This window comes from Grus americana, chromosome 12, assembly GCF_028858705.1.
Source record: "Grus americana isolate bGruAme1 chromosome 12, bGruAme1.mat, whole genome shotgun sequence".
Taxonomy (NCBI): Eukaryota; Metazoa; Chordata; class Aves; order Gruiformes; family Gruidae; genus Grus; species Grus americana.
Window position 1 is genome coordinate 15,742,029 of NC_072863.1, and position 121,896 is coordinate 15,863,924.

Sequence of the window (121,896 nt, forward strand, 5' to 3'; positions counted from 1 at the left end):
TTCTGGCTTTTGCAGAATTAACAAGGGCTGGTGCCAAGTCCAATAACAATATGAAATGCAGAAAATGAGGTATTGGAAGTATCCGTGCCAGGAGTACTGTGATATGGTTGTCGACTGACTTTTCTTTTTCTCATGTGCATTCCTAGCACTAGGAAATCAGTATAAAGCCATCACTTAGTCTTTGAAAAATACAATCTGTTCTTAATATTTCCCCAGGAAAAAAATCTACATAAACTAGGCTTTTGAGACTCAGTACAAATTTAAGCTACTTATTCTTCAGCAAAAAAAGAGCTTTTGGATAAAATTCTTGATGTTGGTGTTGGTGGATTTTCTTCCCCAGAATACCCTGCATATTCCTTTTGTGCAAATAAAAAGGTTTAACATCACAGAATACTATGTGTGGCAGTATCCACAGGTTCCTTGTGTTGCAACGGAGTATTTAACCTTCCTAGAGGTTGTACCACTAAGTGTCCAGATATCACCCTCTGTAGTGCTTACCTTTTCGTGTACTGTCTACTCTTCATTGCAGCAATACCCAAAGGACAAGATCAGATCCTGCTGCACTTTATGAATGCTCCGTGTGAGTTGATTGCTATCCTGAAGAAGTCACCATCTAACTAGATAGGTCTGGCTAAAGGGGTGTTCGGAAACACACACGGCAAACGTGTTGAAGTGGAAGTACAGAGGCATTTAGTGCAGTTAGCACATGACTCCTGAGGTCACTGGGCCTGGCCTCTGAGCTGTGTCTCCATAGAAGTAAAGATAACGCATCTTTACTGTGTGTAGATACACTCAGAGAGGTAAAGGGATTTGCTTTGCATGCTGTGGCAGATCCCAGGTTTGCAAACAGAGGGTGGATGGGGAAGGGACTGGAACGTGAATCTTTTGACCCACTGCTCTGTCAGTGCCATTCCTCTGCCATTCACCACCATCCATCCACAGTGATTTTTTTAGTGATTGTTTCTGGTGAGATCTGGAACCAGTGGGTACCTGTAACGTTACTTATTTTTGCATAGCTTGACCTTCTCTTCAAAGCCTGTGCAGCTCACACTGTAGTGCATGCTTTCCTTCCTTGCTGATTCTGTGTATTCCATGAAATCCCTGTTTTGGCAGATTTTTGCCATTGTTTAACTGGCTTTAGACTTCACTGGGCTTCTTTCAGGCATACCCTTTCTCTGCCTGATCCTTTCCTTCCACCTCCTTCTAAAATCTTGCATAAAAATAATACAAAAAGGCTAGTTGAAATTTGCACACCACTGGAGAATGATGCCGCACTTGAACTGTGCGATGCCATTAACCTTCCAGTAGTTAAGTGCTGTGCTGTCATCCTGCTTCACACTTCAAGAGCACGTCCCTTCATTTGCCCACAGGATTGAGCTGGGGATGAGTTCAGTGGTGCGGGTGCAGAATATACATATGGAGGAAGGGTTGGCATGAGAATATACATATTAGGAGGAAGGGTTGGCATGAGACTGGAAGAATACAGGAGTGAGTAAACGATAAAGGAATTAAACTAATATATGGACCCTAATTTTCTATGTATGCCTTGCGGTATGTTTATGTCTTAGTCTTAGCTCCAAGCAGTGTATTGTTTGGGGAAGTACATTCAAGCGTGATTAATCTGCATTTGTCTGCCTCTCCCAAAACATTGTGCCATTTGAGATGTTTTATTTTGCTGTATTTAAAGAATATTCTTTCATAATCCAAAAACTGTTTTTCATTTTTTCTAGAACAATTGGTGGAAGTGTTTTTTATTAATCTTTTTATTATTTAAGCGCTTCTATCTGCAATACACAATAGAGGCAAATGAATTGATTTTTTTTGAGACAAGCTTGCTTTTTATCCTACAGAAATGATGACTCATGAGATTCATCCAACCCTCATCTCTATTCCTCCCCCAGCTAATAAGTTAAATGTGAGGTTTGTGTTTGTATTAACAGGCAGCCTATGCTTACCTCACCGGGAAGCTTGTTTGAACGTTGAGTTCACAAGAAGAAAATTCCTTGCCATGGTAAAACTGCATCTCTGGGCATTAAGGAGCTTTGCAAAGTTTGCTCCCTCCTGCAGATGGAGAGTATCAGGATGTACAAGATGCTACACTGATCTAGGATAACCTCTGTTTTCATTCTGACTGCAATGGTTGTTCTGGTGTAGCTAAGAAAGGAGCATGGAGGATGGAAATGGGTGGAGGTACTTCAGGTCAAGAGTTGCCGCTGAAGTCCCATGCCATGAGAAGGAATCCTTAGCTGGGGCTGACTCCCACATTAGCTTTAGATGAGCTTGTCTGCGTTAAAATGAGGTGTGGCCTTGCGGCTCTGCAGCATGGACGTACCATGAGCTTTAAGCTGAGAGGAAAGGAGAGCTCGATCAGTACAAGTCACTGCGTAAAAGGTAGCTGATTTCTCTGAAGTGGTGGATTTTGCACTGCGCTTTCTTGAAATGGAGCAAAGGTCTTCTGAGCATCCCAGCTGCCAGATCCTGCTTTAAAGCCTCCTGTGGGGCATCCCTGATAGGGGTGCACAAGAATAAGAGTCTTTCTTGGTGTCTCCCAGCCCACATCTGGCAAAACAGTTTCACATATAGGATCTGGCTTCTCTAACTCTGCTTTTCCTTCAAAGGTGCTGGTAAGGGAAACCTTATAAACATGACTGGGGCAGTAGTGAGGCCTCTGTCAACTGGGATTTGGAAGGGAGCGTGAGGAACCAGTTGCAGTACAAATTGGTTACTTTGGAGGGCTGTCCCTGAAAGCTGGCTTACAGGTAGATGTTTGAGTTGTCCATTTAACCTCAAACTCTAGGGCAAAGAGGTACTTGACTTCTGTTACATACCCGAGCCTGATGCTGATTATGTTCATTTATAAAGATTTGATCCTTTTATTATGTAAATACTGTGTAACCTAGAACAAAGTTGAGCTCCTGAATTGGTTTTGTCTAGATGCTGATCAGTGTCTGGCTGTAGACAGTACGTGAAGCCAAAACAGTGGCATGGGTGTGAATTCTCTGTCTGGACAGGTGTTTTCGCATTCTCTTCCCTGCTGTTAATTATTCAGCAGCTTCACAAAAGCAAGCCCTGTTTTTCCAAGTGCTCCTTTTTGGTGAAATCTGGAGAGGTAAAGCAAAAGAAGCTTTGCAGAAAGAAATCCACACTCTGAACATAATTTTTTCCTGTTTGGTCACTGCACACTTAATAGTGTCTTGCAGATGTTGGGATGACTGGTACTTAACTAAGAAAAGACTGTTGAGATTAATTTTCCAGAAACAATAAAAACTCCATGTGTAACTATCTCCTCCCTTCACCGTTCCCTGGGGTGGGAGGGACTGGTAATTACAGAGGCTGCAGAATAGACATGTCCAATGTAGTCATGATGACTACTCTCATCAACCAGAGCTACAAGCTTCTTTCTGTATGACTCTGTCTAAGGCCAGACTACCTATGGATTCCTGTTAAAAGGGTTTTCACAGAATGGTGGGGGTTGGAAGGTACCTCAGGAGATCATCTAGTCCAACCCCCCTGCTAAAGCAGGATCACCTAGAGGAGGTTGCACAGAATTGTGTCCAGGTGGGTTTTGAGTCTCTCCAGAGAAGGAGACTCCACAGCCTCTCTGGGCAGCCTGTTCCAGTGCTCGGTCACCCTCAGAGTGAAGAAGTTTTTCCTCATATTGAGATGGAACTTCCTGTGTTCCAGTTTGTGCCCCTTGTCCTGTCTCTGGGCACCACTGAAAGGAGTCTGGCCCCATCCTCTTGACACCCACCCTTTGGATACTTAAAAGCATTAATGAGATCCCCTGTTAGTCTTCTCCAGGCTAAACAGCCCCAGCTCTCTCAGCCTTTCTTCATACGAGAGATGCTCCAGTCCCCTGATCATCTTTGTAGCCCTCCGCTGGACTCTCTCCAGTAGTTCCCTGTTTGTCTTGAAGTTGGGAGCCCAGAACTGGACACAATTTAGGAGATTTTGTAGCAGTTGTATTTTCCTGGAACTCTCCACAGCAAGTATGCTGCCATGAATGGAGTTCTTGATAGATGAACCTGCAGAAATGCAAGTGATTGACTGGGTCATGTATAGCAAATGGTTAAGCTTTATATCCCACAAGATGCTAAAACAGAACATGCATCTGCAAGAATGAAAGCAACCTAGGCCATCAATTTCACATTTTCCAATGGAGAAAAACACTTTGGGCAGGCACAGCGTGTGGGAGGAAGAGGAGATTCCACCATGGCAGAAATGGGAAGTTGAACTGTGTGTTGAAGTTCAAAGACTGAAGGCTTTCGAGGGTAATTCATGGTCCTGCTTTACAAACTCAGGATTTTGATTGCAAGTAGAGCGAACACCAGAAGCTTACGCAAGTCAATTCTGCTGAAAAATATGTTGGGCAGCTCTGTGAATAGGTAAGGAATGTCTTTCGAGTTTGACAGGTGATATTTAGTTTCTCTCATCTCTTCTCAAGAGAACTGCAAGTGGGAAAATATTGTGCTTGACTACAGGCCAGTAGGCCAAGAGAGATTTTTAACTTTCTCTGCCAGAGAGTGGCTTTCAGCTGGCTTCAGCGAGCATGGTTTAATGGGCGCTTCAGCACTAGGACTGACCTAAGTGCAAGTCAGGTGGGTTTTTTCAGGTGGATTCCCATTAGCTGGTATCAACAGCTTTCCTTAGCTTGAATTTCATGAGCGATCTTTTGGTTTGGCATAATCCTGTGCATGGGCTGAATGTAATTCATCATTCCAAACTTAAGAGCGCAAGGTAAATAAATTCACAACCGAAAAGGCAATCTCCGTGATTTCCAAACCCTCCTTTATGCTAAAAGTAGTTTAAAAGTATACTATAATGAAGGTAGTATCTGTGTGCCCAAAAATACCTCATTTCACAGAAAAATAACTTATGCAGTGCATATTTTGCAGCTTGATGGTGTTCCATATACCATGCTATTAGTTTCCTCATTCGTTTGTCGATGTGTGCTTGTTAAGCAAGGTCTTCTTTACAAAGTGTAGGGGCTGTTTAAATGCTTTGGGGGATAAGCATGTTTATTACGAGCTGATAATCCTTGTAACTTGTTACATTAAAATATAAATGGATTAGAGTATAGTCCAATGAGAGGCATGAAAGCGATTACTAAACTGCAGAAAAAAATGCACTAGAACCCTAAATGGTATAATAATCCTCTAAGGGGAAATTGCACCCTCATTCAGTTCTTGTGATTGGCTTTGTTTTAGTCCAACTTTGAGTCAATGCCTCCATGAAAATCTCATGACTTGCCTTCCAAAATGACATCAAAGACAAAAGGAGAAAAACAGTCTTGACAAAACCAGGTCACTACATCAGCAAGAGCAGAGTGGGCTGAGCAGCCCTGCTTCCTAAATCAAAGCCTTGCCGTAGGAGCACTGCTGCACTCCCCTTGGTGTGTCACAAGTGCCGTTCTCAGCAGTGAAGGACCAGAAAGTGTCACGACAGCAGCTAAAGGCCTTGGCCAAAGCCTGGTGCCTCTCAGAGCACTGCTGTCCTGAGATGAGGGTGTGGAGGTGCTCGCGGCATCCCTTTGGCGGGGGGAATGTCCGGGTCCCAGCTATGCTTTGTAGCCAGCCCCTGTGCAAGTTAGGAATGAGGAGGAACAGCGAGTCCTTTGTGCCTAAATCAAGCAAAAAACCCAGTGAGGGAACTGAGATGTTCTGCTAGCTCTATGCTTCCAGAAAAGCAAGTGTCCTTTTGTAGTCTTGGCTAGGAACTCCCAGGGTTGGGAGACACTAAGGATCTTCTAAAGCATATACATCTCTGATGTCTGTGAACCATGAAAAAACTGTATGGGCCTGGAGCCCATCCCAGTCTGCCTACAGAGCAAGGAACTGTCAAGGAACCATCATCTCCCTCTCCTGACACAGTTCCTCTGTATCTGCAGAAGAGCTGTCCATCAAGGGACACAGAGCGGGATTTGAGGACACGCACACAGGGCCGCGCAGGCTGCTGTGGAATTGCCACGGGGGCAAAACAACTTCATGCACAGTTCAGCTGTCTGTAATGGTGGGGTGGGGGCTAGAGGGCACTCATGAGCGGGGCTCTGCTCCTGGATCCCATGTGACAATGTCCTCCAGCCATTTTTGCAAAGGGCTGGTTTAGTGTATATAGCCAAAACTTAACAAGATAATTATATAGCTGGCAGGACCAGGTAATTAATATCTACATATACAACATACCGTAACATACTGCTTCTTGTACATGTGTTTTGTGCAAAGTGGGAGTGCTGAGGTGTGCTAGTTTTGCTCGCTGCTGCTGTCTGGTGAAGAGGGTGAAAAAACCTACAGGAAGAAGGAAATGCATTTCCTATCTTTTGGGGTTTTAATTAAATAATCAGTAGTGGCAGCAATGGCAAGGTGCCAGGGCTTCTCCTGGGACATGCTTACTGAGCAAGTGATTTGCAGAGGAGAGGGAACCTGGATGCAGGAGGCTCATACAGGTGTCTGTGTTCAAGAACACCATCTGTTCATGCCAACAAGCCTCACTCTTTGTGTTGCTTATTTACTTAATGAAGAAGAGACCTGTACCTGCGTCTTTGACCATATGGGTGCAAGGCCAGAGTTTTGGTGTTGCCACGTAAATAGCTGTAACAGCACATGGTGTCTTGCAGGTTTCACTAAAGCCATCCAACAATACATGTAGCAGATGCTAAATGGAAGCCACATGGCACAAGCTTTGCTCTTTCTATAGGCCATCTCAGGCAAGATTTACCAAAAGCAAAGACCTAGTCTCGGGCTTGAAACGTCAGCGCTGCGCAGTCTGTCTCCTAACGCAGCCACTACTGAACGCTGAAAGCTGGAGTCTGCTCCTGCACTCATGATCTGGTGTTCCCCCCGGCTCCACCTCGCCGGCAGAGACACCCCAGCTTTTAGCAGAAGTAGCTCAGCTCACCAAGGGGTTCAGGTCAGCTGTCTCTTCCCCACAGCATCCTCCTAAAGCGCTGCAGGGGCATGGAGGTGGTGTCACCTGGGCTATCTGAGGTCCGTGTCCCAGGGAGTTTGTGCCCATACAAAGCGAATGCTGAGCACGAGCTGGCGTCTGCCCTGACTCAACAGGTCATCTGGAGAGGTAAACTCAGGGAGGGAAAGAGAAACTTACTGTAATAATATTAGGAAGACCTGCCTTGGTTTCAAGTGTGTTAGTATCTCAGTGCAAAATAAGTGACTTCGAATCATTTAGGTTGGAAAAAACCTTTAAGATCATCAAGTCCAACTGTTAATGTAGCACTGCCAAGGCCACCACTAAACCATGTCCCTAAGCACCATGTCTACACATGTTTTAAATACCTCCAGGGACTGTGACTCAACCACTTCCCTGGGCAGCCTGTTCCAATGCTTGACAACCCTTTTGGTGAAGAAATTTTTCTGAATAGCCAATCTAAACCTGTAGACCCTTCACCAGCTTTGTTGCCCTTTTCTGGACATGCTCTAGCACCTCAGTGTCTTTCTTGTAGTGAGGGGCCCAAAACTGAACACAGCACTTGAGGTGCAGCCTCACCAGTGCCAAGTACAGCAGGACGATCACTGCCCTAGTCCTGCTGGCCACACTATTTTTGATACAAGCCAGGATGCTGGTAGCCTTCTTGGCCAGCTGGGCACAGTGATGGCTCATACTCAGCTGGCTGTTAACCAACACCCCCAGGTCCTTTTCTGCCAGGCAGCTTATCAGCCACTCTGCCCCAAGCCTGTAGCGTTGCCTGGGGTTGTTGTGACCCAAGTGCAGGACCTGGCGCTGAGCCTTGTTGAACCTCAAACAGTTGGCCTTGGCCCATTGATCCCGCCTGTCCAGGTCGCTCTGTAGAGGAATCGCCTTGGGCTTTTCTGGGTAGGATTTTTGAGCAGAGCAAGCTAATAATGAGTGTGGCTCACTGGGATTTTAAATGGCATTCTTGCTTCTTGGTGTAAACAGAATGTGATAGTTGTACAGGTGAGAGGGTGCACAAGAAGTTGGGAGGGGACACAGCCAAGGCAGCTGACCCCAAATGACACTGATCAAAGGGGTATTCCATACCATATGATGTCATGCTCAGCATATAAGGAGTTAGGGGAAGAGGAAGGAAGGGGGGACGTTCAGAGTGATGGTGTTTGTCTTCTACACGTGACGGAGCCCTGCTTTACTGGAGGTGGCTGAACACCTACCCGCCCATGGGAAGTGGTGAATGAATTCCTTGTCTTGCTTTGCTCACATGCGTGGCTTTTGCTTTACCTATTAAACTGTCTTTAGCTCAACCCACGAGTTTTCTCACTCTTACTCTTTCAATTCTCTTCCCCCATCCTGCTGGGGGGAGTGAGTGAGCGGCTGAGTGGGGCTTAGTTGCCGGCTGGGGTAAAACCACGACTGTAGGATTGTAACTTTTAAGCTTTTTGTTTCATTTTGAGCACTGGCAGAAGCAAGCAGGCAACTAAAGGTACACACAGAGCATTTTAATGTGACTTTTTCCTGAAATCATCTGAGCAGCCAAGCCCCCTCTGACCACAGTCCCACCCTCCCATCTGCATTTCATAAGGGAATTATCACTGTAATTAATAGGAGTTGTATAACAGTACCTAATTAAACTCTGATCATATAGTGTAAATTTAACTTGATTATCATTAGCCTCAGTGAACTCTGCAGGAGATTAATCCTGGTGATTCACTCAGCGCAGAAAGCAACAGCGCCAGTTCTGCAGAGGACCAAAATATTAGTGTACAGAAATGCTCTGTGCGCCCAAACCCTGCGAGGTTGTGCCATGTGCTGACCGTAACGCCCGTGTCGGCGAGGGGATTGCACTGCAACTGGAGTCTCCCCATTTCCGAACTGGTTAAAAGCCACTGGGATGCTAGCAGGCTCCTATGGCGCACATCTTAAAATCACTGAATAAGGAGTCTGTGAGAGGATTATGGCTTACATAAGAGTTTTATGTCTGTCCTAAAGCTACAGCCCCTATACGTTTGTGGGCTGTGTACTGTGTCCGCCAGCGATTCATGGACACCAGACCTGAATGACTACAAGCCATGTTTTAAGATGAGATTTCAAATACAGGACCCGGTCCCTGTCTTACAAAAGCTGGTGGGGGTTTGTTTGTTTGTCTGGCAATAATGTTATTTATTTATCTTGATTTCTGTAGATTAAAATGCCGTTTGCTTCGCTTCTGCTCAGTGTGCTAGAGAATGTTTCCACTTTTCTTTGCTAAAATACCAAATAAACCTTTGGTAAAATAATCTTTTTTTTCTATATCTAGTCCAGAAGTACAGGGCATGGGGTTTGTTCTGTCTTTCACTGAGCACATCCGTTTGTTTGCCACTAATAATAGTTTAATCAATGGGGCCGATTCCTGCATATTCTCTGTCTGACAGCAGCCCAGAAGACCCAGATGACAGCAGAAAAAGGTCTTTTGTACATGTCGCTTTTTTTTTTCCCTTAATTAAAAGCAAAGAGAAAGTTTTACTCTTGTTTGCATGAATGGTCACATCAAACGGTACGGGAAAATCTAGGCCAAGCTGCTTTCAGCGGGCTAAGGAACATTATACCATTGCACCGCGTCCTTTCATAGCAGCAATGCCTCTTAATAAACGTCAGGCACCTTTTGAACTTTCTTTGATACTGTTAGCTTTGCTTTTCACGAGTACCCCGAAGCCCACCTTGCCCCTCCCTCGCTCGCCGTGGTGCGGCTGTTATTAGGAGATGTGTCCGTGTGGGATGGGGAGGAGAGGGATGCGCGCGGGGAAGCGCGGCTGGTGCATCCTCACTGCCTGCGGAAACGGTGCCGGTTATATAACGCCCTCGCTGGGTAGCGAGGTAAAACTCCGTCAACTCTTCTGCAGGAGGTTTCAGAGGGTTTGGGGCCGCTGGCTGGCTAAAGGGTAAGTCAGGAATGTGTTTCTCAGGGTGGTGTGTGTGTTTGGGGGGGGTGTGCACACATGTGTGTTAGTGTGTGCGGTGCTGAAGAGGGGCCCCAAAATTACAGGCTGAAATGTGGGTGCAGGAGATGATGCCTCAGGCAAGCACGGCTGCTCTGCACCGTTAGCACATTGCTTGAAACAGATCATTTTAGGATATTGGTGCTTTGTGAAATAGCTCTGTAACTTGTTTGTACTGTTTTTCTGGTTTCCTCTAATGTGTTTGAAGCACAATTAAGAATATGCTGTGCTTAAGCCACAATGGCTTTCCTTAAATTTTATAGTGGTAATAACGCTTTTTGAGAGAAGGCTGTGTTCAGGCAGTGAAATGCTTTATATCTAATGATCACAAGATGTTGACATTATTCAGAATGCAACTTGCTGGAGCTTTGCTGTTGGTTTTTTTGCACTTGCAGAGTTGTGTCTGTTTACAGCTCAGCTGGTACATTTGCTTGTCTGAGTGAAAATGTTCGTGTTGACTGGTGAGCGCACGCTGGATGACTGTGTCCATGGGTGCCAGATACTCACGTCTGTTTGGATTTAAGACTGGAGCTATAGGTCTGGACATGCTTGCCACTGTCACAGAAGAACTACTCATATGTGTAGCGCTCTCGCAGAGCTACTATCACACATGCGTCTCAGAGCAGAAAGCAATGTCAGTTTGCAGCAAGATGAACATCAAGGAGAATGCCTGAGGTTTTTGGGGTTATCTTACGAGGGTTATGCTTGCTCTGTAAGTGTGTGTGTGCTTAAAGTACGTGGGAGTTACTGGTGAGTCTGATGGTTCCCTTACAGAAACGGAAGGGCTGCGGAGAGGGGCTGTACATCCACAGCCTAGTTAGCTGTAGGCTCAGAAGATTCAAACAGTGAGAAACAGAACCCAAATGAACCTAAATAAGCAAGGAGATCTGAATTATTCACAAACAGAAATGTTTGTTTCTGAATGGTCAGGTGCCTAAATCCGGAGCAGCCTCAGGCTGTGGGACTGGCATTGCGAGGGTGAGTGTTGTCCTAAAATGAACCGTGCAACAGAAAAATCGCTTGGTATTAGATACAAGCTCATATTCCCCTGGGACTGTGAATCTCTAGTGCTCAATTTTTAGACTCTTCTCTTTTTTGTTATCATCTAAAAGGTACTTGATGCCGCAATTCCTGTCACTTTGGCTTTTGCATTTGTTCCTTGCAATATTCAGCTGGAATAGCAGAGTGCCAGGGCCCACATCCTGTTTCGTCTTTGTTCTTTTAGGACTGCAAAGATGATCAGGGACTTGAACATCTCTCATATGAGGAAAGGCTGAGAGAGCTGGATCTGTTTAGTCTGGAGAAGAGAAGACTGAAAGGGGATCTGATCAACACTTACAAATGTCTAAAGGGTGGATGCCAAGAGGATGGGGCCAGACTCCTTTCAGTGGTGCCCAGAGACAGGACAAGGGGCACAAACTGGAACACAGGAAGTTCCATCTCAATATGAGGAAAAACTTTATTCTGAGGATGACTGAGCACTGGAACAGGCTGCCCAGAGAGGTTGTGGAGTCTCCTTCTCTGGAGAGATTCAAAACCCACCTGGACACGATCCAGTGCAACCTCCTCTAGGTGATCCTGCTTTAGCAGGGGGGTTGGACTAGATGATCTCCAGAGGTCCCTTCCAACCCCAACCATTCTGTGAATCTCTGCATCTCACTGCACTTGGCTCTTGTGGTCCCATAGATCCGTCTGGTCCCTGGCTTAATCCGAGGGCACTGTCTCATTCCAGACTAACGTGAACTGCACGAGGACTGGTTGCCAAACAGTTTTTATGCTGAACTTCTGGGGCCATGGGCAGTTGGATGTGTGGTGGCCACTTCTTTTGCATCTCACCATCGCCAGCATGCCTCTATTTTGTGTCAGAAGTTTTGCAGGGAGCAGCTCCTCAACATTTCGTACCCCCACCCCAGGCACCCTGGGAGGGGTGCAGCAGGGCTGGCTGAGGCAGGTGGCCATGGTGTCCAGGATTTGGACGTTGGGAAGGGAAATAAGCTAATGAAGTCCCACCTTGGTGGCAAGCATGGCATATAACCATCTTTGCGCCAGGGTAGGTGGCTTCTCTGTGCTGCAGAAACACCTTGTCGCTTTGGGAAGGGTTATCAGTTGCCCACTATAAGTGTGTGAAACTAGGAAAAAACATTATCTGTGAAGATTGGAGGCAGGTTGAGGCAGGAGCTGTTTCGTACTGCAAGCTGTGGTGCAGTAAAGATCACTCCACGACTGGCCTACAAGCGTGAGCCTGTGTGGGGTCTGTGCTCACTCTAGGTCATTCCCTGGGGAGGACGGTGGGTGGATGGTAATTCCAATACCAGATGGCAAGGTGTAATTCATGCTTTTATTATCTGAACATGCTCCTGAGATCACAAGTGTGGGTTTCTGTGGTGCTCCAGGAAGCAGGGGAGAAGGGCGAGGAGGGAGCACGCACCTGGTGCAATGGGTCTGTTAAAACCTGGCTTGGGGCTCCCTCCTGGATCCCGCTGGGCTCATTCCCTGGGTCAGAAATGGATCACAGATTTGAAAATACGATTAGTATTTAGATATAGAGATCTGTCTCTTGCTGGCCAGTTCGCAGGTGATGCCAGCCAGAGGCAAACAGAAAATGGTTTGGCCTGCAGGTTGTCTGCTGGTGAAGTGCAAGAGGTTCAGTGGAGCAGGTCTGTATCCCAGTAACAGCTGCCTGTGGGCAGCGCTGGACAAAATGGAAGGAGCAGTTCAGATCTGACCTGGTGAGAGCTTACAGCATGGCACTGAACTGCAAGTTAGCTCAGATTATTGCTGTGGGGTTTTTTTTCCCCCTCAGGCAGGAACTGAGCCTGATTTGGGTGGGTTTTTTGGCTTGGTTTGATTTTTTTTTTTTTTTTTAATCCAAACCAGAATGAAACCAAAACACAGTCTGGTTCTGGTCCAGGATAGTGGTCCAGCTGAAGACTGGTATCTGTGAGACCTGTTCCACAGCAGGACTCCCAGGGCCCGAAGCGTAGTGCCACGCTGCGCTCTCCTGTCCACCCTCTCCCTCCCTCTCCTGTGCTGCATCACCCATCATTCATGCCAGATGTAGAAATCAGAGGACAATATTGAGACTCCAAGCGGTGCTGTGCTGTGGCAAGGAGAACGGAGATACTTGGGGACAGGCTGTCTCTTTCATCCACTTCAGTTTTCTCCATGTGAGCTGGTTTCAGCTGGTTGGAAGCTAACGAGCCAGTTTGGTCCTGGGCTTAAAACTGAACCAGAACATCTTCAATCACACCAGGGCTGAAAAGCTCAGCTTCAGTCTAGCAGGCTCCCTGCTTCTGGGGTAGGGTGCAATTGAATAGAAGCAGCACAGGACTGGCCAGGAAACAAAGACTGCTAAATGCACATAATTAGTTATAAAAATCATTATAATAATTGGAAGTAATGGACAGCCTTGCTGGGAATTTAAACATAGATGCCAAGAGTTAACCATACCTCCACTGTCTCCTTGAGGTAATTTCTGTCTTGCTGGGCAGGAGGATGGGCAGAAACCTCCGCTCTCCCTTTCCAGGAGGGAGAGATGAGTTAGTCCTGCGTGCATCAGCAACGCAACAGTTCCCCCAGAACTGCAAAGACAGCAATGGAGTTAGGCCTTCTGATGCTGCAAGCCCCCAAGCACTGGGTGCATCGTTGAGCACAGGCAGAAGGCCATAAGTGACCATACCTATAGAAATATCACATAGCTGCCTAATTTTTTCATACGTGATCACCATGGTGTTGGTGGCTTTGTAACTTTTGTAGCACCGTTAGCTGAGCCCGCAGGGTCCCGGTTGCTGCCTGCAGATGGTGAGCTTTGCCCTATATATCAAGCAGATTTCTCTCTGTGCGCATGCCTGTGTTTAATTACCATTATGAAATGGTAATAAAAAATTCAAAATTTCATTACAATGTGGTGCAGAGCTGGGATTTGCAATCCAGCTGCAAGTCTCCTGTAGGTAAAGTTGCTCCGAGTTTATCTGAACTCTGTCGTCGGATGGTTGTTCCCCTCCATGAACCGCGCTCTGAGCAGGCTGACACTGCTCGTGGTGTTTGTGACTGACTTGCCTGGATGTGACTGTGTCAGCACCTTTCCTGCATCTTTCCTATGGAGGACATTTAGCCTGGTTAAAACTCCCACCAGCCAGATGCCTCAGCAAGAGCAGTGCTAGGCATGCTGTCCCCAAGGAGTAACTTGCTTCTCGAAGGAGAGTTATTTTGATATAGACAAGGGTCATTAGGATTGCTTTGACTTCCTGACATTGGTACACATTCTGAGAAAGTCCCCATGGAGATAACTTAATGCCACTGAACTCCTCTCTCCCTGATGCAGCTGCAGGAGCAGTCCTGTCTCCGAGACAGCAGAGGCATGGCGCTGTGTTACATCGCGGGGCGGAATGCATCTTTGCATCTGTTAGTTGACAGCCATCCTACCAAAGGTACCTGCAGGTAGTTTCCTTTGCTTCCTTTAAAACACCAGGTGGAGAGATGCCCAGTGGAGCGACTTTGGCATTTGCCTTCCTGTGCCCCAAGGTGTAAAGCAGCCCAGCAGGTCTGCAGCAGGAAACCAGCACAGCCCTGTGATGGTGCTGATGTTTGCTGGCAGCTGCTTCAGCCCTCAATGCATGGTCCTCACCAGTTGTCAGTCCTTAGACTGAGCGGTTTGGCCCTTATTTCTGTTGGGAAGCTGCCTGTGAAGTTCAGCTGCAGTCGGAGAACTCGGCAGATCTTCTCCCACGTACAATGACTGCCTCTGCTCGGCCGTGGCACCGAGGTCAGACGCCTGCTCTCGCACAACTGTAGGAGCCTGGTTCTCCTTGAAACCTCTGACAATGCTGTTCTGAAGCTGGCAAACAAATCAAAAGGTGACCAAGAAGAGGGGATAGGGCACAAGATTGCTCAAGCATTTCTGCTTGAGAGTTTGAGAGCTTTGCTGGCGACTCTAAAGTGTAATTTGTTTCCAGACTTTTATAAAGTTTTAAATTGAATGTTTGAAGCAACCTTGCTGTGTTAGAAACTGTGTGTTCAGCGCCCTGATGCCTCTCGTACATGCTGGAGACAAGCCTCTGCTGCGTATTTGGCCATCGGGCCTCATCCTGCTAACTGCTGCTGCAGAGTCTCCTTCAGCTCTTTAGTTCTTGTTTGTGCCGGGGCAGGGGTGTGTTAAAAGAACAAAAAGCAAAGTGGAAATGAAGAGATCCGCATGTGTAATCATTAGATAGCAACAGCACTCAGTCACTTCTGGAATGAGCTGGACCAGTACTTGGAGTGAGCCGTTGTATTTCTCTTACCAGCACTCAGATGATAAAGCTGGACACATCTCTTGGTGGGCATGAGAAAGCAACAGGAGTGTGATTTTTTTGCAATATCACCACCTGCCTGAAGTTGTTTTAGCAACTCCACTGTGGAGCAGAGTTCCTGGACTTGTGTTTATATTACGTGTTTCTAGAATAAATCAAAGCACTACCTAGCGTCCAGACTAGCAGAATGGTAAAATGCACGGGGTGAACACTCAACTCTAAAAACTTGTAGTGTTAACTCAATTCTAAGGTTATAAATAACCATAAAGACTTAGGTGAAGGCATTGGTGATAAAAGTAGGGGGAAGGGATGGGTACTGACTGTGCAGATAAAAGGTTTTCAGATAACGGGAGGTATCTGCATGTTTCCTGTTGAAACCTTGACATTGTAATAGTGTGATCTTCATGCCACCCTCTTAAATCTCCTTGCCTGTTTGTTGAATTTGAGAACCGTAAGCGCACACATTCGTTGCTGCGAGGGTAGGTGAAGAAAAGTCCTTGAGAGGTTTTTGGACCAAGCAGTGTAAAAGCACGTCACATAATGGAGAGAATGATTTGGAGAATCTGAGCTGAGTGGGCTGGTGAGTGGGTTCACGTTGCTGCCTGTCTGCCCTGGTGTGATCTTGGCCTTTAAATGGTACATACATTTTACTATTTTTTCCCCGTTTGTTAACATCCTTGGAACAGCACTCTGCAGCGTGGTCCAGGGCAGCTGCCGGGGCCAGCAAGAGCTGGCGAGGGGCAGCCGGGGTGGTGGGGCTGGACCTCCATGGGTGTCGCGGTTTCACCCCAGCCAGCAGCTAAGCACGGGTCCCCCCCAGGCCTGCCCCGTCACGTTGCAAAGTGCCTCCTCGTGGTAGCTGCTGAAGCCATGAGCACCCGTCTCACCGAGGTAAAGCCACCTGATGCACTTTGCAGTTAAACGACCCTCCAGTGTTTACAATTCTTTCAGGGTATTAAAATGGCCTTAAAACCTGCTGCGTTCCTTGCTTTGGCTTGGAGGTGGCTTAGAGCTGGCTTTGACTGGCAGCTCAGCCACTGCTTGTGGTTTACGCTCTTTGGGATGGGATGATGAATCCCCGCCCTCCCCAGCCCCCCTTCACCCCGCTGCCTTCAGGGCAGGCTGAGCCCCGAGAGTTTAGCTCCAGGCTGCAGCCGGTGAAGCTCTCAGCATGCAAACCTGAGCAGCAGGGTCAGAGCCAGGTTCATCAGAAGTGCCCCAGCTTCAGAAAATAAAGGCTTTTATTTTGGGAGTTGGAGGGGAGAGGACAAGAATGATTTCCAACATGCTAATAAAACCCTAAGATAAATAACTAAGTGTTCTTCCATTTCAGTGTAGCTCTTGGAAAATTTCCCAGGCTGTCTTTAAAGAGTTCATTGTAAAATAGCGGGATGTTCTTTCCCCACAGGTATATGTTAAAATAAAACCATTTAATTTTCTTCACTTGAAATTAATATAGAATTACCTGGTCTCGGGATTACTGTGAAGACCTTTGGGAAATCGTTCTCCTGGGCTGCAGTGAGTGAGTTGTGCTACGGCCACACAGGTCCCCAGTTTTGTATAGCAGGGGAGGGAACAGTTCAACACGCAGGCTTGCCCGCTTGGCTGTAAAGGGGAAATCATGGGTTTGACTGGGGTTATATTTAAACCTTTACGTCATCAGCAATGAAACTGGTTCTGTTCTTTAAATTAAATTATTTTTTAAAAAAGTGAGGCTTTAGTACGAATGGTATTGTTTGCCACAATCTGATTGACTCAGCCACTTTTTTTTCTAGTTGAAGTATTTTTTTGCAAGAACTAACAGATATGTAATTGCTACCAAACTTGTTTTAACATTACAACGCAAACGTGTACATAGGAAGCAGAGGTCTTCCTGTGTGTGCATCCTCCTCTGTCTATCTGGAAGAGCAGTCCGGCTCTTAACTGCTGATGCAGAGCACCTTGGGGAAAGTGCTGAGCCCTGTTGGCCGGGGAAAGGAGCGCTGATGCTATCTGATACCTTGGGGAGTTGAGCCTAAGGCAGATGAATAAATTACAATGTTTTCACGGACTTCAGTAGCCTTTTGATTAGATTGGCATTCCCTCCATAGACTCGAGGACCAGAGTAATAAAGGTAATGAAGGATGAGTGATAAAGGTAAGCACAGATGCTTAGCCATCCCAGTCCTTCCGACATGCCAGCCCGTTGAACCTATTTGCTGTTCTGACCTCATCCTGGCCAGAATTTGATTCTGAGTCTCCATAGGTGAGTGGATCGGGCAGCCCCCTGCTCAAAGTTCTGCTTCAGCTGTGTAGAAAACACTGTGCCAGGCTGTATGTTTATTAATAAGCTGATTTTGTAAGGAGATGGAGCACCGTGTCTGAGCTCTTGTGGCAGGGCTAGCTAATGGTATTGGACAGCGAGCAACTGTCACTTTTGCTAAATCTGTCATATTGCAAGTAAGCTGCTTACAGCATGCAGTTGAGGTGGGCAGAATGACAGTCTAATCCACCTTAGGGCTCCACCCAAAGTCAAATTTGGAGTCTGCTTTTTGCAAGAACACAGTTGTCCCTTGGAAACCGTTGTCTCAGAGGCACAAAGAAAGCTAAGGAGCAGAACAGTCACCTGCTTTGCTGAATAAACTCCATCTGCGTGTCTGCTCAAGGGCTTGTAGACTCTCGTCCCTGAGCAATGATAAAATAGGACTTCTGAGGAACAGAGGCAACACTGAATTTGTCAGAAAACATAGCCTTTTACATTGCTTAGCAATGCAGCACAGATTTGCAAGCAACCCAAGGAGCTGGAACAGAGCTTTATATAGAAAAGGGGAACACTGCGAGATCCGGTCAGCAGTGTAGGACTCTCAGCAAAGCTGTCATGCGTGGGAGCTGTGGCAAGCGGCACACAAAGAGGCTCGTGGCTATCTCTGCTCCCTGTGTAGAAAGATGCCAGTCCCTAACCTAGAGACCCCGCTGGGACCTCACCTCCACCAGCACGAGTGCAGCTGATGTGCTCTGCAATGGCTGCGTGATGGCTTTGGGGGAGGCAGGAAGGTGTGGGCACCCACTTCTGCTGATACCTTCCTGCTGCCATTCAGCCCTGGGTCATTCTTCCCTGTTGCTGCATTAGGCATAACTGTCCCTTCATGCTTCTGTGGTAGGAGAACAGTGGATTTCTCCCAGGTTTCTCCCTCTCTTTTTACAGGTGAGACTTCACCCATGCATCACAAGATGCAACATGTCTTTCAGAAACGATCCCTCATTTTGCCCCTCATTTGGCCAAAGTGTGTAGCAGATCCTTGAATTTGGGTAGATAAATAATCCCATTGATGGAGGTGCTGCTTAATATTAAACTAAGTCTGTTGCTGAATCAGCTCCTTGATCTTTGGCAACCTTTGTGCTACAGAAGTGTTTATAGATGTAAACATTAGATCGTAGATACGGTTTATTCAGATGACACTGCAGCATATGGGGCACAGTCCTGAGCTTTATGGAACAATAAAACTCAGTGCTGAACGCTGTGAATTGTTTCCTCTTCACAGGTCTTTATATCCACTCTTAACAATTGTTCCTCTGTGGCATTTAATAGTGTTTAAGAATATCTTCGCTGCCTTTAAATTGTCCTGTCACCTGTGCAGTGCTCCACGTGTAGAGGCTGCTTGCTGATACTGTTGTCTTTCCTGTGGTTGCATGAGAAGCTCCACATGAGGTTGGAGTGCTCTGTTGAGCTGGGACAGTAGATCGTGCGTGGAGTTTGAAGGCTGTGGATTACGGTATGCATTTTGAAATGATGGGGCTGTACAAAATATGCCTGGAAGGAGCTTCAGGAGACCTTCAGTTTTGTTGCTCCCCACAAGGAGATCCACAACAGTCAAAGGCAGAGATGTGCCTACGTGACTTCTAGAGTTAAAGCTTAAGAAAACAAGACAGGAAAATAGTTTTAAATGTTATCAGGGAAAGGAGATGGGAGATAGATTAAATGCCTTATTAAAAATCACCTAGTGGCAGGGCTGTATGTTCAGTGTGGAATTCCTGGCTGTCAGCCCACCGACACCAACAACAGTCACGTGCTTCGGAGATAGAGAGCTGAGGTCCCCTCCGTTTCCTGCAGACACCAGGGAGCACGTGAGACTCCTTGGTGGCCATCATAGATGATGGGTTGCGCGACCAAGGATACCAGTTCACGAGTAGCTGGTGTAAGACCAAAGAAGGCAGTTCTGCTTCCTGCCATCTCCGCTGCATCAGCACAGTAGTGGCAAAGTAGTTGAAAGCTGATCTTTTTAAAACTTTTCTTCCAGCATTAGCTTTCAACCATGCAAGCATGATTTTTCCACACAAGGGAGGCTGGGACTGGTGGAAGTGCTTTTTCAAGGGCAAGATTTGCTTGAGCTGGTCATGAAACTGCACCCTGAGGGCTGCTGAATCAGGCTGCTCGTAAAAGTCAAGAGCGTTTTAATGTACGAGATGTTTATGTCCTTTCTTGAAGTGTTATAATGAGGATAAAGCGATAGCATCAGGGAAACGGGGTCACAGAGCAGCGCCCTGGGGAAGTGCATGCCCGGCTCCTCTGGTGTTTACCTCGGGATGTGTTTTGGTTACTGACTGCTAAACATAGCAAAGCTGGAGGTGCGTTATCACTCTTCTGAATTTCAAACAGTTTGTTGTGTCTTGCTGGAGAGCACGTCACTGGTCGCTTTAACCAGCCGTAATACAGAGGTTGTTGAAAAACACAGCTCTGTTACCATAAGAGCACTTTTATTTTTATCTTCAGGAGGAAATATTTGTTGAAATTACCTTTTGGCTCCCAAAAGGTGAAGACATTTCTAATTGGAATGGTACCTATGAGTACATGTAACTCTTTTTTTAAGGTAGAAAAATGTTTACTGATAGGTTTATACATTTGATTTGTGCGTTCTCTGCAGTCTTCAGCAATTGGGTTGGGGTTTTCTTGGATGGCTTTAGCAATTATTTAGGAGGTGATGGACAGCCTAGGGGTTTGAATACTCTTTAGATGACTTTAGTATGAGGCCTATGAGGATGAGCATGCTTCATTGCCACTAGAGACATCCAATGAGGCATTGATGCCTAAAAAGCACTCTCCAAACTAGCCCACCTACTAGATGGGAGATCCACCTACTGAGGGATTGAAGACCTTGCTGAGGAACCCACGGACAGTGCTGGAGAGCACCCCAAAAAAAGTGGTTCCTCAAAGTGTTTTAGGCCATGCACATTCAGACTGGTACTTGCTTACCATGATGGTTAAACTTTCATTGTTCAATTGATTTAGAGGCTACAACATGTGTTTAAAGCAAGGCATCAGAGATGTAGGCTGTAAAATCCCTGCATGGTCTACTCTCAGAGGAGATTGCCCTGGTCCTAAACCCCATGTTCCCAGAAGGTCAATGGCAAGCAGTACTGTGAGTTAGAAGTGCTTGGTGGGGAAGATATGAGAATAAATCCTCCAAAGCATTGTAAGACAGAGCTATTTTAGGCAGAAAGGTTTTCTCTTCTGTAATGCTGTGGACTTTAATTTTTTTTAAGTGTTGCACACAAATTGTGACCAGCTCTAGAAAGGACTTTAAAAACCTGCATAATTGGGTAGACTGAATTCTTTCCCATAGATTTATTTTTTTTTAAAGCATACAGTAGAATTCATGAGGAGGTGTCATTCTGTTCCTGTCTGTGCCAGTAGATCAGCCATCAGTGCAGAATTCATCATCTTCTCTATGAAACCGAACAAAACAAAAATTTTTCGAGTTGTCTTCTCAAATCCTTGCTATGTAGGTATTAGAAATTTTTTACTAAATAATGCTGTTCTACTGAAGTCTTTAAAGGAACCTCATCCAAAAGTTTTACTTTGCAGGTAAAATTCAGTTTCCCAGTAATCTGGGACTTTGCTGCAATCCAGAATAAATTAAAAAAAAAAAAAGAAAGAAAATGTGCAGACATCAAAGAACATTAGTAATTACCAGGGTTGGAAAGCTGGCATTGCGTCCCTAAAAATAGCTCATCTCACAGGAAGGCATCATAATTTAAAATCAGTGGCACATAAAAGAAAAGAGGCCCTAGTGACCATCTTGGGCAGGAGTGAGTCTAGGTTTATGTAGGTCCATTTGTTTCAGACATTGAATGTTTCTTGGAAACTGGGCCCTTTTCAGGCATTTCAGTTTGGATGTCCTGAGTTGCTTTTCAGAAGTTTAACACTATTTGTCTCAAGTGAATCTGGCTGTAGGTTTTGTGTTCCGGTGCTGTGCACAGCATGTTCTGAAAATCCAGCTGGTCACTGATTGCTTGGCCCGCCCTGCCCTCGACCAAGGGTTTGTTGGAGGAATTTAGTTTTAAATAACATTTCCACCATCTAGATCTTTATCGTCATTAGAAGAGAACTTACTCTGAAAGGGCCACTGATTGCGTGTGAGCTACTGCTGGCTCTCACAAGCACGACTGTGTTTACACAAGCCAGGATTTGTTCCTGGGAAGTGGGAAGGTAGGCATTCTGCTCCTGCCAGCGCGTGGGGTGGACAGTTCTGCAGCCTGCCTTCATCTCACTCGCTTAACTGTAAGTTCTCGTTGGGCTCTACTAGAAGGTGTTTCTGCAGCAGTTCTGATGGTCTGATATCCTCCGGCTACCCAGAAATGCATGCTAAAGCTGTTAATTCTCTTTGGGGTGATTTATTTGGTTGTTTTGGGGGGGAGATCTGGGGTGGTTTTGATCTTTTTGAGCTGGATGCTGAGGTTAAGGCTTCTTTGTAAAGATGCTAAACCAAGGAAGTTGAGCCACGGTAGAAATAACATGGGTAACATTTACAATCTTGCCCCCCGCTGAATGAAAACTATTGAAACACAAAAGCTGTGAAAAGCTAGACTGAATTTTCAACTTGCACAGCAGCACTTTGTTGAATAGGGATGAACCTAAGCATGAGCTCAAGTTTCACTACAGCATTTGCTGAATAAGGGCCAAAATTAATAACATCAAGTAATAGCTGGTGTGAAAACTGGTTTCACCTATGTAGGAAATTCAGGGTTGTATTTTTCAAACACACAAGCCCATTGCATTGCAACGCCAAAATGAAAAATTCACTTTGCATTCACCAATACTGAAATTTGGTGGCTCGCAATGGATTTGCATTGCAAACGGCTCAGTAACAATACACTGGGTGACAGTGCTGTTGAAACAGAAGATAGCATTAGTGTTTGGAAACAGCTCTTACGTGGGAGAAAAAAAGGCTTTTAAGACATTCTTTTGTGAAATAGCTCCAGACAAAGCACTGAGCACACGTCAGTGTGTAGGAGAAGAAAAAAGTGCATTAAGGTTTCTCTATTTGTTGCATGAGTCATCAAAACTTATGTAAATATGCCTTCTTATAAGCTGTATTTATCTTATTCTTATAGAGGAGTCAATAGTAATGCTTCTGTCTTTCCTAAGCAGCAGTGATACAGGTATGGAGCATAGTATTTTGATAAGCAGCATGACATGTGTCCATTATCCCTGTGGATCACGGAAGACAAGAGACCAAGTAAAAGCGACTCCCCATGACCGTTACTTGGAAACTTAAACAAAATCCCAGACCCTCTAATCCGGGATGGTAATGCTACCTAATCTGTTTTTGAAAGACAGGTATGAGAGTCTGAGTAACGTGTCAGTTTAAAATAATCTTCTCTTTTTTTTCCCCACTTGTACGTATCTCTGCAAGTGCTCCAGCAGGGAGTTGACGTGAAGGTTAAGAGGCTTTTTTAGCTTAGTTGCAATTTTCTTGAAATTTGTCAGAACTGAGTTGTAGCTGGCCAGTGAGAATTGGCAAGAGTCAAAATATGGTGTGACACCAAGAGAAAAGATCTCCGATTGTGTAGGTTCGAAGTCAGAAAAGTGCTATGACAGCCTGCCAGCGTGATTCACCTATTTTGGCAGTGCTTATGCTTCATACCCTCTTCCCAAGTAGAAGACGCTGCTCTTTTGGACATCTTTCAGCCTTGTGCAATCAGTACATCTGCTTTAAAGATGAAAAAAAAGAAAATTTATATATATATCTATATTAATAACAAGAGGGATACTAACAGATTGAAATTTTTTTAGGGTTTTAGGGATGAACCTCTGTCTGCTGAAGTCAGAGGCAGCTTTGCCATTAACAAGGGTATTTAGTCACTGTAGTCTAACAGAGTGCAATTGCCTTAATAGACTAGAGTTATCTAAAAGGGCATTCTGGAAATGGCAAACAAGGTTTGACTGGCGTTTCTTGTGCATTTTATTGGGAGTAACTGGGTTTTGGACAAGAGAAAAATATAGTTTAGAAATCTATCCATATGTGGAGTACTTTGGAAGTTCACCTAAAGGTAAATGAGTAACAGATCCAATATTCCTAGGTTTCTAGTGTTTGGGTTTTGAGAGCTGCAGTAGTCTTTAAAAGGGCTGGCTTCTCTGAAGAAGAGGGGACTTTTTAACGTAATGTACAGTGAGCTTTGGGCATGGGTCTGGATTTGGGCCATCCTTTCAACCGCTGACAGACCCCTATGCTACAAACTTTAAACCACCCAGGGAAAAACCTGAGGACTTTGATGTCGAACCAAGGTCCTCTGGTGCCACAGAGCAACCAGTGGGCACCGTAACGGTGAGCCTGGCATCAGGCCTGTGAGGTTTATCCTGGCTGTCTGCTTTCTGATGTGTTTGCCTGATGTTTGAACTCTGTGTAAGTCGACTCAGGGGATCCTAGATTTTCAGCTCTGGAGCCCAGGAGAGCAGAAAGGAGGCTCTTGGCTCCAGGGCCCTAATTGACTTGTCCTTCGTCCAGGACAGCACAAGTTATTTTCTTCCAAGCAAATATTTACTAAGTGCATGGGGGAGAGTTCATATACAATTTGTTGGCATTACGTCAATACAGATTTATTCTGTTGTGTGTTTTAGAAGTTTTAATTAATGTGAGCTTTGCAATATGTACTGAAAAGTAAATAGCAGGCGCATCTTTATTTACTTGGCAGAAGAGTAACGCTTCTTTAGAAGATACGCAAGCTTTTCCTAGTGCATGTGATTCTATTCACTGGGACCCTGCAGGCCATTCCGCAGAGCACACACATCTTAAATCCCCTGTAAGCCCAAATATCAGGCTTAGGGGAGACTTAAGTGCTGTACAAATCTTGTGGCGAGCCTTTGCACAGGGGGTGAGTTTCATCCTACCGTCTGAACACCATGCAAACAAGCAGGCAGACCCAAGACCAAAGGAGAAGATTGACTCCATCTATTTGGTTGTTGTGCAGAGCCATTTATGGAAAATGTACCAGATGCACAGGCTGACGCTGCTTTGTGGATTTTACCATGTTAGTGATCAAAAATACCCAACATGAGCAAAATACCCACAACTGAGCAGTTTTCATTTGGAAGGACTTCTTGGCTGAGAACTTGGCTGTCCACTGAATGATAAATCTCAGCCGGCAGCATTTTATAATAGGAGTCCTGATATAACCTTTAGCAGAGAATCACAGATGGCAACCATGTGAGAAGGCTACTGTGCTTTTGATGCCATCTGCATTGTAATCACCCCCGTGAAAAAAGTGTCGTATCCTATCAGTGATACATCATCCTCTTATGTCTCATCCATAGAGCCTGGGTTTGGGGCCCTGCAGATTATTTACACATGAGGTTTCCATTGCGGAATCCAAGGTTCAGGCTGATCAGTGGTGAAAAGTCACTGCCAGTGGTGGGAGCTCTAGTTAGAGATAAGAAATAAAGCCTCACTGGAGCTGTCAGACCTGTGAATACTTTCACACATTTAACTTTTAACCATCTGAACAATGAGTCCTCATTAGCTTCCCTGGAATTGCCTGCGTGCTCAGGGCCAGCACGGGTGTACGGGTCTTTAGAGCTTGGGCTCAGGTGGAAAAGAAGAGCCCTGCTTTGGGAGAGGTCTGTCCAACATGATCATATCCTGGCTCCCAGGCAAGGTCTGTTCTCCCTAGACTGCATCCCCCAGTCTACCGCAGACGTTCTCATGCTTCCCCTGGTCCTTTTGGTGCAGCATCTCATGGCTGGGATAACAATGTCATTGCACTCCCTGTTTTCCAAGAAAAGCTTTCATCGTTTCATAAGCGGCTAAAATATGCATAGCCACTAACATCGCTATTAACATTTACAACAGGCTTAACAAGGACCAGATTTCTCGTTGGTGATTAGCCCTGTTGGGCTGAACTGAACACAACAGTCAAACTTCTCTTAATTTTCTCAATACTTCTCCTGTTTGCGCATAACTGACCTTTCCCCCTCCTTCATTCCTATTCCTGTTCCCGTTTTGTTCTTCAAATATCATTTAAATGATGTTTAATGTGAGTTCAGTTCTATAGAAACGCTATGGACGGCTGCTCTGCTCAAATTTGACAACTTTGTTATTCTAAGGCATCGGATTGCTAAATGGTCTAACACCCTGATACAATGCGTATTTTTCCAAGTTGTCATTATAGAGAGGTAGAGTAGATGTATATATCTTCCAAGGTTATGCAAGAATAGGCATAATATTTGTTAATTTTCCCTCATATCCCCATACATGTTAACTGCTTTACTACTGTGAATAGGTTATTACTGGCTTGTTTGTTTGCAGTCATCACCCGCACTTCGATACAGAAATTGCAGTGGGTGATGTTTTTTCTCCGGACCTCTTTATAACTCTTCTTTCATCTGCCTCCTGATTTTTCTCTGTCTATTGAAATTTCATGCATTCTGGGGGGCTGGTAGCCCAGATGTTTTCATGACAATGGTGTCTTTATCATCAGGATTCCATAATTAGGCAATTATTTTTTTTACAATACAGTCATTCCAAGATTTTTGTGTAATAAGCAGTTAGATATTATAATCTGCTAGAAATGCATTTTTGTGTAAGTATGGATTAGAATAGATTTTAATTTTACAATTTCAGAGATCTAAATTAGACATTGTAGTAAAGAAAAATGACTTTTTATGTCTATTAGAACATTTACTTTTTGTGTTGTGCTTATGCCAGCTAGAGTGAAATACTTCCATATGTTTTTAATCTTAGGTTAAGTTAAAACTGCTAGTAAAAGAGATGGTGGAAAAATGGTTTGTGATGATAGAAGAAAATGTAGCTAGAATTTTTAAGATACTGCGGTGCCCTGTCCCCTCCTGCTCTGCAATAGGGAAGTCAAAGTGTCAACACAAATAAAATCTTAGTCAGTTTGAGCCAGCTGGAAGGTGGAATAACTTCAAGACATTTTGTTCTGATTATTTCAACCACTTCCTTTTGCATGTAGCTGGAATGTTCGACCAAAAGTCATTTCATTTCCACTTCTTCCTATTTTGTGTGTGTGTGTGTTTCAGCTGCCAGATGCAATGGAAGCGATCGCCTGCGAAAATGGGCATATTCCAGTAAAGAATCATTTCCCATCATTTCGCTAAAGACTTCCCTCTGTAATTTCTCTCACTCTGTCTTACTATTCTTATTCGTTTTCCCTGATGTTCAGTAAAGCATTAATCCTTTCAAATGTTAAGCCTGAATTTAGTCTTTCAGTTTATCTTTTGCTTCTTAATGGCTGGTATTAAACCCCAGTTTCTAAGGATGTTCACAGAGGCGGATATAGTTTCAAACAACACTGGATGTTTTCTGGATAGTTTTCTGTTTCTGTCCTTCTTTTATTCCCAGTAGAAAACTGCCTGAAAACTTTACTCCTAGTCCATCTCCATTTGTGTTTTGATGGGAAAACTCCGGATGGCTTTGGGCAAACAAAATGCTCGAAGATGGAGACAGTTTTGCAGAGTGGGGCCCCATTAAGCTCTCTGTGGTCCTGCAATGCCAGGGCTGTGCTGAGACACCCTGGCACTCGTGGAAGTCTCGCGACTATGATTTCTTTTTGCTGGGCTTCTGGATAGTTTTCCTCTCGTGCCTTCTGCCATACTCTGCAAGGGCTGCTCGACTTCTCTCCACTAGCTCGGGTGAAATGTAGGCTACCAAAACACCCAGCAAGTCTTCTTGCTCCTTGCTGCTTCGGCATTGATCTAATGATCCAACTCTCTTCCTTTGCTCTGTCAGGAGAGTAGCAGTAGTATAATTGGCTTTTTTTTTTTTTTTCCCCTGGAAGTCCCAGGAATACAACATGAAAATAGATGATCCACCGTGCTGTGAGAGAGATACTAACTTGGCGGCTGGTGTTTGTTGCCTGACGCATTTGGGGACAGCAGGTGTTAAGCATGGACTGTCTCTGGATGATGAGTGCCACCGGTTACCGCTTTTCTTGTCTGCAGGCTACTGACATGGTATCCAGGTGCATTTCAACCAGTGGTGCTGCTTTCATCATTAAAAAAATGAAGAGAAACTATAAATAAGGTGCAGGAGAAAATTCCTACTACCCCAGGAGTTGTCCTGGAGAAAAGGGATACTGCATAACCTGGAGAAGACATCCTTTCCTGCCATATTTAGCAGTTCCTCAAGATCTTTCCTTAACCTGAACAGAGGTGGCAAAGTGCATGAGCACGGGATCAGCTTGGCCGCTTCTCAGACTGAAGGGAAGCCTGAGACGGGGGAGAAATCTGGGGGAGCAAAGAGGGGAGGAAGAAGGTGGATGCCATCCCAGAGCTGGTGGGTGTTGGTTGCCCTGTTGAAGGGAGAACAGGCATGGAGACCTGTCGCAAGAGAGCAGCTATCGCTGCTCGCAGAGGTCCTCGAGTCTTCCCTGCCTTTGAAGACTGAGCTACGTGGTGTCTGAACACCACATCAGGTCAGGATGAGGGAGTTGGATTGAAAATAGCTAACACAGCTCTACGGAGGTAAAACAGGTCTCCTTCGTGAAGTGTTCCCTTGGACAATTTTGCGCACGGCCATGATGCTGATGGTGGCACTGGTGCTGCAGACAGACAGAATTGGAGGTTGCTCTGTGTGTCAGCACGATAGACTCCCGGGTCCAAACACTGCCGTGTGGAGTATGCATGTTCAGACTGTGGCTTGCAATGACTCGAGGTTAGAAACCGCTCGGTATTCCCCCCGTCTAACCTAAAATGATTTTTGTGGCCAGAATGAAGTAAAAGATGACCACATCTCGCCTAACTCTTTCCAGCCAGACCCACTATTTGCCTCTAAGAAGTTAAGTAAGAGGTGACGTCGCAGTCTGAGCTAGGGGTGGCTTTCATGTTACGTGGTGCTCAAAAAAGTAGGTTACTGGGTCAGGAACAGCAAGTTCTGACTGTTTGCCAGCTCGGGCTTTTTTTTTTTTCCCCCACAATGTTTATACTGCTGTGACCTGCCACGCTGAAATGAGCGTAAAGCGCCTGCAAGCCCAGCTTTCCAGCGGCGAGATGGGTTCGAACTTGCCCTTCTGTACTTGCGTCAGATTATCTGTTCGCAGGATTCTGGCTTTACGGTGGCTTCCTTTTCTGAAATGAAAAATAAAGCTAATTGGAATCCAATTGCTAGGAAAAAAACCCCTGTCCTTCTTAAATTATTAGCTTGAAGTCAAAGAATTTCTAAACTTGCTGGAGAGGGCAGGGATGAGGGTCACGTTTGAATCTAGCTCAGAACAGTGAATTTTGGAATAAAGGAGTTTTGATTCAGGCTCTGATCTGCTTGAAACGCCCCCCCCCCCCAGCTGCTTGCACCGCTTTGTCCGAAACCGATTCCTTCCCCCCGCACACGTTCTGTCCTTTTAAGCCTCCGCAAAGCCAGTGCTCACGTCCATGCTGCCGGGAGAGCAGCTGCCGAGAGGATCGGGTCCCCGAAGGAGAGCAAAGTGCCGGGCGGCGGGTGGGAAACCTGACGGGGAATACAAGGAACACGACCGCAGCCGCCTTCCCAGCGAGAGCACGGGGCAGGAGGACTGCGGAGCCAAAGCTGACTCACGCTGCACGTGGGACTGTACCTGCCCCGAGCGTCGCTCCCCGCGGTCCCTCGTGTGCCAGCAGCCTGGGAGCAGACCGCTTGTCCCCCTGCTGCCGTAGGCTCCGTCGCCCCACGAGGGGAGCGCAAAGGCAGCGGCTGAGGCATCCGCAGGGCTGGCACAACCCCACTCTGGGCCTGATCGCTCCAGAGGTCGCATCCAGCTGCCGTTAACACCAGCGGCACGCAGCTGGACTGCCCCAGCCTTGCAGTTGGGTGTATAATGTTATATCCAAAGGGAAATTTCTTCAGTGTCGGAGGCAAGCTTTCCTCTTGATCAGTGCCTTTGTGCCCAGATTTCTGCAGCCTGATCCTGCAGCCCTTCTCCCTCTGGTTAAGTGCAGAGTGTGCGGTATGCAAGGGATGGGTGGCCTGCCTTCAAATATTTGAATAATCTCACCAATAAAAATATTACTTGAAGCAAAGCCTCAGAATATGTTCGGTGGCTCGCTGCCAAAGCTGACTTAAGAGGAAACTATGTGGGCCATTCAGCCAAATGATTCATCGAGTTTTCGGTGCTTCCGAAAACTCATCTAAAAGAAATTAAAGAATTAAAAAAAAAAAAAGCAGGATTCGAAGAAAGATTGCACCTCGCAAAATCTCTCTCTTAAATCACACAGTGCTTTCTGCTGCGAGACCAGCTGTAGCAGGACAGAGAAAGAACAGCATCACTTAATGCTCCTCACCGAGGTAAAATGGCATCTAATCGCAACGCATCAGCAGAGTGCCCAGAAAATGGTTCGCGCAGCCTGCAAAGGCCACCCTCAGCACTATGGTTTTCACATGCCTCTTCATGTTTCTTGCCCGCGACTTGAAAATATCTGACTTTCTGCAACTAGAGGAAAAATATGTTGCTCAAAGAAGGGCGAGGTGGGTAATGCAGCTAGTAAACCCGCAAGTCTCCGTATTTCAAAGCAGGGATGGGCTCATATTCTTACCATTTAATGAAATGCAAGTCAAACCGCAGCATCTCTTAGAAGACGTGTTATTTATGAGAGACTATCAACCTCTCCGAGTTGCAAAGGTTCCCCACCGGCGACGGCTCAGCAGGGCCCCGGTTATCACCGCTGACTTACAGTTCCCTCTCTGCTGGCAATCAGTTCAGCAACTACCAGAGAATGTATGTTAAGCCTCACCCTGAAGACCCCAGTCCTGCAAGGTGCTGAGCGTTTGGCGCGGGAAGCAGCGTTACAAGAGGCAGCGAGGAGGCGAATGGCTCACCCCCTGTGCGGCCCCTTCTTTCTTAGAGGGCTGAATCAGATTCTTAGCTGATAAAAATAGACGCTGCTCCATTGCCTTCAGAGGAGCCGCGCTGGTGTACGCTGGCGCAGAATCTGGCCAGGTGTCAATTTAGAAGCAAACGCTCTAAAGCTTTAAGGAGAGGCGTGCGTTTAAAATGCAAAATATCCAGCATTAGTTCTTGCTGGCCTTGTTTCTTAGGGGATTGTGTTGATGCTAACTTGGCCTGGAAGTTGACCTGTATGAAAATCTGTGTCTTTCTCTTGGGCACTAAGTCATCGGTGAGTTCGCAGTCATCGTGCAGCTCGGTTCTGCCTTCCCCCTTCCCATGGCAGGGTTAGCGAAGGAAGTGACGGTCTGTTGGTTAGAGAGCGCTGCCACATCACACGTGCTCGCTTCTGCTTCTGCCCTTGCACCGCTTTGTTGTGTGATCTTATGCAAAGCCCGTAGCTGTGCTTGGCCTTGATTTCTCTCTCTGCAAAACAATGACGACAGCGCTGAGTGCTTTTGCGTAGACTTTTTTTTGGGTGGAAAGCAACGTAAAAGAGCAGAAATCTGTGCCTGCTCTTCATCCCTGCTGCACAACTAGCTCTCCAGCCCAGGTTTGTCACTTCAACAGCTGTAGCATGAAAGTAAAAATATCAAAGCCTGATATAAGGGTTCGGCTTTGGAACTCACAAGCCATTAGTATGGCAAAGGAATGCCCTAATAATGCTCTGCTTCCAGTCAAAGAAAATACATCTCCTCTCTGCGTATGGGATTCTGACCTACGAATCTAGTTACATGTAATAAGATGTAACAGTTGCTCAGGGGACTGATAATAGGATATGGAGTCCTTTATCTCTGTGTCACGCACTGAAATCCAGACCGGGCCATTATCAATTAAAACATCTTACCATCTGATGTCTGTCCAGTGGCCTGTGCAAAAGGAGCCTCAGCTCAGCAGCCAGTGCATAAACTTTCGGGGTTTCAAGTTGTTTGGGTGGTTTTTTCCTCTTTTCTTTTTTCCTTTTGAGGAGGGGAAGTGTCTTTTGCAATCCCATCCCTGCCTTCATTAGCACCATGGCCAGCTGTTTGTAGGCAGGCAGGCGGCCAGGCAGACGTGGGACCGTCGTGTTTTCTTTCCCTAAAGATGGTTTTCCAAATCAAAGCTGAAGTATGTTAGAGCAAGGCCCTCGGGAGAGCAGCCAGCGCTGGCTCTACTCACACTGAGTTTATTTTGGGACTAAATACACAGTTGTGTTCTCTTGGCTTCTTAATACAGCAGCTATTTAGGAATATAAAAATAATAGCTTGTAAAGAATGATGCGTGTGTTTCCTCTCTGTCTCTCACATGAAAAATACCCCAAATATTTATTTTCAAGAATTATTTGAAAAATGGGAGAGAATGAAGAAAACCTTTACTTACTGCTGCAATTTAATTCAGACACAGATATGTTTGTATTCCGTTGATTATGGTGAGGCTTTATATTTTATACATATATATATATATCTCTTTCCTGTTCATTTATACCTGGTAAGATTATTTTTTTTCCCCATCTGAAAACACCTGATGAGTGTGAAAGGCTCCGTAGTTACCATCTACCCTGACGAGGGCTGTGTAAAAGGAGGTATTTCTTTTTCTGGCATCAAGACAAGGCCACGGTAAAGTTCGCACACAGATGTTTGTGTTTTAGAGAGTTTTGTAGCAGCGAAGACCATTGTTATCAATGGCTGGTCAAGCACAGAATTCAAATTCCCTGTGAGCTGAACCTGGGTCTGTGACTTGCAGCTGTGGTTTGAGCAATCCCCCTCTGAGCAGAGGGAAACTGAGGCTTCCCAGGGGCCGGGCAACCCCATCTTTGTAGTCACGTGCCATCAAGTGGATCTGGTTCCTCTGCCACCTGTGTCCACCTCGCTGGGAACATCAAGGAAGATTCATGGGACTGGGAGCCCAGCACTGACCTCTCCAGAGGCCAGCCTCCCACCATGGTCCTCACCCAGCTCCAGAGGAAGGTCCCATCTCCCAGGCCTCCAGGTTCTTGTGAAACATCACCCGCTTTGGAGGAAAATGAATATGTGCATAAGAATCTAATGAATCTATCTGCAGGGAGAATTCCTCACTGAATATTTTCGTTTCAGATTTTGGAATGTGCCAAAGGAGAAGATATTGAGAATCTCCATTTTGAATAAAGGGAGAATTGAACTTCTTCCTTTCTGAGTTTGCTATCCACCCATCCATACAGACACTTCTAAGACTGCTCTTGTGTTTTTCCGTTTTTGTGTTTAACAGTCTGAGCTGATGATGGGCAGAGATGCCATTAAGATAAGCACCTGTACTGCTTACACGGTATCCTCAAGCATCCTCTTGAATGCCCTTAATAAAATGTTCAGCTCTTTTTAAAAATAGAAGAGGGCTGTGACACAGATCAAATCATCAGATCCTCATCAGCTTTTGGCCTCCTCACCTCTCTGCAGCTCCCCAGATGCTCGGTGGTACTACTCCAGATGAATTAAGTGGACAAAGCCAAGCTTGAACATTAGCCACGTTCTCTTAATTGCACCAAAATACGGAGGGGTTTTGTTCTTATGAATAGGAAGTGATCAAAGCAAATGAATGAAAAGGGGTGGTCAACACGCTGGAGGGAAGGGATGCCATCCAGAGGGACCTTGACAGGCTTGAGAGGTGGGCCTGTGCAGACCACATGAAGTTCAACAAGGCTAAGTGCAAGGTCCTCAACATGAGTCAGGGCAATCCCAAGCACAACTACAGGCTGGGCTGAGAATGGATTGAGAGCAGCCCTGAGGAGAAGGACTTGGGGGTGTTGGTGGACAAGAAGCTCAACATGAGCCAGCAATGTGCACTTGCAGCTCAGAAAGCCAACCGTGTCCTGGGCCACATCAAAAGCAGCGTGACCAGCAGGTCAAGGGAGGGGATTCTCCCCTTCTGCTCTGCTCTTGTGAGACCCCACCTGGAGTACTGCGTCCAGCTCTGGGGTTCCCAGTACAAGAAGGACATGGACCTGTTGGAGCGAGTCCAGAGGAGGCCTACAAAGATGATCAGAGGGCAGGAGCACCTCTCCTGTGAGGACAGGCTGAGAGGGTTGGGCTTATTCAGCCTGGAGAAAAGAAGGCTCTGGGGAGACCTTAGAGCAGCCTTCCAGTACCTGAAGGGGCCTACAGGAAAGCTGGGGAGGGACTGTTTACAAGGGCATGGAGTGACAGGACAAGGGGTAATGGCTTTAAGCTGAAGGAGGGGAGATTTAGATTAGATATTAGGAAGAAATTCTTCTCTGTCAGGGTGGTGCGGCACTGGAACAGGTTGCCCAGAGAAGCTGTGGAGGCCCCATCCCTGGAAGTGTTCAAGGCCAGGTTGGATGGGGCTTTGGGCAACGTGGTCTAGTGGAGGGTGTCCCTGCCCATGGCAGGAACTAGATGAGCTTTGAGGGCCCTTCCAACCCAAACCAGTCTATGATGCTATAACTCTATGAATTTTAGAGTAGGCTTTTTCTGGCCACCACAGGGAGTGATTAACTTTTTAAATACCAGACTAGTAGCAAAGTCTTGAGAGCCCACAGCAGGCTATCTCCGTGCCTGTTGTTTGACTATTTAATTGTCCCCCATGAAGCACCAAGTTATGAAGCTTAGCTGGAAATTGGGCAAATCAACCGTTCTCAGGGCATGTTTGAACATGGCTGGGGCATTTGGTCACCTCAACCCCAGAGTCACCAAAGCCCGTAGCAACTGAGCAGTGAACCCACTCTCTCTGCACATGAGTGAGCACAGCAAGCCCTGAACAGCCTCTTTCCTAGACTGTGCTGCGATGAAAACCGGTTTTATTTATATTTCATCTGAAACTATAGAAATCTTTCTCTTTTCTGCTCCTCTCTCTCTCCCCTTTCAATTTTGTGTTACACGATAACGAGGTTTGAAATGTGGTTGGTGTTGCAGATGGAGATGTTCAAGGGAGACTGTGGGCTTGGGGGGGGCTGCAGCCTCGGATGCTGCACGTGGGTGCTCTGCTCAAGGCTGCTGGAGCCACGCTCCCCCCGGGCTGAGGGGCTCGGACCACTTATGGGATTTGTTGGCCGAGGAAGGGCTGTTAATACGGCTCCGCGGCTGAATGCCAGTAGTAATAGTTGCACCACCTGAAGTGCTCCTTGTGATTTCGATGGGAGAGCTGCTCTCCCACACTTCCTGTCCTAGGCTGGTGGGTCGTGCCCTTCTTTTGCTATTTCACTGCTGCCTTTTACCCTAGACTTGGCTGGGCTTTGCCTAGCGACGTGTGGCTGGCCGTCCATCCCGATTTTTCATTGCGCTCTGGGTCTCCCTCAGCTGAAAGGCTCTGTCTCACTCTGAAAGGAAATTTTTTTTTTCCTCCGTCCTTTGTGGCTTGGGGTTTTCTGTAGGCAGGACACTTGCCGCTGCTCCTCTGGCACAAGCAGCCAGGGGTTGCTTAACTACCCACATCTCTCTAAAAATAAACATTCATGGCTCCAAACTACTTAGACACATTTTCGTTAGTGTATACATTGAGCTTTCTCCCAGCTACCCCAGTCTATTAATAACAGCTCCAAAGCCTTTGGTTTGCCTAAGCGTTTAGGAAAATTCACTTTTTCCAGAGAGGGGCTGTTGGTATTTCTGTACTCGGAGATCAGAGCTGGCATCCCGCTCATGCGCTCGGTGATGGAGAGGAGGTGTGGGGCTCACGCGCCCGTTTCTTTCTCCCCTGTGGCCTGCTCTTCCCCAAGGGGCACAAAAGCATGGAGTGGGCCATGTCTTCTACTTACCCTTCTGCTAAGAGCTGACCACAGAGAGTGGAGCAGGGAAGAATCAGGAAATTTGGATATACGTTAAAGTGTGGGAAATGGCAGGGAGAGAGAAAAAAGAGCAGAGAGAAGCAAGCACAGAAAGAAGGTGCCTTTTTGTTGTGAAGGGATTAGTTGAGAGTCGGCTTTCAGATGCTTTTTTAAATAAGGTGTTCTTCTGGAAAATAAATTGATCCTGATCAATTACGAAACCCTTGGGGATTTTTGAGGTCAGAGCTCACTAGGAATGGGGACAGACAAGACCGAGCAGCGGTGCCTCATGCAAATGGTTTTGTTATTTTTTAGTGAGAAATGCAACCAAAAGATTTCATGGAGTTTTGGTTTAGGTTTCAAGTAAAAACGTTCTTTTATTATTGCTACATGTGCCCATGAAAAACTAAAGACAGGTTCTTTGAGGCTGGATAACGAGGTTCGCCTGGGATGATTAATACAAATAATCATGCCTGGATGATGTGGAGAGGACGGGACCCGCAGCAGGTGTGATTTGCACAGACCCTTCGGCTTCCCGCTGGCAAGGGGCAGTCCTGAGCATCCTTCTGCCCCGCGGTGCGTAGGCTCTACCTGTGGCTCATTTGTCCCTTTTACCTTTCTGCGAGGCTCAGGCCCTGAGCCGGGGAAGTTTTTCCTCTCCCTGTTGTTTTCCCGACACTTTCCTCTGCATCCTTCATAACGTTTGCAGTAACCCAGCCCTGAGGTGTTTGCAGCCCGCAAGGTGCAACTCCTCTGTGCAGAACAACTCTCCCCTCCTCTCCGGCCCTCCTTAATTCTCTGCTCACAGCTGGAAAGGTTTAGTTGACACACAGGTTGATTCCTGATGAACTGTGGAAAAGCTGCCTTAGCCATTTGTCTCAAGGTTATGATTCAGCCCCTGCGCCGGCTCTGCAGTCCTCCTGCTTATTTGCATTTTTCTGTACATGGTTCTTTCCATTTCCACACATTAATCTTTCTTTGTTAAGACTCTACCCCACGCTGAACAGACAGGAGGCACAGATGGCTTGATGCAGTTTTGTGTTTTTTTTTTTTTTACTCTGTAATTTCTACAGTTCATTAAACAGCAGCAATGTTTAAGTTACATAAACCTTAAATATCTTTTCTTTTCAATGGAAATCGCACTTGCTTAGCCTAACCCTCCACTAATCGCCTTGTGCTCAAGAACATTTCAACTTTCTTTTCCAGTGTAGCATTTGGTTGTGCTGAGGAAGGGGCAGCGCTCCTTCCGCACTACGGAAATAATCTCAGGCTGCTTGGAAAAGGGAAGATTATTTGGTTCCTCTGGGGATAACTTTAAGACATCCTCTGGGAGTCCCTTCTCCTTGGCATTTATTTAAACAGCCTGTATGCCACCAGAAATCAACTTCAGCGCCTGCTACGGAGTCTGCGTTTCAGACTTTTAATGTCCGGTCAATGGAGATACTTTGGGTACCTATGTACTATAGGTGAACACCTAAATTAGCATATGGAGTATGTGCTTGGAGTGTATCCCTTCTCTTTGTTGCCAAGCAGGGAGGTGAGAGGATGCAGCCCTGGGTTCTGATGATCTTCTCAGGCTCGGGAGAGCAGATGCCCAGAGCAGCACCGGTCAGGGTCCCTTTGCAGGCTTCCCTGGGCCACCCCTGCAAGGGGACCGCAGACGAGGGGACGCAACCCAGCCACTTGTACCTGCCCGCTGAGGGACGGACCGTCTCCTCCATTTCAACCCCAAATCTCAGCTCAGCCACACGCTGCTCGCCAGCCAGGGCAGCGTGTTTCAGAGATGGACCTGGTCTTTCAAATGCTGCTAGAATTCCTTGTGAAAAGTTACAGAATCGAGCGAAAACTTCCCCGCGCCCCATATTGCTTCCCCAGTTGCGGGTCTCTCCCTGCGCCTGGTGGACGCGGGCGCTGGGGCAGTGATGTTGTTCTTGCGTGGGGTGGGCGTGCTCGGGACTGCTCTTTGCCGTGCTCCTCCTGTAGCACCCACCTGTGCCCCCCTCCCCACCCACGGAGCTGGCAGGGGTAATTGGGGCTGCTCCATTATAATTTAAAAAGCTGGTTAGAGGCCTGATTTATAAAATACAGATCTGTCACACTGACAATGTAGATTTTTAATGTGCTCGAGCTTTAAAATCGTGTGTTTTGACTTTTTCCAAGGTTTCCTTTTTGGCAGCTCAATTGCAGTGCTCCCTGCTGGGACTTATTTAAGGGGAAGAAAGGACATAATGTACTTACAAGTGTAAAGGATGTATGTTTATTCCCCTGAACTGAATAAGTGGCAAACCCGGAGGGTGAATAAGATAAGCTCATCAACTAGGTACTCTTAACTTTCTTTGTAGCAATTAAGATAAAGTTTGTACCTCCTTGTCAGTTCTGCCATATAAAAATACCAGGTAGTCATGTAGCTTTTAAACTAATAGCAGACGGTGAAGGCATTTATCCCAGCTCTGAAATACAGAGCCTATTAAAATGGGATTGAAGGTATTTGATACCAGTTGTTGTATTTTCTATTTGTACTCAAAAATGGCCAGCTTCGTTATATGGGGCAAATTCAGAATAGTTCTGCTGAAGTCACAAAGCAGAACTTAAAAAAATTTACACCCTCATAAACACAAAATCAATTTATCTCCAAAGTGTTCTCAGAAAACTGTCTCGAGTTTCTTGTTTCTAGATGAGTTTGCTTGTGTTACTTCAGAAGAAATTTTTTTCCATATACAGAGAAAGAGAGAGAGGGAAGGAGAGTTCCTCTTTCCTACGCCACAGCCCCAAGGGGCTGGGCAAGATGGGGGCCCAGAGCCGGACACAGCCCACAGTACCTGGGGTGGGTTGGGATGCAGAGAGATACGGGGATTGGACCCTGGCACGGGCCGAGATCGCGATGCAGGTCCCAGTGCAGGGTTGATCAGTCCCTCCATGCCGCTCATCTGAGCCAGCGTGACGTGCTGCCTGCTGCTGCCATCTCCAGCTCTGCAAAGAGCTTTCACGAGAAACCGGCTGCCTTTTAGCCACTGCCTGGTCCTCTGGCCACCGCAGGGCTGCTGAGGCCCAGTCCCTCCTTCCATTCACCCTGGAGCTCGTCTTGGTTGTTGCACCACAGTCTCTCTCAGCTTGGACTCTGCTTGTACCCTTTCCCCTCAGCTTAGAGATGCGTGTTTTGGCACATCCTCTTGAACAGCTTCAACCAAGTGTGAAGGGAGGCACGGCATTGAGCGCAGTGCTGCAGTGCCGAGGGATTCCCTGCAGCAGACGTGACCCTGCAGGTTCCCATACCGTTGGGTTTGCATCAAGGTTCAATTTATTCTTTCGTTAAGCATTAGGGTCTGTCCGCAGCTCAGGGACGCTGACTGCATGTAGTCTAGTCTTGCCTGGGACAGGCTGAACTTCTGTCCTTCTTGACTGGTTTGTAACTGGTGACTAAGGTCTGAACTCCTTTCTGGCCGGTTTGTGGGAGATGATTGTTTTTTCACATAGCGACCAGCTTACGGGCCCTCTTGTGTGGTTGTCAGTGCTGAAGGTTTCACGTCAGTTCCTGGTTATAAGAATGACGGTCATCATGCTCAGGGCTGTATTTTCCCTTCTGCCCTGCCACAAACACAGGAAATCCAGCCCCAGGGCACAAAGAAGGGGTGACCACAAAGTGTCTCCTCCTCCCATTCCCTGACCTGCCCCAGTGCCTCTGTGCAAGAGCAGTATAGGGGTGGAGGGGATGGGCAGAAGGGACTGGAGCCATCAGGCACAGGAGGACCTTCCTCTGAACCTCCCAGCATGAGATTTAACCCTTAGCCCAGCAGCGATAACTCCAGTCCTTACAGCTCTCCTGCTGCTGGAAAAAGACAGAGTCGTGGTTGTAACTCAAAGGTTGCTGTGGGTGGACTGGGAGCCGATGCTGGCAGAGTTCAGGTGTCCCTCTGAAGGTTGGTCTTGGGACTGGTTGCCCCTGTGAGCACAATGATGCTCATCCAGCCCTCAGCCAGATTAACCATCAAAAATAACAACAGAAAATGCGCTTTTATGGCTCTGTGGGATATTTGGGTTGGTTTTTACCATCAGCAGCTGCTGCATCTGGCTTTGCGCTTCTTCCATCTTCATGGTTGCAGCTCATAGCCACTCGTGTCCCTGTAGAGCTCACTGAGAACTTGATTAACAGATGACATATTTTGCTGCCAGGCCATCAGAGGGAAAGGAAAATGAAGATATTACCGGTATTCTCATTTGTTGTTTCTATGGCAGTGAAGATAATACCTGGGCTATGCTAAAGCCCACGCACTGCTTACTCCTTTTACCTTCCTGTTTTAAGACCTTCCTCTACTCAGAAAAGACAGCCCAGAGGAGAGACAGAAGACACGAATTGTCCTCCTGCCTGCTCAAGCCCAGGCAAGAGCCTTGTCCTCCGGCGAGAGATGCTCGGGTGGTACAAAGGCGCTGCTTCCCGTAGTCTGCATGCAAATTCTCTTGAAAGTTACAGGGCTTAAAAGTCTATGAACAAAAATTCAGTTCTCTTCTCGTTTTGTTATTTATCTTCATAATTTATGTTAGGTAAACATAGCGAATTGTGGTTAGAAACATACCTTAAACACCAAAAATCAAAAGAAATAAATGTAACCCAAGAAGACAAGACCACGGCATAGCTGGGGCTGAATTTTGCCATCTTTCCTTTCCCAGTGGCATTTCTAAGTCCCCGCAAAAATATTGGGCTATTCGTTAGTCAGATTGCTTCTCCTTTTCTAGGAAGGCAGTGCAAGAAAGTAAGATGTTCCTTCCTTTTCCAAATTATAGAAGCAAAAAATGCTGTCTTTGTGCAAGCTGACTAGTAAAGTTTTGCAAGGCTGCTATTGCAAATACTGCTTGAAAAGAGACTCCAAGCTTTGGCCATATATATATATATATTTATTTTGAGTTCATTACAATTTGAATACACAGCAGGACAGGTGCAATACACATTTCAAAATAAAATGCACCATCAAAGAACAATCTCCTGCCCATCGCAGAGTGGCTGTGAAGATAATGAAGTAAACCCACTCACAATTGTTCTTTTGCAGCAAGTGCTGGTACATTTTTAAGCTACTCACAAGCCTGTTAAATAACTGGCCATCTTTTAAGCTCAGGCACCCTGGAGTGTAGGAGGTGAATAATTCTCAGGAGGGATTTAACACAGTTATGTAAAATAATCTGAAGCCATCCTGGTCGCTCCAGAAAGATTATAATTAAGCAAGGTTGTTTTTTTTAATGTCTGCTATCATCGGTTGATTTTTCTTTGCAACAAAACAAAACAAAAGTCGTCTTCTCATTTGTTTGAGAAGCAGTTTCTGTTCCTCTTGCAAAGAGGAAGGGGGTTCGGACATGCCGCTGAATGCGCTGCTGTGAGCCTGGGTATTTATGACACAGAAAATCTTTTGAATAGTAATTTTTAACATCTGATTAATCTTCCATTCTGTTTGAGTAGAGAGGTGCCATTGTGCTGGGCCAGATACAAAAGGCGCTCGGTACTCACTAACCGTCAGTCACCCTGTGCAAACGCTTTCAAGCAAAATCCCGTGTGCTGGTTTTCAGCCGTGCCGGTCGGGAGGTCGGCCACTGCTTAGCTTAAAGTTGGGCACCACATTTTTCTCCACAGGAGCCCATGACAGGCAGATTTTAAAGCAACTCTCTGACATCCTAATGCGTACCTAGGATGCACACAGAGCACGACCCGTGCGGCCTGCATGCTCCATGTCCCTGTGCTGGCTGTCACAGCACTGCCCGGCAGGCAGCGGGGTGAGGATGGGACCTCTGGACCGAGCTGGACCTTCTGTACTTTGTTACCTTCTGGTTTAACCCATTTCTGTCCTCTTCCCCCCACCCCCACCATGTGTCTTCTGCTCCTTTGTTCAGCCCTGCGCTCCACATGACAAGTTTTCTTATATCCTGGATAAAATAGTTTTCGTATTACCCTGGCTCTGTCATGGGTTAAAGAGAAAATCCATCGCCATGCCGGCTGGCTGTGGTGGGAGTTTGGCTATCTGTGCCGTTGCACTAGCTGCCACTTGTGCTACACATCTGCAGACCTGAGAAGGAAACCCTCAGCTCGTGTTTTGCAAGCTCCTAGCGAAGGCAGATAAGGCACCGTGCTGCTGACGGTCTCCCGCAGCCGCACGGTTAAGCTGCAATGACAGGAGTGGAAGGAGCATTGTGGAATATATGAAGTGGTACCCAGGTTTTTATGAAAACAGTGATATTTAGCAGACCTGAACATCAACGGTGCTGCCATTTTTTATTCCACTATAACTAAAGCAGAACTTCTTGCAGATGACTGGGTTCAGGGTCGATTGGATGCCCTGCAATATGTTCGCATATTTTCCACTGCTGAATGAAAAGGAGAAAACGAGTATGATACTTGTTGTAGGTGTCTGCCTTGCTTGCGGATGGTCTAGATTTATGCATAGCTGCTTCTCTGTTACATGGGGCTTTCAGGTTTCACTATTGATTAGAATGGTCGCTTTTCTAATTAAAAGAATTCCCAAGTCTAACTATTGACTTGGGCAGTAAATGTGCCGGGTTATTAAAGATAAGAGGCTTTAGTCAGAAAATATGTTACCCTCTCTCGCAAAAGAGGTCAGTGTAACTTGAGTAAAAGTGTGTCCTAAAAATGAGAAAACAAGCAAAGGAAGCGAGAAAGTAGGAGCCAGGTAAATGCTGCTTATGTAATTACGGCAAAGCAAGTAGGACAGAGGAGAGACCCGGCAGTCGTGCTCAGCTTTTGCGTGCCGGCTTCTCAGGGCAAAGTACGACTGCACGTGTGATTCGTGTTCCTTCCGTCTGGGCAGCCGATTTCACTCAGCAGAGGCTGCACGGTTAAAAAGAGAGCAAATGTACCTGCCCGTCGTGAAGTGGCAGCGGGGGTGCAGTGTCTGCTGTTGGGATGAACTTTCACAGGGCTTCAGTGTGCAGCTGCTTGCGGTAGGTCAAAGGGGGGTTTGAAGGTACGCTTCAACCCTTTCATTAAAATGTTCCTTCTCAGGTCTTGACACCCCCCCCCAAAATATTACAGCAGCGCGACCATTTCTGTTATGGAAAACAGAATCGCCTGCGATGAGGTTGAAGTCACCTGGCAGCCACCCATCCCTTGCCCAACAAGCTGCTTGTCCACGGCGAGAGATGGGCCCTTGCGTGGAATCTTCGTCGGAGGGTCGGAGCGGGAGTCTCTGAAGGAGCCTCTCTCCCTCCACTAGACACGAGCCCTCACAATGAGCTGGGAGTAAGCACCGAGCTCTTAAATAACTGAAGTCGGGTGAGATGAATGCTGCCCTGGGGAACCTGAATTCCCTAAGGTAATGCAAAATTACCCTTGCTGGAAGTTGTTCACACCTCTGGGCATATGTTTTGTAGGTGGCTCTCAATGCGTAGTGATAGTTACAGGATTTGCACCGTTTTATTTGTATACTCGCAGCCATCACCTGGGGACGTGACGTTCCTGCTTGTAAGTGTCAATAGACAGGCACGCTGCTGGGCAAACAGAAATGAATGTACATCAGCCACGGAGACAGAAACGGCCAGCCCTGGCACTGCTACTGCTGCTGCAATTTGTAGCTCTGCTTGGTCTCAGGGCACATGGAGGCATCGATGCTGAACAAAGACAGAATAGAGAAGCAGTCAGGACCCGCAGCGTGAGCCGACGCAGGAGGCGGTGGGTGGATGCAGCGAGCGATGGGAGGGACGCAGGATGGCCGGAGGTTTAGCCAGGGTGGCTCCCCGGGGCCACACTGCGCCTTTGTGGTACAGCCTGCTTCTGGAATATGCTCCTTCACAGCTGACGCCAGGATTGCCACCAGGAAGATTTTAATAAACACGCACACTTACAGACCCGTACATGGAAGAAGCAAATGTGTCTTTGGACCTGCTCGCTTCATGTCATTAAATGGTCTTTTTTTTTTTCCATTCTCCATCTCATTTTTTTTCAGTTTTCCTATGCTTTTAGAGAGCTTTTCCTTACATCAGATGACTTTTTCCACTTCCTTGTATAAATTTTACCCTTGTCTCCAGTCCTGAAGTATTTATAGCTCAATGGCACACATAACCATTGGGCATACAGTAATTTCTCTTTGAATACTTTCCATATCTCTCCTGTGTGCTTTTCCACCCACACGTATTCCATTGCCTTATCCCAAAGGATGTCTTTATTCCTCCTTTATACTTTTGGTTTCTCTATTGTTTTTTTTCATGCCTTTCTTCTTGATGGGTTGGGTGTTTTTGCACATCACACAGCTTGAAAAAATTTTCCCTTCAGACTCTTTCATTGAACCAAATCCTATTCATCTGATATGCACACAGACTGAAATTCAAGCCTGAGTAAAAGACTGACCTACCTGCTGCGGAGAACCTATTTTTGAAGAATTTTTGGGACAAAGGCCTCAGATTGGCCTCCACAGAGGAATTAACTTCACCCACAAAAGAGTCCTGCTGGCCACAGCACAGTTGTGACCTCTGGGGTTGTAATTGTATCCAGATATTTTTATTGTTGGCATTTTCTTTCCTATGGTATTTTTACACCAAAGCAGAAAACCGAAAATAGGGTGGGTTGGTTTTTTTTATTTTTAATATCGACATAGTTTTTCTGATGAAAAAGTAAGAATAATGGTGATTCAAATTGTGCAGTTATTTTCTTCCTGGTTTTATTTAGCCCTGTAAGGTAATACAAAGGGAATAGCTACCTATGGCAAGCGTATACCTTTCATTTCAGCATGGACTAATACCGAGTCATGCTTCAAAGGACAAAGATGGGAAGGCAGCCTCACAGGATTGAAAGCACTGACTCTGAACAAGACTTTAAGAGTCACGGTTAAATAGCCACAGTGCTGTAGTTAGAAGGAATAAAATCAGCGATATTAAGTTATATGACTTCTGTTACTTGGTGCTCATGGCAATGCTGATGCAAGGCTTCCTTTAACTCAAGAGGGATGATGAAAAGCTGCAGAGGACCAAGAGTGACAGAGAGACTGGGAAGTGCATATGTTGGTGAAGGACTCCAAGACTTCCACCAGGCTGCATTACCAAAGAAAAGGTTTAGGGCTGACTTGACTGCAGCGTAGAAGGAGCTAATATTCCCAAGAACTACCACTTATTAGCAGGGAGTTCTCCTATTTAGCAGATAAAGGCATAATGAGAGTCAATGGCTAGAAGGTGAAGTGAGGAGAATTCCCAAATCAATTCCATTTGCACAGATCATTGTGGTTGACCAAGGATCAGAACAGATCCTCACATGCAGGGCAGTGCCAAGCCCAGACGGACTGACTTTCTAAACTGCCGGTGGCTAGCTTGAAGGTGCTCCCAGCCATAGACTCCGGCAGCACCACCTCGTGTACCTCCATGTAAAGACAGCGTAGGGTGGCCAGCAGTCACGTTCCGCTAATTGGTGGCGTATTGCTGGTATAACGCTCTTTGTGTGCTCGAGCACTAGTTCAGGCAGGAGTTAATCCAGACATCGTATGTGCTGCGTTAATGCCCAGAGCCCTGATGAGAAGGCCAAGATACATTTAGCTTATAGGAGCAATATTAGCCTTTATAAATGCTGCGAAGAAATATAACGTTGTTTGGCCTGATTTTTCAAAGATAAAGAGTGCCAAATTGAGTTGAAATTTGCTTAGCATTTCTGAAAATCGAGCTATAACTAATTAACCTCTGCACGCCTATGTGCTTCATTTTTTCCCCCACTTCATTTAAGAGAGGAAAAGAGAAACTTTAGGCTTCTCAAATCTTTGCAGCAAGTTTGTGGCATGATCAGAACTCAGAAGATCCTGAATAATCTCCCCATCACGACTTCTTCCCTCTTTGTAATTAACTCAGCTTTTACTATCACCAAAGCAACCTATTATATAACATAGACCATATAAACTACAGGGACAAACCCCAAGAATACACCTGACTGCATTCCCCGTCAGAGCTGCAATAAGCCAGCCCGGAGCACATCCTGCCTTTAATTATAGTGAAGAGGTCTTGGTGATTTGGTGTCCTACATCAGTATTAGAAAGCTTGGGCATTGAATTGCTATAAATCAAGAGCTTTGCTGCTCTCACAACAAGCCCAGTGGGAGCCTGACTTTCTCAAAGAGCTTAATTAAAGAGTGCTTATTGTCAGCTCACCCCTGTAGCCCATTAGAGCTCCGCAGAGATTTCTGTTCTCCAACATCATTGTGAAAAGTGGGACAGTCCTTGCTTCTTAGGAAGCTCTGTGTTCATAATCACTTCCTCACATGTCGATACGGTCCTGGTGATCTTACAGTCATGTTGCAATTAGTTGGTGATAGGTGTGAACAGGGCATATCTGAGTAACTGTTTATGGAGATCCTACTAGCTAGACAGTTCTTCAACTCAGTTATAATTTTCTTTGGAGCTAGTACTTTCTCTGGCTGTATCTCAGCGTGTTTGGAAAAGCAAGATTAATTTGTGACATTTTCCAAAAACGTCTTATTTTCTTTCCTCAGAAGCACGTAGGTCCCTGCCCTCTGATGAATGCAGCCCCTTGTGATTTACAGAGAGCGAGAGGAACCCAGGTTCCCATGTCACGGAGGCCTTTCAGAACGTTACTCACTTTTGGCTTGAAATCCCTGTCAGAGTCGTACTGCCGCATAGTTAAATGAATTATTCAGACCATAACCTCTGCTGGTGGTAGAACCAACTTAATTTTTTTGTGTGCGTTGGGCTGGTGTACTTGGGCCCCCATCAGCCTCATCCATCTTGAATGGGCGATTTATTGATAAATGTGGCCATCAGACATCATGCTGCACAGTTAGAGAAACGGGTGGGAGGAGAGCAGTAACGTTTTAGACCTGTCCATGTGTGGTATCATCACCTACACATGTGGAACAGAGAGGGTGATGCTGTCATCTGGGTTTGACTTGCACCGCTCATGGCGCAAGGCCACTTACAGTGCGGTTCCCAGGCTTGTCCCACCCACTCCCTGAGCCATGGAGAAGCTGTCGTGCACAGTCATTACCCACGCGTGCCCCTGGAGTGCTGAGAGGGAGCTTTTTAATTTGATTCAGAATGGACACTTCTCCACATTGCACAGGCACAAATGGCCACCTCCCTTTACGCTGGGCTTGGGCGGTGTTGGAGTGGGGCATGTTCCACTGCTCTGCAGGGGATTGCACAACTTCTGGCTCTGCTGGCCAACCCACATCGCAAAGGAGCTGAGAGGACTTATTGATTCAGGTTTGTCCATTACTAAGTATTATTTCCCAATGCATTTATGAAGCCATCCTATCTCCAAATTCCAACCCACAGAAATCAGAGATGTTTGAAGGCTTCAAAAGACATTTTGGACAGCAAAAATGAGAGGAAATCTCATGGGTCTAGAAGTTGTCCTTATTTTGCATGTCCTTCCAACTTTCTCATCCTTCATGATTGCAGCCATGAATCAATCTAGTATTAATTTTGATTAAACTCTGGCCAACTAAACGTGCCAAGAATATTAAGGAGAGAAGTGTAGGCTGTCATCCTGCCAGTGGCCATTCCCAGTGCAAAACTCGCCTTAACAGAGACACCTGATGATAGCTCTTTGCAGTGAAACCACTGACTTGTGTTCTCCACTATTACACCAGTGTTTATGAAGTTCCTACGGGTACTTGTGTCCTTCATAGGGTGCTTTAATCATATGCATCATCATTGTCTTCCTGACATCTGCTTTCCCACCCAGGGAAGTAAATGTTTGCAGGTTCCTCCTTGAGGAGGAGTTTATCCTAGAGACAAAGTGGTCCTGGAAGGGAAGTTCTGCCTGTCAGCAAGTTATATATTGTAATATGTAAAGCTGGCAGTCACTTGCTTATGCCTCATGGCTCACGTGGTGATTTGTCCAGAGTCCCCCACCCTGGTGTTTCACTGTGATGTCTTTTGTGCAGATACGGATCTGTCCAAACACAAATTTTTTGACTGCCTTTTGGCAGAGGTGAAGAAACGGTGCAAACCCCACCGTGCCCACACTCCAGCACTGGATGAAAACTCTCCTGTGGCTGCAGCCCTGAGCAGTGGGCAGGCTGGAGGGAGCAGCTCAGGGAGGCAGGATTTCCCCACCCAGCGTAATCGTTTCCCTCAATGGAGCCGGGGAACAGGCTTGGCTCATCAGGCACGTGGAGATGGAGATCCCCAGAGACCTGGCAAAGGGAAAGAAAATGCGGCTACGTCATCTTGGCGTGAAAGTGATACGCTTTTGCGGCGCAGGCGGGCGCCTGGTTTTGGAGAAGGGATGTTAAGCAGCAGAAGTTACTGAGCTGGCTCTGGTGGAGTATCCCCTAGAATGGTGCGCAGTGACTGAAGGAAGCACGTGTAATGAGTGATGAAAATAGAATTGTCAGCTCATTGGATATAATAGTATATTTAGAGAAACAGCCAGCCAAACCAAACCAGCCCATTTTTCAGGCCAAATCTCACTCTGTTCCTCTGGTACCAGAGGAACGCATGTTCCCCTGATCCAGCTGAGTTGTTAAATGTCCAGCAATGCTTCTTCTCTGCCAGTGCCTACAGTTCTGGTGTGCCATAGCGCTGCCTCCTCCATTGCATATTTGGGCTGTTACGGCCCAAGGAAGGGAGCCAAAACCCTATGTGGGGTAACACGCACACATTATTGCCATTGGGAACCACTATAATTCTTCTTTCTGTGTCTTTATCTAAAACTGCACTTTGTTGGTGATGAAAATGCATTTAATAAGAAAACCAGAAGCATTACCCAATGGGTGCGGAACATAGCAAAGCATGTCAGGAAAGTGAAGAGCAAAATAAAGCACACTCATAGTTGCTGCAAGGCTGACCCAAACAAATGCAGATCAAAATCCAAACTATTCCAGCAGCTCAACTTTTCTTATTCAGAGACTATGCTCTTCCAAGCCCGGAATGCAAAGGTAGCTTTCTCTTGTTCGCTGTAATAGCTGTGGTAGCGGAGGCTGCGTCTTCCTTTATTTTTGAGCTTTTATTGCAAGTGGATGTCTGTGTTCCATAGATGCTGAAATCCAGAGGTGATGTAGGCTAGTGCTGTGTGCTTGATTGCCCTCCTGACCGATATATTTTGTGAATGTTATTGTTGAGTGTCTTAGTCATACACATGGCTGTGCCACATCTGGAGTTATTACAATAGAAGAAAAGCCTACTTGTGCTGCTGGGTTATATAAAATGGAAAGAGCTTGAAACACATAGGGCAGTAGCACTGCCATTATCTTTTTAGCTTTACGCTTGTGTGAAGTAGAGATTTAAGATTGCACTTACATCAAAGGGCTGCAGGTATGAATTGAGGATACTGGGTTGAACTCTGAAGTTTAAGTTACTGAATTTCTACCTGAAAAGCAACTAATAAAATAAATGAATATAACTATGCATTGACTGCAAAGTCTGAACTGTTTGAACAAAAAGCAGTCATTTAGCTCAATTTGGTGAGTGCGTTAATAATGGAAGCCTAAATGCAGTGGGGCTTTTTTGTTTTTAACTTAACCTGTTTCTTATCTATCTGCAACTGGCATATGACAGCAAGATAATAATAATTATAACAACAACAATAATAATATCCTTGATAAGTGTCATAGGCCTGCTAGATTTTACCACAATTCACCCTAAAAACCTTTTCTCTGTCCTGCATCTATGGAAGGAGAGGTCATGTAGTGTCTAATAATTCTAGACTAAAGACAGGAGTTCTTATTTCCAGTGAACTCCAAAAGAAGAATTTTATTGAGGACAATGATGACTCTTAGAAACAGTAACTCCCATCTTCACAATGCTTTATCAGTGTTAATAAGGACTTCCCCATACAAGAACAGCTAAATAGATATTACAATATAAGCATTAATGGTGTGTTGAGTTCTGAATACTTTTGCAATGAAAGCGCTGTGTTCAGCGTTATAGTTACATTGTGGAGGTATTTTCTACATACTGATTTCCAGATTGGGTCTATTAGTTTTATTCTGGAATGGAGTGGATCAAATAACTGGAAAATGTGTGCTCTGTTCTGAATATATGATATTTACTCTGCTCTAGTATCCTCTGTGCTTTGTCACCCTTCATCTGATGTATGTAGGTCTCAACTCATCCTTTTAGAGAAGGATAACGACAGGCTGCTCAAGACTGCCTGCATTAGACCTCTCAGTCTAGGCTGATTGCGTCCCAAATTGAAGGATATTGATTAATTTTGACAGTGCCTGAAATACGTTCCTGCATTAGCAATGAACTACATACTTGGCAAACTGGTGATGCGGTAGCAACATCTAGAAGTCCGTTCTTTTAAGGACAAAGAGTGAGAACAAAGCTCTGGCATGGTGGTAACAACAGGTAATAGTGGTGTGGTACATGGGAAATGATGTGAGGTATCGATGGGCGCGCACCAACGTCCTGGCAGCACTGGAGGCAACGCGCTGCACCCAGCGTATCTGCTGGCACGAGCCTCAGGGGTCTCTGCCCTCTCTCTTTAGGATGGGTCTTCTAAAATCTCCAGAGCTCGCTCTATTGCATGCAACGTTTCACACGCTTGCGTAGTTCCCTTAAACGAAACACTCAGCCCTCTGAAGTTGTACGTATCACCTCTCACTGCAAATTGGCAGATTTCCACCTGATAAACTGACTGAACAGGTTTCAAACTCCTGGGCTTTACCTGTTCCTTTTCCCCCAAAAGACTGAAAACTGAAAGCTCTGCTCCATTTACCGATCTTCAAATCCGAAATGAAGATCTAAGAGCCTGAGTATACTAAATTGTCATGGTATTTCTTATCAATGCACACCCAAAGCTGCTCCTTCATCCCCACTTTAACCAGATTATCTCTAATAGTAAGTAGGGTAAAATTTTCCTCCTTATTTACTAAAATAATGCTGGCAAGAAAACTGTATTTTGCACAATCACTTCTCAGTCTAAAACACTTCTAGGCTAAATATATTCTTCTAAGATATGTCTTTGGGCATCTGTTTTCGTGCTGCATTCTCTCCGCAAGTGGCACAGAAGATGCCTTTCTTTGCCATCACTGTGTGCAGCGTGGGTAGATCTGAGAAGAGAATTCTGCCTGCAGATTTCTGTTGTCTTTTTGTTCAGTTGAAGGATATGGCTCTAATTTCTCCCATTTGTAAATTGCACACAAAACGCAGTCATACGCCTGGCTGGAAATCTTGGTTATACCTTCCAAGCTGTTCTAAAAATACAACTCAGGCACTGCAGTTCCGAAAAATTAAATCAAGTGCTCCGACATGCAGGGTAGCCTGAAAGAGCGTGCTTCTTCAGAGCACACGGTTATCGCCCCTGCACTCGTTAGAGAAGACAGTTGATATTCACAAAGCCTTAGTTCCCTGTAAAATTTTGCCCATTATGTGTTTTATGAGGACACAGGAGCAAAGGTCCCTTTTATTACCATTCTGAGAGGATTTTTAGAAAATGCGAGTAAGTTCTCTCCCCGCCAGACTTCGCAAAGAAAGGGACGCCTTTCCACTCCCTCTGGGAAGTGTAAGCAATACCAGCTTTGTAATAAAAAAATACCGCCTGGTTGTTTTTACAAGTGTTGGACTTATGCAAAGTTTAATGTCTCACCTTTACAGGTCAACAGTGCATATTATTCCAAAAAGCTCGCCAAGGCAACTCTTTTCAGTCTTAGAGGCCGTGCTCAAATTAGCCATCATGAGGAGGCAGTGAGCCCCACCCAAGCAGTTTTGCTCTGTGAAAAATGCAGTATTTGTTTCTAGCATTGCCTCTGGGCTCTTGTCTGTTAGATCATGTTCATTTGCTTACAGTCACCCGAACGAGGAAAGGTCACGAGGAAAGGTCACGATACAGAGCCATTAAGTGCCTTTGTAGGTGCGAGCAGCAGAAAGGCTACACAAAGGAGAAGATGATTCTTCCAAGGATGACAAATAAGCGCTATCTATCTCGGATGCCTCGGCTCTGCCAGTCAGCCTCAGGATGAAGAGTCTGTGCTATGGATATCCACATTTCCAGCACCCAGTACACAGGATGCAAATACTTTTGCCTCTTACTTTCAGTTACTGTGCAGTCTTTCAACGCTGCAGCCGTTGTGAACAGGCGAAGCTGTGCACTCAAACCGCTGCTTCACCCTGCTCAAAGGAAGGCTTGCATCACTCCTCTTGCAGATGTAGTTATGAGGGTGGCCCGGACATCTGAAGTCCATTCTCAAGATGACTTGGTATAGGAAAAACCCATGTTCAAAACAGTGGGTTCCACTTTGTGATCCAGAAAAGCAGCCCAAAAAACCCCAAACAGACCATCCTTGGTTCTTCTCATAATTGACAGGGCAGAAGGTGGTCCACTAAGGTCTCTGCGTCTGAAAATCTGAACAATAAAAAGCAAACTATCCTCACGGAGAACAGAAGTTCTCCCAGCTCCCTCTCTTCCCCAGCCCATCAGCACAACCTTAGACTTATCTGGGTTGGGTCACAGCCAGCTTGCCCTCATTCAAGCCCTGATCCTGGACAGTAGGTAAGCCGATCAACCGCTCCAGCCAGCTCCAGCAGCCGAGACCTGAAATAGAAACACACATCTGAGTGTTGGCCATGCACTGGAAGATCTCCAGTGTCCTCATGGAGGGAGGAGGAGTATGCCTTGCTCAGAGATCATTTCATTGCTCTCTGGCCGCAGTGTGTTTTGGTCAGTGATAGCAAAAGTGCCTGATGGCCACGTGGACGGTGCGTTTTGCCTGTGGCAAGCAGGAGAGCACGAAGTCAATCAGTTCAGCCCCTCAGGCTGTAGGTCCTTCTTTTAGAAGAAACCTGTTGAAAAGTTGAGGCTTGCCCTTCCCCACCGCAGGCTGTGACTCTAACGTTGTGTACCAAAGTCTGAATCAGGAGGTCTCTCTCTCCAGCCCAGGCACCAGCGTGGGTCCTGGGCATACACGGGCAGGCATCTGAAAGTTTGTGCTTGATCACAGCTGGGCAAAACTTCTTGCTCCCTCCTAACATAATGGTCATGCTTTGAACCCTTCTCCTTTGGTCCCACCACTCTTGCTGAAGGCACCTGGGCTCTCGGCACTGTCCACCAGATGTGTTGAGGAGTGATTGCAGCACCCATGCTGGGGCACCCAGAAATAGCGGGGTGGTGAGACACAGACAGCTATGCTTGCTGAGCACAAAAGGCACGTGCAATAGGAACAGCCTGTTCCTTTCTCATCTTTAATAGGGAGCGAAGGTAACCTGGCCCCTGGAATGAAATCCTGATTTTCAGTGAAAAAATTCATTGGGGCTTCTTATCACTTTAAGTATTTCAACCTGTCTGCAGGTTTCTGTGCTAGTTCTCATACCTCAAACGTTCCCAAGAAGCTTGTTCAATCTGATAAGGCTTTGTTCACAAGAAGCTACATATTATTTACTGAAGGGAAGACAGCCAGAAGGGTTTCTGAGCAGATACAAACGTGTGAACGGTTAAGCAGAGACTATTACGACAGCTTGTGTAACAGCACGATTGACAGACAGGTAACGTTTCGTCAGCCGCCTGCTTGGGGAGCCAGGATGGAGAGCACTTTGCCCCAGCACTTTCTGAGGCATGGAAATCACACAGGCTGCTCCTGCCAGGCTTTATGAGTCCCCAAAATTACTTCTCCTTTCGTCTTTCCTCTTTACCACAATACCGATCTGTCCAGGGAATGTCAGTCTTTGTCCTTTCTAAGAAGACACGCAGTGCTGGTGGGCAGTCATGATGTAAAACGCTCAGCATGGAGATGGAAAAACCCCGACCCTTCAATATGAACTAAGACCCAAAGTCACCGTTAATTCTTTGCAAAGTTTACCACCCACAGAAGCGTGAAGGGTTAAAGCCACCAATCAGGCAAAACTCCTTCTTGGCCATCAAGGCCACCATATTCAAATGAAATATCTATGTGCTTTATATTTGTCTGTTACTCAGCTGGGGCAGCACGTAAACCGCATTCCATGAGACGCTGTTAAAGGATGCGTTGGCTCCTTGCAGTACGTATTGGATTCCACATCTTAAAAAACCAATGTAAAACACAAAAAAAACCCCCAAAAAACCAAACCCCCCCCAAAAAAATTTGGAAAGTAAACTATTGCCTCCATATGCGAATGGAAAATAATTTAATTATGAAATGAAACTGCTATACAGCACTGCCAAGAGGGCAAACAAATGAGAACTTAACCAAAAGGAGAAAATTGTCAGTCTTTCAGTGCAAAACCATTTTGTTCTGAACAGCAGCAATTATGGAAATGTGCAGAAGACTGTTTCACTGATGATAAATCTGCAATATGTCAAGCAATATTTGAAGATTCATATTTAATTACTGTGACTACACAAATTAAACAGTGGAAAAAAGTTGTCAATGATGTTTTTTAAAGTAGGGGAATAGATCCAATGCCAAAAGCAACATGGTTAACGTCGGTAACTAAAAGAGAGAGTTTCCCTCTAGGCTAAACCTTGTGATAAAGGAGAGATGTCACTTATTATGCACTTTTGAACATGTCTGGCAAGGTTAAGAGGTAAATAGCCAGAATGATTATCATCTGGGTTGGTAATGGTTTTTTCAGCCACATATTTACTCTGAGCACATTCTATGTGTTCTGGGTTACTCATAACGCTTGATCACAATTTGTTGTTCAGCTGGGGTTTTTTCCCCTCCAGCAATCATTTTAAGGCAAATAACTTTAGAAAACTCCATGCTCCGCTAGTGGCCAAGGCAGGACAGAGCTTCAATGAGTTTGCATTGTAAAGTGCGTGCGACCCAGCCATCTAACTCTGCGGCGTTGCTTCGCGCAGCCCGTGCCTGTTGGGGAGCGGCGGGTCTCTGCCCTCGTTAGCATCACGCGATTCAGCACGAGGAAGCCCGTCTGCCAAAGCGAAGCACAGGCGTGCACGGTGTTTGGAGCCGCAGGTTGACCAGGGTGAACAAAACAAGGACAGCACGTGCTTTATTTCAGTTTGCACCACTCAGATCGGCGGCAGCACGCATAACCGCGCTGTGCGAACAGGGCAGGGTGATTCCAGAAGCATCTTCTGGAACAAAGTGTTACAGGGCACGTAATCCTTTCCGTGCAGCGTGCTGGCTGGCACGGGGAGCGCCCTCCGTCCCCGAGCCTGCCTACAGCATCCAGCAGTCATGAGCCTACAGTCCTTTGGGTACACCACAAACCAGGGCTCCGGTGAGAGCACTGCGCTGTCTTGCTCCTGTTTAATCAGAGGGACGGATGCACCGAGCTTACTGAAGTTTTCCCCAGCAACTGCTCTGCCCTGACGGTGCAGATTTTGGCTGCAGAATTTATAGGGTCATCCCACCCTGTTGCAATGAGAGCTGTGCTCCTGTCACCCTAAGGTACTGGCCCAAGTGACATGGGTGCAAGTGCCAGTCCTGACACTGCTGTGCTGTGGAGCCTCGTGTGACTTTTTTTTTGCTTGAATTGCTCATCTGTAAAATAAGCAGAGTATTTTTTTTGTAAGGATTACCTTTGCAAAGTACTTTCAGATGTAATACTGAAAAGGCTATGTAAGAATCAAGTAATAAATAATTTTAGACACCGGGATATATCCCACTGTAAAATGCAGAAGAATTAATCACTGTGCCTGAAACCCCCCATTGAGTTGCTCTCAAGGACACATAATTTTGCAGGATGTATGAATGGGAGCGGTTCCTTAAGAAGATGCTCTATGTGAAGTGGATTGCGTGCCACGCTCTGCTGCAGTTGTCATGGCGAGTATTCATATTTCCCATAGCAACAGAACCAGTAAATAACTGCATAAGAAGCTGCATTAAGTGACCAGGGCACAAGTTAATTCTCTCATCGGCATCCTTAATTTGAGCACTCTTGTGTAGATGAAACACTCCACTGAAAAGCAAGCTTTTCCTTCGGTTTGTGACATGTTTCCTCTTCATAGTTTCATTATGATTCACCCACTGGTTGCTACGCTAGTGACACTATCTGCGCCGCGTATGTACTACTGCATGGTGTCTGAATTAACTGAAGGAGATGATGACAGGGCAGCAAACCCACAGCGAGTGCTGTTTTTGTAGCACTTTGTGCAAGTGCTGTCTAATGCAGGTTAACCGAAGTTCTGCAAGTGAAAGGACTAAAGCTCTACAGGAAACAATGCACTTCTTTTAAAAAAAAAAATTATTTTTGGAGTCTCTCTCTCTCTTGTTTTTCCTCAGTTGAAATGACTTGTTATTCTGCAAACTAGCACCACCGCCAGTGTTAAGGGCAGGCAGATGTTTTGAATGGACAAGGAGAGGATGAAAACTGGGGGGGGGGGAGGGGGGCTAGGAGATGTCACTCTAACAGCAGTGATGCTCCAAAGCAGGACAGTCTTTCACTTTAATCAAAAGAAATCTGTTGTAAGCCAGCATTTTCCTAAGCAGTGGTTTGCAGCACCCTGAGGAGCCCTGAGCTCTGCTCCGCAGAACCGTGTTGTTTATATACTCTGCTGAATGCAAAATTGGGTACAAAGGTGGTTGGCATCCGTGAGAAACACTGCAAGTTGACAGAAGTCAGTTAGTGCAAGACAGCTGGGAACCATTTTTCTGAAACAAAACAGCTCGGGCTCATCTGGCTGCCCGCAAACGTGCTGGGAAGGTGCTGCTTGGCTCGCCACAGAAGATGGATGCTTCCCTGGAGGAAGAAGGCAGAGGGGGTTTCTTGATGTGGAGAGGAGCAGCAGGATCTGTTGCTAAGAAAGTCAGGGACACGATGGAGGGTCTTGGGGCCAGGATGAGAAGGGTGGCAGTTCTTAACTGCCTGCACGGTCACCACCATGTTGGGGCCAAGAAAAGAGACAAGCTGTCCAAAGGAACAAAAAAAATCCAATTTCCCACAAGTCTTGCTTCTGTAAAATGTGTCCCGAGTTTCATGACAAGCACATTCGTTATACAGCTCCTCTCTCCAGTCCCAGCCCCTCATTCACAAGTCCTGACCAAAACTGATCTTGATATTCCTGTTTAGATGAGGAAATTCCAACTGTCTTGCATAGTCATTTTCCGTACACACACAAAAATGCAATCAGTCACAGCTGCATAATAGAAAATGATTTCACCGGGTCAGTCAGGGGTTTGTTTCCGTTTATTAGGACTGATTTTTTGCAACACTGCTTGTAGACAAAAATCTCTCACATAATACTAGTTTCTAGCATTCATAGTCAATTCATTGATGGTGTTCAGCATCTCCCCTGTGCCCAGAAAAAACATGTGCATTTCTGTGAGTAGGGAGTGCAGTAACATTCCATGCAGTTCTGAATATTTTTTGACACATTTCAGTATCATTTAGTGGTAAAACACAGTGATAAACTCTCATAGACTTGCGTTTTAACTTGCTTTTGTTTAGGTATGAGCACAGCGGCACAGCATCAGCAACACGTGATGCTTTTGGTCCGTCCTGCTCCCAGGGCAAAATCTGTGTTGAATATCAGGCCTCTTGTTTTATGCATTCATGAATTTATTTAGAAGGTTTCTGTGTTTTTAAAAAAGAGAGAGGGAAAACAATGGAAGTTACCCAAGAACCTTGTTGACTTTGGTGCGCTTGGGATGAAGGACACATGTTTTCTTTCCTGTGTATCCTACAGGACCATTAAGGGTGTTTGGAGAGCTGTGCTCCAGGCTCCTGTCCTTTTTAGCATCTGGGTTGTGTTGTCAGTGGTCCCTCGAGACAATCAAGCTGCTCAATTCTTCTGAAGAACCACCGGCACAGCTTGTGCTTAAGAAGCCACCGCTTGACATTTATAATCTGTCTGACTGCCAAACTATGCCTGGTCGTTCCTTGGTGGTTAAGTGCTTGTGACTGTTTGCGGTGAGTTTGCTTGGTATCAGATACATACACAGATACAGATCTATTGTTTTCTCAGTCTTTGCCAATCGGGGCGTGGTAGAAGCGTCAACCCCACGGTCTTCTAAACACAAACGCCCTGTCTGCTTTCTACTGGGTCCTTTCATGGTCCTCAATAGTCTTGATTTTAATGTCTTCTTGTACAAGCTGCAGAGCTGGGAAAGGACCACACCGGTCATTTTGCCTTGATGAGGAAGATTTTACTTTCCTCACAAAGTAAAATCAGGCAATAGCTTCTCTCAGCACGCTGTCGCTGTGGTTTTGCAGGGGGAGGTCTCTCCATCAGCAAGGCTGCGCAGGGGCAAGTGGGGCCGCGGGAACCGCAGCACTTTGTGCCTGCAGGTCACAGCCGTCCCAGTGCCACCCTCCGTCCCAGTTACCCGGTTTCCAAAGGAGATTAGGATGTAGTTGGGAGCCCTCTGGCTGCAGACCAGTCCGGGCAGAGCACAGGAGGTGAATGTCGGTAGCTGGGAGACAGATGGGAAGGTATGGACGGAGGCAGCTCCTGTCCCAGCACAGCCGGCCAGGCCCTCCCAACACGTGTCCTTTGTCACCTGCATGTGCAACTCGGGGGTCTGGTCAGACCCTGGGTTACGGTAGGAAGATCAGGTGACAAGGACAGCTTTCTCTCTGCCGTGTTTGGCCAGGAGCACATCGCTTCTTGTCTTGGAGTCTCTAGAGTTGCTGCTCTAAGCCATGATGTTGAAAACTCCATCAGATGACAATGTCAGCATTGCACTTGCTCCGGCAGAGACGAGAAGTGGAAACTTTTCAGTGCAAGGAACAGCTGACCTGTGGAATTCCCAACTGCTGTGTACGGGACCAAGTAACTAAGAGCGGGCAGGTGCCAGAGAGGAGCTTTGAAGTGTTACCACCTTGTATAAATTGCCCGTTCTTCCACGGTGCTTCACCCACGGGCAATACTACACCCATTGCCTGGTGCTCCCTCTGCCCATTTGTCCTCTGACTGCTGAATTCAGGGGGATTTGGGCCTTTAACATAATTATTATTAAGTTTCTATTCTATGTCTCTGTTCATGAGGCCCCTCAGTAGCTGATTATACTAATCAGAGGTGATTATTGCCTGTGCCCACTTAACCCATATTTAAATGCAGCAGCCTGAATTTGTCTTCAGCACAGGCTCTGGAACCCAGCATCAAAGAAAATTAATTCATAGGTATATTGTCCTATGGGATCAAGCTAAAATGAAGTCAAAGAGCTTTAGACTCAGTGTATGCTCTCATGGAAGGATACGGGCAGAAGGAGGTAGCCATGTTCTTGTCTGTGCGAGTTTTTTTCCCCATTTCTTTGAGTTAGGCAGAATAACAGATCACAAGAATACTTATCAGAGAATATTTTACTGCAGTTGAGAGAGAACACTTTTTCCTTTATAAAAATTATAATTATTGTTGAAAGTATGATCAGCCGCATTAGAAGTATTCTTTTATTCCTTTTCCTGGCCAGATCTCCGACTTGGGAAGCTCTCAGCTTTTCAAATAAATACATTTATCTGGCCATGCTATTACTCCAGCACAAGGAAATACAGGGTCTTAGATACACACAAAATTTGGCTATCAATCTTGCCTCTATGAGAACCATCTTAAACCATTTTCTACAAAATAAGGTGCTGGATGATGAAAATGAAAATATTCCAATTGGTTCTCAAAAGCTTAGGTGGAATTTTGGCCTAAATGGTGATTAACTCATTTATATTCCTAATCCTTTTAAGCAGTTGCATAGAGATTCAAAGTGGTGCTGGAAGATGCTGGGTAGCACAGCAAGTAGCTCCTTCCAGCCCACAAGGATGCAAGATTTTATGCTAAGGGGGAAATCCTGTTCACACTGGAGTAAATGTGGTGGTTTTTTTTTTTCTCTGCCTTTAATGGAGTTTCCGTTCCTTTTTCTGAACTTAAATGAGAATGGGATTTTACCCATCTTCTCACATGATTGTGGTGCAAACCTGAATTTTCATTTTGAGTCTTTTCAAAGGGGGAAAATGAAGGTGAAACTATGTAAGCCCAGAGAGCAGATGCATCTCTGGAGGGAGAGCGACTCTAATAACTGTAGGGCGTTGCTCGAAGCAGAGACGTGGGCTCTAAGCAAGCAGTCCCCGCCGTGCAGCAGCAATGTCAGCAGCGCTCCTGGAGAAGACACTGCGAAGCCTGACTGCTGCTCTCTTACAGGTTGTGCCTGGCCAAAATGCACTTCCTTCTCCCCGCCGTGAGTCGGGGGGGGGTGCTTGGGATGAGGAGAAGGTCATAATACCGCAGAAAGGAAAATGCACTGCTGTTTCCAGGAGGTTTCAGTGAAACTTAGAATTCACAAACATAAGGATAGATGAGGAATTGCAGGGACAGAGTTTCACATTGGCACACTCTTGGGCAGTGTATTTTTATGTTGCAAGTCAGTGTGACTAAAATATTCTAGAAACTTCAACTATATTCTTTACATTAAATCCAATAATTATTTATTCATCTCCCAACTTTGATTCCATTAAATAACCAATACCATAATTCAGAGGCGAGAATTTAATCCACAGAAAATTCTGTCCTCAGAGAAGATCAAAGTGAGTCCTGTGGTGTTAAGCACACACCTACAGCACTTGATCCTGAAAAAAAATTAAGCGCATGTTTCAATCAGCCTATCCTTTCTTACTGGTTCCCATGCATTAACCTAAGCCTCTGCCTGAACATTTTCAGTGCCGGGATCAAGGACCTGTGGGGATCTCCACGCCGCGAGAGCGGAGGTCTGAAAATGTAGCAAAGCATCCGCGCGACACCACCAGCAGGTTGTGATGGCAATGCCTACCCGTTCCTCTGTATCTACCAACCCTACAGGAAAAGGCTGAAACTCTCTGGGGTGATATCAATACGCGAGATAAGTGCGTACACTAGAACACAAAGGTGAAATGGCCCTGTTTATCAGGCACAATTAAAATGAATAGAGGATGACTAATAAAGAGGCAGTTTAAAGTCTTTACATGACACAGTGTCAAGGCAACAGTGTTGTGCAATAGCACTGACACAATGAACTCCGTGTCCCTGCCTTGGGCAGTGCTGGGAACCGGGCTCCCGACGGCCTCGCCCGCAGGCTCCCATGGCGGACGCTGGGTGGGCTCCACCGCTTCACCTCTCCGCTCGCTGCCGCATCCCGGAGTCACAGCAAAACCTACACAGAACCAGCCTCTTCGGATTAAGGCAAGGGTATTTTTTCCACTTTGTTGTCTCTGTTCTTCTCTTTCCTTTTGGTTTGCGTTATCCCAAGCTTCACGGTTACTGCTGCGTGAAAAGTGAGAACATCATGTTGGATTTCTGGGCATGCTCCAGAGTGAGATGAGACTGAGGTACCTGATCCTGTACCGGAGCTGGTGCTTGACTTAGCACTGCGTGATGCAAACATTTCCTGGCTGTGAATTTTTGCAGTATGTAATTTAAAGGATAGTTTGGACAACCCTTTGCTCTGGATGAAAGATTATGCATGAGATCTTGCAAAATACAGCCCAAGCTATCCCTCTATTTCTTCGTTTAATTATGTTACTTTTTAATGATGCCTGCCAGGCTGCAAGGTCCTCCAATCCGTTGGGTAGGTGCAGCAAGGACAGGCTGTTTTATTTATATATATATATTTTGGGTATTTTTATATAGATATATATTCTTTGCTGTTCTTATTTTCTGGCCCAAACCAGTTCTCTCTTGGTTTTATTGCTGCTGGCATGTCTTTGCAACACAGCATTGTTAAAAACTAATAATATAAACAAATCTGAGGCTATGCCAACCAGCACAGAGTACAGCCAAAGCTGCCCAATGCCACAGCTTGCTGAGCAACATGTGAATTTTGTCGTGTCAGAAATGTCTGTTTCCCTGTTCTTTTTTAACTTTTGGAAGGGTCTTAGTGGAGAGTGTGTTCTTCTAAATGAGCAAATTAAAGCCATCGACATGAAAACTCTTTCAGCATTGCTATAGGAAGAGCGGCCCCTGTGTTTGCCCAGCCTGCTGTCTACCTGCCGGGGCTGTAGGGGAGTTGGTTGAAACACTTCAAATAAAACATGATTTCTGGTCAGAAAATCATGTTATTGCAGTTAACGTGTTAAGTGGTATTTCTGAGTGTTTTGCTTTATTAGAAGAGTGTTGGTGCTGTTTGCTGTGCCTGCCGGGCTCGTGGGATAGGGGGGTGGCCGTGGAAGTGTCCGAGGTGCAGTGGCTGTGGCACTTGGTGCCTCCAGGGGGAAACCTGCCCAGCCCCTCTGGGGCCACATCCTGCCTGCGCTGCCCCCAGCATCCCTCCGCGGGTGCTAAATCCTAAGTGCCTCAGCTGCAGAGTGCGGTATTCTCTTTATTCCTGATCTAATTCCCCACGTACGTGGGCAATGGCGTCCTCTCCGTGACTGTCGCTCAGGTGACAGGGCTGCGCTGTGGGCTGCAGAGACACACCTTAACTCAAGTGAAAAAGGAGAGAAACGTTGCATTCGATACCTATTTGTACCTTGCCTGAAAGAGGGCAAGAAGGATTTTTCCCACATGAACGAGGGTTGCTGTGTTTCACGTGATGAGGCTGCGTGCCTCAAAAACCCACTCTCAGTGGGAAAATGAGATTTGCCACTTGTGGCAGTCAGCACAACCACGCTATTCGCTTTGCCTCCGTTAAGAAAGAAAATAAGAACTATTAACTGCATGCAGAGGTGTCCTTTCTCTTGTCTTCATCAATGACAGCCGATGTTCCTCAGGGTTATTGCTGTAACAACGTCACTTCCCTTTCCTCAGTGGCATCAGGTTTATATTAAAAACCTCATAGCAAAGTCTTTTGTCCGCTGTCCCCTCTTTGGTTCTGCTTTTGTCCCCTGTGCTGTGCTTTGGGGCCCTGGCACGTGCGGGGGACGGGGCCATGCAGACAGGCTGCCTGCCTGCCCCCTTCCTCCGGCAGAGAGAGGGCTGGGAGAGGAACAGGAATTTTGGCTGAGCAAAAAAACCCCAGGGGTCAGGTATGCCAGCTGTGGGAAAGGGCTGCTGGGCAGGAATGTGCTCCCAGAAGGAGCAGATCTCCCAGCATTGCACAGGTTGAGGAGCAGCTTTCCACGAGGTGTTGAAGGGGAAAAGAAAACCACAAAACCAACAAACCAAACAATACCCACCAAAAAAAATCTAACTTGTTAGTAAGAGAGAGTGGACTCCGTTTTGGAAGGGGATTACACGATGCAGCTGCTTGCAGCACCCTGGGGCTGGGTCAGGGACCCATGCGTCCCCCCAGGTCGCCCCAACTGTGGCGAGCGCTAATGTGTCACCCCCCAGCGAGCGCTAATCCCCTCCCGGGAAAGGAGGAGGCCATAGACCAGTCCCGATGCCACAGCTTGTGGCATCTACTGCTCCCAGAAACAAGAGAAGTACAAATCGAATCCCCGGCGATCGGCGTTCCCTCAAGGAACCAGCGAAGAGCGGCCCCACCTCCCGCTTCTCCGGAGCTACCGCGGCAGGGCCGGCGGGACCCGCTGCCTCCCGCCACCGGCTCCGGCTGCTGGCCCGGAGCTGGGCACGGTTGTGGCGGGAAGGGTGGGCAGGAGCAAGCCGCTGTCCCTGCCGAGGAGGGAAAATAATTACGGTAGAGAAAGGGAAAAAAAAAAAAAAAAGTCGTACGAGGAAGGAAGCAGCAAATGTTACATCAGTGACTCATGGTATAGGATGACTAATCCCGTCAAAGCACGGCTCAGCTCGTGTCGGGCATGGAACTGGTGCCGAACGCCCCGTGGCGAAGGCAGAAAGGTGGTGGGACCCGGCCCGGGCAGCCCGCGCGAGGGGGCAGCGGGAGCGGCCCGGGCCGAGCCTCGCTCCCCTCCGCAGAGCGCCCGGCGGGAACCAGGGAGGGGCGAAGCGGCCGGTGCCGGCCAGGGCTCCGCGGGCGAGCCCAGCCCCGCGCCCCGCGGCTCGCTGCCGGTGCCGCGCGGAGCCCCGGCGGTGACCTACTTTCCGCCGGCTCCTCCCGCCGGACGGCACCGCCGCTCCCCGCGCGACCTGCCCTGCCCTGCCCTGCCCCGGCCCTGCCCGGTCTCCGGGCGCCGTGCCCGCGGCTGCCGCGCCTTCTGCGCCCGTGCTGCGCGCCTTCTGCGCGCGTGCAATCCGCCCGCGGTCTCCCCGCCCTCCGCGCGTTCTCCGTCCCCGCGCTGCCCGCGTTCTGCCGGGGCGCGCGCCACGCGGGGGGGGGGGGGGGGGGGGGCGACGCGGGCGGGCCCGCGCTCGGCGCGCGCGGCGGGTTGCCGCCGGCCCGCGGCTGCCGGTGGCAGCGGGGAGGGGGGGAGGAGCGCGCCTGTGCAGTGCCGGGAGGACGGGCTCAGCCCGCCGCCGCGTTACACAACCGGCCGCCGCAAGAGGCGAGTTCCACAAGTCCCGCCGCGGCTCGCCGGCAGCCCGCGCCCACCTTGCGCCCACCCACACGCACACCGACACCTCCCCACCTCCCCCCCCCCCGCCGCGCCCGCGCTGCCCCCTGCCCGTGCTCATGCCATGTCTCCTCCGGGCAGCGGGACCCCGGGGCGGGCGGTAACCCCTGGCGCCGGGGGGGCACCGCGCCGGGGCTGGGCATGGCACTGAGAGCGGCTCCGGGACACGCATCCTCCTAGACGGTACGTACGCCCCTGCGGCGGGGCCGCCGGTGCCGCGGACCCTCGCGGTGTGTGGGGGTGCGGGAGGGGGGGTCCCCTCACTCGCGGCCCGCGGGGTGCGGCGGGGGCGGGCAGCGGCGTGCCCCGGGAGGAGCCCCCGCTGCAGCGCCGGGTGCGCGGCACCCAACGCTTCGCCCTGCCCTCGTCCGACACCTCCAGGACGGTCCCGATTAAGTTTTGGAGAGGAAAATTCTACAGCCGCAACTTAATTCCTCTGATTTCCCCGCAAAACAAACCCTAAATCCGTGTGTCGGCAGGACGGGCACGGGACCCGCAGCCCCTTCGCTGTAGAGGGGAGGCGGGGAGGGGTCTCCGGGTGCGGCAGCCGCAGCTCCCGGGCGGGGATGCTGGAGCGCGGCGGCGGCATCCTGACGGCCGGGGACCCGCTGCCCCGCCCCGGCCCCGCAGGTGCCCGCGGACTCCGCGTTGCCCACCGGCTCGGGAACAGCCCCGGGACTGAGCACAGCTGAGAGGTGCGGGGTGTTGGGGTGGGAGGAAACCGATTTTCTGGAGGTTAAAACGTTCTGTCTTTGAAGTTCTGTCGTTCTGGGATTGCGTTTGTCTGAAAACACGGTGGGGCAAAACCTCCGAACTGAGTCTTGTGCCTAAAGATAGCATCTAAAATCCAGGTTGAAAAGTTACTCCTCCCACCAGGGTTCTTGTGTCATTTGATTTTAAAGACTGTTTACATTATAAGCGGGGAATTATGAAGGCTTTGAAAGTCCCTCATACGTCTGAGCTGTGGATTTGTGAATGATAACTCCAAGCCTTGGTCCTTAATGGCAGAAATTGCAAACTGATTGCTCTGGGTAGCTTGCGCTGGAAGCACACTTCAAAGCTGAGCCCTGTGTGATTCATAAATGAGGTGTCATACGCACTTCAGAGAGCACTTGTCCTTTGTAAAATGCCACAGTCCCCAAAGGCAGGAGGTCCCTGAGCCATCCGCGGAGCAGGTCCCTCCGAAGTGGATTTTGGAGAAGTCCAGCACGGCAGTCCCTTTTTGGGGGCAGAACCGGCACCTAAGTGCCAATTAGCACTGGTCCCTGAAGGAAGTTGTCTTCCTCAGCAGGGGAATAGCCCTGGAGATAATGTACCTGAAATCAAAGCTGTTAAAATGCCCCATGCTCTACCCACTGTGAAGGTGCAGTATAACCTGGAAAGGCAGGGTTATTTATTAGCCTAGGTTTATTTTATCGTGTGCAGTGAAAGCGGCAGTGCTGATTTCACTAATGGGACAAGACGGTCTGGTGTATAGATGGGAAAATGTCAGGAGTCGCTTCATCTTTAGGCAGAATGATGGTGCTCCCCTGTTCTTATTTTGCTGGATCGCTAATCCCTTGCTCTGGAAATGGGAACTTGCCTTAAAGAGGCAGCTCTTCGCGTTTTTGATCCGTAAGCTTTACAGTCCTCGTAGTTCCTATGAATGTTGTTTGAAGCAGCAGATAATTTCAGGAGTACGCAGTGAGAACCCCTTGTACTGAACATACTACAACGTGTGCTGGTTTGGTTGGGAATTTGTGTAATTTTTATAAACTTCCTAGGCTGCGATGCCTCACCATAGTTATCCACTCAGAAAAGTGCATTTGGATTTTTGTTTTTTCTAGAAACTGTATTTAAAAAAAGATTAATTTTCTCGTAACGCGCTAATCAGAGTAAACCAGCGTGCCAGCGATGCGTCGCGGAGGAACAGAGCACCCTGTGCACTGATGCGCTGTAACGACAGCACTCGGGGCTCTGTGGATGACAAAGTTCTGACAAATGCAGCAAGCACTAGCGAGGAGAAGATGCTCAGGAGTTAAGCCAAAAGTGGAAGTTTGTGTGGAAGGGAGGCATTTGTATCTCCTGGGCTAAACATGTTTACTACTGGATCTTTAGAATTTTTCTGGAAGATGTAATAGGAAAAATGCAAATGACTTTAGGAGTGGTTGCTTACTGTTCATTTATTCTGTTCATTCAGAGCTGTGGATTAGAGCTGTTTGATCTAGAGGTAAAAGTAAAACTGGTTTGAAATTTTTTAGATAAACTACAAACTTCAGTGAAATTTGGCAGTAAGGTATGTGATGGTTCCTGGTTTTCAGCTGCTCAGACTATGTCTATATGAAGTGATTTCACTGGTTTAAGACACACATCAAGCAGTCAAAAATAGCTCAGGGTTAAAGATTAAAATTAGCAAATGAGTAGTTCATAATTAAAGTCTCATGGTGTTGGAAGCAGCATTGCATTTCAGAGATACTGATGTCGAATTCAACTTCTGCTCTTTAGTAGTATCAAAAAATTGGTAGGATGTTTTTACAGTTTGGAGCTAGGGCTTGTCTGTGCACAGAAGTTGCATTGTTTTGCCCTAAATTACGCAACCTCTCAAGATTCACGCGTAATGATACAAAGGTTTTGATGCCAACATAGCTTATTCCTTTGAGACTGGAGGAATAAGCTATGTGCCTATACCAGAACCACTGAATCCAGTACTGGAACAGTTATGGATTCTAGTGGAATAATACAGCTTTAACCAAAACAGTAAGACCTATAAAAACTCAAAATAGTAGAGACCAGTCTTTGCTGGTGTTATTAAAATGATACACCTCTGTATCACTTCAGTTCCAAATCTCTATTAAGGAAGTCAGACAGGTACAAAACCTGTATGTATTTGTTACAACCGGGATGATGCTCTTCTTTCACGCAAACCTTTGTTCACTTAAGGCCACGCTGTGCTCGATGTGCCCCTCGTCGTCCCACTGCAGTGGGATCTGTGGCCATCGGCACAGCCACAGCTGCCTGGGCTCATCTGGCTGCAGCTCTGCTGTGTCTGTCCTGTTCTGCTGCCCAGGCTGAGGCCATTTAGAGTCATAGAACCATAGAATGGTTTGGGTTGGAAGGGACCTCAAAGATCATCTAGTTCCAACCCCCTGCCATGGGCAGGGACACCCTCCGCTAGACCACGTTGCCCAAAGCCCCATCCAACCTGGCCTTGAACACTTCCAGGGATGGGGCAGCCACAGTTTCTCTGGGCAACCTGTGCCAGTGCCTCACCACCTTCACAGGAAGAATTTCCTCCTAATATCTAATCTAAATCTACTGTCTTGTAGTTTAAAGCCATTACCCCTTGTCCTGTCACTACACTCCCTGATAAACAGCCCCTCTCCAGCTTTCCTGTAGGCCCCTTCAGGTGCTGGAAGGTGCTGTAAGATCTCCCCGGAGCCTTCACTTCTCCAGGCTGAACAAGCCCAACTCTCTCAGCCTGTCCTCATAGGAGAGGTGCTCCGGCCCTCTGATCACCTTCGTGGCTCTGATTTCTCTTTTTTCCTTATTTCTGTGCTACTTTTGGTGCCCCAGTTTTACGTGAAGTTGGGGTGATGGTGAGGCCTCGACAAGCGTTCTGTACACAGCTGGGCTTGCTGGCTGCACATCTGCTTGGCCTCAGAAGCACCAGATTCAGTCAAACCGCAGAAGTGTGTACAATTAATGAGAGACTTTGACCTACTTCATATTCCATTATTGGCTTTGGCCTTGTCTACATGGGGAGATTACACCAATTTAGTTTAAGTCTGTTTTTAAAGTGATTTGATTAACCTGATGTGACCTCACGTAAGGACATTCTTATTTTGGTTCAAATGAACTTATTTGGGTTCAACCAAAACCTGCACTTAGTCAATTTACACAGAACTGAAATTATCCATGCCTAAAGTGAAAGGAGAACTGATGTCTCTAAATAATGACACAACTTTCTCATGAAAGCAGAACCTTCTGTAGAATCTGGAACAGAGTGTAATTACTAACAAATCTGCAGGAGACTGAAAACTATTCATAGAAGAGTTAAAAAAAAACCCAACAAAACAAGCAAAAGTTAAGTATCTTAGTGAGTCAAATGAAGAAGTGCCAATAATCCCAGTCCTGGCATACTGAAAGCAGTGGCACAAGGCTTGCGCGGCTTTCCGCAAGACTCTCCCATGGCTCTTCAGCTGCAGAAGAGGGGAAACATTTGTGTCCTGTACACAGAGTCCCTATACAGTCAAAAAATAAAAAAAGCAACGTGGGGAACTATAGGTCTGCTGGTTTGAATGCAATAGTACAGTGTCTCATGATGTATTTTGCAGGAAAGAATAATTAGACAGGGAAATAATGAGGAAGCGGGCTAAATTACAACAAGATTTTATCAAAGATGGATTGTGCTAGACTAATCTAACATCTTTTTTGTATAACAGATTATTTAGGTGGGGTAAGGCAGGAATGTCATTTATCTAAAGCCAAGCGTTTGATACCATGCCCCACAGGACATTGTTGCTTAAAATGAAGATGGTGGTTCAGTAGAAGAACTGAAAGGTGGACAAGGAGCTGGCTAAGGAAAAGATACAACAGTTGCATGCAAGTAAAGTTGTCTGAATGGAGAGAGGTGGTCAAAGAAAGTCATCAGTGTGGGGAGAGATTAGTGCTGTTGCTCCCTTGGGACCCAGCTTGTGCCTGTTGAATGGAGCCACTCTGAGCTGTGGGTAGGGTCTGGGTGCGTGCCCAGGAGCTGTGCGGGATGACACAAAGTTGGGAGGTATTGTCAATACGGAGGAGGATCAGGTTATCATATGAAAGGCATTTAGATGACTTTGTTGATCGGAGTGATAGAAATAGAATGACATTTAATAGTAGTGAGTGCAGAGTCATGCAAAGTTTTAAGCGTGGAGACCAGTAACAAGAATTTCCAGTGTGAAGCAGGAGCTCGTCAGCTCTCCGTGACAGAAGGGAGAGATGTGGATGCACTGGCTGGTCAGAAGACACCTGCGAGCAAGCAGTGAGATACAGCTGTGAAGGAGACCAATGACATCCTTGGATATCAATGGAAAATAATATGAGAGTTTCAGGGAAGTGTGATATTATCATTGTACAAATCATCATACAGAGCGTCAGTACAAGACCTTTCCGTTGCTCATGGAGTAGCCCATTGGGATTTTGCGTAGCTCTGGAAACCCCAGTCAAGAAAATGTTAAATTACAACAGTAGGAGGGCTAGAGATGTGGTTACACAAATGGATAGTCTGTTCTATGGAGTGTAATTTGTTTAGCTCTGGCCAGTTGAACAAATGAAGGGACAGGTTACAGTACATCTTTTTACGCACAGTTGGGACTAAATAGCAAGAAAGCAGAAAAACTAAGTCAAAAGATAGCATCTGCACAAGATCAAATTGTCTAAGTTGGTCATGAATAAATTTGGATAGGAAATTAGAAGAAAGCTTCTAGCTACCTGAGGATTGAAGTTGTGTAATAGTCTTTCAATTAGGGTAGTTTTGAGATAGATCTTGATAATCTTATGAAAGAGATTATACAATTAAATTAGAGGGTTCCTGGAGATAGGAAATTAAGTTTGCAGAGTTAGTCCTTTGGTCTCCAGTATAGTGGTATGTTTAATGTAAGGTTGAAAGGAGAATGGACCTGGTTTTGCTTGCACTATTAACCCCATGCATCAAGGCTTCTGCTGTTGTCTTGGGAGCCAAGGCAAGAATGAATTTTCCCTGTTGCTGCAGATTTGAATCTTCTTTTGCCTGTATTTGCCTTCCAATCAAGCACTAGACATTGAAAGTGTGCAGTGCGGAGACTCCTTGTAGCATTAGACAGGCACAATTGCCTGCAGTTTTTTCTGGCATGCTCCCTGGTTTAACCTGTTCGTCAGATTTTGGGCCAGAGAGGCATTTTTCCTTCTGGTTGTGTTACCAGTAACCAGGTTGAAGAGATGTTGTGAAGTAGCCATTAATAGCATTGTTTTCCGAGTCTGGAGTGCTGGGATTGGTGTCCCCACCGTTCCCTTTCTGCCTGATATTCATGAAATAAGTTGCAAAGCTCTACTTAAATAAGTTGCAGAGCTCTCTCAGCTCTGCTCTGGTACTGATTGGAGCAAAATTCTGTCAATTGTGCAGGATAACCTTTAGAAGAAAGAAGTGATTGCTGACCATTAGCGATGCATTAGTAATTTTAAAAACACAGTTTTGTTATAGGTAAGTTGAATGTATAATGTGCATCTTATTACAAGAAAGAGAGAAGGAAAGAAAAAAAACAGCAGAAGGCAAGCAGGCAAGCAAGAAGGAAAACAGCCTGATTTAGCCTGAAGCAGAGATCACATACCTGATAAGCTGCCTGTAAAGAGAAATTGAAATATGGAAAAATGACAGTGCAGATGAGGATAATATTGAGATGGTAGAAGAGGAAGTGTGTTAACCAAGCTCTACGGAGCTGTTGAAGTGCATTGAATCATCTGACTGTGACTTGTATTCTTAGGCAAACACAACTGTATAATTGATTAATTTGTCGACATTTCTTTAGTGCATAACACTATGGTAACCAAGAGGCTCGCTAAACATTGTCACAGAGAACACTGTAAAATGTATCTTTCCTTACAAAGGAGGAAGACAGAGCAAGACCTTGGAGCTCTAACTTGGGAGGACTGTTACACACACAAGCGCGCACGTGAGCAGTTGGAAATGGCCTCCTGTTGATGGTGGTGGAAGATGAGCATAGGATGGTTTGCTCGTGATACACGTGTTCTGGGTATGATTGAAGAGGTGACACTGGCTAACAACTGCCTTGAACACTAGTGCTATCTGCCTTTTGTAGAGCAGATGAACTGGGGACAACTATGTCACCCTCCCACCAGGTCCCTAATACCCAGGGAGCAGACAGGGAGAGCAAAGGGCTTGGTCTTCCCCGCACCACTGCTCTACACGGTGAGCAGGGCTATGCCACCCTGCACGGCACCCTCCATCAGCTTCTGGGACCTCAGTCCTCCAGGGCTGCTTCTCAGGGACCTGCTGCACGGAATAGAAATGTGTGGAGTTTTACACCGAGTACCTGGGCTCGGCCGTGGCTGTGTTGTACCTGCAGTTGCCCCCTGGCGCTGGGCAGGGATGTAGGCATCCCTCTTCCCGACGGCACTCGCAGCTCAGCAGACACTTACGCTGGGCCTCTGTGTCCCCACGATTAGCGTTCCCTCTCACCTACAGCTGATCTATAAGTCAGTGTGAGGTGCTTTGTTGAATGCCAGCTGTAGGCGGATTGATTAATTGATTGACTAATAGATAAATGCAAAGATATTTGTAGGTGTGTTTATCGTTGTTTACAAACTGCTCAAGCTTAGGCAAGGTTTTTGGGTATGTAGCAATGGCAGGAATCACATCCATAAAAATGCTGATCTCCTCTCTTGCTTCATCTGTTCAGCCCACAAACACACGCATGCACACATGCTTAAGAGAAATTAATAAGGCTTGTTTGTTCTCTTCTGGGCTGAGCCTACTTTAATCTTGTTTTAACTCACAGCACAATGTGGCACGTTGCTTCGGGACAATAAAGTTTTGACCATAAGCAACATGCTAAGTAAACCCTTTTTTGAGAAATAAATGAACGATAGATGAGCTGATAATAGCTCCCATTGCCATTAATTATTTTGCGTAGACATGGCAGCGTTATAGGAAGATTTTTCAAGCAAATGCAGAGGCTTTATCTGAAGGGGATGAGATGAACCCCTGGTCCTGGTGAAGGCGAAGGTTGAACTTCCAGCAACTTCTGTGCAGTGAGGACCTCTCCCAGAGTATCAGCCGAAGAGAAAAATAGATGTCCCTGGGAGCCAGCCCTTGGGCTTAGGCTGTTTAAGGCTCTGCTGCACAAACTGCAAATATGTTTTTATGTACAGAGGAGGATGCTGTGTGTTTGGTCCACTGTTGGCTTGTCACAGCAAACGCAGCAATTAGAGAGGCTGTAATAGCTGGGGAGGGTTACACCCCTTGCTGAGGAAGTTTGGCCGTAAACCTGTTTGTCCTGTCTCGGAGTGCAATGTACACTGGCACGATTTACAGTAAATTAAAAATATTCACTCTGAACAAACTGTTTCAAATCAAATTTTATTAAGTGATGTATTAAGTGTGTGTGTTAAGTGAGTCATGTGTGACAAAAAGGCGGGACTTTGGTTGACTCCGTTACTGATGAATATATTAAAGATGAGTATCAACAGTTTGCTTTTTTCTCTCAAATAGAATAATTGGAATTGCTTCATTTTGGGGCAGGCTTTTAATGGAAGGGGCGCAGTAGGAAGTATTAATAAAACAAACTCTTTGCGCTAATCTTAACACCCACATTTTCTATTTAATCTTGCTCATTGCAGAGGGCTGAGCCTTGTCATTAGTGGAGACAATGTGTCAACATAGAAAAAGTGAGTTACTTTATTTTCTTTCCATCATAAGCTCTGGGGTTAGCCTCCCACATGGCAGCAGTGATGCGGAGGGAGTGTACCTTGGCCCTTGGGTGCCAGTCCTGGGACAGACAATTCTCATTGCTCATTCTGCTGGAGCATGGGCTTCTGTGAAGCTGAATCACTTTCTTATCTGGGGCGTCTTCACATCTCTTGGGACCTGGCTCTTCAACTGCAAGACCTCCTGGTATCTATGTCTCACCAGACCCGGAGCAGAAGTCCATTATTTGGGGAAGTTTGCACAACTCAGGAACCCTTGCTGAAAAGTTTGTTATGTTGGAAAATTGTCTACAACTCCGTTTTTCTACTTTCTGGAAATAATTAAGAGTTTGGAAGGAGAGGGTCCCAGAAGAAGGTTATTAGAGTAGGAGAGCATATATGATTCTGCAGTATTCCTGGCAGGAGAGTGTATGTGATTCTGCAGTAGTCCTGGTATACTGTCTGGAAAGGGCAAAGATCCATTGCCTAAAATGGGAGAAGAATAAATGCAATGGACTAAAATTGCCACTAAACCGTTTAGAAACAAGAAACGAGGCTGAATCAGAACTTCGTCTCATCCAGGGCACATGTTCTGAATCTGGAGCTGAATTCCTTATCTTGGATATATTCGTAGTCAAAAAGGCAACTAGTAGAACTATCAAGATCTAGAGTGTTAGACTGATTTGTTCATTGGTCGTAGGCTGTTGTGACTAGAGCAGAATCTCTGTTTTTGCTTGAGGGATGGAAAAAAGACTAAGGCAAAGAAGAACAACTTCTGTGTTTTGATTTTTTTTTGAAGGAAAGCATATGAATATTAATAAGTGATCCAGCTGGAATAGCATCTTTCTTAAAAATTGTCCTTAGAGATAGTGTATTATATTAACATGAATTTGATTGCACGGTAAGTAAAATTTTATAAATATAAATCATCATCTTATTTCAAAAGCTGCAGTGCCAAGGAAACTATTCTGGGATTTTTCTAATATAGTCCAGTTTGAATTGTTTGAATAGGAAGAGATATGAGTGAATAAATCAGATAACGAGCTGCTTTACATAGAAGGCATAATGCCTATTTATGATGTATAGAAGTCCTAAGAGAGATGAATTGTCAGTTTAATCTTCTTTGGATTGTGTTTGAAATCTACTTTTATGAGGCATTCCTGACTGTTCCAGAGATTACTGTTCAGACACTTATATAGACTTTGCTTATATTTGATTTACAGCTCTATAAGGTCCTTTGCAGGCAAATGTTCATTTTCTTAAGTTGTTTTTATTTGGTTCCTTGACCTTGAAGTAAAATTTGTAGTGATTAGAGGTGTTGCCAAAAGTTTTCTTCTGACCTAGTTGCTCCTGCCAGAACTTAGGATGCGCTGTTATCTCAATGGATGCTCCTTACCAGAAGGAGCAGTGATACAGATCATCTCTTTTTGCCATTGGCATCTTTGACACAACGTTGCAGAGCTCTGCAGTTGACCTGAGAGGGACAAAGATTTCTTCCTGGTGCTGCGCAGAAATGAAGAGTACGGAGTTTGGAGCCCTTGCGATAAATACTTTTTCCTGCTTTTTTTGTAAGTTCTTGTGATAAGTTTTCTCGTGGAAAAGAGGATTGCTGGATGAATTAAATCAGATTAATTAAACATTAGATTTCTCTCTCTGTTTCTACAGTGCATTGGCATTGACTGTTTACCATAAACCAGTTATTTTTTGAGAAAAAATGTGGAGTTTATTTTTGTGTCTTTTCTGACATGAACATCATGCTCTATTAGGGAATCCTCTCAATCAGCTTTACTAGCAGCTGATTTTCCTCCCAACCTTGCAACACTTGCAGCAACTTCAATCCAAGAGCCCTGATGGGGAAACGTTGCTGGAAGGATGACATGCAATGCTGGAGTCTGGCGGAGCAGGATTGCTGCTCCGCGTAGAGGAAGCAAACATCTGTGAGATATTAAAAACTTTTGACAGGGATAGGAAGATAATTCTCAAGATAATTCCGCGTCAAGCTCTGCTCCAACTTCTATCTCCTGCCAGGCTTCCTAAGCCCTAGGTTAGAGAAAGTTGTGGGCCGATTGTGTCATCCTTCACCTGTAGAGACTTCCCAACTGCAGTCAATCGCCACCAGACCCGGAGAGCCTGTTGTCACCCTCCTATTAAGGATGACTGTTTCTAAAGCATTAACATTCATGTCAGGTCTAGATATGGATCAGCATAGGCTTAAATCATTGTTAGGAACAGATGTGAGATACCTAATCAGTTATTTCCTAAGGAAAATGAGTTTGATTGCATGAATAGTTGTAAATATTTCATTCAGCAATTCAGCTACTACGGCAATGGTAAACAAGCTTCTGAGGCTGAAGAGAAGCATTTTGTGGTACTGTACTTGATTTCTTATTCATTTAAACTTTAGCGTAGAAGAAAGCAGCTTAGGTACTTCGGATTACTTTTTGTGACAGCACTGATCATAACCAGGGGCTCACTTTGAAGAGATCCAAACGTGCTTAACCCTAATAAGCACTGCCGGTTTCATCCTGGTTTACAACGTGCAGCATTTATCCGCAGAATGAGCACAAAGCTGCAGATTTTGCCAGTGGGACATGATCATGGCACAGGAATTAATTTTGGCTTCAGTAGGATGGTGGCAGCCTGAGCACCAAAACGTCCATCCTCGGCCTCGGTTTTGCCCCTGCCCACCCGATGTCAAGCTTTGGCGGTGAGCGTAGTCCTCGGCTGGGAGTTAGGCCAGGCCTAGGTGCTCCGTGCCCCTGACGTGCAATTGCTACGCAATAACTCTGCTGAGTCTTTGAAGCATTGGCGATACATAAGCAATAATTAAGGATGCGGATTTAATTTCTTGTTTTGCACTTCTCACTTGTTGAAAACAAAACTGATTTAAATTGGAAGAAGCTTTAATGTTAAATCAGGATGGGTGTAATACTAATTTCAGTGAATTAGATGATAGGAATTTTACTATTGATCTTTTGCAGAAGGGCTGATGAGAGGAAGAAAAGGATGGAGGACGTTAGCATTTCTCTCTGCATAATTAAATATTTTCCCTGCTTGAGGTTTGGCTAAAATATTGTATAGTTTGCTTGTGATTTTTAGGAGACATGCACAAAAGCAGTGCATGAAAGAAGGAGGTTGGGAGTACAGATGATATTTGCCTCTCGAACATGGTGTGAAATTCTGAGGAAACCAGGACTGCCAGCTAAAGGTCATGGGCATTTTTAACTTCTGCTGCTGGCTTCATGCTACTGCGTAGATGTTTGTCAGGGATCTGGCTGGCCTTGGTGGTATTGCATAGTCAGGTTATCACAGAAACGAATTCTCTTTTTACTCACATGGTTTTTATGCATGTACATGACAGTATGATTCTTTCCATCAGCTGGTTTTAATGTGTGTTTTCTCGGCCAGCCTGATTTTGTGGTGTTAAATACGGTATGGACATTGTTAGTTTATGGATATATGGTTTAAGGTGCTGTGGACAGGAAAGCCCTAGGTAATAAATTCATGTTTATCCTAATTCTGGAAAGCACAAATAAACCCCACTGTTTTCACCGAAGAATTACACAGATGGTTAAAAAAAGAGACACGTACCAATGGACCTGGCTAAAGGAAGGGCCAAGCTCTTCAACGCTCTTTTCACTGCGCCCCAGGTGAGATGCGATCTCACACTGCAGCCTTTTCAACTGGTCTCTTCCTTGAAAACCAGGGACCACAGATATCTGTAGGTACAGATCCGCTGTCCTTGTCAGCCACATCCATGCAGCCAGGATTGCTCAGCAGGATGGCAGTGTCCATCGCTGCTGCCATTAACTTGGTAGAGTTATCCTTCGAGAGACACGGACCCATGCATTTAATTTACTGGTTGTATTGGAGTCTTGATTTTGACTCATACTACGAGGATTCTTAGTACTGGACCATTGCAGATGTGAAATAAAGCATAATTTAAAATATTAGCGTATTTTAAAATATGTTCTGCATGCTCGTGCCATCGTAATCCATAGGCAGCTCTTAGATGTCCAGAAAAACCCATATTTCAGGGATTCCCATCCTTGTGGGACATGACCAGCTCTCCGTCTCTGCCGTCGGTGAGAAACCCCCGCCTGTCTGTGCTGCAGCAGGGGACGAGGGACCGTGCGCTCTGCGGAGCGGCTAAAGAGACCACAGCCTCTCTGAGCACATGGCAGCAGAAACCTTGCTGTTTGATCTGTTCTCTTTCCCCTGAGTCTCTGCATTTACTCAAATCTTTTTTACATGAACGTTATCTGGGAGGGACGCATCTTTTCCGATCTTAAATAGTTAAAAAAAAAAAACCCCAACCAAAAAAACCAAACCTCCAAGAGAAGACCCAAAGCGAAGTGGACATTCAGTCATGCTGAGTCACATTTTGTTATTATGGCTGATTATCCAGCCAGCCATGCAAATAAACTGCAAGGGGGGAAAAAAAAAAGGATGTGTGTGAATATCTTATCCATGACAGAATGAGGCCTTGGGTCTTTGTGCATAATGCGTGTAACAATAATGTCCTAGTATGAAAGTGTTCCAGTGACTGACATATTTGCAGTCTAAAAAAGATAACAAAGTAATAAGAGAGAGAGAGATCTGTGGATGTTTATCTTCTCTTTTCTTCTTTCTGAAGGAAAGTTTTGCTTTCTCATTATATTTCTAGTGCATATCGGTGGTACCAAGCAGAATGATGAATATGGTTGCAGTTAATTGTTTAAATATTCTTTTATTCCTGAAGCTTTCAAAACAAATAACCATCTTTTGAGGAGCTAGTTGAGAAGTGATGTGGGCAAGATAGTGCAAAAGAGAATATTGGATGTGAAGTTAAAAGTGCCTCAGAGAAGAGAAAGAGAAGCGTGGGGGTGAGTGTTTTAAAGAAGGAAAGAAAACCGGTTGTATTATTAACGATACCAGTAACATAAGTGGCAGCAATTCTTGAAAAAAATTTGCAAGCTTCAGTAGTTCAAATCCATCCTTGGTGTAACTGCGATGGAATTACACATGGATCAACATCTTTTCTGGTGCGTAAGTTTTCTAGTGTTCCTTAATGCAAATACTACAAATGAGCGTGACTTTGTCCAAAATGCATTTGCTGACTATATTTATCATCTGTCTCCGTCAGAGTAAACAAGAAGAGACATCTGTGGAGAAGGTCTGGTAGCCACAGAAAATATTTTGCATCATAGTGTCTAACTGGTGCCATTATGAGCTATTCTCAGCTCAAAGAGCTGTTCTTTAGGGCAGCTGAAACACAAATGTGTATTCGATGCTCAGGACCCTTTGCAACCATGTTATATATTTGTAATGCAGGAAGTAAAACACTGGATGGAAAAGTGCCACTTCGAGACAACCGTGAGTGATTTGGGAAATTCTGAGTAATGAGATGAGTTTTCTCACAATAAGGCTCAAGTCTAGCCCTTAATCATACACTTGAAACAAGTGGGCTCAGACCTTACGAAAGGTGTTTACTTACTCAGCTTTAAGGCACAGGCCAAGAAATAACTTGATCGGATTAGCCGAGTTTGAATAGGAACAGCAGCACATAGAATCAAATGAGTGTGAACAATGCTGCTGCGCTCTCTATTAGAAAAATATCTGCCAGCTGCCGTTGTAGAGTATAATCCTGCAAGGTGCTGACGCCTCGGGTTCCCATTGCCCAAGGGAGCTGGGCCAGGGCGCTTCAGGCATGCGGCTGCCATTACTCACCTTAGTCAAACAATGTTTTTTTTCTCTGAAATCCTTCTTTTCCCTGTTATATAAAGGCTGATTCTTTTCTCCCTCCTCTTTCTTGAAAGGCTCTTGACGCTTACAGGGGCTGGGTGCGTTGCTGGTTATTCTCAGCTGCAAGATTACAGAGGTGGCAGCAGTAAGGTCAGTGGGGCATGAACACGGCTCAGCTGGAGAGCAGATGTGAGCAGATCATTGAAGGAAAGCAGCTGAAATTCTTGGAGCCAAATGAGGATAAGACAAATTTTGAAATGTAAGGGCTTTGTTTAAATTCCTTTTGACTTATGTGCACGTTATACCTGGAATGCTCCAGAATTAAACACACCAAGAGGGTAAAGAAGTTTCTTGTACTTGAACTTGGACACGTGAAGCCAAAGATGTAAAATGAGGTCAGTTAGCTCAGCTGCAGTGAATCCTTTGATATTCATTTAATGGATAAGTAGATAAAACTCTAAGTAAGCTTGCATGGGAGACTTCGAATTTTAACTACTAAAGCTCTTTATCATTTTCTCACAGGTCTTTTACATAGACTGGGCATTAGGAAGCATTTCTTAGCGAGAGGGTGGTCAAACACTGGAACAGGCTTCCTAGAGAGGTGGTCAATGCCTCAAGCCTGTCAGTGTTTAAGAGGCACTTGGACAATGCTTTAACTTTTGGTCAGTCCTGAAGTGGTCAAGCAGTTGGACTAGATGATCATCGTAGGTCCCTTCAAGCTGAAAGTCTGTTCTGTTCTGTTCTGTTCTGTTCTGTTGGGCAGTTTAACTGTTGAGACAGCTAGTGCTGTTCCACTGCTGCTGCAATACCACTGCAGGTCTCCTCAACCTATTTTCCCATTTCTTCTGTCTCTGAACCAGAGGTGAGAGGTGGGTTGGCTCTGAGAAATTCATCATTTTGCCAGTCTTTAGGTTTGAGATTTGGGCTGAAGTCAAGAAGTTGAAGTCTGGATCAGGAACTGAATTCTCCTCTGGTATAGGCAGACTTTCAATCTGGCTCAGACCTATCTCTAATCCTTTTGTCGTAGTATTTCCTTTTTTTTTTTAATAGCTTCCTTATGTATTAAGTTCCAGAAATTCCAGGCTGGTGATACACATGGGAAACAGATTGCAACAGAGAACGGATTAAATTACTCAGGTCTAGGATTACTGAGGCAGAACATTTTTTCTTCGTGTTTTTTGAAAAGGGAAAAGAATCTTCCTTTTTTATATTTATAGGAAGAAGTTTGAGATCAAATGACTCTGAGCTGCCCTTTCATTGGTCAGTCAGTGATCACTTGAGGAAAAAATAACAAACTGGTTTTTTTTTCCCCCCTCCTTCATTTGAAAATCAGTTCTTACCAGTGCTGTGTATTTAAGGGAGTTCTAAGTCTGTAGTCTTATATGCTTCAGGGAGCTTATTTTAGGAGGGAAGACTTGACTGAATGCCAGTAGACAGAGCTAATCATCAGGACATCTGGATTCACTTCTTAACTCTGCTGTGTGACCTTGGGTCAATGATTTAGGTCGAGCTTTTCCAAAATGTGCATTATTTGTTGGTGCTTATGCTGGGTTTCAGCATTACTGAAAACTAGGCTGTAACGGCATCTACTGCTTCAAATTCAGCTTCCCAAAACTGGGACACTCGTAAAAAGAGACAGAAGTAAAATGTGTGCCCCTGTTTCCTCACTTCTACAACAAGGATGGATAACTGTGTTTATGGAGTGTGCCGAGCCTTCCTGATGTAAAAGCATTAGAGGAGAGAAAGGATGGCAGCACACTGGTTCCAAAGCATCAGAAAAGTAGACATTGTTCAGCAGAAATCAAAGGACGCTGAACAAGAACCAGACTTCCAAGACCTCCCACTTTACCAGCCGAAGGGTTCCCCAGACCGTGTAGAGGACCAAGCAGATCTAAGGAAGTGCAGAAATGACAGAGCCAAGGCTAGCTGTCTGTCTGCAGACTGTCTGTACAGCATCCAGCCCATCCATCTGCCTTCCCGCGTGTTGTTGCCCAACAGCAGCAGAGGAGCAGCTGGGTTGCCCTTGCCTGGAGGGGGGATCCAGGGATGTAGCATTGAGTGAGGACAGGGCAGTGTTGGTGCAGCAAGCCGTGTGCTTCCAGGAGGCTCTGATTTGTGTCACGTACAGTCAGTCTGTGCATGCCGGAAAGGGGCAGACCTACTGTGCAGATGTGGATCAACTATGCTAAACATCTGGTCATGTTGTGGAAGAGTCCTGACAGTATCAAGCTCCTTTCGTTAAATGGCTAGGGTGTTGGTAGACTCTTCTTGCTTTCACGGGTGATAGGAGTGTGCATCACTTTCACAGGTGCATCCTGACTCCAAGATCAACTGTGGTTGCTATCGGGCTTTGAAGTGAGCTGACACACATTTGCAGGGCAATGGCCAGGGAAGTACTGCTTGTGGACAGAAGAAGTTCGAGTTTGAAAGAAAATCCTCCAGTCCACAAATAGCTCCCACCATCTGCTGGTCCTGCAACCTGTGAACCTGGACTTTGAAGCCAAGTCACACGCCGCCAAGTCTTTCTCCTCACCGGAGCAGAGTGCTTTGGAAGTGTGTTCCTGGAACTACCTAGGACCCCCTCCTGACCCAGTTGAAGACTGGGTTTTACTGTGCAAGGCAAGCAGCCCTCAGGCCTTATGTTTATTTTTGCATTATTTTGACCTCCAGTACAAGCAAACACAAAGCACAAGTGCTCATCTTCTCATCTGTACCATCCTCAAGCATCTGAAATGCATTTTATATACAAGACTGAGAAATGCAAAGGAGAAACAAAGCAAAAAATGTATTGTTTGAGGAGAAAAAGAGAACAGCTAAGGCCATGAATGCTACTATTGCCTCTTTCAATGAACTGGTAGTTGCTGGGGGTGTTCTCTTGCTGAGAAAAGTAGAGGAGAAGGTATTTAGTTTAATTAGATAGCTGATTTTCTTTGTTGTCTAATGATTACATTTATTCTGTGCACAGGGAGACTGTAAGGCATAAAAGTAAGTTGTTTAATGGCACATACACTTCATGTAGCTGTCTGCTTGGGTTGAGTTTCACCTGTTGTAAAGAGAAGACGAATTACGAGAGGCATTTCAGGGTAACACATCCAAAAAGACAGTTTTGACGTGTTTGTCCTAGTATCTACATAGCTGCCAAAACAAAATCCGAAACCGAAAAAGGACCCAATGACCTCACTTAATGCCATAAATACAGTTGATGCAAGCTATGCCCTCTCGGTGGGAGTAAGGCACAGCACCTCCCAGGGAGAAGCTCCAGCTGGTGATCCCTGAAAACTGAGCACAAGGTGTCGGGGTGCCCAGCACCCACTTTATACCAGTTCTGCAGTAGGTGCAGAAGCTAACGCTGTCAAGTAAGCAGAGGGTGTTGGTTGCTTTGAAAAACGTTCCTAGCTGGTTTGCTCTGATAGTATTGAAACTGTTCTGAATGAAACCCTGAAATCAGCCAGAATTTCAGCAGTGGGTTTATGATCAGATGTTGTCCGTATTGTTCAACCTGCAGAATCAATAGCTTTGGGTGGTTTTTTAGCTTCTTGAGCCACTGTTTTTATTGCTGAAATTTATTAGGTTAACCTTCCCACACACACACCCCATCCTTTGTGATCTGCCAGAGAAGTGAAGATGATAGAAAGTGGCCTGAGGCATGAGAGAGGGAGCTCTGCTCACCTTCCCTTCGCAAGCACCCAGCAGGAACGGTTACTTAACTTCCAACATCAGGAGGTGAGCGGGGCGGGAGTCATCCTGAATGTCACCACGGCTTTCCTGGGTAGAAATTGCTCTCGGTATTTTTTTGCAAATTGTTCCGAAGTAAAATGTGTGTTTATATGTGTGTTTATATATGCACTCAACCACGCACATATGCATTTGCACCATCAGGATCAGCCATAAGCAGAAGCAGAGCTTTAAGAGCATTCGTATTTGCTGGAAATTTTGGAGAACATTCTGTTCAAAAGACTTCTGACTATTAGATTTCAATATTGCTGCCTTCTCTTTAGCTCCGTGTGCCTCTCTTGGACATATTCCCTTGAAAACACTCATCTCAATTTCTGCTGTAGGATTAACTGTGGACAACCGTCTTTGCTCCCATCCTACATGAGGGAAAGCTACGTTATTATTTGAGGATTACTTGGCTCTATGCCTGACTGGGTCGGGTATGTTAAAGAATTGTTTACAGGTTAGATATCATCATTTCATACTACGACAAACTTCTGCCTTTCCTGTAGTAACTGAATGACTACAAACGAACACAGGCATTTATCCAAGACTACAGAAGAAGTATTATTTGCATATGCATTTTTATCCTGCCCTGCTTGTGCCACTAGAAATATAGCTTTGTACTACTTAGGGTTATGAATCAGCAGTTCTGCTTTTTGCCATGTTTTGAGAATTTTAAGGGGCTATTAGACAAATTGATATAATTAATTAAATGCATGCCCTTCTTCTTACAGAAACCCTGGAGACATTTTAAATAATATTCTACAATGTTGTATCTTTACCCTGCAAGGTTCAGTAATTTGCTGGAACAGAACAAACTTGGCCAGCTATTTTCTCTAGGATCTGACAAAAATCCTAGAGAACAAAATGTTCCAGTAATCATCTTTTCTTTTCAAGTGCCTGTTAGTTTTTAATCCTTTTCCACCTTCCTTTTGTCAGAAAACAGCATATCCTGGTTAAAAAAAAAAAAACACGACAAAAAACCCAACACACCACCATTGTTCCTCCCTGTATCTTTCATTTCATTTCTGTGCTGAATCACAGTGTTCTGATACAGCCTTTTTTATGGTGTAATTGTTTTGTATAATCCATTTTCTTTGGGCACCTCTTAGCTTCTGTCTGAAGCTGTTACTGCTATAATGAATGTAGTCATAAATCTGTCACAGGTAACAAGCTAAATTTAGAGCTCAATAAACCAGGGGAGAGTATGCTGTAGATAAGTGAGCACATTGAGATGCAATAGTTACAATAGTGGCACAAAAAGTCCACTTCTGACAGATTGACGAAAGAGGACAGAATATTTGGTTCCCTCACCAATTCACCACCATGTTCCAGGAAACAAAGATGCTGAGTGAAAATATAGGTACAGTCACAGCATGTCACCCTCCTTGACACCCCCAAAGAGTGAAGGTGTGTGCTAGCTGCCACAGATGAGCTGTGCTGGACTGGTTCCCTCAGCCGTCCCACGGTGGAGATGTAAGGTGGTGTTTCTGTACAGGATGGAGCCGCACAGCTCCACCACTGAACTGAAGGGGATTCCAGTTCCTCCAGAGAGGCAAAGGATCTGAAACTGGAATTAGGAGCTGTCAGGCAGGACAGGACCCAGTGCTCCTGGACCAAGGTGGTGTGGGAGCCCACTGTGTTGAAGACACCCATCTGATCCCCACCAGCATGATTCCTAAGGCAGAGTGCCCCTAAACGGAATTTGGCCGTCATGCATGCTTCAGACCTAGGTGAGCCAAGAGCTCCCACAGTTAAACGGCAGATTGATTGTCAATACTGAGTTCATGATAACTTTTTCCCTTTGACAAGAGGAAACTGAAGAACATGGAGAAGAAAAAGCAATGGAAAGATGAAGGAAGACAACATAAGAAACAAGGAGAGAAACCACATTCAAGAAAGATCCAGTTCCCTGAATTGCAAACCAATGGGTGTTAGGTGAGGGGATACGTGAAGGAAGAGCAGGGAAGAATGAAGAACAGAAGGCAAGGCTTGGCAAGGAAAGGAGAGGGTGACATGCAAGCAGGAAAAAAATGAAGCAAGCAGGTCAAATAATGCAGAGATGCAACTCCTTTGCCACATCTGTTTTAGTCTTTGCATTTCCACATCGTGCTTTCACGCTGAGCTGCAGAGGGTAATGCCGCAGCCGTACAGAGCACCTACCGCTGTTATTGCCCGCTTGCTGGGACAAAACCTGTCCAGAAACATTTGTCCCAAAGGTGGGTAAGTTTGTCATCAAGTCTGCTCAGTATAGGAGAAAGACCTTCACAGTGGAGGGCTGTGAGAGCCACTGCCGTGGCTTTGCTCCGTGCTCTGTGTGACGGGCAAATGCCCGAGTAGCTCAGCGACGGGTGGCACAGGACCGGCGTCAGGGCTTCGGTGCTCCGGTGCTCGAATGGAGGTGGTGATCACTTCTGTGCTAAACAGCCATAAAGATTCAGTGGCACTGTTTGGTTTTTCAAATGTCATTTACATTAGCATCTTATAATTGAATCAGTAGCACTCTACTGAAAAGGTTAAATTCTGGCTTTTAAAAATTAAATCAGCTGTTTAGCTGTCAACCACAGTCATGCCCTCCTGTTGCCTCAAGAAGAATGAAACATTGGCATATTGACATATAAATCGTATTGCTGGAGAATGCATTAACTCTCTTATTTATGACCGCATTGTGCCACAAAGTGCTGCATCTTGTAATTGAGGGCTCTCTGCTGAATTTGTTGCATGTAAAATCTGTGGAAATTATTAGCACAGCACATTTCCATAATTAAAATATTTCCTACAGTATAGATTTGAAGACGCCCTAACTGCCGTACATTACTCAAATGCAAAATTTTATGTTAAACGCAAGCACAACGAAGTTTTTATGCAGAGAGAATATTTTTAATTAGACCAGTTGATATAGCTGGGAAAAGCAATCAAATTAGCTGGGTTCAGGGATCCTTTTTAGGTGACTGATGAAAGCTTTATTTGTTGCTGATCACAAAGAAATGTGCGCATTACACTCACAGAGTGATCTTTGCCTTGCCATCAGTGACATAACCAAATAATTAAAGCTGTAATGAAGCATTCGCAGGAACTGCTGGTTTCAGGGGAACATTCTTACTAATGCGATGTTCCATTAAGATTTATCCTAAGGTAATGTTAATATTTTGGTGATTTGCAGCAAGCCAATAAATAAACATTTTCTTTAGTCAAAAGTTTGCAGTTTTAGATAGCTCCTGAAGTCAGACGGTTCTGCAAAACAAAGAATTTTTAAAAAATTCCCTCTCCCATTCTCTCTTCAGTAACAAATGTGCCAGAATATTGCAGATAGCACAGAATAGTGCTTTAACTATTAGCTGTGTCTGAGAAGTCCATTTGTCTTGTTAAGGCTGTCATACTGCATTACCCTTTCTGTAACCCTGGAAACAACTTCAAATACTGTGATATTTGAAAAGTCTGAAATATAACTTGCCCTTAAAATGCTGTGAGTGTTTTTATGAGACTCCCTGTACAAGGGAAGAAAAAAATTAACGATGGATGTGCATCTCTCTGTGAGAAAGCTGATCCTCACCTGTTGTAGGTGGGGTGAAAAACGATGCTAGCAGCATGGACAAGTGTCCTCTCTCTTTACCTGCCCATAGAGTTCAGGAATCCTCTCCAAGTATTGCAGGAGAGGATTTTCAGGAGGCAATAAATAAATTTTGATCCCTCTGGTTAATACAGTTAAGGTCAAAGAGATTCTATCTGGAGCTATTTAAAATACTCTTAACATGCAGACATACTGCTGTCAGTAGTGCTAAGTGCCTTATCTTGCTGAGGAGTGTATACAACCCTTATGAAACTATTCTTAAGTATTCTGGTTACTATATTTAGCTCTGGCTCATAACAAGACAAAAAGCACTTAGCTAAATGTAGTCCTGAAGTGCTTAATCCGGTTAAGAATATTTTGTCCTTAGGTGTCTTCTACTAAGACTTTTTGTAGTTCACCATCCTGCTGCATCATGCAAAAAGCTTCTCTGTGTGTTTGGGCCCGTGAATTCTTTTCTGGCCATTTATTCTGTTAGAGCCTCGAAGTCTGGTGTTGACTGAGCTACTCAAGCTGGCTGGGAGGACAACCGTGCGTACAAGGCAGGAAACCTGTCAGGCTTCCCGAGAATTTTCAGTTGTTAGACAACCTAGGGGAAGGCAGCGTGACGGTTTCTGCATAAAGCTTTGCATTCACAGCTTGGGAAGAATCCTTCTGTTTGGCTGAATTTTTGCACACTTAAGCCCGTACAGAAAAAATGCTTCCTGAAAAATTGTGGTAGATATTTGTGTATTTATAAGCATTTTTTATAATTTAACCCATTGCTTTAGAAACAATTTTCTTTATACCTACGTATCTCCAAAATTATTACAAGTTAGCAAAACTTCTGTATGGGTCATTCTTCTAGAGGAGAAGCAACTGTATGATTTTGGTCAGACAGCACTGACTGATGAGCATTCTATAATAGCTCGATAGGGTAACAAGTAAGATCACACTCTCCTTTTGAACTAGAATAAAAGCTTGTAACTTGACCACCGTATGACGACTAAGAGAACAGAAGCATAGCAGATCCACCGTGTTTAAGCTTGCTAGGCAGGTGGCGTTTTCAGCCACAGCTTCGCTGAGGATATCAGGAGTTGTGTGAGAGCATCCCTGGAAGTTCATGTTCCAAGCTGAAAATGATTGCTTCATCCCGACTGCATTTGGTACTGATTCACTTACTGCTGGAACACGTTCGGTATTTTATATCTTACTCTTGTACTTCTGTTGTGCAGGAGGTTCAAGCCTCTTGCAGGTACCTTCCATATTACTGTTTACAATGACTGTGTCACGCTTTATCTATCTGAGCCAATTTTTTTGAGCAAACGGACTGCAGTGAGCAGGAATTTGGCCCGTTGTCTCACGTTACTCACGTAAAGCTCCCATAAAAAGCACTCTCACTGTATCACTGGTCGAGGTCTGTGTTGCTCGTGGTGTTTAGCAGCAGTCCCACAATGTCAGCCGCTGCCCCGTCCCAGCGTGCTTGACGTGTGTCTCTTGCGGTGTTTCTTCAGCCACCTTCCAGTGTTTCATTCCCTTTGAGGTGTTTTCACTAGGTGGAGAAACGAACAAGCTCTTGCTAGGCCTTTAGATGATCAAAAATGTGGGGATATGTTTGCTTGTTCACCATGGTTACAAATATGTGATCCCTAGTAGTGGCAGCGAGTTTTTTGCAGTGTCTTGAGCTGATGTTGGAACTAATGATAAGAGGAGAAACAGCCATGAACCTGGGCTCAAAGTGGGAAGGTCACTTCAAGGGCATTAAAAGCTTGTTAAATTTGGAAGCCCAGCACCGGCTGTTGTTGAAGATATTACTGTCAGTTATGGACAGTCTGGTTGCATCTGTGTCCTTCCTGAGAATGAGGCTCATCTCAAGCCTCAAGTTTCAACAGTGACGGTTTCAGACAGATGAACACTGTGGTGTGGGAATAGTCAGGAGTTCAGGGTCTTCAGTAGTAATCGTTTTAATCGCAAACGAAAAGGAGACGTGTGTGTCCCATCAGTAGCAAATCTTAATGGGAGGCCTTAAATCCGTCCACGGGTGGTGGTTGTGGCTTGCACTGACTTTAGCTGATCATGTTCATCTCAAAGGAGGTTTTTGGTTGCAAGATTGGATAGATGGATTACGGATCATACTTGCTGGTTTTCATACCATGCATGCCAAGCAAACTGTCATACTTTGGAAGGACTCCAATTGCTCCTCAGTGGCCCCAAACTAGTAGGGCCATTCCTCTACCCTGCTGGGCCACATGGCTTTTTGGACATGAGAGGTCAAGCTGGCCATCCCAGGCTTCTTCTGTGGCAGCAGGTGGTGCACACAGAGCCAGGAGCCCCAGAACATGGTCCAGGTCCAGGTCCAGTTCCCATTCCTGGAGGCTTTGCTGAGCTTTCACTTGAGCATGTTACTAATTTACAGTGGTAGACTTTTTCAGCTTGAAGTGACTGCTGCTCTCTAGGCTAAGTCTTGCCTACAACTGTGGTTTAACTGGATTTGTTTTTCCTTCCAGGATTATTTTTTCTCTGTCTCTATTTACATGGTGATAAGAAGTGCTAATCCCACTCCGTCAGTCTGGACTGATGAATCTGAGGAATAGAACAGGTAATTTCTAATTTGGCTTGTAGCTTGCAATGACTCAGGCAGTTAGAACCACTCCCTCCCCATGGAGTGCATTCATATTTCATACATCATGCAGTTTTTTCTGCCCAGGTCATCTGCAGGGAGGGAGATCCTTGCCCTGGAGCAGGAAAGGAAGGGTAAAATTTTGTAGCTTTTACTGTGAGCAGCATCTTTGACTTCCTATCAGTTGTGAGCGGTTTTATTTCGTGTTACTTTTATAAGTAACTTTGGTGGCCAAGTTGTTTGAGCTTGGAGTAGTCTCAAAGCAGGGAAAAACATTTGGATGTGCCCATTAAAAAATGCCCCTTAGGTGTTGGGCGGGGTGGGAGGGTTTTGCCAGTGAAAATGCTCGCTCAAGGTGGAGGCAGATTGGTGTTGATGCTGGAGACGGGTGTGATTTCCTCTTTGGAGGTCTCTGGAGGGGCTGCAACCCAGCAGAGCTGACCCGGGCGACGTGGCGTGGAGTGGTGGCAGATGGCTTGCCTGCATCTGCCTGGCTCCCCATCCCTCAGACTTAGCCCATCTGGGTCACAGAAAGCAAGTCACCAGTGAAGAAGTTACCCTTGTGTTGAATTTTCCATCATTTCATGGGGCTTGAGAGTACTGTGTCCCTACTGGGACCTGTTGCCAACTGCAGGAACAGTTAAGGTAAAGACAGCAGCCTACAATGACTGCTCTGGTGCAGGAACGTATAGAACCCAGGGAACCCAGGTCACATTCACATTTCACTGGTTAGTGCCAGGTGAGGCAGTTTTAACTTGAAGTCCGGGGTATGAATCCCAGTGGTAGGATGCAGCTCAGATGATGTGCTGGAAGTCCATCAGTGCAAGCAACAGTCATTGGCTGCAGGATGCTTTGGATGAACCTGTCTATCATATCATCTCTTAGATGTCCTGACAGTACCCTGCTGTTGCCTAATACTAATCCTTTGGGGGATTAGCGCAGTTTTCTTCTTCCTCCTATGCTCTTCCACTGGGAAAGAAATCTCAGGTGCTTTTCAAGCACTGCAGTGCTTGAAATCATCCAGCAACCCGTTTGATTTCCCAAAACAGGACCAGGCGTGGTGCTGCCTGGTACAGACATCAGAGTCAGATTGGCTCTCACATTTGCGGGGGAGATGCTGATTCCTGTGCAGGGTTCAGTGCTCCGGCAGGGTTCCCCATCCTGTGGTAGAGGGGGATGCAAAGGCAGGCTGAGGGGCTGCTGGCTTTTAGCTCTTTCTCTCTAAAGTCACATTTGTTGTAGCTGTATGTTGGGATGGTTTCACTTCTCAAGCCTCAGTAGCTGACAGAAGCAAGAAACTACAAAACAAGAGTAGAGTTTGAGACGGGGAAGATTGAAACATCCAGGAGGTCATAAAGCACAAACCAGTAAGCTCCATATTTTGACATCCTCAGCAAGATCAGGGAATATGTCTCACTAAGTACTTCTGTCTTTTCCTCCAGAGCCCTGTGTTGTGTAAACGAACTGATGGATGAAGATGAGAAGGACAGGGCAAAGAGGTATGAAGGGATGCACAGAGCATGGAGCGTGGAAGCTCTCCCAGGGGAGAATTGTAACTACTGTGATGTCCAGTGCTTGAAAAAGTCCTTGGGACTACTGATGTCAGAGGCAAAACCCCCATGCGCTTCACAGGCTGTGTATAGCGGGTCACAAACAGCATAATTAAGTCACCATTTTCAAGCTTCTCATACCGTGCTTGACCACCCCTATGATGGGTTAATCAGCTGAGTGGTCCTTAAATTATGTTGTTGTGCCCTCAGAATCTCATGTTTTCCCAAGGCTATTTATTATCTCGATACAGGACTCCTGACCTGTGATTTTATTGGCATCATGCAGTGCTGCCCACCTGGGGTAGAGTTCCCCATGAAGCTGAGAGCGGTCCTGCTTTAGCACAGCTATGAGTTTGTCTCCCTTCAGAGAAATGTTTGGCTCAGTTCTAATTAGTCATCATACACGAGTGCCAAATCAGAGATGGCTGGAGCTGAGAACCTCCAAATGCCAACTTGACTATGAATGGAAATGCTTTCTGCATACCACACTCGGTCTAGATCACAGGAAGCATGTATCATCATGAATACACTTGTAAAGAAAATTAATTACTACTGGAAGAGGTTGTATGAAAATAGGGTTATCTCAGATATAAGCATTGGAAAGAACATTTTGGAAGAAACTGAATGGATTTGCTTTCCCCTTTATTGTTTTTAATGGAGGGGAAAACCCTAATAAAACATTCTTAAATTGTGTTAATGCAAGCTGGAAACTAGTTTGTGGTTTCCACAGTGTCGTGGTTTAACCTGGGAGGCATCTAAAACAACCAAATGCCCGTTCGCTCCCTCCCCACTCTGTCAGAGGGATAAGGGAGAGAATCAGGGGAAAAAAATAAAACTTGTGGTTTGAAATAAAGACAGTTTAATATGACAGAAAAGGAAGATGATGATGATGATAATAATAATAATAAAATTATACAAAACAAGTGATGCACAGCACAAGTGCTCACCACTCACAGACCACCGATGCCCAGCTAGTTCCCAAGCCACAGTCTAAACCCCTGGCTAGCTTCCCCCCAGTTATATATGGAGCATGACGCCACATGGTATGGAATATCCCTTTGGCCAGTGTGGGTCAGCTGTCCTGGCCGTGTCCCTCCCAGCTCCTTGTGCACCCCCAGCCTCCTCGCTGGCAGGGCAGTATGAGAAGCTGAAAAATCCTTGACTTGGTGTAAACGTTGCCTAGCAATAACCAAAACATCAGTGTGTTATCAACTTTATTCTCATCCGAAATCCAAACCACAGCACTATACCTGCTACTAGGAAGAAAATTAACTCTATCCCAGCCGCAACCAGGACACGCAGCCAGACCCTTAACATTCCCAGTTTCATATATCATGGCAGCAGGTTTTCAAAACCAGATACAAGAGCATGTGTTTGACTTTATTCTGCAGTCAAGTTGTCTCTGCATAGTATTGTCTCTTGATAAACTACTTTTGCAAGTATAAATCAGAGAATAAGGAACCCTTTGCATTTTGACCTTTATATGTGTATGTACTAACTGCAAAACAAAAGTTCAGAAAAACAAGGTGGGCAAAACATGAGCGTGTAGATGCTGGGGCTTCTCCTGCTGGACAAATTTTGCCCATAACACCTTCACCTCGTTATCACCACTTTTGAAACAGTGGGAACTGCCACTGAAATGTGCAGAGGACACGGTCTTGCTCCAATGAATGTAAATTATACCTGTCGCTTCCAGGGGTGCCTTGCTGACAGTGAGTTCAGTCCTGCTGCAAGGCTCTAAGCACCAGCAAGGCACTTACGCCCAAGCCTAATTTTAAACAAATGAGCAGTCCCAGTAGAGTTTAGATTCTTGTATTTAAAGTGTTTTGCTGGGCAGGGCCATTTACCTCTCCCTGGGTAGCTGTAAGTTCTTCATTTTACTTAGCAGCATTTATGTTTCCATCACCCAGGGCATCACGCAACAAATCTGAAAAGAAGAGGAGAGACCAGTTCAATGTCCTCATTAAAGAGCTTTGCACGATGCTGCAGGGCCACGGCTACCCTCTCAAGATGGACAAGTCCACAATACTGCAGAGGACCATCGACTTCTTACAGAAACAGAAAGGTACTGGAGGGTGCTGGCTTGCTCCTTTTGAAGGTGCTGGCTCTGCATCTGCCCAGCAGCCAGTTTCCACTCAGAAGATGAAAACTCTTTTTTCCCAGGCATCTAAGACCTCCAGAGAGGACATGAACCTAAGTGAGGGCAGAATAAGGCACAGCAGTTGGCCTCAGAAAATGGGCTAGGTTTGAATACAGTGCTGACCAGTTAAACATAGATATACTTGCAAAGATGCAGTGCTGTATGCTTTTTAATGTAGTGACATCACTCCGTTTCCCTCGCTGAGCTGAGGAACAGCATGCACTACAAAAGCCAGGGGAAAGGGGCTTCTGTGTCCTGTTCCCGGGTCTCCTGGGGTAGGACATGGCTGGGTGCAGCCTGTCCTGCTGCCTGGGCACTCCCATGAACCTTCCTGAAACAACTCCAGAGTCATGGACACCCTCTGCTCATGGTGATGCTCAGCTACTCTGAAATTAGCCCACTGACATTTTTGAAGGATTTCTTCAGACCACCCAAAATGTTTTCTCTTCCTTTTCTTGATTTTGTATCATGATGGCATGGAAAATGACTGTTGCATACAAGAAGGCTTTGTGGAGAATGATCTGAGGATGAGTCCTCTGAAAGCCTCTTAAAAGGAATCTAGTGTTACTTGAAAAAAAAAAAAAGATCCAACTAGCATGAGTCATGTTGCTTTTTTGATGTTTTCTCTTTAAGAAATCACAGCACAGACAGAAGCCTGTGAGATTAGACAAGACTGGAAACCTTCATTTCTTAGCAACGAGGAGTTCACCCAGTTGATGTTAGAGGTAAGAAGAAATTAAAGCTGCATAGATTAGTGAGAAGTAATCGGTTCAGTGAAGTAGATATAGTTCCTTTTCACCTGTAGGTCCCAATGTTAATGTTAATGATTTCTACTCTGCTGGTACATGTAATACAAACCTGGCAGAGACCAATGTTGTGCTAAATGCTTTGCAGACACAGAATTAAAAATATGATTGCTTCCCCTTAAAGATAAACAGCTTTTCATTTAGGAATGAAGACCAATTTGGCCCAGATTTGGCCTGGTGAGAGAGGAAAGAGAGAATTACCCTTCTCAGAAGTGCCGCTAGAGCTAGCAGTCTTAGCAAAAACTTGAAAGCACCTGAAAAAAGCATAGCAGCTCTCTTCCTCCCACATCCCATTAGCCAGGCAGCATTTACTTTGCTGCCTTTGCTGCTGCTGGCTGTGCGCTGCTGTACTTGTGATGTGAACGCTCTATCTTTTGCTTTGATTGCCTTTAAGTGCATTCGGGAGAACAGCTGTGATACTCTCACCTCTAAAATGCTTAGCTGATCTAGAAACACCCCACGAGCCCACATTTTTTCCTTTCTTAAGGATGCGACTTTGGGTTTGTGCTGCTCGCTCCTCTGGCGAGGACATCTCCTACCCTGCGTGGGCAGCTGGTGCTCCTTGCCCCACCAAAGTAAGGGTGTATGCTGGGCTGAGCTGGGAGGTGCTGCAGTGTCTTAGTTATTCCTTTTCATCAGGATGTCATGACTCACCTCCCTGGAAAAGTCTGTTCATTCTTTCTGGGAATTTCTCTCACCAAACAAGCTAGTTTGTTCCAGCTGAATCAAAACAAACTCCCCCCCCTTAGAAGTGGCCGGGGAGAGACAGCCCTTCAATAACTTTTGGCTTGCTGAACTATGTTAGACTGTTGACAAGTTTACTTCAGATCAGTGGGTTTTTTCCAGAGAGGGCTTATTTTCAGCAAAGGCAGAGTATGACAGTGAGAAGGGGAGGATGGCGAGTGCTGCATCTTTGGCTGCCCGTAGCTAAGCTGCAGAGCAGCCCAGCAGTGTCTTTAGAAGAGTTGGCTTTGTGCACGGTGCTGAGCAGAGATTAAACCTCCCAGCTCTTGGCAAGTGTTAGAGAAGAACAGGGACAGACACTGGATCAATGGCACAAGAAGATGTTGTGAAGAATAGGGAAAACACCCAAAGAGGAAAGCACGTGTGGTGACTTAAAAGGGACAGAGAACTTCGACTGCAGGACAGAAACCATTGTGAATAAGAAACAGGAAACAAAACAAACTTTAAAATTGTTGTGTCACTAGCTTAACAAATGAGTGCTTCAAGCAAAATAAATGAGGCTTTAGATTTTGTCCATAAACTGCTAAAAATACAGCATTGTCCAATTTTTCTGTCTCTGCTTATCCATCCATCCATCCATCCATCCATCCATCCACAATGCTCGGTTTGCCGTGATGATATCTAACATCTCCTTATGCACCGACTTGGTTAACTATTGTGTAATTCAGAACACATAATGAAGTGACTGAAGTCACTAGGATTGTGTGGGTGTAGAAATTCTAACCACCACTGTCTTGCTTCATGTTAAATAAATACTCACTGGGTGAAAAATACAAGTCAATTTAATGTTAATGAGCAAATAAGAATATAAGAAGAATGTTGAATTAGACAGCATGTGTAATTTTTATTTTTCCGCATTAAACTGTCATTTCCATAAATGATTTATGTTAGTTTTAGGCTGTTAGAAGCATCACCAAAGAATAAATTAGCCTATTATATTTTAAGTTGTTCCCTTGCATAATTCTTTTTATTTTTTTATTTTTTTGCTTGCCTTTTATCATTAGGCACTAGATGGCTTTCTCATTGCTCTTACCACTGATGGGATTATTATTTATGTATCTGATAGTGTTTCGTCTCTGCTTGGACACTTACCGGTAAGTTCTGACAACGCAATACGTTGAGGAATCATTTCCCTGCCTTAACACAGCCCCGTCCGTCACTGCAGGGCTGGGGGATAAACCAACAAACTCTTAGGGAGTTTCTCAGGCTCCTGTGAATAACAGATTCCCTCTCAGGGTCTGGGTGTTAGCTAAAAAAAAAAAAAACCAACCTATGCAAAATCACTGTACTCGTAGCTCACCACTTGGTCTGGGTGGTGTTTATCCCACCAGGTATATGGAAAGTCTCATGCTTGTGAAAACTCTCCATGCTGAAGCTCTTCTCAGATAATTTAAAGAGTATTTCAGGACTGAATCTATGCTCTTCTCATGACATTGGGTTTTTCTACTTTGTGCACATGGTCTTTAGTAACAAGTATGTGGCCTCAGAGTTTTCTGGGAGAATTTTTAGAAATCAGTTAGCTGTTGGGTGCAGAGATTTCTGCTGGCCCCTCAAAAACTTTTTTTATTTTTATGTGGTGCCATGCATGAGGCACCAATGATGCTACACGAGGGCAAATTTGAGCACACAGTTAACCTGGCTGAATGTCCTGGTGCGCAAAGAAACAAGTACGTGCTGACATTTTGGTAGAACCCCTTTATTCGGGATGTGTGGGTTTATCAGCACTGAAACACTTGCAGGTCGAGCTGATTTTGCCAGATGTTCAGCTTAGAAGACAAATGGAGGATGTAAGGAGGAGCCCTCCCACTTGTGCCTCGTGCTTCCAAAGGGAAATGTTTCAAATTTTCATTTTGATATGATATTTCTCATCGTGTTGAATTCCTGTGGTACCAGGGTTTCTTTTCCAGCTTGCATCTGGCTTAACTGGAGGGCAGCCTCTGGGATCCATTCAACTTTTTGCAAATAGATAGCAACCCCTGGGTAAAATAACCTAAGGGTTATATTCTGCCCTAGATCCATCTGCTGATTGACTGGGCTTCCTTGTCTTAAGCATCCGTGCTAGACTGGCAGTGCCTGCGCTCTGCTGCGGGATGAGAAGGCGTGTGGTTGTGTCAGGCTGTACTGCTGAACATGACAAAGCATTCTTTTGTATCAGTCAGATTTGGTGGACCAAAATATATTAAACTTTCTGCCTGAGCGGGAGCAGAGCGAGGTGTACAAGCTTCTTTCTCCACATGTGCTCATGACGGATCCCGTTGCAGCTGATTTTCTAAACGGTAAGCTCTGCTCTTGTCTGTCGGTCAGGGAAATTTGCCAAAGGCAAACAGCTCCCGGGGGAGCCTGCACAGGGCTCTCCAGCTATTTCATTCTCCTGCCTGCCACTTCTGTGTTGCCGCGGTTAATATTTCTGGGTTTTAATGCAGTACATCATCTAATGTTCCTACATGCTCCCAGTACTTAGTCTTTGATTTGGACAGTCTTTGTTTTACTGTCCGCTTTGCATCATAGGACGGTGAAGTTGCCCTCGTTTGATACTCTTGCCAGGGCAGGATGCTGGGCTGAGCCTCGGAAAGGAGTGAGGGGCTTGGGGGATGGAAAAGGGTAGGAGAAATCCCAAAGGGCTTTGGCAGAGTCTTTGCTCCTTAGGAAGCTTGCATAACAGTTGGACTTGATGATCTTAAAGGTCTTTTCCAACCAAAACGATTCTACGATTCTGTGTCTCAGGACACCTGAGAAACCCTACATGTGATTTAAGCAACAGCCTTCCTATCTGAACGGCCCATCCGGATCGCTACTGCTGGCTGCTGTCCCACTCCCAAAATGTCCCTTTCCCCCAGAAAAATGTCCCAAGCACCAGAGTGGGCAGCAGCATCTTCCTAGCGTCCACGTTTCACCAGGGCTGTGGTGGGAGCCCCCTCTCCCAGTGGGTTCGCCGTGGCCGGGCAGTGCTAGCATCCCCTCCCTGCTGCCCCGTAAGGCGCAGTGGGAGCTGGGCAGCCCTCGTGCTGGTGCTCTGCGCTGGGATTGGTTTCCCTCCAGCTGAAGACTGCATGGTCTAATCCATGGAGTTCAGACCTCGGGCAGAAAACTGAATAAGAGCTTGGCACGATGCCCTCCACCATTAATGGAAAGGCTGAGGGTGACTTCAGTGCCCTTTGGATCCGGGTCCTGCCGAGCAGCGCCAGAGCAGAGTACTGCGATATCGCTTCGCAGATTTGCATGAAATCGCGCATGCACAGAGTCGGGGAAAATACTGCTGACCGATATTGCTGCACACCCAGCGCAGCGGTGTGGCTGTAAAGACATGGGAGGAAGGGGCAGAATGCATTTCCTTAACCAGCTGGTCATTGCTCCTAATAGTTATATATTTACTTACGGGTATCAAGAGCATCGCAGTAGGGTGTGCTCAGACAGATAGATTTGATATATGGAGTGTGCTAAAGTGCAGAGTTCTAGTAACATTTGTATGTCTCCCTCTCATTTCAGCGGAAAAACAAATAGAGTTCTGCTGCCATTTAGCAAGAGGCAGCTTAGATCCAAATGAACCCCTGATGTATGAATATGTGAAATTTGTAGTGGATTTTAAATATTTTACTCATGGTAAGTTACTGCACCAGCCTACCTTTACCTCCCTACCTCTCCTTTAAATTGTGTGTTGATCTGTAGCCTCCTAAAGGCCTTGTTTCAGCTGAAAATGCCCCGTAATCAGCAGGGATGGAATGAGCTGTGGATATGTTGGAGATAATTTTCATACAAAAGTGGTGGGGAGGCTGTTGGTCAGAAGAGTGCACTCTTCTGCATGCTGTGCTTAAAGAAGTGATACCAGACTGAGCCTACCTCCATCTGACCCACTGCCAATTGTAAAGCAGCCTACTTATCCAAATAACCTGTAAAATAGGCTATTCTGTTTCACTTGGGGCAATCAAATGACACTCCTTAATGATGCAATAGTTTGAGAAACCTGTAAAATCTTGAATCTCGCAAATGTTGAGCTGGAGAAAGGCTGGCATGGAGACGGTAGCTGCACACTTCTCATGAAGCTTCCCTGCAAGCCAGGGGTAGGTGGTTACAACTGCGTAACTCGGAGCCTAAAGAGTCACACTTTAAATAACATCAGCGTGTATCAGTGTGGCATCTCCTTGTGGGTAGGAGGAGTTTGTTGCTTGGGTTTCGTCAGTCATTGTACCTGTCTTAACATGAAAAGAAAGCTCTCCTTCCTCTTCTTCTTAAATAAATTGTCTGGTTGTGTCTAGTGCCTACACCCTCCTGTAATGGCTTTGAGTCAGCTATTGCACGAGCTTTCAGGTCAGCCACGGAGGAGCAGATTTGCCTCGTAGCAACCGTTCGGCTTGTCACACCACAGTTCTTAAAGGTGAGAGCTCTGTGATTGCATCTTCCCTTTTGTGCGGGGATCGGCCGGTGCTGAGCAGCAGAGCTGCTGCTGGTGCCACGAGCTGCGTGCTTGGCGTGTTGCAGCAGCCTCTCAAAGAGCATGTTCAGATTGCTTGTGCAGAGGGTTGGGAAATGAGAGAGGACACCGCTGTGTTTGTGAGCGGGAGACAACCATAGTATGTATTTTGGAATGACGAGATACAAAGCGGGAGTTGCTTTTGAGAAGAGGCGGCGTGTGCTGGGGTGTCTCAGAGCAGCCAGCCCAGGAAGCACCAATGCAAGGTGACCAGCTAAACCACTTGAAAAGCTGCAGCCTTTAAAGAAATACATCCCACCGCTCCTTTGTGTAAGGCCACCCGCGTCTTGAAACACTGTGAACACCGTGTTTCATGAGCTCTTTCTGCTGGTCTGTAAGTGTCCTGTGGAGCAGTGCAGTGATGACAGGGATAACGACCGTAAGTGTTTCTTGCTCAAGAGAGCATTAGCCAGCTCGGTTTGAGGCTGGACCTGGTGCTGTCATCCATCTTCAGATACCAATATTTACAAAAAGCTGGGGATTTTTGCTCACAGACTGCAAGATGAGGCCCTTGGACTATTTATCCTAGCTCTGAAATTCAGCCCAGGGTAAATTATTCAGCCACTTTTCATCAGTTTACACATCCATAAAACAAGGCTTATACATTCCTTAGAGGAAAATAAGTGCTTTAAAAGCACTGTATTTTCCTAGGGTTTGTTATACCAAGAAGATGCATCCTTGGTCTTAATAGAGGGCTCCTTTTGTCATTTCATAGAATTAAATGTCTGAATGTGCCAACTGTTTTGCAGGAGCTCTGCAACGTTGAAGAGCCATGTGAAGAATTTACATCAAGGCATAGTTTGGAATGGAAATTTTTATTCTTGGACCACAGGTAAGAGATTTGGGTTTAGTCACTGAAGAATAAACAAATTGTAGTTTAAAAATAGAAAACTTTGTGTAGCTGTTGCCTGAGATCCCAAGTAGAATGGCTCTAATTAAATGCAACTGAGTAATAATACTCTGAACTTACTTATTAGGCATCCTTAAATGTTTTGCTCTTTTCCATGTTTTAGGCAGGTAATAAAGTGGTGAGAAAATGTCTAGAAAAATGTCAAACTTCACCAAGATATCAAGTCATTAAAACTGAGTGGTGTGGGTCCTGTTCCCTGCATTGGTTTAGCTCCTCTGTTTTCCAGCTACAGCTTCCAGAAATCCTTCTAAATCTTTTGCTGTGTCAATAAACTTTTGATTTTCACCTTGAAAAATGATGGAATTTCTAAAAATAAATAACAAGCAATGGATTAGATGATTTAATTGCAGATTTGTTTTTGACAATACCATACGGTGAGCTAGGATTCCGCTTGGTGAATGAAGCAGACTGGAATCACTTTATTAAACTGATTAATACAGGATTCATTTTCTTCAAAAGAAGCTGGAGGGTTTTGTTCACTCTTTTACTTCTCTGTATTTGACATGTATGCATAAGCACATTGCAAAATCCTACCCTTTCCATTATCCCTCCCTTTGTGAGCTGCGCAAAGGTAGTCATTACTAGAAATAGAAGACTAGTAAATAAGACTGTAGGGAAAAAAAATATTTGGGAGGAAAAAAACCCTAAATATCGTCTGCACATTTAGAGCGAGAGAGAGAGCAAATATAAATGAATAATAACTTGGGGGCTGGAACTAGGTGATCTTTAAGGTCCCTTCCAACCCAAACCATTCTATGATTCTATGATACAGTAAACAAGATGTATACCTCACGCATCATACCTTGAAGCATGAAGGAATTGACCCTGCCACAGCCCTACGGTTAACGCTGTGTGATTTGGGACAGGTGACTTATTATTCATGTTCTCGAGATCTTGCTGGAGTGACTTTGTTAGACTTTAATTGGCCTGCCCAATAATGCACATTTTCAGAATCAGGTGATTAATGTTAAGATTCATAAAAGAGCCCTAAGCCCCTTATTTCCTTGTCTGACGAAGTGAGCTGGTTTTCCAAAGGGCTGTGTCCCAGCAGCTCCTGTGAATAAGGTGAGCAGGAGCTGCTCTGAAACCTTTCAAAGAGTCTTTTGATGAATCTGGGTTATGACTCAGAGAGGAATCTCTGCGCCGGGTGCTTGCAGCCGCTCTGGTCCCACTGATATCCCCAGTGAGAAAACTGTTGTTACTGACAGTAAATTAAGCTGATGCAGATGCTGAGGCAGAGTTTGTGACAGCCCCAGATGCGAGCGGCGAGCCCAGACCCAAGAAGGAGTGGGGGATCCTGTGGGTTGTCTCGTTAAATCACCGATTGAAACTTCTCACCAGTACAGTCCGCAGGACGCCGTGAGATGTTGTTGGGTATTTTGCTGTTTCTTGCTTATTTGTACCAACTGACGGCACCCGAGGCTGAGGTGTGCCGTCAGTAGGGGCAGAGGGTACCCAGCAGGAGTTGGAATCAGGACCTTCGCTATCATGACAACAGCCTAAATTGGAGTAAAGATAGATAATGCAGAAAGCACTCCACGGATCTGGATAAATGTTAGAAAACTAGGAAAAATCTGTTGTTCTGGGTCTACATGTAGAGGAAGAAAACCTGTCAACTTTGATAATGATCTATTTCTCTTCTGCACTGTGGTCCTCTCCTTATTTTCCCTTCATTTATTAAAAGACTGCACTCGAACGGCTCTCTGAAGATTGCGTTTCCATTTGCACAGCGAGTTGCAGGCCTCGAGGCTGGAACTTAAGCTAACAAGACACTTTTACGTTGTTCCACAAGCAAGGCAGCTCCTTGTCAAATAACAGATGAGGAACATTTTGTGGTTGCTTTCTCATTTCAAGAATTCTGGTGAAAGTCAGGAAAGCATAATACTTTCCTGATCAGCTTAAATGTTTATCTGATGTGCATCTGAAAGACATTATTGTCTTGAATATAAGCATGTCATTAAAGATAGGAGAGTCACTGGCATGTTCTGCCAAAGAGACGGCAAGGAAGGACGCTTTAATAAATACACATATTATCATCATTAACAGAAATCTGGGTCACATGAGGAAAAGGAACACAGCGCTCTATGAGAAGTTATTTGGATAAATGAGGCTGTATTGTGGCAGAGACCACTGTGTACTAAGCACGCTCTGTTTCAAGAGATTTGCCATCAGAGAGTGTGGAGGACTGGCTCTTCCAGCCAACCCCTTGTGCTGGGCCTGGGGAGCTGCTGCTGAGACCCTCATCCTCCTGGGGCTGCTGTTGAGCTGCTCTTCCTTTCCCCTGTTTCCCATTTGGTACCAAAATGCTCGTGGTTGTGGGGAAGAGAGAGCTTATAGACCTGTCTGGCTCTTCAGTTGGATAATCTATGCCCACCATGTCTCTGAAGAGTACAAATGTAGAGCTGGGTTGCTCAGACACAACAGGAGAACTTCCCACATTAATATCAAGAAGACTCAGGATTGATCCATCCAAACCCAAATGTACTTACATTTAACTAATTTTTTTGCTCATGTTCTTGGCCACTTTATGACCTTCACCTTCCTTAAGAGGAACACCAAGAGAAAGGCAGCGGGAGAGGCACGTTTGATGGGCAGTGCCACCTTCAGCCTGCCCCGGCTTCGAAACGTTAACCGTTTCGCTAACGCACCGCCGCCTTATTCCTGAGCAATGTGCTGAACTCGGCAGGTGAGCCTCATGCTGTCAGCACATCCAGCAGCCAAAACAAATAGGTGGAGCCAAACGAGCACAAGTCCTGCCTCACGAAGGACGTGCGGTGCTTGAATTGGAGCAAGCAGGAGCTGGGGGGGACGACAGCAGGTGGCATGCTGATGCAGGGACTAGAGGCAAAAATAGTGGTTTTTCTCCTCACATTTCAGTGTTGTTTCATAATCACAAGCTAGCAGGCTCTGGTGAAGGCTGCGCATAAGCTCAGGGTTGTTAGGACACCTGCTTTAAAAAAAATAAATCTCATGTTTTGCCTAGAAAATGGAAAATCTAGAATTGACAGCAGAATAGTCAGGTAAGTCTAAATACTTCCTTGATTCCTTCTCTACCTGCCATAGAAATAACAGTCCGTAAAATCAGTCCCATGCCTATTCTTATCTTTACGACCAGCATAGAAGTATTTTTTACTGCTTATAATTTCCCAAGCTTTTCCATGGGAACAATTACTTTTTCTTTTACCCAAGCTGGTCCTGACACACATTGCAGCTTCCCACTTACTCTTTCTTCTACGGTTACTACCCAGATGACATTTACATCCAACCTACTGGCTAATTTTACTCGAGTTCCAAGTTGTTATGCACATGAACAGCCATAGCGTTTCTCAAGCTGTGTGTCTCACAAGCGTGCTTAATGAATTGAGTCACTTGCATACGTACGTGCCTTTCTCTACGCCCACGTAATGAATAGGCTATGAAACAGTAAACACACACCTTTTCATTTTCTCAATTTTTACCTCTCCCTCGCTGGTTTTGTTGTGTTGGGTTTGGTTGGGTTTTTTTTTTGCTTGTATAAGAAAATGCATCGTTGTGTATATGAAAATCCACTCCTCATTTCCCTGCCAAGTGAACATATGAGATGGTTTTGGTCGCTGTTATTGCAGCATATCTACCAGGATGTCAAAGTGTCAGGTTTTGTGCTCACTCTCTGCCCTTTGTTTCCCTTCTAGGGCTCCACCTATTATAGGATATTTACCCTTTGAGGTTCTGGGAACGTCAGGGTATGATTACTACCACGCAGATGACCTGGAGCTTCTTGCTAGGTGCCATGAACACTGTAAGTTCCTCTCCCTCCGCAGTGTGCCTGTCTTTGATCTCATTTGTCACTCGTGCAAAAACTTTTACTGCCGTTGCTAAAGGCGTCTTTATCTGGGGCACGAGGGAATTCTCTCTTCCCAGACTGTTATAGCTGACGCTTACCTGGGAGGCTCAATCCGTGCAGAATTCCCTCAGATCAGGAATGCTTTGTGCAGGTTTCCAAATGGGCAGGTACCTTGTTTGAGCACAGGTTGTCTGAGAGTGAAATGAGATTAATAGATGGGAAGTCAGATCCGTACATCCTTTGCCCCCAGGTTGTGAGGGCAGCCCCACACCCTGGGAGTTTTGCTGACTGTCACAGTTCATGGGATCTTGCTGTTCCCCTGGGCTCCAGAGTCAGCCAGGAGGCTCAGTTCACCAAAATGCCTTCTGAAAGCAGCATTTGGGTTGCCTGCCTGTGCAGTTAGATGTTGTGAACCTCTCTTACTATTAGTAAAATCTTTCTGGAGATTCAAACTCTTTTTTAAATACAAAAGTACCAAATACAGATTCCCTGTGGGTGAAGACGGCTCATTTTTGGTCAACATGAAAGTAAAGCAGAAAAGCAGAAAAGTCCAGTTCAAACTGAAGCGTGACCACCAGAGAATGTCCACGAAGTTCATCTTTGTGCAAGGTGAAATACTGTGACCAGCAAGAGCCCAGGAGGAGCCAGGTCAGAATGAGCACTTAGCCCGAGTGCTGCTGCAGTGCGTGCACCATGAAGCACCGTGTCCTGCTGAAGGCTGGAGCTGATCTGAAGAAGGGTAAAAGGTGGAAGCAGACGTGGTCTACTGTTAATCAGTGTGATTTTCCTACCAGATGAGCATGTGAGATGGTTTAGCCCCGAGACTATTTTTCCATTTTGTTAGGTGCGCTTCAAATTGAGATACTCAGCCAGAATCAGGTCTGTCCTCCAGCTGGTTTGCACTGCCAAGCACCGTAATGAAAAGTAACTGTGCACTTTGTAAAATGCATCTAGGTAATCAGATATTTTGCCAAGAAATATTACTTATAGGTTTCCTGTTGGGCAAAACTCTCTATCTGTTTGTCTCTCTGCTATCTCCGTTTAAAAGGAGAGCTGTTTTGCCAGAAGGAAGGAAGGACACCCCAGAGAGGGGAGAAAGTGGGATGCTGTAGTTACTCTGAGACGCAGAGCAGGGACACCAAGAAACTCCACAGCCCTCCAGCTCGCTGGAGCTAGACAAGCTGCTTCGTCTCTGAGTTGCAAACCACCCCCACCTCTACCACGTACCCTCCACCACTTAGACGTATAAGATGCTAAAGGACCTAGTAGAGAATGGAGAAAATGACTGCTTCTCTGAATGTCAAGTTTCCCAGCTCCACTTTCCTGCTGACTTTTCTGCCCTGTCAAGGCAAAGCGCTGGTACAAAACAGGCGGCGCGGAAGCGGGCTGCCCGGCTGAACACCCAAAGGAAGCGGTGAAAGGGGCTAGATGCAAGTTGTGTCAAGTGCAGCAAGCGTGCAGAGCGGAATATTAAAGGAATATTTTAATTGCTCTCAAGTACAGTACTTCTTGGTGCTGTTTGCTAAAAAGACCATTCAGACAGAAGTGAGCTACTTAACCAGGCGATGTCCTTTTTGTAATATGTGCGTGCAGTTTGACGTAGACGCTAACTATATTGAGAGCGGGGTCAGATCATTCAGCAGAGAACCCGTTTAGTGATTTATGTTCTACACCTCTACTAGCCACAGATCTCCAGTTACATATTAAAAGAGTATTTGCACAACACACCTGAAGGAAAGGACCTTTTAATCTTACTGTGCAGAGGGACCAAGTAAGGTGCTGGCAAAGTGACTTAGAGAAGTTGCTTCAGGAAATCTCTGCCAGGACTCTGCCAGCACAGCGCGGTAGCGAGAAGACCTTTGCTAAGTGCTTCATCTAAAGCCCATTACTGTTAATGGGATCCCTAAAGAAGTTAGTCTTGATATTTAACAAAGTAGGGGTGTGCAGGTGAGTAAAAATACTTGGGTTAGTGTGGCTTGGTAAGTTCCCGTTCATCAGGTTGACCGCTCTGCGCGGGCACCTTGCCTACTGTGAAGTGAAATGGGTTTGCATAAACCACGCTTGTATTTTACTTTGCATTAATTATGGGTATTTTAAGTGAGCATGTTTCATTTTGTACTCCCAGCAGTCCAGAAACAATTAGTGTGGTTATTTAATGTAGTTCCCCTCATTATTTTCCAGTTGTATTACACCACTTTAGATTTTTCTGGACATACCCTGATAATAAGTACCAGGTCTGGTGTATTTAGGTCATCTCTCGGAAGAAAACTCTCAGTTAAACTGCTAAACCTCCACTATCTTATTGGTTTGTGCCATTATTAGGATCCTGACTTCAAGTTCGCAGTCTCTGAAATGCATTCTCGTGTACTTGTGAAAGGTCAATGCTTTGTTTAATTAATGTAATTTATGCTTATTTCAGAGGAGCTCACAAAAAAGTTATAAGAATATAGCTATTTATATAGTTATGCCAATTATTAGTTATAAGAACAATCTCAAAATAGCAAAGTGCACTCTTGAAAATCAGTAGCAGAAAAGAACCCAAGTAAAAGCTCAGTACGTGGTTGTGTATCATCTGTCGTGTTTGTAAAGCCACAAGAGCCATTTTAGTGCAGCACAGACTGCAAGAGGGGTATGGGACCAAGTGGGTTTTCTAATTTGCACCATGAAATTTCTGCTTGCTAGAAATTGCTTTGGTTTTTGTTTAACAGTGATGCAGTTTGGCAAAGGGAAGTCCTGTTACTATCGGTTCCTGACCAAAGGCCAGCAGTGGATATGGCTGCAGACCCACTACTACATCACCTACCACCAGTGGAATTCCAAACCCGAGTTCATCGTTTGCACTCACCTGGTAGTTAGGTAGGAGCAAGCACCAAGCACTTCACAACGTCTGCCCCATGTGGTCACCCGTTATTTCTTCTAGTTCTGTTGTGTGTTAGCCAAATATTTGCTGTGCATATTGACGCACTAAGATGGTATGTAATTCTAGAAAACTATTATGACAGGGAACATGGGGAAAAACATAATGTGTTTTCATTACTCTTTTTTTTTTTTTTTTTTTGGCAACCAGGCCAAAAGCGTGGAAGCCACCCTTGGCCAAGTCTATCAGTGTGTTACATTCCCCTTTTATCCCTAGCGATGACATGGCCATAGGAAGAATTAAAGCTGTTAAGAATCAGACAGCTTTATGGGCATGAATGGGATCATACATCTCCTACAAAACCTTTTGATCGGCGCTTTAAATATTTATGACTTGAAGTTAGCTGCTGTCCTGCTCGCCTTATTCTTCACCTGAAACTCAGCGCAGGATCCCCCTCTAGTGGGAAGCCGCTTGTGCTGGGTTGCAAACCTGTGCTGGAAGGCGGTGTGCGTGTGGGATGCTCTGCGATACGCGCCTTCTGGAGGCGAATCTGCTTGATTACCACTGTCATCTCAAAAAAGATTGTGTTAAGAGTGAGGATATATTTACTGAAGGGCTTGAAAAAAATAGTGACGTGCTGGTTTGCTCTGTTAACTTGAGTAAACATATTGCTCACTGTGTCTTTACTGTCAGGAATCAATTTATGAATTTTTTTTTCTGCACCCCCTTTTTCTTGTCAAATATCTGGAAGAACAAACACTAGTAAACTGGGATTCTTCCATATTCTGAAACACAGACTGAGAACACCTTACACCACTAAACAGGTGTGATTAGAGCGCTCTGTGTGTGTGATATAAACTACATGTCAAGTGTTATCATGTGCAAATGTTAGAGAGATTGCTTCTGAGTTGTGTTGCTTCTGCCGTCCTTCAGGGAATTCAGCTTCTGAATTTATTGTGCATGAACTTGTTTCTTCTTTCAGCTTTCAGTGCCTCTTAAACCTAGTGATATAGAATCATAGAATCACAGAATGGTTTGGGTTGGAAGGGACCTCTAAGCCCATCTAGTTCCAACCCCCTGCCATGGGCAGGGACACCCTCCACTAGCCCAGGTTGCCCAAAGCCTCATCCAGCCTGGCCTTGAATAATTCCAGGGATATAAACACTTCCAGGGATATACTCCTAAACAGATTTTGAAATTCAATTCTGTCTCATATACTTAACTTTTAGAGTATATTATTGAAACACACAATTTAAAACATGATTTCAGGAAAATTCAGTGCCTACGATGACGTGAGTTCAGCTCAGCAGCTTCTCTTGCCTCCCACAAAGGTTATGGCCCATTAATATTTCAACACCATAAATTCTGGCACCTTTCAGTGCCCACGATCCACAAGCACTCAGAGAGTCTTTAAAGCATCCTCTCCAATTTATCCCAATGGTGAATCATGTGGCATTGTTTACTGTAAATGTTTTATTATTTAAGAGAAAAAAATAGTAAGGAAAGCAAATAATCCCTCTTAGAGGCACATTCCTGGGGATCCCCGCACCTGGGCAGCCGTCAGTTTGTATTCAGAGCTTCCGCTGGAGTGAGGGATGTTAACTCTGATGTAGCACGCTGCACGGCACTGTGTGCACCTCAGAAAGAGGGGACCTGACCCCCTCTTCCCCAGGGCGCTGGCTTAGGTCCCACTGAACTACCATGCAAGGTGCAAAAAATTGATTCTTGATCATCAGCAGGTTAGAAAATGAATGTGCATTTGCTATGGCAGTTTATGTGCACAGAAGCTGTAGGATCATTTTTCTGCCTAATTATGGAAAAATGGAAATCTCCTTTACTAGGAAAATTGTACTGAAGACAAAGACGCCCATTTTGTCTTCAATAACCAAGTGCACTTTTCTTTTAGATTAGTTTAGCTGGGAGGCATCCAGGGCCAAAATTTGGAAAGGAGTGTTTACGTTCGTGCTTGGAATTATTCGTGCAATTAATCAGACAGGCGCTGCAGTCCTGGGCGCAGTGGGACTGGGACACCGCCCTGTTGTTTCTAATCTGTGGATATTCAGGATGTGCAGTTATTCAGATTGCCAGGCTGTATGATGATGTTCATCTAAGCACCTTGTATATGAGAGAGTGTGAGTGTGTGCTCTGCAAAGCTTGTGACTCAACATCAAAACTCCAGTGACCTGTATGGTAGGATAGTTACCATACAGTAAATAATATCCAGACTGAAAAACTGGATTTTAATTTTTTTTTTTTTTTAGTTATGCAGAAGTTCGAGCTGAAAGAAGGCGAGATCTCGGCCTTGAAGAGTCATCAATTGAACTGGCATCCTCTTCTCTAAAGGTACCTTGTCCCTTCACAGTTGAATGAGCAGGTGTTTAAACCAAACTGAGTAATCTCTTATCAATCCTAGGAAAACATCTGTTCTTTCTTCTCCTTCTCCTTTACTCCCATCTCCTTCCAAGCCTTTAGTTGGGTTATGACGCAAGCAGACCCTGAGAAGTTTTCCACTGCGTGGCTCTAAACTGCCCGTCTTGGTTCAGGCATATAACTACAAATTCAGCAGTTGCATTGCTGCTGTTCTGCTCTTCATTATCTTCCTGAGACTGTTACTCAAGCGATAGGTTCAACCACCTCAGTTCAGAAGCAGAAAAGTAGAGCTGGAGCTGGAGGCTAGACTGTTGTACCTGTCACCATTAGTAAGGCGCAGAGGATCCGAGCGCAGGGCAGCACCACATGGTACCTGTTTTGTTAATGCCGGCTCATCACTGACACTCAGATAAAGACTGGAAGTGAAGGGAAAACACTTATGCCAGATTTCAGCTCTGTTTACACCATTGGGCAGGATCACATCAAGTGTAGGACTGCGACCAGAGCAATAATTTCCCTGGCTTGAATCAGTCTGGCATCCCAACACACCTGCCCAATTAACAAGGTCATTTTAATTACTTTTAAGTTCTTCCTCTCGGTAGTTTACAAATAAGACCACTAATCAAAGTAATTTCAAGTGGATTATTGTGTAATTATCATTCCATTAGCCTCACTACTCTTCAGACATTATTTTACAGAAGCCATTTATGTGTAGGGGAAGCTATCCCAGAGACATTTTGCACTTGAGCAAGGACCGTCTTGCAAACAGCTGCTTCTCTGTCACCACAGCACACTTCTGTGTCTTTTTCCCCTTTCCACGTGATAGGCGAGATATATTTTTCTGCAGACCTTAAGCTGCATCTGTTTGTGTAAGGCAGCTGGAGGAGAGGCAGAGCGATCACTCTCATTGCTTGATCTGGGGAGCTCCCTGGGAGGCGTGGGCAGGATGGTGGCACGGCCAACGTGGTCACCCATGTCCTGCAGGTGGAACAGTCTCCTACTACCCAACAGTTATGGGCTGTTTGCCATAGACCATCTGCCAGGTGGCATCTGTTGTTTTGGCGTGACAGCTCCAAAGCCGTTAATATGGACTGGCTTAGGCTGTTCCCCTCTGCGGATGTGCTGCCAGGTCCCTGCCTAGCAGAGCCCGCCGGGAGCGGCTGCTCCCCAGGGACCGGAGCAGGGTTGCAGCTCTCAGCATCGCCCGGTACCTGTTGCCCACAGGAGCCACGTGCTGTAGGTTCTCCTAGGGCTGCCGCTGATGTCCTTGTGCCACTGCTCCGTGTCGCTTCCCAGCCATCTCTCTGCACCTCTGCAATGAGTAAAACCATTCCCCAGTCAGCCCCTCCTCCCGCCTCCATTCGTTACCTCTGCCACCGTTCCCCAGTGTGCCACGGCCAACGAACTGTGCCATCCCTGAAGAAATCAGGCAGAAGGAAGCTAATTATAAAAGCATATTTCCATTTGCACACAGGCCCGTGGGCAGGGCACGGGCAGCCATCCCCACGGCGTTTGCCCGATGCCCGGTGCATCCCCACCGCTCGCTGCCGTCAGCCGGGTGTCCCGGGACAGAAATGTGTGGCATCGCCCCAAAGCCAGGGGTGCCTGGGGCGTGATCCCGAGGGTCCTGCCTGCATAGGGGTACCTGAAGGCTCTGGGGTGAACATGAAGGGGCAGACCGAATCCTGCACCGGGGCTGGGTGGTGCGGAGCTGCGGTGCTGGCCCTCTGCGCGCCCAGCCTCTTACTTTTCTCTGCAAACAAGCGGTCGGGGAGGTGGAGGTGCCCTCCAGCGCCGTCCCGTCCCGCTGACGATCTCCCCGCTTGTGCTTCGCTCCCCGCAGAGCCACAGCAGCTTCCTGGAGGTGGGGCAGTGCGGCAGCAGCCAGGACGCCAGCCGGGAGGGGCTCTCGCTGTCCTCCCACAGCTCCCGCCGCTCCTCCCACACCGCCCTCTCCGACTCCGCCTGTAGGTGCCAGCGCGGCCGGGGGCAGCGCGGGGCCGGGGGCGAGGACCGGGCTGGGGGGGTGGGGGGGGCAGAGCACCCCCGGAACTCTTGGGGTTCGGCCGGGAGTCAGGGCGGGAGGGGGTGCTCAGCACCGGGGCCGTAACCGGGGAGGGTATGGCAGCGGGGCCCCGTGCTCCCTCCCTCCCAGCCCGCGGGCGGCGGGAGAGCAGCTTCCCCCTGGTTTGCCCCCGGCGCAGGGTTGTGGTGGTTTGCTGTGGCTCAGGGGACAGGAGGTGACTCGCTGAGCTGAAGCAATTTGATGGAGCCCCGAACCTCACTGACAAAACTTTTATGATGGGGTAGCGTGGTCCCTGATGGTAAATCCCTGCAGAAGGCTGCCTGCCTTGCTGGCAGCTTCATGCCAGCTCCCACGAGTGTCCCCTCCCACCCCGGGGGCGGCAGCAACGTGACCACAGTGCCTGTGCGGGGCCGTGGGTAGGAGCCGACTCGGGGCTTTTCTTGAAGTACTGCCCGGGGGGGAGTGGGAAAGCCCACCTGGAGACACCCGTGGAGGGAAGGCTGAAATGGGGCGCTGGATCAGAAGGGAACCCCGCGAGTCAGGCGGGGAGCCAGAGGGACCACAGAGGGGCAGTTTGGGGACCCACTTTGGCAGCAGTTGGGTCACTGCTCATCTGCTTACGCAGATTTCAGGTTTAGCCGCGGTACCCAGGCACAAGGTCTTCCATACCACAGTAAGCCATCTCTTTTCCAGCCACGTCGTCCATGCGACACACGGACACCAGCACACCCACCCGGCCGTCGGTGCCAGGCGGGCAGGTGGAGAAGGCAGCCCTGCGGCTGGCGTCAGCCGGAAGCGCTCAGGTCGGTGGTCACAGCGAGCAAAAGCCTTTCTGTTGCTGTAAAGAAACGAGCTTGACAAACCTGGATCTCGCCCTCAGAGGGGCTGGATCCCACCTCTGAGAGTGCGGGGCCTGAGCATGGGATTTCCCGGGCTGTGGGGAGCATTGCTGGTGGAGAGCTGCTACAGGGTCCTCTGCTGCCTCCTTTCAGGATTCAGTTTGCTCCTCCAGCCCAAACGCCTTTTCACACTATGAGCCCGCTTTTCTTGGGGTTTTGTACATGTGAAATGGCCTTTATCCAAAAATGGATGCTGACACTGAGGATTTGCAATTAGCAGGGGGCATGCAGGAGTTTAAATTCTCCCTTCAGACTCATCCTCAGATCTCCACGTGGAGTTGTCTAGTTCCCTGCACTTGTTCATCACTGATATGAGCTGATATTGCACCAGCTCTGCACTAGAGGTGCTATGGACCTACAGTAAGGCAAAGTTTTCATTTCTAGGCCATAGCAACTCCTCAAGTCCCTGGTGAACACCTCCCTCAGCATCCTGTGGCTCAGCCGGTAGTCCCCTCTCAGCACACTGTGATGGTACGTGGTTTATTTTTGTTAAACGCACGGGGCAGACTCGGTGGCTCTGGTTCACTGCTCTTACCTCCTTGCTGGCTGGTCCCAGCGTGGGGGCAAGGTTTCAGTGCCCTTTCTGTTGCTGTTACTGAGATTTACCCACAACCAAATTATTGCAACCACTTATTTCAGCAAGGAGACAGAGCAGGTAGGACACCCAGGGAAATAGCTTAGAAGAAGGTTTACACTTGTCAAAACCATTGGGGGCTGCTGAAGCCTCATCTCTGTGTTGCTGGCAACTAACTACAGGCTGATACGATGCTGAAGGGTTTTATTGCCCTGGTAGAGGAAGGAGATGTCATGGAAGATTTGAGTTAGGGCAGAAAAAGAAAAAAAAAAATGGGAGTCGAAAAACATAATTATGAGGCCCCTCCTCACAAAGCTTTGAGGTCAGTGCAATAAACATTCAGGCTATAATACAGGGATTGAAGACAGCCATAGGTGTGAGGGATGGATCCCAAGGTGGGATTACAACTTATCTTGGGCCTGGCATTTGGCAAATGTAATTAGCAGCACAACTGAAAGCCCAGCCTCGAGGTGTGCAAGGGTTTGCGTGCAGTGTCTGCCACAAAATGCAAGTGGTCCAAAATCAGCAGGGTGTCACACTGAAGGCACAGGGCAGTCCCGTGCATAGACACTACACCTGCGTGGAAATTTAACAGACCATGATCTGGAGTGAGGCACTGAGTATGAGCCAGTTGTGCTGCTGCTCTGGAAGTGCAGTGGTACTGTGGTTAAATATGCAATCACCATTTTTTGTCAGCATCATATTTTCTATGGCGAAAGCTGAAAAGCAGTCGTTTTTCTGAAGCCAGCATCACTATGAATGTGAGTGGCAGGACTGGTCCTACCCCGTGATCCTGTTCTCTGTTCTCTGCAGCCAGTGTACCATTTCCCGACCCAGCTGGGGATGATGCATCAGCTGAAAGAGCAGCTGGAGGAGAGGACTCGCATACTGCAAGCTGACATCAAGACGCAGCAAGAAGAGCTCCATGTCATCAAGGAGCAGCTCCAGCTAGTGCAGGACTCCAACCTGCAGGTACCTGCTGCCCCCGGGGTTCCCAAACCCACAAACCGTTTGCTTTTCCTTTGAGCACATAGATCGGTAACAAACTTGTCAGTGGTAAAAGCATTTTGAAATAAGCTCTGGATAAATTGGTCGGTTGGTCTCAGATGTGGGAGTTGTGTCTCCTGAGAGATGAGTGGCATCAGTATCTGCTTAAGTATTGAATCAGTAATTTTCATGATTTAGAAAAAAGCAATCCCAAGCTAATCCAAAGTCCCCCCTGCACAAAAAGCTTGGTGGTTGGGTGGCTGGTTAATGCTGCTGGATCCCCAGTGCCATCCCTGCAAAATGCAACAGGCACAATGGAGCTGGAACGGTCATGGCTCTGAATAAATATTTGGGCACAAGGTAACATTTGATTTTCTGCTATTCATGGTTCACTTTGCCCCTGGATTTAGAGCTGTTGCTGCTGCAGTATTACATATGGTGACAGAGACAGCCTGGGAGCCAGAGGTGGTATCTCCCGGGCAGTACAACCACCATATGAGCTGCGACAACTCATGTGTCTCTCTCTTTTATTTAAAGATGCTGATGCAGCAGCCGATCCCCGTCGTCTTTAACAACGTGCAGCACCCGAGCCCCAGGAGGCCACCGCCGCCGCCGGGGACGCCCAGGCAGACCGCAGCCAAGAAGTCACAACAGCAAGGCCTTATGGGGACGAAGCACTACTGCGGCACCCACCTGCCGTCACCGCGCCAATTCCTCAGGGACCCCTGCGGCACGGCCGCCCAGGTCACTGGCTGCTTCGTTGTCTCCATCGTCCCCTTTCCTGGCTTTTAAATACTTTTAATGTCTAAAAGCATTAAACCCTGGGGATCACTGGGGCCGTCCTGGTGACCGGAGAGGAACTGAGTGGGAGGTTTGGGTTCTCATCTGCTTCGGTTTGTGATTACAACATGATGCTCGTTCATAGCCAGTGAGAGTTACGACTTCGTAACATGGGGAAGTAGGCATAATTTTAAAAGATTGCTTTTCTTCTGCCTGACAAGTCTAGGAAGACAGCTTTGAAAAACAAGTTTGTCATCACTAGACCTAAATCCACTGTATACATGGTCACATGGGAAAGAATTGAAGTGTCCAAAAGCAAAAAAGTCCACAACTACTGCTTTAAAGGAAGGATGAGACACTTTCCTTGGGAACTTCAGATTTGCACTCCTCCTTCCCTCTTCAGCTGGTCTCTTCTCCCTCGAGCCTTGCGTGCCCTCACCCTGGTACTCTGATTTCTCAAGTCACCCTCTGCTCCTGCCGTGGGCGATCCCAGCACCTGCCGTGCAGGGACAATAAATGCCAACGGGTTGGTTGTCCTGAACAGATGTACTGTTCCGACGGCTGTGTTCAGGGAGAATATCCGACTGTTCCTTCTCCTTTTCCCATCTGCGTACTGGAAGCAGTTATTTTAGCCTTTAGCTTTAATACTTACGTGGGTATCTATGCCTTCATTTCAGGCTCAGCAGCAGCAGCAGCACCTAATGAGAGGAAACCAAGCCCAGCAAATGTGTCTGCCGGGGCAGACGAGCATTTCAGTGCCCCTCTACAACAACCCCATGGTGTTTTCGCAAACACATCCCATTACGGTGGCTGCACAGCTGCCGACTGACGGCAGTGAAAGGCCACCACAGTCGGACTACAGCCAGGACAGGAGCCTCAGGTACGAACGTGGCCCTGCTGTGACCGTCCTGATGGCGGCGACGGAAAACAGCAATACGTGGGCAGCGGGGAGGGCAGGCACGTCTGGGCTGGGGGGTGATGGCCTCTGGGTGCCACAGCAGGGGCGTGGGGATGTTCCCCCCTGCAGAGACCTGGGTTAGCGGGGAGGCCGGTGTGTGTGCAAGCAGGGTGCTGTGCACGCCATGCCGTACCCTCAGGGGCCTGCAATCCTTTTCTTTCCATATTTCCATAAATTGTCCAGGTAGCTCAGTAGCCTTTGGACATCTGCTGCTGTCAGAGGGGATGAACAGGAAAAACTAGCAGGGACAGCCTTTCCCAAACCTGTGTCTGCTTGCTCTGAAGCTCCAGAGTGTCTTTTCTCCAGCCAGGACAAGTGCCATGGCAAAGCCATTTTTCTTTTATACAATGTTGGAAACTGTCTAAAACATATACAACTGCCCCAAACTATTCAACCACCTTTCAGGGAGGTATCTGCAGACACTGCCTCCAGGATCCAGCCGTTTCAAAATATTGTGTAAGGAAACAAGATAAACCCTAGAGGTCTCCCCATCTGTAAAACATTTCCTACATGAAAGATTTAGCAAGTTTCAGCTCACCCCTGCGAGTGCATTAGACAAGGTGATAATAAGCATCCTATTTCATTAGCCTTTTTCTGGGTGATGGTTTGCATGCTTTCAGGGAGGATTTTCGGGGATTTGTTTCTAGAGACTGATAGTCAGGAGTTTGGACCTCTCCCTTCCCTGACCGTCCTCTGTTTTTCCTCCACCGCAGGATGCTGTTGGATCAGTCTATCCAAGCCATGATGCCCGCGGCCAACGGCAGTGGCCAGTCCACGCAGAGCAGTGCCAGCAGGCAGCAAGGAAAGTGAGTCTTTGCTGGCCCTTGTTTTCATGCAGAGTTCTAAGCACGACACTTTATGGCACTGGAAACTGCTTTGAAAAACTTGTATGTGATCATGCAAACACAAATAGTCTCTGTCTTAAAAGAAACAAAAGCTCAGTTGGTTAGGAGAAAAAGTAATTAGAATATTTTTAATTACAAAGAACTTTATGATAACTAAAATGCTTTGAAAAAAAAATTTTTTAACCATTTTCTGCTTTTGCAAAGCTTAAGATGCCTAATCAAATCATGGAAGAGATGTACAGCATTAAAAAAAAAAACCCCTTTAATTTTCTGCAGTTCCAGTCCATGCTTGATGGGCAGGGGGAAATCTGGGGCCTGCTTTCGCCAGGCTCTGTGTGGTTTGACAAACCCTGCTCCAGCCTGGTTCCTGCAGCACCTGGGCACCCCAGGGCCCGCGCTGGTGGTGGCTCTGGGTTTGGCTTCTCACACCTTACTTTCCTCCTCGTTGCAGATTCGTTGCAGAGCAGCAGATCTTGCCTCCCCCAATACAGATGCAACCGATTACCTGTAGCACTGTCCGACCTCCAGCCCCGTCGCCTGTTTTCTCCCCATCTCTGATGATCCCACACACCAGCTTCACATCCCACCAGGCAAACACACCGGTTCATCTCCACCAGTGGCCACAGCAACAGGTTCAGCAGCACCGTCTCTACCTTCAGGTAATGGAGCTGGAACAGGTTTGTGAGGATGCACAGGGATGGCTTTGAGGTTGGGTTGGTTTTTTTGAAGAAATGGGGCTTACCTGACTAATCAAACCTGGTCAGTGCACTTGCACGTCCTCCATTCCCATTGGATTTGCATGTACCCAGGTGCTCAGCCTTGCCGGGTCGGCTCTGCACCCATGCAAGGCCGTATTTTCCAACAAACTCAGTTATCACTTAGTGTCCAGAAGAAATATCCAGTTTTTCAAACAGAGCTTGTCATCCAGAGGAGCTCTGGCAGGAATCTTGCTGTAGATGTGAAACATGATAAGGGATAAACTCTTCTGAAAACATGCCTCCTGCTGTTACGTCTCAGCATAGCAAGGGTTTTTTTATCAGCTGTCGTCACTGCTTTCTTTTAATAAATGGGTGTTTCACAAGAGAAATCTCTGGAGAAGGTGATTTTATTTTTTTCAAAGCACAGCTTCGTCAGTGCATGCCAAACGAATGATGCTGCCAAGAAGAGGGGTTGTTGAAACTTATAATTAATTAGTAATACACTCTCCAAGACTTGCCTGGTTGGCAGAGGTAAGTTATGGTCCTCCAGGCAAGGACGGTAGAAAACAAAGCAGGAGGAGTAGTTAGAGCAGAAAGTAGCCATGCAGCAAGGCTGGATTTAGAGTAAGAAATGAATCATTGTTGTCAGCAAATGTGGACGTGAGCTGTCCCCAAATAGCTCCAGGCCAACAGAAAACCAGGCTTTGGTGCCACAGTACCTTTATCGGGGCGTGAAGCAGCAAGTCCAGGTCTTTGGGGCACCAGCATCAGGGTGGTACATGGACAAGGTCACTCTACAACCTCTTCATTGGTTGCCTGAAGATCCTTCCCGTGGAAGATGGAAGTTGCACATCCTGCAGATTTTACCTCCCATCCAAGTAGCTTTTGAAGGTCTCCATTCCTGCTGGGCTCCCCATGGGGTTGGTAGCACAGATGGGTCCTGCTTCCCCTCTGTGCTGATAGCACCAGCATCCCAAGCTGCTTGTCCATCTCTCGTACCTTCGATGGGTAGAGGTTACCTTTAGGTCTCGGTACTCCATCCTGGGTACGAGCCTCAGCATCAGCCCTGCGGCAAGAGAGGGAGCGGATGGGCGATGGGGCAGGTCTGACTTGTCAGATTTGTGTCTCCCCACAGATGCAAGGTCCTGAGCCGGTGCCTGGGGGTCCAACGCAGCGCGTTTTCCAGCCACCCCACACCCCACAGCAGAACCCCCTGAGCTACTTCCTCCACCCGCAGCAGCAGAGCCGCCACGCTCAGGGCCAGCCCTGCAACCTGCCAGACCTGCCTGAGATGCAGCTGCCCTGAACGCCGGGTCCAGGAGGCAGGGACCACCTTGGCTGCAGCCGCTCGGCGCCCCGGGCGCACGCAGAGGGGAGGACGACGCCGTCAGAGCACGGGATGGGTGAGGTCGGGCCCCGCGGGGAAGGTGGTGGCTGGAGGGACGGTCCCCACCGGGGGCGGACGGCTCCGGGGGCACCTCGTTGGTTGGGATTTCCACACAGCCGGTCCGCGACGCTGCTCCGGCAGCTGTACATGCTCTTGCCCAGCACCGTGGTACAACTGGAAGGCGATGGCTTTCTGGCTGCAGGGAGGTTATTTGTCAGGTTGCCACAAAGATTGCTTTGCAACAGGAAAAACCCCTTTTCCATTCAGGACTTCAATGCTGAAAGTCACTGTGAATTTAAGCCCAGCATTTGGAGCACATACACAGACTGTACTGGTCCGCAGGACGCCGTTGGATTACTATGTACATAACGCGTTTCGCTGTAGTAGGTCCGTTGTGGATTTTTTTTTTTTTCCTTTTTTCTATACCTCAGTCCCGCAATTTTTTTGTTTTCCAGGAAATTGGATAATGCTGCTAATTTACGTAACACCACTTTTGCCTGAATTTCTTACTGTTGTTATACCAGCTCACCTCGCAGCTAGTAAGATATTTGTTGTGTTTTATTTTGGCTAACAAGTGCAGATAAATTTATATGGTTTTTACTCCCTGTAGCCAAATATTTTTCAGGTTACAGACAAAGAATCCTTACTCGTTCTTTTTTTTTTTTTGGTTGTTTTGTTTCAAGTGATGTAGTCGTATATGTTTCTATACATAAAAACAAACAAGCCTAGAACAGCATATGACGGCAAACTTTGTGGTTTTGCTAGATCATGTTTCAATTTGGCGAACCTGAAACGTACGCTCACAACGACACAAGCGATGTTACAAGCCCATAGGGTCAGCAATAAATTGTATTTTTGTAAATCGTCACTTTTTAACCTATATGTTTATATTGATGAATTGAAAAAGTTTATTCCTCAGTGGGTGTATAGTTAAGTGTCCCTACTGTTTGTGTCTTTCCAAAGGAAAAATGAAAATGTACATTTTTGAGGAGGTAGTAGCTGATTACTGACGTTGGGCGCTGTTAGAGCCCGAAGGTAGGAGATGGGTTAGGCCATTACTATAAGCTTTGCAAGAAAATGGTTAGTTAGGACCAGGTCCATCTAGCAGCAAAGCTCCATCTGGCAGTCAGAGCAAGGCTTAGGGAGGGGTTGGTTTAACCTATGTCGACTCCAAGCCAAAACGTGCTTTTTTCTTTGCCCCCTTTTTAAAATTTTTTTGGCATTTGTTTGGGGTTTTGGGGTTTTTTTGGGGTTTGTTTTTTTTTTTTTCTTCCTTTCTTGGCTCTTGGCACCACTGCAACAGCTGGACACTGGTGCTTACAGATGCAGCAGCCTTTGGCAGGAGCAACCTCAAGCTGCCCTGTGTTTCAAGAAACGGGGGGAACTGGGAACGTTAGCATGCAAAGAAAATAGCTATATCTATAGCTACAGCTATCTAATGCTGTAGGTATAGCTGTATCTATAGCTAGCTTGCTTTCCCCCAGAGGCCACACACATTTTCTGCGCTGCAGCACTGGGAGGATTTCATTAGCTTTGGGGCCAGGCATGAGCGCACGGGCTCTGCAGCATGGAGGCAGAAAAAATCTGAGTGTTTCAGCCTGACCGAAACAGGTTGCAGCAGCCCCAGTTTCCCGGAGAGCTCGGGAAGGAAATGGGAGCGCGTCAACTCTGCCCCAGACAGTTCTGGCTGCACCCTGCCTGCTGCCTGCACAGCCTGACTCACCGCCTGCCCCGGCCGTGCCCCAGCGTCGTTGCACAAGGGGCTGTTTCTCATCCACCCGGCTTTTCCTGGGGAAAGGAACAGGGTTTTGATGTGCCGCGTTGCCCGTGGTGCTGGTGGTGGCCCAGGCTGCCGGAGCAGGGTGCACCTGCAGCAGATGGGACTTTTTGTGGGGGTGGGGCAAGGCACTGGGGTGCTTTGGTGTTTTGGCCAGGGCAGGGGTGGGCATGCAGACAAAAGCAAGGGCCGACACGGAGCCTTTGCAGTAGGAAATAATTTTTTTTTTTTTTAACAGCATTATTACTTTTAGGGTCTCCCCCCCCCCCCCCCAGTCCCCCTGGCCTATGCCAAGACAGTAGGATTGCTCATGAAGTTGGGGCAGGAGGGGGTTGTATTTTGGGGGAGGTTGTTTGGGTGTTTTGGTCCCCGGCCCCCCCCAAACTTTGGCACACGATGTTAGTGGGCAGGCAAACACACACATTTATGTTAGGGTTCTGCTGTTGCACAGAATTTGTGGCCCGGAGTGGCTGGCAGGAGGGAAAGGCCGTGCATGTCCCTGTGCTGCATCGTCCCAGCACACCACCGTGGCTGCTCTGCAGTGTCCCGTCACCGTACATGAGCCCAGACGTGGCAGGTGTCAATCAAATGTATCTTGGAGGTGGTGGTTGGGGGTCAGGGGCCTTGGGGGGATGTGTGTGGGGGGGGGGGGGTGGGGTGGTTTTGGTTGTTTGGGGTTTTTTTTAAACAGGGCTTGGCCAAGACAGAGTTATTTTCTGGCGTTGCTGTGGCTTTGAAAGCAAGTCCCACAAAAGAGGGTTGGGAAGGGGTTTTGGGGGGGGGGGGCGGTACGGGGGCAGTGGGTGTCCCGGGTGGGGCTGTGCCATGGACACAGCCCTGCTGATGGCAGCGCTGGGCTGCACAGACAGGGAGGGTGGAGGGGGGGACAGGCACCCCTGTCCCCACTCGCAGCCTCTCAGCGAGGAGCACAGGAGGTTTGCAAGGATGTTTACACATTAGATTGGCCTTGCTAAAACGAGACATAAAACGCACTTTATCACGTGCCCCCCCCTTTATTCTCAGCGCCCCCCGCAGCCGCTAGCCTAGCTGCTGGCGGGAGGGGGTGGCTGCACGGTCCGCGGCGCTGCCGCATGGGTAGAGCCGTGTTTTCCAGACATGCTCCAAAGGACAAAATCCCACAGTCCCTTTTTTGGAGCTTGCTTGGTCCCTGCTCCGCCTGCCTCCGGGCTGGGGGAAGGTTGAGTCAGGGCAATGGGATTTTCGCCTTATATTGTCGCTCTCAAAAAAAATATATGAATAAATAAATCTCTTTGTTCAGGTTGATTTGTATTTGTTTACCTCGGTGTTAGCTATGACCTGTGTTTTTGGGACACATTTGGAATTGGGGGTTGCCGGTCACACCCACTTACAAGAAAACACACACATGACTTGTTGGTGACAAGCGGAGGGTAGGATGGTGACCGATGGCACCTGCATCAGTGTCGGGCTCCGGTGTTGGTGTCGACCTATTAGTCATTAACTTTCTGAGGCTTTCTAGTACACAAGTACCTATATACTATATCTCTCTCTATATATATAGATATACAGAGCTATGTATTTTAAATATACCTATATATGTATGTACATGTATATCTATATATAAATATATATAGGCTACACAATTCCAGACCTCTGAAAACACAGGCAGCTTTAATCAATAAAGTCTTGCACTTTTAGCATATTTGTACATATAAGCTAAAGCCTGGTGGGTGTAATCAGGCTGGTTTGACAGACACAGTGAAAAGTTATTGTACATATTGTATATACTCCATGTAAAAAAAAAAAAAGGAAAATAAGAAAAAAATCTTAGAATTGAGTATAAATCTTGGTTTATTTTATATGATGTTGAATATAGATACATTTATAAATGTTACTATTCTTAAAAGTATTTTGTAATGGGAAAAAGGAAGTGTCTTATGAAGATGAACAGTAAAGATTTTATTCTTGTCTTGAATCTATGTCCCTGCACAGCTCCATTGAATGGAAGCCCGTGCATTTTGGCAAGCTTTAAACAGATTGTACATAGTATTTTAAAAAAAAGAAAAAAATAATTAAAATAATACTTGTAAGACCTCTTACACAATACGTGCCGTTGTCATTCCCTGGGTGGTATGGGGATTAGAATCTGCTCCCTTCTTGCTCCCCAGAGCCACAGCCATCATGAACACGCGTACGAACAGGTGAAGGGATGGAACTCAAGACAAAGACTGGGATTTCCATGACCAGAGCCAGAAGCAATAGGGGCAACGGATAAATTCAAAAGAACAAGGCATCAGAGTCCATGTACACGTCTGTACACTCTAAATGTTTTAATTTGGATGCCAAACCCGAGTGACGGTAGCTCAGGGCTACCCGGGTTCAGGCACTTCCCGTCTCAGCACTGAGGCACGCTCAGGCTCTACGCGAGGCTGAACTAGTCCCGGGCTTCAAAGTCAGGGTCTGCTCTTCATTTTTCTTCCACTTCAGGGGAGGCTGGCGTCCAAGCATGGGTTTTGGCTTGGTCCTTGATTTGGAAAACCCTGACTAAACACGGCTTTAACATGACTAATGCTCTTGCAGGAACTTCTGAAACAGTCCATGAGGAGAAATAATAGTGCCTCAAACACAGATTTATTTTTTTTCTTAAATGGAACAAATTTTTATTTAACACCCCATTTGTCTTACAGTACTTCGGCATACAATACATTGTATAAAAAGCCAACCCGCCAACACAAACGTGTTGCCTTCTTGGTAAAGTGACAAAGCTATAGCAAAAAAGACAAAATAGCCTATTTTTCTGGAAATAAATTGGAATATTTCTTTTTGTTTTAGTCCAGATAACAACTGCAATCGCAATCAAGAACCTTGCATGGTACAACTGGATGAGAAACTTCTAATAAAACCAACACACAGTTATTTGAGTCACTATGTAGCAAACTCTTCTAAAAATACATTACCTAGCCATTAGAGTGATGAACAAGTGGCTTGTTTTAGGCATGGATGGAAACAGAGTGCTTTCTCTGAACCACACAGCAGCAACCACTTCCATGTCCCAGGAAACGCTACTGGTTGAATTACAAGCAGTTCTCCCCCATGGTAGAAAGGGCTCGTATTTTTATCACTATTAGTTGAGCCATCCCCTCACCTCAGGTGTTGAAGCCCTGAACTGGGCGCACAGAGAGGTGGAACAGCCAGCTCCTCGCGGTGCTCAGGCTGCCACTGCTCACCTGCAGCGCAGGGAACGGCGACGGGCTCCCGGGCAGCACGCTCCCTATAGAAGACGGAGGGACCGCGGCAGCTCTGCTGGCCGTCCCCCTGGGCTAACAGTGACGCTTGAGAAAAGGCTGCTTACGTGCATAGTGACAGTAACAATGGCCTCGTTGCTAGAAAGGGCCGTGCAGCCTGCGCTAACGGCCACCGAGAACATTTTGGGGTAAATAACCACATCACACTGGTGACAGCGCAACAGGTAGTGCAATTTTAAAACTGTATAAACAGCATCGCTAGTTTTAGCGATCTATATCTTGCCTACAACTATTTTGTACCGAGTGGTGCATGTCCATTTATTTCCTATGACTGAACCAAAACAATAAAAAGACAGATAACTTCATGAAAACTGTGATAGAAAAAAAAATAACATGGATATGTGAAATGACACATCAGTACTCACTTAACCAAGCTGCTTCCTGTTCGTGAATGAACTGTTCAAAGTTCAAAAACACTTCGAAAGAACTTCCAAGTTACAGTTTGAATGGAAAGTCCCCCCTGGGGAAGAAGGTGAGTAATTCTGGGTCAGACGCTCTGCAACCGCCAGCCTCCTTGCTAGTACTTCTGCTTAATTCCCAGCTACATGTGGCAGCTGACCCGCAACAGAAGTGTGCACACCCGCCACCTCCTGACGCAATGGGATGTGCATCTGGGTTCATCTTTGCATCACCAAGAACTCGAGATGGCCAAAAAGCTGTGTCGCATGGGGATCCGACCCTGACTGTGTAGGGCTTTAAAGTCAAGGCATCAAACTTCAGGACTGAAAAGGGGGAAAGAGCTTCTATTGC

The 121,896-nt window shown here is 46.2% G+C and overlaps 1 protein-coding gene across 5 annotated transcripts; it reads left to right on the forward strand.

Annotated features, from left to right (window-relative positions):
* Positions 1–63,129: 63,129 nt before the first annotated feature.
* PASD1 (PAS domain containing repressor 1) lies at positions 63,130–118,457 on the forward strand. 5 transcript variants are annotated; one of them, XM_054839706.1, is made up of 24 exons: positions 63,130–63,420; positions 69,838–69,983; positions 71,590–71,637; positions 87,151–87,242; positions 88,706–88,762; positions 90,724–90,878; positions 91,587–91,678; positions 93,508–93,597; positions 94,659–94,779; positions 95,990–96,103; positions 96,757–96,875; positions 97,721–97,803; positions 101,553–101,659; positions 104,413–104,560; positions 106,823–106,904; positions 108,775–108,898; positions 109,651–109,760; positions 110,241–110,327; positions 111,244–111,402; positions 111,955–112,161; positions 112,875–113,077; positions 113,869–113,961; positions 114,452–114,659; positions 115,834–118,457. In XM_054839706.1, the coding sequence occupies exons 5-24, from the start codon at positions 88,731–88,733 to the stop codon at positions 116,002–116,004; spliced, it is 2,505 nt and encodes an 834-aa protein (XP_054695681.1). In that variant the 5' UTR covers positions 63,130–63,420; positions 69,838–69,983; positions 71,590–71,637; positions 87,151–87,242; positions 88,706–88,730; the 3' UTR covers positions 116,005–118,457. The 5 variants fall into 5 exon arrangements, with proteins under 5 accessions (XP_054695681.1, XP_054695680.1, XP_054695683.1 ...); XM_054839705.1 differs by lacking the exons at positions 69,838–69,983; positions 71,590–71,637; XM_054839707.1 differs by lacking the exons at positions 63,130–63,420; positions 69,838–69,983; positions 71,590–71,637 and adding an exon at positions 77,487–77,638.
* The last annotated feature ends 3,439 nt before the right edge of the window (positions 118,458–121,896 follow it).

What these genes read in the sequence shown, in the direction of transcription:
- PASD1 (XM_054839706.1), top strand. Translation starts at nt 88,731, where the DNA reads ATGGATGAAGATGAGAAGGACAGGGCAAAGAG. An exon ending in GCCAGCAGGCAGCAAGGAAA is followed by an intron (nt 113,962 to 114,451) that starts GTGAGTCTTTGC and finishes TCCTCGTTGCAG; the next exon opens with ATTCGTTGCAGAGCAGCAGA. An exon ending in AGCACCGTCTCTACCTTCAG is followed by an intron (nt 114,660 to 115,833) that starts GTAATGGAGCTG and finishes GTCTCCCCACAG; the next exon opens with ATGCAAGGTCCTGAGCCGGT.